The sequence below is a fragment of the Melanerpes formicivorus genome, unplaced genomic scaffold (assembly GCF_026170545.1).
Source record: "Melanerpes formicivorus ecotype bairdi unplaced genomic scaffold, bMelFor1.0.p_v2 SCAF_21, whole genome shotgun sequence".
NCBI classification, from domain to species: Eukaryota; Metazoa; Chordata; class Aves; order Piciformes; family Picidae; genus Melanerpes; species Melanerpes formicivorus.
In genome coordinates, this window is record NW_027142373.1 from 6,430,592 (window position 1) to 6,552,487 (window position 121,896).

At 57.0% G+C, this 121,896-nt stretch overlaps 15 protein-coding genes across 22 annotated transcripts; 11 read left to right on the forward strand and 4 right to left on the reverse strand.

Annotated features, from left to right (window-relative positions):
• The first annotated feature begins 12,505 nt into the window (after nt 1-12,505).
• Nucleotides 12,506-14,707, forward strand: RPL38 (ribosomal protein L38). Its single transcript, XM_068151200.1, has 5 exons — nt 12,506-12,581; nt 12,787-12,819; nt 13,172-13,232; nt 14,429-14,551; nt 14,637-14,707. Exons 2-5 carry the CDS (start codon nt 12,817-12,819, stop codon nt 14,660-14,662), a joined length of 213 nt encoding a protein of 70 aa, XP_068007301.1. The 5' UTR covers nt 12,506-12,581; nt 12,787-12,816; the 3' UTR covers nt 14,663-14,707.
• An 850-nt stretch (nt 14,708-15,557) lies between these two features.
• TTYH2 (tweety family member 2) lies at nt 15,558-24,447 on the forward strand. Its single transcript, XM_068151201.1, has 14 exons — nt 15,558-15,797; nt 16,491-16,663; nt 17,987-18,098; nt 18,491-18,711; nt 18,803-18,898; nt 18,988-19,060; nt 19,149-19,218; nt 19,375-19,430; nt 19,523-19,615; nt 19,695-19,787; nt 19,877-20,019; nt 20,122-20,307; nt 20,415-20,493; nt 22,643-24,447. Exons 1-14 carry the CDS (start codon nt 15,669-15,671, stop codon nt 22,721-22,723), a joined length of 1,605 nt encoding a protein of 534 aa, XP_068007302.1. The 5' UTR covers nt 15,558-15,668; the 3' UTR covers nt 22,724-24,447.
• An 855-nt stretch (nt 24,448-25,302) lies between these two features.
• Nucleotides 25,303-32,988, forward strand: DNAI2 (dynein axonemal intermediate chain 2). 2 transcript variants are annotated; one of them, XM_068151697.1, is made up of 13 exons: nt 25,303-25,561; nt 26,154-26,315; nt 26,432-26,553; nt 27,135-27,277; nt 27,911-28,024; nt 30,049-30,188; nt 30,431-30,553; nt 30,840-31,063; nt 31,299-31,434; nt 31,755-31,901; nt 32,038-32,253; nt 32,342-32,707; nt 32,879-32,988. In XM_068151697.1, the coding sequence occupies exons 1-13, from the start codon at nt 25,379-25,381 to the stop codon at nt 32,885-32,887; spliced, it is 2,085 nt and encodes a 694-aa protein (XP_068007798.1). In that variant the 5' UTR covers nt 25,303-25,378; the 3' UTR covers nt 32,888-32,988. The 2 variants fall into 2 exon arrangements, with proteins under 2 accessions (XP_068007798.1, XP_068007797.1); XM_068151696.1 differs by having other exon boundaries at nt 32,342-32,988.
• Nucleotides 32,989-33,786: 798 nt separating this feature from the next.
• Nucleotides 33,787-37,591, reverse strand: BTBD17 (BTB domain containing 17). Of its 2 annotated transcripts, XM_068151203.1 has the most exons (3): nt 37,374-37,591; nt 35,857-36,133; nt 33,787-35,423 (listed from the first exon to the last, which is right to left on the reverse strand). In XM_068151203.1, exons 1-3 carry the CDS (start codon nt 37,468-37,470, stop codon nt 34,343-34,345), a joined length of 1,455 nt encoding a protein of 484 aa, XP_068007304.1. In that variant the 5' UTR covers nt 37,471-37,591; the 3' UTR covers nt 33,787-34,342. The 2 variants fall into 2 exon arrangements, with proteins under 2 accessions (XP_068007304.1, XP_068007303.1); XM_068151202.1 differs by lacking the exon at nt 37,374-37,591 and having other exon boundaries at nt 35,857-36,579.
• Nucleotides 37,592-40,366: 2,775 nt separating this feature from the next.
• Nucleotides 40,367-43,523, forward strand: GPR142 (G protein-coupled receptor 142). Its single transcript, XM_068151206.1, has 3 exons — nt 40,367-40,436; nt 41,827-41,976; nt 42,480-43,523. Exons 2-3 carry the CDS (start codon nt 41,847-41,849, stop codon nt 43,337-43,339), a joined length of 990 nt encoding a protein of 329 aa, XP_068007307.1. The 5' UTR covers nt 40,367-40,436; nt 41,827-41,846; the 3' UTR covers nt 43,340-43,523.
• Nucleotides 43,524-44,754: 1,231 nt separating this feature from the next.
• GPRC5C (G protein-coupled receptor class C group 5 member C) lies at nt 44,755-51,392 on the forward strand. 2 transcript variants are annotated; one of them, XM_068151205.1, is made up of 5 exons: nt 44,755-45,223; nt 48,310-49,372; nt 49,980-50,074; nt 50,228-50,434; nt 50,631-51,392. In XM_068151205.1, the coding sequence occupies exons 2-5, from the start codon at nt 48,352-48,354 to the stop codon at nt 50,661-50,663; spliced, it is 1,356 nt and encodes a 451-aa protein (XP_068007306.1). In that variant the 5' UTR covers nt 44,755-45,223; nt 48,310-48,351; the 3' UTR covers nt 50,664-51,392. The 2 variants fall into 2 exon arrangements, with proteins under 2 accessions (XP_068007306.1, XP_068007305.1); XM_068151204.1 differs by lacking the exon at nt 44,755-45,223 and adding an exon at nt 47,122-47,201.
• A 1,801-nt stretch (nt 51,393-53,193) lies between these two features.
• CCDC137 (coiled-coil domain containing 137) lies at nt 53,194-56,340 on the reverse strand. Its single transcript, XM_068151207.1, has 6 exons — nt 56,089-56,340; nt 55,374-55,504; nt 54,985-55,195; nt 54,585-54,667; nt 54,379-54,458; nt 53,194-53,646 (listed from the first exon to the last, which is right to left on the reverse strand). The coding sequence occupies exons 1-6, from the start codon at nt 56,283-56,285 to the stop codon at nt 53,437-53,439; spliced, it is 912 nt and encodes a 303-aa protein (XP_068007308.1). The 5' UTR covers nt 56,286-56,340; the 3' UTR covers nt 53,194-53,436.
• A 112-nt stretch (nt 56,341-56,452) lies between these two features.
• OXLD1 (oxidoreductase like domain containing 1) lies at nt 56,453-57,659 on the forward strand. Of its 2 annotated transcripts, none has more exons than XM_068151210.1 (2): nt 56,453-56,510; nt 57,072-57,659. In XM_068151210.1, the coding sequence occupies exons 1-2, from the start codon at nt 56,466-56,468 to the stop codon at nt 57,462-57,464; spliced, it is 438 nt and encodes a 145-aa protein (XP_068007311.1). In that variant the 5' UTR covers nt 56,453-56,465; the 3' UTR covers nt 57,465-57,659. The 2 variants fall into 2 exon arrangements, with proteins under 2 accessions (XP_068007311.1, XP_068007312.1); XM_068151211.1 differs by having other exon boundaries at nt 56,458-56,492.
• A 1,243-nt stretch (nt 57,660-58,902) lies between these two features.
• On the forward strand, nt 58,903-60,778 carry PDE6G (phosphodiesterase 6G). The gene is made up of 4 exons (XM_068151212.1): nt 58,903-59,306; nt 60,091-60,316; nt 60,444-60,484; nt 60,600-60,778. The coding sequence occupies exons 2-4, from the start codon at nt 60,171-60,173 to the stop codon at nt 60,674-60,676; spliced, it is 264 nt and encodes an 87-aa protein (XP_068007313.1). The 5' UTR covers nt 58,903-59,306; nt 60,091-60,170; the 3' UTR covers nt 60,677-60,778.
• On the reverse strand, nt 60,514-62,791 carry TSPAN10 (tetraspanin 10). Its single transcript, XM_068151208.1, has 3 exons — nt 62,366-62,791; nt 61,352-61,950; nt 60,514-61,259 (listed from the first exon to the last, which is right to left on the reverse strand). The coding sequence occupies exons 1-3, from the start codon at nt 62,441-62,443 to the stop codon at nt 60,953-60,955; spliced, it is 984 nt and encodes a 327-aa protein (XP_068007309.1). The 5' UTR covers nt 62,444-62,791; the 3' UTR covers nt 60,514-60,952.
• A 143-nt stretch (nt 62,792-62,934) lies between these two features.
• On the forward strand, nt 62,935-97,854 carry NPLOC4 (NPL4 homolog, ubiquitin recognition factor). The gene is made up of 17 exons (XM_068151217.1): nt 62,935-63,087; nt 64,746-64,826; nt 67,299-67,411; nt 69,021-69,200; nt 72,278-72,326; nt 73,102-73,196; nt 74,482-74,605; nt 75,189-75,368; nt 77,317-77,403; nt 79,534-79,605; nt 80,308-80,434; nt 82,534-82,694; nt 91,350-91,421; nt 93,370-93,465; nt 94,462-94,578; nt 95,817-95,919; nt 96,241-97,854. The coding sequence occupies exons 1-17, from the start codon at nt 63,073-63,075 to the stop codon at nt 96,396-96,398; spliced, it is 1,830 nt and encodes a 609-aa protein (XP_068007318.1). The 5' UTR covers nt 62,935-63,072; the 3' UTR covers nt 96,399-97,854.
• On the forward strand, nt 97,851-99,265 carry LOC137447580 (uncharacterized). Its single transcript, XM_068151219.1, has 4 exons — nt 97,851-98,128; nt 98,362-98,459; nt 98,660-98,789; nt 98,869-99,265. Exons 1-4 carry the CDS (start codon nt 97,851-97,853, stop codon nt 99,107-99,109), a joined length of 747 nt encoding a protein of 248 aa, XP_068007320.1. The 3' UTR covers nt 99,110-99,265.
• Nucleotides 99,266-99,378: 113 nt separating this feature from the next.
• On the forward strand, nt 99,379-109,811 carry FAAP100 (FA core complex associated protein 100). Of its 4 annotated transcripts, none has more exons than XM_068151213.1 (10): nt 99,406-99,471; nt 99,964-100,153; nt 101,104-101,222; nt 102,010-102,974; nt 104,069-104,219; nt 105,342-106,114; nt 106,914-107,050; nt 108,208-108,324; nt 108,852-108,938; nt 109,056-109,811. In XM_068151213.1, exons 2-10 carry the CDS (start codon nt 99,989-99,991, stop codon nt 109,179-109,181), a joined length of 2,640 nt encoding a protein of 879 aa, XP_068007314.1. In that variant the 5' UTR covers nt 99,406-99,471; nt 99,964-99,988; the 3' UTR covers nt 109,182-109,811. The 4 variants fall into 4 exon arrangements, with proteins under 4 accessions (XP_068007316.1, XP_068007317.1, XP_068007314.1 ...); XM_068151214.1 differs by lacking the exon at nt 99,406-99,471 and adding an exon at nt 99,521-99,589; XM_068151215.1 differs by lacking the exons at nt 108,852-108,938; nt 109,056-109,811 and having other exon boundaries at nt 99,379-99,471; nt 106,914-107,061; nt 108,208-108,300.
• A 1,214-nt stretch (nt 109,812-111,025) lies between these two features.
• Nucleotides 111,026-114,960, reverse strand: FSCN2 (fascin actin-bundling protein 2, retinal). Its single transcript, XM_068151699.1, has 5 exons — nt 113,673-114,960; nt 112,264-112,420; nt 111,701-111,822; nt 111,456-111,623; nt 111,026-111,377 (listed from the first exon to the last, which is right to left on the reverse strand). The coding sequence occupies exons 1-5, from the start codon at nt 114,493-114,495 to the stop codon at nt 111,172-111,174; spliced, it is 1,476 nt and encodes a 491-aa protein (XP_068007800.1). The 5' UTR covers nt 114,496-114,960; the 3' UTR covers nt 111,026-111,171.
• A 3,928-nt stretch (nt 114,961-118,888) lies between these two features.
• Nucleotides 118,889-121,666, forward strand: ACTG1 (actin gamma 1). The gene is made up of 6 exons (XM_068151220.1): nt 118,889-118,969; nt 119,376-119,508; nt 119,604-119,843; nt 120,156-120,594; nt 120,719-120,900; nt 120,984-121,666. The coding sequence occupies exons 2-6, from the start codon at nt 119,386-119,388 to the stop codon at nt 121,125-121,127; spliced, it is 1,128 nt and encodes a 375-aa protein (XP_068007321.1). The 5' UTR covers nt 118,889-118,969; nt 119,376-119,385; the 3' UTR covers nt 121,128-121,666.
• Nucleotides 121,667-121,896: the final 230 nt, after the last annotated feature.

Here is a 121,896-nt window from a genome sequence, read left to right on the forward strand (position 1 = left end):
CCAGACTGCTACTGTAGCTCCATCATCCCAACACATCACCCCCCCCAACTCCATCACCCCAGTCTGCCACCATAGCTCCATCATCCCAACACATCACCCCATCATCCCAACACATCACCCCAGCTCCATTACCACAGCCTGTCACCCTGGCCCCATCACCCCCACTCCATGACCCTGGCCCCATCACCCACCACCCACCACCCCACTCTGACCCTCCCCGCCCTGCAGCCATGCTCACACCGCCTCAGCCTGCCACCGGCACTTCTCTCCCTGCTGCTCCCACTTTAAGAGGACATCAATCCAGTTAGTGTGCGTCCAAAGAAGAAAAATCAAAATGTCACATCTGCAGAGACGGTTCAATTGACAGGGTATTGATTGTCACAGAGAATATTCTCACTTTATTCACCTACTTAGTCCCTTCCCCCAGGCGCGTATGAATTCATCAAACGTTGTCACACCACATAATAATACTTGTTCCCGGGTGTTGTCGCAGCAGCTCAGCCCTCCTCCTTCCTTCCTGAGCAAGCATGAATTTAGGGACCAGCAGAGCAGACGCAGGGACAGTGGCTGAAGTGTGAATTAATGGCCAAGGGAGGACTTGAATCCCTCGCTGCGATCGTGCGCAGGACTGCTTTGGGCTTTGTCTCCAGCTCCTTGGGGTTTTGATGATGGGCATGAAAATAAGTTGGGAAGAAAAGATATTTGCCCTCTGTTTGCAGCCTTTTATTACAGTGTCTTTGCTGCCTCACACAGCCCCAGAGCTGGCAGAGAAGGGACATGGTGGCTGCTCCCCTTCTCTGGAGAAGAAACAGGGTAGTGAAGGAGAAAATACAACTGGAAAGGAGATTCAGAGGAGAAGGAAAGGCCACAGAGCTGGCAGAGTGTCTCAGGAGGCAAGTAGATGCCTCTTCCCCAGCCAGCCCCACTGCCAGGCTGGGGTCTCACAGCCTGGTGATACCTGGAGAGGTGGGGAGGGAACATGGGGGGCATGGACACAGTCCCAAACAATCCTCTCTGGGGCAGACCTATGGCCACTAGGCACAGTGCAGACTGGATGAGATGCTGTGGCTCAGGGATACAACCCCAGAGGGCCATGCTGGGGATGCTGGCATTGGTGTGATGGAGGCTGCAAGGTCTTGCTGGGGTGAGCAGGATGGTAGATAGGGTGCACCTGGCCTAGACCCCAAACAAAGGGGCTGTGTCCCACTAGCACATCCCCCTGGGGATGCATCAGGGTCTTTGAAGGCTGGTGACCCATGGGGACATCTCTGGAGGTGTCACTCTCTCCAGGCGTGGAGCTCCTCCATATGTCCTCCGCACTACCGGGAGCTGAGCCGGGCGCTGCCGCCACTGTCCCCAGGCTAAGTGGGTGGTGACATCCGCCAGCCCTCATCTTCTGGCTGAAATAAATTGGAAGCAGAAAGTGGTGCCTCTGAGCCATGTTTATTATTCATATTATTTGCACGTTGATCTGATTCTGTGTAATGATTTAATCTGTTAATGGCCCCTGGTTCAATCTGCTCCTCTCTGCTTTAATCTCCTTTTGCTGTTTGCACCTGATTTGCTGATTTATCTGACGGCCTTTTGGCAGCTCAGGGTCAGGTTCACAGCTCCCAGCACGCCGCCGTGGCAGATCACCGATGGGCTGTGGTGGGATGCTGCCATGCCTGGACTCTAGAGGGTGAGGAGGAGGAGGCAGCATGCAGCAGGTCCCTAACAAGGAAAACCCCTTGGGGTTGCCCAAACCTGGGGGCCCAGATCAGGACTAGGGTTTCAGGTCCCAGTTCCATCACCACAGGACCCAAAGGTGCATGTGGGTGGGATGGGACAAGGGTCTGGAGGAGGAGCTGCAGTCCCCTCACACACAGGCAGAAGTGGTTTGTGTTGGATTTACAATTCCTCACCTGGATTAGACCAGAGATAAGGAAGAAATATTTCATGGTGTGGGGGAGAACCACTGGCCTAGGCTGCCCAGAAAAGTAGTAGATGACTCATCCCTAGAAACATTGCAGGTCAGGTTGGATGGGGCTCTGATCTAGCTGAAGATGTCCTTGCTCACTTCAAGGGGTTGGACTAGATGACTTTTAAAGATCCAGTCCAACCCAAGCCATTCCATGATTCTATGATAAGGGAGGTGCACAGCCCCGCTGGGGTCCGGGCAATTTAGTCTGAGGAAATGTCTGCCATATTTTCAGTTCCTCTGACACCTCAGGGGTGTCAGATGCCTTCCCCTCAGCCAGCAGCAGAGTCAAAGGGCTGGGACTGTGACTGCAGAAGGAGGGACGGAGATGGGAGCACACAGGGGCACAGACCCTCTGCCAAGCCCCCCCAGGGAAGGAGCAGCTCCCATCCCACCAGCACGCAGTGACACAGCGATTCTGGTCCCCTGCCCATCTGCTGCCTGCCCGCTGTGACATTGCCATTCCCAGCCTCGCGCCGCCAGGCTCCCAGGGCTGATTTATGGCAGTGTGAGGATGCAATCAAGGCCCCCAGGCCTCTGAGGACGCTGCAGCAGCTCTGCTGCTGTATTTGGACCAGGAGCACGAGGCAGGCGCGGCGGCTGCATGCCAATGGGAACCGGTCCCGGCGGGCTCAGGGACGTGGTGGGTCTCTGAACCAGCAAGATGGATCTCTGTGTCAGTGCTGGAGGAGCAGGATGCACTTCTAAGGGGCCCTAGTGTCAAGAGTGCTTCGGGGGTTAGGGAGGGGGATGTACTGAGCCACCCATAACCATCACAGAGCAGTGACAAATGCTACCCCTCTGGGAAGAAGCCCCTCTGAGGTGAAGCAAATGTCCCCTGGCCAAAAATGACAGCAAGCAACAGGATTTAGCACCAGTCTCTGGGAGCAAGCCAGAGCTGAGGAGCTTTCCCTTCACCTCCCGGGGAGCCCTGGGTGCCCTGCCTTGATCCTGGCACCGCTGAGCCCCGAGTGGCAATTCCCAGGGTTGGTCTGGTCTCTGTTCCAGCTCCTCTCGCCTGACATGAGATGATTTTTGGAGGCAGTTGGTGGCGAGGGAGTACAGCTGCCGCTAAGTTATCCAAACGATTTATCTTAAGATTCATACAGAATTCATTGTGCAGGGAGCCTGGGCAATGTCGGCGTTTAATATTCATGTGGATTTGGAGGCAGCGTTAATCACAGGCCCTGACAATTTGCACTTACTTTAATTGCCCATGCGGTCGGCTCTGCCCAGCCACCAGCCCTTGCCCACCCCCCTCAGGGACGGTCACAGCATCCCAGATCGTCCCTGCTTGACCTTCTCGCTGTTTGGCCAGTGTGGGTGGCTGAAGGTGGGCATCGGGCTGACTGAGGGCACCATGTAGTGCTGGAGCTGCCCCGTGGCCACTTGCTGAACCCCAGCTCCACTGTCAGAACATCCCCAGCATCCTGGCACTGGTGCATCCTTGCCAGAACACAGGGGTCTTCAGCATCCAGCCCCCGGGGGCTCTCCAGTAGCCTGTCCCAATGTGAGGACACAGAAGTGATCCCCAAATTCCTAATCAGAGCATTCCCAGCATGCCAGAGTGAGCATCCACACACCCCACTGCAGAATGCAGAGTCCTGGAGCCTCCAGCCCCTGAGGGCTCTCCCCATCCTCACACAGCTTATCCCACTGTGAGGACATGGAGCTAGACCCCAACTCCCCTGTCAGAGCATCCCCAGCATCCTGGGTTGAACATCAGCACATCCCACTGCAGAGCATAGGGAGCATCCAGCCCCCCAGGGACTCTCCACATCCTCCGGTAGTGTGTCCCATTTGGGGACACAGAGCTGGACCCCCACTGTGGGCGCAGGCAGAGCTGCGCCCCCGCTGCCGACCCGCCGGCTGCCGCCGTCCCTGTGGCTGGCGTTACCTGTCACCGCTGTCACTCTGCTGCCATCCAGCCAGCTGCCACCGCGCGGGGACTGAATACCAATGAGGCTTTACGGAGCTGCAGGCTCACGGGTGGCCCCTCCTCGCCGAGCGGCACGGTGGGCACCTCGGGGACAAGCGATAGGGTGTGCCACGTGCAGGGGTGGAAGCTGTTCCCAGCAAGGTACTGTGACCCCCTCCAGCTCACGGCAGCCAGCAAGGTGGGGAACAGTGCGTCACAGGCACTTGCAGCCTCCGGGTACCCCAGCAGAAGTGGGACGTGGGTGGCATGCCCACTGGGGACATATCTGAGACGCTTCTTTCCCTTTGAGACCACACACCCCAAAACCAACACCACCTCAGCATGAGCAGCACCACGTACGGGCATGGGGAACCACCAGCCCCTTCCACCCACCTGCACAGCCATAAAAAAAACCAAACGTAAAACAACCAAACAAATCCCAAACCCCTCCAAAGCCTCAGTCCCCCTCTCTTGCTGCTGGCTCAGCCCAAGGTGGCTGGTGGCAGTGCGGCTTTGGGTGGGTTTCAGCTGTCCTCACGCTGTAATTGTCCTAATTAGATCTACATATTTTGATGAAGGTTTCACAAGGAAAGGAAAACAAGAGAAAAAAAAAGCCAGGCAAGGCGTCAGGCAGGAGGAGATAATCGAATCTCAGATGACATTCCCATCACCCAGCCTCTCTGCACAGCCTCTGCTGCAGCCGAGTCGGAAAATTATGCATAAGGGGGGGAGGAAAATTACCATAATCTTCCTCTGCAGGATGACACCCAACTTGGATGGAGCTGCACAGGGTGGCGGGGAGCCAGGCAGGCACCACGGCTGCTCTTGCCCTTGCCTCAGTGGTGCCACCGCTGATGGCACCCATCGGTGTCGCTCACCTGCCCAGACTGTGTCCTGCAGCCACCGGCACCCTCCAGGGGCCTGGAGTGGGACCTCTGGGGCTGGCCACCCATTGCACCCTCCCTCCCTGCAGCAGCCACAGGGTTCTGCCTGTACCACCATCAGCCCCTGGATGAGTCAGGCTGGTACTTGCATAGCTGGGTCACTAACGGTGACTCCCCATGAAAGCAGGTGCAGGAGACATCAGGGGCACATAGACTGGCACAGGTGACACATGAGGACACAGCACCTCAGCTGTGCCCCTCACCACAGCAAATCCCCTTTGCAGGTGGAGAAGGAAAAGTAAGGGGTAGCCCTGGGGCATCAAACTCAGCTCCCTCTCCTCAGGGGCCATGCAGAATGATGACTCAGGACCTGCAGAACTGGGCAGGATGACACATCACAATCCATGGCTGGGGCTCCCACCCTGTCAGCAGGTCCCTGAAGACCTGGGCAAGTCCTGCCCAACACAGAATGGTTGTCCCTTTCTGAGGTGGGAGGTCCCAGCCTGCAGGACATAGCCCATCACCCAAAAACTCTGCCCCACGTCTGCCCTGGTCCCCATTCTCTCCAGGTGATGCCCAGGTGGGCAGTGGGGATAAGCTCTGGAATTCAGCTTCTTTTTATGTCACTGACTTCAGAGGGGGGATCCCAGAGCTGGGCTTCACAGGGGGTCCAGCAGGAACAGGCTGGCACAGGAGAGGTGGGCGAGTAGAGCCATAATAAAGTGCAATTAAGATGGAGATCTCTCCCTTTTCTCTGCACATCTCCCTGATTTGCAGAAACCCCCTTTGGAGAGGCAGACGCTGCTCCTTCCCAGAGCACCTGGATCTGCTGGCACCAGCACCCTGGTGCTGTGCCATGGAGCACAGCAGTATCCACTCCATGGGATGAATGGCTCACGGTGCCACCACACCTTGACTGTAGGAACACCAACATCACCAGCTTCTCCCAGGCTCACATGGGCACCTGCAAGTGTGGAGGAAGGAGGGGAGCAGCTCTTGGCACGTCCAAAACTTCAAACCCATGGAATCAACATATCCCCCACCAAGCGCTGGCATCTCCTTGGGCCAGTGGGGTTCAGTGACTATAACGTGCAAGCAGGACCCCAGAGCTGCCTCATTGTTACCAGCATTGCCCATGGTGCCAGGTGGGATGCTGGGCTGGTTTTCACTGGACGTGGCCAGCACCACTGGCAGTAGATCCAGTGGAACAGCTGAGCCACTACGTTTGTGGCCACCTGAGCTCTGGCCATTTCCATGCAGCAGCAGCATGAGACAGGACAGAGAGGCTCTTTGTTTTGCTCCCCTGCACTCTCCCACCCTTCACTTTTACTTTATTAATGTTATTTAAAGGCAGGAAAGCTGTTCACCCTCAGCATCAGCTGCCACACACACACAGTGCCACCTTCCCATGGGCTGGCACAGGGACCACTCCCTGCATCACCACTTCAGCCAAAGCTCGCCCTGTGTGGAGAAGCACCCTTGCTCCCAACCCTGTCCCCCTCTGAAGAACTTCACCCCATGTTCCCACTGGGCCCTGGAGTTCTGCCCTGCACGTTCAGGTGCTCCTACAGTCCTGCTGAAACTGGAGCAATCCATGGCAGGGGTGGCCAAATAAGACATTGTGCTGGTGGGAGGAGTAGCATGGGCTGCAGAAGAGGACCCCCCAGCCCCTTCTGCTGCATTGCTTGGCTGGGTTTTAGCCCCTTGGATTTGCTCCCCTGCCTCTCAGGGAGGAATGCTGTGCACAGCTAGTGACGGGGACCCAGGTATTAAATGACTTTGCTGCTGCTACACCACAGCCCACCAACCCTCCCTGGCTCTGGTCTCTCCCGACCCCCACAAAACAGCCAACTGCAGCAAAGCAGGAGCCACTCCAGGGCCAGATACTGATCCTGTCTCCCGTGTAGCTGCTCCTCCCAGGCAGGATCTGACCCAGCCCAGCTTTAATTAAATATATATATATATATATATATATGTTCAAGAGCTTCAAACGGCTCCCGATGCCTGCGGGAAAACTTCCAGCCGCCTTTATTCTCCTTCTCCCTGCTCTGGCCACACCACGATACTGCCACTGAACTCAGCCCCCTCCCAGCTTGTTCTCTCAGCCCTGTGGCCCCCTCCTTCCCAAGTCTGCCCCCCCTTTTTCAGGGCATTTCCATGAAAACAGGCTCTTTTGTTTCTTGGGATTTCATCTCCCTCCACTGCCTGTTCCCCCCCTCGAGCCTGCGCCTGCCTTTGTCCTCCGCAAATAAAGAACAAAAGGGGAAGAGACAGAGAAAATATGATCTTGCCTCCAAATGGGCTTTTTTATTATTTCCCCCCCCACCCCCAAGTCGTCCCTGAAGCTTCGGATGCTCTTTAAGAGCCCAGCTGATGAATGCGAGGGCATGGGAGCTGCCATCAGGAGTGAATTGATCGGCTCTCGGCGGTGCGCTGCCAGGGCCCTTTGCTTTAAAACCAAGAAAGGGAGAAAGAATGAGAGAGAAAGGGATGGGGTGGGGGGGGTGGGGGGAAAGAAAATGTCGAGTGATTGGAAAGAGTTTTCCGTCCCTGTTAGTAATAAACGCATCCAGCAAATTGCACTCGCACTCTGGAGCAGGTAATCGCCATCCAAGGCCTTTTATATCTGCACCGGGGGGGAGAAACTCGAGTAAACAGGGGAAAAAATCAATTTCTGCTGCAGTTTGTTCCCTGAATAGGGGAATCTCCGGGCGAGCATGTCCTTTCATGTCTCCTATTAACTCTGCCAGCTCCACACCTCCACCACATCGCCTGCCCGCAGAAAGGCTTTTGAATGCTGAAGAAGGATGTGAGATTTGGGAGACGAGACGAGGGCTGGATGGCAGCTGACTGTGCTGGTGTGGTGCCTCCACACTGGGACTGGTACCATGCCTTAGGCACACACTGCTGGGTGAGCACGTCAGCAGCGCTCGTGTTGGACGCTGGCATGCTCAGCTCGGGCAGGTTTGTCTCAGGTGTGCACTGCTCAGGCTGCCTGCATGGATCTGTCCTGTACAGCTCAGCCATGCATGTCCTGAGCCTGCCTATCTCAAGCCTGCATGTCTGAACCACACTCATTTCAGCCATGCACTTCCCCACCATGCATGTCTCAGCCATTCAGGTTTCCATCTTGCATGTCTCAGGCATGCACATCTCAGCCACACTCATCCCATCCATGCACATCTCCATCCTGCCCATCCCTAAAGTTGTACACCTCAAGTATGCATGTTTTAGCCATGCATATCTCAACCTTGCACGTTAGCCATGTGTGCCTTGAGCTTCCACATCTTGAATGTCTCAGCCACACTCATCTTTGCATGTCTCAGCCATGCACATTTCAGCCATGCATCTGTCAGGCACGATCTCAGCCAGGTGGGCTCAGCAGCTATGGGGTGCAGCCATAAAATGGGGCTCCTGCCAGCAGCTCCCTGAGGTGGGATCACACCTCTGTGGACACACCTCCTGCATATCTCCTGGTGTGCAGCTAGCACACCCCTGAGGACAGGCAATGCCTCCCACACTCCAAACAGCCGTGGGACCCAGAAGCTGTGGGTTTTCCCTGCTGACTCTCCAGGAGGTCTGCCACTCCCATGAATCCTTGCTGTGTGGTGAAACATCAGCAGTGCTGCTGCAGGGAGATGGGAGCAAACATCTGGAGGTGTCACGAGGGGTCAATGAGCAGGGTCATAGCCCTGAGAAGAGCAAGAGGAGAAGGAAACGATAGGCACTGCGGGTGAGCAGGGTGCTCCTTGGATGGGCAGAGTGCTCCCTGGTCACTGGTGCATGCCTTGAATGAGGAGAAGAGGAGATGCTCAGCTTCCAGCAGGATGCACTGGAGCCAAGGTTGCAGAGTCAGGGCAGGGGTCTAGGTGGCAGACACAAAATGCTGCTGTCCCCCGGGCTGCAGCGAGCACCATCACAGTCAGGATCTGATAGCTCCGAGCTTGCCCTGATGCACAGACCAGCCGCGGTTCCCCTTCCTGCACGGCCGTTCTTTGCTTCCACCAGGAAAAATGGTTTGCAACTCCAGTAAGGACAGTGTAATTATGCATAATAAAACCAGGGCTGCCCTTGTGTGTGTAAACACCACCGTGACGGAGCACTCTCCTCCACCCAGCCCTTCTGGCTTGCTCGGCTCTTGGGCGAGCTCCTAAAGTGAGCTGCCTGGGTCTCCAGGAGCGAGCCCACGGCCGAGGGTCTCCGAGGTCAAGGTGAGCAAAACGCTGAGCAATGGAGCCCGTGGCAGATTATCTTCCACGACTGTTTAACTTCGAATCAGACCTTTATGAGGAGAGAGAAAAATCACATCAGCTTTTTCTTCTTTTCCTTTTTTAATTTCTCGGTGTTATCCCCCTCCCCGCAGCCGCCGGTGCTGCTGCGGCTGATAAGCCGATACTATCTAATCGCCGGGCAACACACAGATCTCGCCGGCTGCCAACGTGCTGTTTAAAACCTCCTGCTGCAAAGAAACTCCTGCCAGAGCCGCTGGAGTGTCCCCGCTGTCCCTGGAGACACAGGGGGACATCACCCCGCCCCGGGAACCCTGGCAAGGGGTGCACCCGGGGAGGGGGAGATGGGGTGCGTTGCGTGTTGGCAAGGTGCTGCGGTCCAGATGTGGCATCCCAGGTTTGCTCCACATGGCTCCGTCGATATCTACCTCATTGGAGCTTCCCGGAGCTGTTGTTGGAGGAGGAGGAGGATGAGGAGGATAAGGAGCACAAGAAGCTGTTCATCAAACACTGCAGCAGGGAGGGGGGCTCAGGGTATATCCCCCAGACCACAGGATTTAAACAGAAGTGCAGTGCTGGCACAGCACTTCCCAAGCAGAATTGGAATGATTTTTTAATATAAACCCAGTAGTCAGCGGGTGAATTAAGGATGCTAATTGAATTTCATTAGGCAGCAGAGCCTGGGCCGGTGGGAGGCAGGGAGGAAATGTATTTGATGTGTTTTAAAAGCTGCAGTTTCAGAATGTGGTGGGGTTTGGGGTTGGTTGGCTGGTTGGTTGTTTTTTGGGGGTTGTAGTGGGGTTTTTATTTTTTTTTTAATGGAAAACCAGCCATAAAAAGATCCCATCTTTGAGGAGCTAATGACTCTCATGAATTATTTTTGTTGATTTATACACCCACTCGGCTTTTAAACAATATTAATAAAGTAAAAGTGAGTCTGTTCCCAGGGAGAAAGCGGAGTGACGCTGCTCAGGGAGTGCAGGGATGGGCGGGGGGGGTGGAAATACAGACACTGCCTGACCCACACACTCTATGTCAGGCTGCGACAGCGAAGCCTCACTATGCTTTGGGCCAAAAACAGAGGATTTGGGAGGTTATCACAGGGTGCCAGCATTCACAGCCCCTCGGCAGAGCTGACCAGTTCCTGGCTCCCCTCGGCCAAGCATTAGCATTCAGCCTGGGTGCCGCAATGGGCACTTTTCCTGCCGGTTTGGTTTTATTATCATGCCAAGGAGCTTGCTTAATTCTCTGCTGTCTTTCTTCTGCACTGTTGATTTACACTGTTAGTGGTTTAATTATACAATTCAGCACTCCTTAAAACATGAAAAACTGCTCAACTTTTGAGGCAATTAAAAAGCAGCGGAGTAGATCAGCCCGTCAAGAGATGAGATAAGTAAATCAAACAATTACAAACCCCTGTGGTGATGAGGAAGGATTGTCCCACCCAAAAAGCCGCCTCTTGGTGGGAACCTCACAGTTCCCTCCTTGGCTTCAGGCCTTGTTCCAGTAACTGGTGTGATTCTGGGAGTGACTGGTGGGACTGCTGCTGGGTAGAAATGCTATGGGATGCAAGGTGACAGGGACAAGGAGATGGGCATGGAGCAGTGGGCACAGGTGATGGGGACAAGGAGATGGGCATGGAGCGGTGGGCACAAGGTGATGGGGACAGGGAGATGGGCATGGAGCGGTGGGCACAAGGTGATGGGGACAGGGAGATGGGCATGGCCTGGTGGGCTCAAGGTGATGGGGACAGGGAGATGGGCATGGCCTGGTGGGCTCAAGGTGATGGGGGCATAGAATCATAGAATGGTAGGAGCTGGAAAGGATCTCTGGAGATCATCAACTCCAACCCCCCCTGCCAAAGTATAATCACCTTGGGCAGGCCACACAGGAACACATCCAGTCTTGAAAGTCTCTGGAGAAGACAGACGCAGGGTGATAGTGACAGGTGATGGGAATGGAGTGGGGGGCACAAAGTGATGGGCACACAGCTGTAGCTATAGGCAATGGGCAGCAGGCACGGGTGGGCACACAAGAGCCATGGTGGGGGCACGGTGAGAAGATGCATGCCTGCAAAATCCTTTCTCCCATCACAACAGTACACCCCAAGCAACCTTTAGCCAAGTGCAATGGGGACAGAAAGGAATAAGACCTGGTAGAGGAACTGGGAAGAGCTGTCCCTTCCTCCAGACATGTCACTGTCCTTCTTCCTGCTCCTTGTTCTTCCTCAAAACATAATTCCATCACTGAAGAGAGCTGCCAGTGCCCAGGGACTCACATCCCAAGGCGGCTGAATCACCAGGATGTTCCAGGACACATCAACACTGAAGACACAAGACAGAGCCCTACAACCCTCTGGTCCCCCATGGGCACATGCATGCTGCAAAATCACTCCAGCAGCAGTAATTAAAAGCAGAAGGTGGTTAATCATCCACCTCCAAAACCACCATGGTTGCAAGATAAGGAACTGACAAGTAATTAAGCTTTGGCAGCTTTGGCACCCAGCATTGGCTCAAGCCACTGTAAAATGAGTGCCCACAGGGGCTCACCCCACATAAAGCCACCGAGGGGGTCCCAGGGCATAGTTCTAGAGACAGCTTGGCTTCATGGGGTGGGTGTGATGCATGTCCCCAAGGTGCCACACCAGAGTGCCAGGCCAGGGTGCCACAGCAGCCACACAGGAGCTGCCTCCTCCATCATTTCCCTCTCTGCCCTGGGAATGCTGGACCTGGACAATCTGCCCCACTAGCCTCTCACCCAGGGATCTAGCCCCTCCAGGTAAGGACCTAAACAGGGGGTCCCTGCATGGATGGGAGGTCCATGGCATGGAATGAGGGATTCCAGCACTCATGCCCAGCACAGGCTATGAGTGACCCCCAAAAAAGGACCTCCAGCATGAGTCTGTGGGGCAGAGCTGGAAACTGTGGCGAGGGCATGCAGCTCCCTGCCCCACTATCCCACTGCTCCCGACGGCCCATTGACCCTATACAAGCACCAAAGCATTCATAAAGCAGCGCTGCTGAGGAGCACCCCAGCACCCCGACCCACACCTGGCTCTGCGGGATGTGGGAAGGGGAGACGAGGCACTGGGACAGGGGCAAGACGGAGTCCCTCGCCCGCCGCCACCCACCCCCAAGGATTCCGCAGACATTTGGGGCGAGTTCGGCGTTTTGAGCGTGGCTGAAGCTCCCTCTTGTGGCAAAGACGCTCCATTACAGCCCTATTCGAGATCGCGAACTCCTCATCGCTCGGGGGAAGCCATGGCGCAGCCCTTCAGCCCTGCGCCATGTTCCCCATCTACTGAGCGATGCTGAGGCTCAGGAGCCTGCAACGGCCTGCGCAGGTAGCCATGCTCTTCCGCCCCGGAGAGAATCGGAGCGGCCGGGACTGCCCGGTGCTCCCCTCATACCCTTCATTATCCCTACAGCGGGTGCTGAGACGCCACCAGCTCATCGCAGAAACTGTGCGATCGAGACCTCGACCCCTTTTGTCCCTCGGCCCGAGCCGTGGTGGTGCTCGAAGGGGCGGGGGCTAAGGCTCGGATGCGGAAGTAAGCGCTCACTTCCGCTCTCTGCGTAGAGACGGTTGCTGTGAGTATGGAGCGGAGGAAGGCGGCGCGGGGGTGGGGGGGGTCGTGAGATCCGCCGCCATCCGCTTTCGTACGGGACTGGGCGACCCTGGGATATACCGGGGGAGGGGAGGAGAGGGGAGATGAGGCGGAGAGACCCTTTGGTGGGCGGCCGTTGATGGGCAGTGGGGTTGCTCTGACGCCATCTTGGGTTGTTTCTGCCGCAGATTGGAGTGCTTTGAGCCCAGCTTGGAACCATGGTGAGAAGGGGCCCAGGGACGGCGAGCGTTGTGCGTCAACCCGTGGGGCTGGGGGTGTCCTGTGAGCCTGGTGGGATCGGGAGGGTCATTCTCCCGGGAGTGAGGGAGAGTAGGGTGTTCCTGGGATTTGGCGTGGTAGAGGATGTGGGGCCTCTGGGGGTGACTGTGGCGACCCCCCCTTTGGCTTATGGCTGGGGCTGGATCCGGCTTTCCCTAACTTGGGGTGGGTGGGGGAACTTCGTTAGGGAACCATGGGGCACACAGCCAGCCCGAGGCTCACGCAGAGACCGAGTGAGCAGGGGAGTAAGAGATCAGCTGGTTTGTGTGTCCTGAGTCTCTATTTTCTTTGCAGCCTCGCAAGATTGAGGAGATCAAAGATTTTCTGCTGACAGCCAGGAGGAAGGATGCAAAGTGTGAGAGCTGGGTTTCTGTCTGTGCCTTGGGTTGCAACAGAGTGTAGTGGGGTGCTCTGACACAGAAAATGCTCTACCCCTGTCAGAGTGGGGCTGCAGGGGCTTCCCACCACGACTGAGCACCTGCTTGGCTTGGAAGCACTGAGTGGGGCACAGTGCTGGGGATTTTGGTGGGTGACATTGAAAGCTCAGTGATGACTGAGGTCACTACCTGTGGGCAGAGGGATGCTGTGATGGCTGAGGGCTGGGGTCCAGGGATGGGCTCCTCCAGGGGCTGCTGCTCCAACGCCCACTCAGCCCAGATTCTCTCACTGTTCTTCACCCTAGAGAGTTTTGGCCAAGCCCCAGCTGCAGCTTTCTGGAAGCTGTTTGCAGATAGCTCCCAGTCTCTGCCTTGTAGCCTTCAAAAAATCTGCGAGGTGTCAGACGCTGAGGAGCTCTGTCAGAGTGACAAGTGAATCACGCTCAAACGCGAGGGTTTCTGTTGCACATACAGAGACCACTATAATTGAAACACAGAAGCCGCCTTGTCTCAGTATTTAACAACCCTTGAAGAGTTTTCCCTCTTCTCCTGCTTGTTTGGATCCAGCTGTCATGGCAAAGAGGCTCTTTTCCTTAGGGAAGTGTTTTGTTAACTCCCCGCTGTGGGCGAGGAGGGAGAGTTCCAATGCCAAGATGCTGCTGTAGCTGCTGACAGGCATCTCCACGCCTTTCAGCTCACTCCAGCTCTGCAGTAGCTCTTGTAATGCTGAGCTGCAGGGGTTGTGGAGGAGAAGGAGAAGAGCTGGCAAGGTGCTCAGCTTCATAAGGCCATAAGGGACATGGGAAGCACTGGTGGCGGAGATAAGGGAGCTTGTTACTAGTTCCAGTGCCACTGGAGTTGCAGATCACAAAGGGAAGTAATGACCTTGGAGTGAACTCTCTAGATTAGGGTTACAGGTTAGAGTTAGAATGTGAGACACAATTAGGTCACCTTTTTTCTTGTAAAGTGCTGCTGTGAAGTAAAACAGCCCCAAAATAAAGCTTTGAGGAACCTGATGGACAGGTGAAACTCTCCATCTGAAGCAGTTGGTGACAATAGTGTGGGATAAATACTTTGGTTTGGGTTCTCTTCAGTGCAGATGAGCTGGGCCAGTCTGTCACCATCCCTGTGGCTGGGGTGGGAGTCATACCTGACCTGTTCCTCTGCCCTGCAGCGGTCAAGATCAAGAAGAATAAGGACAATGTGAAGTTCAAGGTGCGCTGCAGCCGGTACCTGTACACTCTGGTGATCACAGACAAGGAGAAGGCGGAGAAGCTGAAGCAGTCCCTGCCTCCAGGTAACCCCTTGTTCCTTCAGGTCCCCCCCAGCCAGGTGGGCTGTGGGCAAGGCCTCTCAAACCTTTGTTTCTTTATTCTCCCCAGGTCTGGCTGTGAAGGAGCTGAAATAAGTCTGTTCCACCACCTTTGTTACAATAAATAAAACCTAAACTGTTGCCCAGTATCATCTCTGTCATTTCCAACAGCGCCACCCCCCCACAGCACCCAGCTTCCCCTTCTGGGGGTGCAGCAAGAGCTGCCAGTGGTCCCATTCTCAGGCCTCGGCCTGGAGTGTTGGCAGCAGGTCCCGCAGCTTGAAGCAAGGGGCTCCAGGACACTTGGAGATCCTGGCTGGTTTGGAAACAGCCCTGTCACACCTAGCTACCAGCGTGTTCCTTTTTGGGGGGATGCAGGGGAGTGTCTGCCCTATGGCACAGGGGCCTGCACCAGGCCTGTGGCAGGTCATGAAGGGAGGGAATGGGCTGCAGTGCCTCTGCAGCAGGGAGAGGGATGTGCAACGCCCCTGTAGCAGGGTGATGGCAGGACCAGTATCTATAGCAGTGGGGTCAGGGTGCTGCCTCCTTACAGAGGAGCACTGAGCTGCGATGGATGGGGTGCAGTGCTCTAGCAAGGTACTATTGCCCTACAGTACTAAGGAGGGAAAGTGGAGCCGTGAGCCTGTAGGAGGGAGGTAACAGTAGGATTCCCCTGTAGCAGGGAGGGGATGGGATGTGTCGTCCCTATAGCAGGGCAGTGATGAGGTGCAGTGCTGCTGTAGGAAGTGGAGGATGAACTGCTGTTTCCTTACAGCAGGGGACTGGGGTGCAGCGCCCCTATAGCAGGGCAGGGATGTGGTGCCCCCTAGAGCAGGGCAGTGATGGGGTGGAGTGTCCCTAAGAGGCAGCAGAGCCGTGCTGGGCGCCGGGCACCCAGGACAGGCCCTGATCCATGGACGGGGCGGAGTTTGGGGGCGGCTCCGGGAGGGTGGATCCCAGAGCGGCGGGGCCAGGCCCAGGGGCGGGGCGCTGTCGGGGGGCGGGCCAAGCCCCGCGGCGTGGCGGTTCGGCGCCCCCCGCCACCGCCGGCCCCAACGCGGCCCCGGCCCGGCCCCGCCGGTACCCCCCCCGCGGCGCCGCCATGCCGCCCGCCCGCCCCGAGTACCTGCCGCCGTGGTGGGCGGCCTGGCTGCACGGGCTCCCGCACCGCGGCCTGCGCCTCCAGCCCGTGCCCGCCGACTTCCGACCGCGGGACCCCGACTACCAGCAGGTAGCAACCCCGGGACCCCCCATCCCCGCGGACCCCGGAGCCCTCGCCGGGTGGGGTCCATCCCCGTCCCGTCCCCTCCTGCCTAGCACATCCGTTCCCTCCGCGGCGCCCGGCGCCAGCTCTGATCTCACAAAGCGCCCTTCATCTCGGGCGGGCAGCGGAGCCCCCCCGCCGGGCCAGCCCGCACCGGCACCCCCGGCACCGCCGGACCCCTCCACACCCCTCGGAAGGTGGGGAGAAAGGGGGGGGTCACCGCCCGCTTTGGCATTGCTGGGTGCCGTGCACCCACTGCAGCTACCCCGCATCCCAGCACGGACCGCTGCGACCCTAAGTGAGGGAGGGGGTGCAGCGCCGGTGCCCCGGCACCCCTCATTGGAGGGAAGAGGGGGAGTCACCTCTCACTTTGGCGCTGCCGGATGCCGTGCGCTGGCTCCTGGCATACACTGCTGCTTTCCTGCATCCCGGGATACCCCCTAAATGAGGGGGGGGTCAGCACCAGTGCCCCACCGCTTCTCGGAGGGTCTGCTGTACCCTAGCCTCTGCGATCCACAGAGGGTCGCAGGTTGATGTGGGGGCAGCAGGAAGGGTTCCTCTTTTCCGTGTGACCGTCCCACGGGGCCCTGGATGCGGCTGCATCCTGTCCGCCACACGTGATGGGCACGGGGCACTGACTGTCCCCTCTCTTCTTCCCAGTCGCTGCTTTTCCTGGGATTGGTGGCCGCCGTCTGCCTCGGCCTCAACCTCCTCTTCCTCACCGTCTACCTGATCTGCCTGTGCTGCTGCAAGAGGGACCATGAGCCTGAGACCAAGCGACCCCACTCCTGCTGTGTCACCTGGATGGCTGTCACCGCTGGGCTCATCTGCTGGTGAGGATGGGGACCTAGTGCTGTCCCCCTGTCACTGAGGGGGCTCCACGCTCCAGCCATGAGTCCCTTTAATTAGATCCATGCAATTAAATGTGGTCCATCCCTGCCTCCTTCCAGACAGCTGCTGATGTTGGGGCAATGCTGGGGACCGAACACAAGCCAGCCCTGCCCTGTCCCTGCTGCAGCTGTGCTGCCTTCCCAGCTAATCCCGGGTGGGAGCGGGGCCGGGTCGCTAATCCCAGCCCAGAGCAGATGGCGGGCGGCAGCGTGACCCAGCTGGCAGGTCCCTCGTGTGCCCAGCCTTAATTGCAACCCGAACAATTAGGCAAAGGGACACTTCACCTGGCAGTACTTTGGTGGTTTGGCTTGGGCTCCAAGCCCATCTAAGTTTCTAGCAGCCTGTGGCTGGGAGGACCACCCCCACCAGCCAGCCTGTGTGCCCCCCAGCAGGCCCGGCCTGGGCAGGGCGGACAGAATGGGGCAGGAGGCCCTTTGGCTGCCCAGCCATGACCCACTCGCCAGACAAAGGGGTTGGGTTTGCCTGGGCGGAGCGAGATGGCTGCCTTGGAGCATTGTATGGAGCACGGAAATGGCACTAATGAGCTTGACATGCTCCCACCAGGACCCCACCCCCCGGGATCCTCCTGCTGCTCCAGCCCCAGGGCACCCCGCAGCCTCCCCAGCACCTGGTTCTGCAGCTCCTCAGGGGCTTCAAAACCACCCCCGACAGCCACACAGAGCCTGTTTGCAGCTGTTCAAGGCCTGGTCGTGCCGAACGCGCCACTTGCTGTTGGGTTTAGTGGTGTTTGCTGTGCTGAGGGAGCATTGTGCTTGCTGGCCACGCGCTGGCACATGACTGAGCTAGGGCAGGGGCACATCCCTCCCCAGAGCCAGCTCCAGCATCCAGCCCAGTTTCACCTGCTGGCACACCAGATGCTGGAGGGTGCCAAAACTGCAGTGTGCTCACCATGGGGCCTGGAGCCATGGCTCCAGCAGATTCCCCTGATCTGCTTTGCCTTGCCCCTCCACCCTTAATCTCTCTGTCAGGAAAACCCTCTGTCCAGTGCCCAGCCCATTGAGCAGCTCCAGGCCCTGGTGTCCCCAGGCCCTGTGGGCACCAGCGGGGAGTATGTCCCCATTGCGGTGCTGTTCATGTCGCATCTGCTGTGGCTCTGCCCTGCCACTGTGGGGGATCCAGGGATGGTCCAGGGAATCTCCCCTGTCCAGTTGTGTCTCCACATCCACCCCAGCCCCAAGGCAAAGTTCCCACATCAGGTTGAGTACTTTCCTCCCCTCTAACTGGGGTCCTCTCTCTGCCCACAGCACAGCTGTTGGCGTCGGCTTCTACGGGAACAGTGAGACCAACGATGGAGTGTACCAGCTACTCTATGCCCTTGACCATGCCAACCACACCCTAACTGGCATTGACACACTGGTAGGGCTGTGGGGCAGGGTGCTCCCCATCTGACCCCCCTCCATGTACCCCAGGGTTACACGGATCCCCATTCTGGGTTTAGTCCAAGCACTGGGAGGATGCACCCAGCAGGAGGGACCTCAGCATCCTGCACTGCCAACCAGGCCCCGAGGGTGGCCATGCCCACGCCAAGTGCAGAAGGGTGACATCACCCCACAGAATGCGGCCTTTGTGACCAGGAAGGGACAGAGGGGCCACAGCAGGGCTATCCCAAAGGGTGGATCCAGCTTGAGTGGGGGGAGGTTGATGCTCCAGGATTCACATCCCACAGGCAGGGGCAAATGGCTCTGCCAGATGTGAGGCTGACAGCAGGGAAGCCCCCAGTGCCATGCTGATGAAGCCACTGTCTTCAGGTTGCAGCCACCACGCTGCAGATGCAGGTGGGCTTGGAGCAGCACCTGGTACGGCTGAATGAGCTCCTAGCCACACGGGGGGACTACCTGCAGACCCTCAAGTTTATGCAGCAGTTGTCCAGCAGCATCGTCCTCCAACTCTCAGGGCTGCCCACCTGGCAGGGCACCAGTGCCAACCTCACCGTGCTGGCCAGCGAAGTCGCCTACATTGAGTATTACCGGTGAGTGGGCCCACGGTGCTGGGCTGCCGGAGCATCCCCTGGTGGGGCTGGGTAGGTGGGCAACCATGACAGAGCCTTCCTCTGTCCCCAGGTGGCTGGCTTATCTCCTCTTCTTCATCCTCGTCCTCACTGTCTGCCTCCTGGCTTGCCTGGGGCTGGCCAAGCGCTCTCGCTGCCTCCTCACTACGTGAGTACCCCTGGCCGGGCCCCACAGTGCCGGAGCTGCTGAGAACAGCAGTGCTGGACCCTGCAGCATGCTCACCCCTCTCCCCGCAGGATGCTGTGCTGTGGGCTGCTGACCCTCATCCTCAGCTGGGCTTCCATGGCTCTGGACACAGCAGCAGCAGTGGTGAGTGGGAAGGGGTGATAACAGCTGTGCCCGAGCTGTACCCCTCCTGTCCTTCCTGGCCCCAGCGATGTCTCTCTTGTCCCTGCAGGGTACCAGCGACTTCTGTGTGGCCCCAGATAAATTCATCATGAATGAGACAGAGAGTGAGATCACTGCAGGTGAGAGCTGGCTGCAGGGTGGAGACTTGCTCAGAACAGGACCCTAGTGCTCCCCCAAAATCTGCCTGGGGGTCTGGTGCAATCCGCTGCCATTCTGCCACCCCCACACTGGTCCCCTCAGGACACTTACACCAGTGTCTCCTGTTTGCTTTGCAGAGGTGGTTCACTATTACCTGTACTGTGAGCAGAGCCTGAGCAACCCCTTCCAGCAGGTATGGGGGCACTGGGCACCCTGCTTCAGGGACAGGGGGTGTCCCCAGGGGCTTGGCTGGGTCTGTGACTGCTCCCTGCTCCCACCTTGCAGGCTCTCACCGTCTTCCAGCGCTCACTCACCACTATGCAGATCCAGATCCAGGGCCTCATACAGTTTGCTCTGCCCCTCTTCCCAACAGCTGAGGTATGAAGTGGGGGTAACTGGGGCCCTGTGATACCCCATTACCTGCCTAGCACTTCCCTGACCTCCTTCTCTCCCACAGAAAGACCTTCTGGGGGTCCAGCAGCTCCTCAACTCCTCAGAGACCAGCCTACACCAGCTCACAGCTATGCTGGACTGCCGGGGGCTGCACAAGGTGAGGAGGAAGTAAGGGTGGGGACAGATGGCCCTTAGGGTCACCCCCTCACTGCTACCATCCCAACCCTGTTTCATCTCCTGCTGCAGGACTACCTGGATGCTCTCATTGGCATCTGCTATGATGGGGTGGAGGGTTTGCTCTACTTGATCCTCTTCTCCTTGCTGGTGGCCGCCTGCTTCTCTGCCATCATTTGTGCCACGCCTCACGCCTGGAAGCTCTTCACTGGCCGGTGGGTTTAGCACACAGCTCTGGGGACACGTGGCTGTGTGTCTGGCACAAGGAAACTGCCTTTGGGGCCAGGAGTACGAGTGCTGGCATTTTATCCCCACAGGGACCAGGACTATGATGACATGGACGAGGAGGACCCCTTCAACCCACAGGCACGCCGCATCGCCAGCCACAACCCGGCGCGGGGGCAGCTCCGCAGCTTCTGCAGCTACAGCAGCAGCCTGGGCAGCCAGAGCAGCCTCCACCCCCCAGCCCAGACCATCTCCAACGCCCCCGTCTCCGAGTACATGTGAGACTCTCCCTTCCCTTGGAGGTGCTGTCCCCCCACACTGGGGATGCAGGGTGATGCTGGGGGTGTCACCATGTCCCCTGCTCTGATGAGCTGTCTCCCTCCAGGAACCAGGCCGTGCTCTTCGGGGGAAACCCACGCTACGAGAACGTGCCCCTGATCGGCAGAGGCTCTCCTCCTCCCACGGTACGGTGGGCAGCCGAGGCCAAGTCTTTCTTGTGACACCCTGGGGGAGGGGATAGCTGGGTGCCACAGAGCCCCTCTCAGCCTTGCCCAGAGCACTGATGTGAGATCTCCCGGGGTGGCGATGGGTGAGCTTAGCCCCCTCCTCCTGCCCTCGCAGAGGACGTGCCCCATCTGCGAGCACGTCTGTCCTGGTTGTCTTGCTGTAACCCAGTTCCTGGCTGGCCCATGGAAGCTGTGGGGAGAGGTCATCAGCCACGTGCTCACAGGAGACCAAAATAGCTGCTCTTCTCTGCTTTATTTCTTATTTATTCTGACTTTCAGAGGATTCTTGCCACGGTCCCCCTGTGCATGTTTACATTTCCCTGCTGCTTGTTTAACCCTCTCCCCTCTGTTAATGCCTGCTTTATTCCTTTATTTCTTTATTTCTTTTTATTATTATTATTTTATTATTATTATTTTTGCATCAATTATTTTGGAGCTAAGTTGCCCATCAAGAGTAAGTTCAGCCGCTTCCTTCTCCCTCCTCATCCTGGGGCAGCAGCTGGGTTCCCATCCTCAGTCCCTCTCTCCATCCCTTTTCCCAAGGGGCTGCTTTGATTTTGGGGAGGGTGTGGAGGGCTTGGGAGGAAGAGGCCCAGATTTTGTTCCTGACCCAGAGGATCTGCAGCTCCTGTGCACTGGGAAGTGGTTCCTGTTTCATTCCCCTTCTCGATGCAGTTTTCCCCCCTCCTTTTCTGACAGCAATTAATCTGCCTCAGTGTCTCCATCTGAAGCAGTAAAGCCCCACTCTGTCTCACTCCATGGCAGTGGCAGTGCTGTGGGTCTGGGGATATGGCAGGAACACTGTGCTTGCCTCTTCTGGGGAAGACTTTTTTTGCTATCAGGTGAAAGTGCGAAGCTGTGCCAGCACAGGAGGCTGTAATCCTCTTGCACAGACCTGGCAGCTGGCAAACCTCTTCCCCACAGGAGGATGAACAGGGGTGGGGGTTGGAGGGGGGGATTAATTTGAGCACTTCTGCCTGCCCTGAATGGTCTAATTTAACCAGGATTCAGATCCCCAAGGAAGGACTTTCACGGTCTGTAATAACAAACTCAGAATAATCTTCCTTAATGCCTGGCCAGGATGTCCCTGCCTCCTGCAGAAAGCTGGGGAAATTGAATTCTGCAGCATTGGTAGGGTTGAAGGGAGCTGGAGGTTTGGGTCTCTGCCCTGGGCTCACCACTACTCCCTTTCCCAGTGACAAGGGGACACCTTGTCATGGCTGGGAAACCCCCAGAGATTTAGCCTGCAGCAGCTGCCAGTGTGGGCACCCAGTGAGCCCTGGCAAACCCAGGGCAGGGTTAGTGCATGGAAGGAGAGAATCAAGAGGGAAAACCCAGCTCAGCTGCCACAGAGAACAGACCCTGAGCCTGGGTGCTCCATCAGGGCTAAACCCTGTCCTGCACTGCCACCATACAGTGCCTGCACATTGTCTGGAGAAAAGGAGGCTCAGGGAAGACCTTCTCATTCTCTACAACTACCTGACAGGAAGTTGTAGTGAGGTGAGGGTGGTCTCTTCTACCCAGGAACAAGTGATAGGACAAGACTAAATGGCCTAAAGTTGTGCCAGGGAAGGTTTAGATTGGGCATGAGAAAGAATTTCTTCCCCAAAAGGGTTGTCAAGCCCTGGAACAGGCCACCCAGGGCAGTGGTGGGGTCCCCATTCCTGGAGGGATTGAAAAGCTGAGTAGATGTAGTGCTGAGGGCCATGGTTTAGTAGTGACCTAGCAGTGCTGGGTTAATGGTTAGGCTTGATGATTTTAAAGGTCTTTTCCAACCAAACTGATTCTATGATTCTCTGAACCTGACAGCATCCCATCAGTGGGGGAAGGGGCAAACCAGAGCCTGAAGCATTTGAAGCACCTTGACTGGGGGATCTCTTCCAGCCTTCAGCTGCTGTGACCAGGGTCTGGCCCCCTTACTCGTGGCAGATTAATTGGGGATTAAAAGAAACAGGAAGCAACCTTCCCTTTCCATCCTCAGGCTTTCTCCTCAGCAGCTCCTCAGCACTTGGCAGTGCAGGGGTTGGGTTGGCCATGGCTGGTGGGGGCTCGGTGGGACACGCCATAGGTTTGGGGCTTTGCTGACGCCCATCTCCTCTCCCTGCAGTACTCCCCGAGCATGCGAGCCACCTACCTGTCTGTCACCGATGAGCAGATCAGGCACCACGGCACCGAGTTCCCAGCCTAACCTGCTCGCCCCGAGCGGCTGGCAGGAGGAGGAGAAATCACCGCCGGCGTTTCCCTAACAGCAACCAAAGACACCTGGAAAAGGCGGTGGGGAAGGCAGCGGCGGCAGCCGGAGCGCCAGCCCCGCCGCTGGGGAGCCCTCTGCCCCCCTTTCCCCCTCCTTTCCCCCTCGGCAGCTTCTCTGTCTGAAGTCTTCCTGCCTTACGGGTGGCAGCAGCTCTGGGACCAAGCCCTGGCCGGCAGGCGGACGGTGCCGCAGCCAGGCAGGACTGGAGGTGCTTCACACACCTGTGCCGGCTTCTCCATCCCCACCCCATCTCCACCAGCTCGGGGATGTTTTACGCCACGGAAGGGAGTTTACTCCAGCTCCCTCTTACTGGAGCACAACGCCTGGGACCACGGGCTGCCCCCCAGCCCCTTGGGGAGGGGTCCCAGCAGCGGTCCCTTCACTCCTGTAGCAATGCAGTACCAACCACTAGTGATCCCAGACCCTTCCCGGCACCTGGGGGGACAGTGGCTGCTCCCCTCTGCCAGCTCCACGTGCCCCCCTGGCTGTTCCACCCTGGCCCCAGGTTCAGAAGCTGTAGAATTAGGGATGATTTGGCTTTGCTGGGTTTTCCTCTGCTTTTACTCCTGGGTTTTATGAGTTGTGTACAGGGTGGGGGTGCAGTGTAACTCGCTGCCTCTGTCCCAGGATGAGGTTTCCTGCAGTGCATGTTGGTAGCAGGGTTTTGGCTGGTTTGTAGGCTCTTTTTTGGTGATTCAGCTTCCCAGGGCAGGCAGGCCAGCAGTAAGGGCTGGGGCAGGCTCCCCTCCTTCTGCAGGACAGCCCTGGAGGAAGTATAAAACCTGTATGAGAGTGTCAGGGACATCCCTGGGGAAGGATGCAGTCCTAGGGAGCTTGCCTGGCATTGCAGCTCTGGGAACCAGCATGAGCTAAACCAGATCATTTGTGACTGCCCATTTCAGCATGGGCTGCCTTGGGAGGATGTGAGCAAAGTCCCCTTCCCCATAGCAGTCCCTCGCTCACTGTGAACAGGGAGACCCCCTGCTCCATCCCACTGCCTGGGGATGGACCCAGAAATCCCAGCCTAAAGGGTGCAGACAGGGTAGTGGGTGTTTTCATGCCCACTCACCTCTCAGGTCCCTTTCCCTCTATCCAGGGCAAGTTCAGCTCTGGTTACCACATTTGACACCGCAGCAGTGGCTTCACCAGGGTTTGCTTCGCTCCAGGGCTCTTCCTGTACCCGCACCATCAGAGGGCAAAGGCTTTCCCTGTCTGGTGGTGGTTACCCATCGCTTCCCTCCCTGCTTTTTGGCTAACAGCGCTGCAGCTGGGCAGCCCTTTGAGGGTGGCCAGGCTGTCCCCCTCGGGCAAGCTGGGGGGGGAGGTCTTACTTGATAGCAGTGACTCACTGTGTCTTTTAAAGATAACCTGTACATATCCGTCAGTCCCCTAACGCCGTCTGTCTGTGGTACGTGTGACTAGCATTACTTGCTGTTGGAAACTTCCAGGGGGCATTTATTGATTTGGTTTTGGGGGGTTGGGGTGTTTGTTTGTTTGTTTGGGGCTTTTAATGTTTGGATGTAATGGTACTGGTAGAAGAGCTGTTTTTAAAACGCATGTGAACTAACCTCATTCGGACTCCATCTAGGAGCTGGAGTCCAGCCTGATTTGTATGTGCCCTTTGGGGGAAGAGACAATAAACACTTGTACTAAACTTATCTCCTTCTCAAGAGGTTTCTGGGCTGAGCCAGCGCCTGTAGTTTCAGTACTTAAAGGGGCCCACAAGAAGGAGAGACAGACTTCTTAGCAGAGCCTGTTGTGGTGGGACAAAGGGTGATGAGGTGACAAGGGATGAAACTAAGAGAGGTTTAGACTAGAGAGAAGGAATGTTTGACACTGAGAGTGGTGAGTACCCTGGCTCAGGTTGCCCAGAGAGGTGCTAGATGCCCCATCCCTGGAACCATTCCAGGTCAGGCTGTCTGGAACTCTGAGCAACCAACCTGTGCTAGTTGTAGTCGTCCCTGATAACTGTAATGGGGTTGGAGCAAATGCCCTTGAAAGATACCTTTAACCCAAACCATTGGGTGATTCAGAATCAGGGCTGGGGCTTAAAGAGACAAAATCACAGAGTCACTATGGTTGGAAAAGACCTCTAAGATCATTTAAGTCCAGCCATGACTAACTCTACCAGGACCTCTACTACACCATACCCTTGAGGACCATATTTAGACAGCTTTTCACTACAGCCAGAGATTCAACCACTTCCCTGGGCAGCTTGTTCCAGTCTTTGAGAACCCTTTCAGCAGAAGTTTTTCCTAATGTCCAACCTCACCCTCCCCTGACCTATCTCACTGGAGGCAGCAGATCCAGTACCCCTCCAGCTTCCCCTGCTAATGGCAGCCCCCTCATCAGCCTGGGGCTGCCCTTCTCAAGATGGCGGCGACCGGCAGCGGCCGTCCCGTGATACCGCCGCCCTGCCCTCCTCAAGATGGCGGCGCGTGTCACGTGGCTCCCCTCGAGCGTCGCCGAGCAACGGCAGACGCGGCCCTGCCGGAGGCTCCCGGTGAGGCCAGGCCGCAGCGGGACAGCCGGGGACGGGGGATCCCTGAGCACATCCGTCCATTCCCAGGCGTCTCTGGCAGGGCCACCATGGAGATCTCCTTCGTGTACACGCGGAAGCGCAGCGAGTTTGGGCGGCCTTGCTGCTTCTCCGACCGGCCGGCCAAAGTGATGGTGGACATCCCCCCGGACCCCAGCATGGCCAGCAGCTTCATCCTCAGGGACCCTGTGGACAGCGCTGTCCAGCACAGCAGCGAAATGTCAGAGCATGAGGTGAGAGCTGCCTGCCGAGCATGAAGGGCCTCCCAGGCAGCATCGTAGCAAGGGGAGAAAGGGGTGGTTTGCACCTTTTCATCTGGGGCTCTTGCTCTGCTGTCACAGAATCCCTGAATCCTCAGCATGGTAGGGTCTGGAAGGCACCTCTGGAAATCAGCTAGTCCAAACACCCTGCTAAAGCAGGGTCACGCACAACAGGCTGCCCAGCATCATGATGTCCAGGCAGGTTTGGAATCCTTCCACAGAAGGAGACTCCACAACCTCTCTGGGCAGCCTGCTCCAGGGCTCCAGCACCCTTACAGCAGAAACGTTTCTCCTCACGTTCAGATGAAACCTCCTGGTTTCCAGTTTGTGCCCATTGCCCCTTGCTCTGTCACTGGCCACCACTGAAAAGTCCAGCCTCATCCTTTTGTTCCCCACCCTTTACTGATCCGCATTGAGAACATCCCCTCTCAGTCGACTCTTCTCCATGCTGCCCAGCCCCAGGTCTCTCAGCCTTTCCTCCTCAGACTGCTCTTCCTGTCCCCTCATTATCTTCAGAACTTTCACTGAACTCTTTCCTCCACACTTTTCTCTCTGCCACCCCCAGGTTAACACTGAGAGTGTGAAGGTGGAATCCCGTGGTATCAACCATGTAGAGGGTGGGTGGCCCAAAGACATCAAGCCACAGGAGGCAGAACAAACTTCCCGCTTCAGGAAGAAAGTGGAGAAAGATGAAAACTACGTCAACACCATCCTGCACCTCAGCACTGTAAGGCCCTACTTGTCCCCTCTCCTTACCTCCCACTCCCTGTGCCCACCTGCTGGCAGTTCCCTCAGCCAGGCAGCTCCTCAGAAGCACAGCCTCAGCCTGTGCTTCCCTTGCAGCTGATGGAGCACTGCGTCAGGCAGAACAACACTGTCAACATCTATGAGGAGTACTTTGGAGAGGAGGAGATGGTGGAGACGGAATATGAGACCCCCTTTGCAAAAACCATCAATTTCATCAGGTAGCACAACCAGCTGGTCTCAGGTAGCACAACCAGCTGGTCTCTCCAGATCCACAGTGGGCTATTGCTTGTTAAATTGCCTTTGGAGGCAAAGGAGTTGGAAGAGCCAGTGGCTTTAGAGTAGTGCCACAGCAGTTCATGGGGAAATGAGACCTGCTGCAGCCCTTCTTCTCCATATCTCCATCTATTCCCCCTCCGCCCTGCCTGGGTGCTTTAGAGATAGGCAGCACAGTCCATGGACAGATGCAGCTCTGAGCATCTTCTAGCAGGGCTTTAGACAGGATTTATTTTCACTTTTTTTTTTCCAAATGCCAGCAGGGGCTCTTATGTCCTTTCTAGAAATCAGATCCAGTAACACAATTGGATTCTTAGAAATGTATAACTGGAAAGAGTTTATTAAATCATCAACCCTTCTCCCCTTACCCAACCCACAAGAGAAACATTTCCTGCACTCAATGCTCAAGGGCTGCAGCTTGTTTTAATTGGGGTTCCCACAGCTTCCTCTGAGAGACAGGCATCCCACAGTGGGACAGAGCTGTTAACAAGCTAACATTGTTCTTTGATGTCCTCTCATCAAAAAGGGACCCAAACATAACCAAGAGGACAGCCACTCATCTCTCCTGGTACCCTGACACATGCATGAAACTGGCAGTAGCTTACTGCAGCCTGGAGTTCCAGCAAAACATGAGCAACATGAGCTTTGACTCCTACATCTGGGACCTCGGTAAGGGGAAGGGAAGCATCACCAGTCAGTAATGCTGCCACTGCGGAAGCACTTTGTGTCTTCAAAGAGCATAATGAAACCTCACAGCCCTCCAGAGGGGGTGAACAGGGGTTTGGTTTCTGCTTTGCCCACAGATCAATGCAGAGAAGGGGAGAAATGTGACCTGAAAGCTGGCCAACAGGTGGAAAACCACTGCTAAAATCCCACTACATGACTTCATGAGCTAAAGCGCCTGTGACCACAACAGGCAGCGGAGCCACGCTCCTCTTAATGTGGTTCCTGTCTTTGTATGGTTCACCTGAACTTGGGAAAGAAAGAAAGAGGCAGCACAAGCCAGTTCTGTCAAAGACTCTCAGAGAGCTGCTATATTTTGGAGTGAAAAACACAAAGAGGGATTGGGATACCAGGGCTTGGGGTACCAGGGGTCTGTCCACAGGATGGCAGAACAAGACAGGGCAACTCCATTCTCCAGCATCCTGGTGACATGGCCACCTCCCACAGCATGGCTGGGCAAGCACCATATGCACGGCAGGGAGCTGGGCATGGAGGAGCAGGGTGAGGCACTGGGAGTCTGCTCTGCTTGCCCTCCAAACTGCCTTGGCACTTTGCTCTTTGCTCATCCCTTCTTGGCAGAAAACCCCAAAAATCCGGAGCTCGTTCTCAAGCCATCATCCCCTCTTGTGACCCTGGAATACAACCCCAAGGACTCACACATCCTGCTGGGAGGATGCTACAATGGGCAGATGGGTAAGGAAGATGGATTAGGCATGAGGTGACACTAATGAGGCTTCATTTTAACTCAGAAGAGCCTGGTTCCAGTGCTGCCACACTCACAAAGGGCAAAGCACCACCAGTGCTGCAGCTGCATGGCCTAGAGCCCGGGGGTTTTTGGGGGGGGGACAGGCATGTGCTCACCTGAGCAGGTCCCCAGGGAGGAGGGGACAATGTGCCTGGGAGCCCTTGGTGAGCACATGGGGCAGTGAGGCAGCTGCAGTCACAGCAAGAGATGTTTTCGGGTTTGGGCCCCTCTTCCCAGGAAGGTGCTGGAGCATGTCCAGAGAAGGGCAATGAAGCACAGCTCCTGTGAGGAGTGGCTGAGGGGTCTGGTGGTTGTTTAGCCTGGAGAAAAGGAGACCAAAGGGAAACCCTCTTGCTGTCTACAGCTTCCTGAAAGGAGGCAGGGGCAAGGTGGGGGTCAGACTCTTCTCCCAAGGAACAAGCAATGAGACAAGAGGGAATGGCCTCTACTTGCACCAGAGGAGGTTTAGGCTGGGCATTTGGAGCAATTTCTTCCCCAAAAGGGTTGTCAAGCCCTGGAACAGGCTGCCCAGTACAGTGGTGGAGTCCCCATCTCTGGAGGGACGTCAAAGCCATGCAGATGTAGTGCTGAGGGACATGGTTTAGTAGTGACCTGGCAGTGCTGGGTTGGGCTCTATGATCTTAAAGGTCTCTTCCAACCTAAAATATTTGACGATTCTCTGTTTCTGATCAGGGGGCTGAGCAGCACACATGCTGTGCTCCCTCCTTACCCCCATCCCCTATTTTCAGATGGCAAAAGCCCGGGAGAGCTGCCATTGTTTCATCCACTAAATCGTCCTCGTGCTGCTGTTTCAAGTGCTTGGAAAAGGTCCCCTCTCTGCCAGCTTCGTTTACAGCTCTGTTATTTACTTGGCCACGGGAGCCCTTTGATTTAATTGCTCTCATTGTGATGTTTTTCCCGGCTGTTGGCAGCAGCAATCAGATCTGACAGGCCGTGCTTCATGGGCTGTCCCTGCACGCTCCGCAGGTGATGGAGGGGAGGCACCTCCCCCAGTTCTCCCCAGTGCTCCCCAGCACAGCGCACCCCGTCACATCCAATCGCCTAATTAGCAGTAAGCAAGAACGAGCGTGTGCGGCTCAGCGCCTCATCTCCGCTGCACCACGGCCAGCCCTGCGCTGGGGCTTGCCCTCAGACGTAGGGGAGGACAAAAGGATGGTGGATGCTCTCCAGCGAGAACCTGCCTTGGTTAGCCAGCGCCCTTCGGGCACGCAGGAGGAGAGCACAGCCAGGGCCAGGTCACACAGGCTGGTTTTTAGCAGCGCTGAGAGTCAGAGCTGCTGTTTGGAGCTGACAAGGAGCCGAGGGTTGCTTAGACTGTGTCTGGTCCTGCTGAAAGCCCTTGTGCAGAGCTGGGGGGAAGCCAGGGAAGATTTATTGTCTCTGGGATTTGAAGTGCATCTGTCAGGGAGAGATGATGGCTCAGGAAATGCTATTGAGTGTATTACCACCAGCCAGCTGGGTGTTTGCAGAAGGTGCAAATTGCATTAGCACTCGGGAGAGGCATCCCTGAGGGGCACAGGCGTGGTTCTTTTGATAGGACAAGAGGAAACAGTCTCAAGTTGCCCCAGGGGAGGTTTAGGTTGGACATTCAGAACAATTCCTTCCCCAAAAGGGTTGTCAAGCCCTGGAACAAGTTGCCCAGGGCAGGGCTGGAGTCCCTGTCCCTTAAAGGATTGAAAAGCTGTGTAGATATGGTGCTGAGTGACATGGTTTAGTGGTAACCTGGCAGTGCTGAGCTGACAGTTGGTCTCAGTGATCTTGAAGGTCTCTTCCAACCCAAATGATTCCATGACTCTATGACTCTGGGGCTGGGAAGTGGAGGGAGAGCACCAGCTACAATTTGCTCCCTGTTCTGGCTTGGATAGTGGGGTATCATCTCAGGAAACGTGGCAAGCAGAGGAGATGGGCAAGGCAACTGGTGCAGATTGTAACAGCTTCTTTTCCTGCCCAGCTTACTGGGACACCAGGAAAGGGGGACTGCCCGTGGAGGTGTCCACCGTGGAGCTCAGCCACAGGGACCCTGTGTATGGAGCCATCTGGCTGCAGTCCAAAACAGGCACCGAATGCTTCTCTGCCTCCACCGATGGGCAGGTAAAGGGCAGGGGCAGGGCAGTGTGCTGGGCACTCACACAGGGAGTTCACTGGCAACCAAAAGAGCTTCCCCTGCCTGCTCTGCCCCTCGCCAGCCGTGACAGCATGAGAACAAGGTCCCTGGGCTGGCAGCACAGGTTGGCACAGGGCAGCTGCTTGTTTCCAGGACACTTGGCTCCTCAGCACCCATGGCTGAGCTGTGAGCAGCCCCTGCAGCCCCCTCCCACTGCTTGTCCCTGCAGGTGCTGTGGTGGGACATCCGCAAGCTCTCCGAGCCCACCGAGACCCTGGTCTTGGACACCACGCGGAGAGGGCTGCTGGAGAACGCCCTTGGTGCTGTCACGCTGGAGTTTGAGCCCACCATGGTGAGCCATCAGCTAGGCAGGCTGTGCCCTCTCCTTACTGTGGGCAGAGCTCCAGAGGCACAGCATCTGATGCCCAGAATGACCCAGAGCACTGTGCTGCAGCTGGCAGCATGTTCTCACCCCTCTTAAAGACTTAGGAGCAGAGGTTCTCCCAAAGCACAGGGTCATGCTGGCCTCTAGATCCCCCAGTCATAGTGGGTCCCAAGGCTCCATTCTCCCCAGACACTGGCTGCACAGCCTTTTTGCCAGCCTGCTGATGGCTGCTCTCTCCTGCTCCCCCCCTCAGCCCACCAAGTTCATGGTTGGCACAGAGCAGGGCATCATCATTGTCTGCAACCGCAAGGCCAAGACACCTGCTGAAAAAATCACCAGCACCTACAGTGGCCACCATGGACCTGTCTATGCTCTGGCCAGGAACCCCTTCTACCCCAAAGTCTTCCTGACAGTTGGTGACTGGACTGCTCGGATCTGGTCAGAGGAGACCAAGGAATCATCAATTATGGGCACAAAGTTGGTATTGCCTTGTGTTTGCCCTTCTTCTTTATGGAAGAGCATGTTTGGGGCAGGGGATCAGCAAAGTCTGGTCTGTTCTGGTCAGGCAGGAGGTGGTGGGACAATCAAGGCAGAATAGTGTCAGTGTGGCCAAGAGTGCTGGAATGGGGGGTGCTCAGGCCTGAGATCTTGGCTGTTGGCCAGAGGGATGGGAGCCACAAGCCCATCCCTGCTGTGTTGGGTCTGCTGGCAGGTACCACCTCTCCTACCTGACAGACGGGTGCTGGAGCACTGTGCGGCCAGCTGTCTTCTTCACCAGCAGATCAGATGGGACCCTAGATGTCTGGGACTTCCTCTTCAAGCAGAAGGACCCTTCTCTCACCCTGAAGGTTGTGTCTGCAGAAGCTCTGGGTCCCCCACCCTGAGAGAGGGATAGTGGTTCCCCCCAGCCAGCACTGGCAGCAGAGTGCTGGGCAGATCTGCTAGCCACAGAGCCAGGGGATGGGGTCCCATCCTGCTTGGGCAAAGCTCCATCAAGTAGCAGCTCCCCTGAGCTGTGTCTGGAGCCTGCTGTACCCAAAACATTTCCATGTAGGCTCCTCTTGCTGGCAGCTGTGGATCTGCCTCTGTCAGCTCACCCTGCCTGACTGCCTCTGCAGGGTGTCACCTCGGGGCTAAGTGCCACCACTGCCCCATCTTCCCTCCCTAGGTCTGCGACGAGCCCCTGTCCAGCCTGCGCCTGCAGGACAACGGACGTGTCATTGGCTGTGGCTCCAAGCTGGGCACTGTCACCCTGCTGGAAATCTCCTCTGGGCTCTGCACCCTGCAGAGGAATGAGAAGAACCTGGCCACTGCTGTATGTCTGCTTTGAGCTGCAAGCTGCTGGGCCAGGTCATGGCACTGCTGCCATGCTGCTGGCACACTCTGCCAGTGAGCCCTGGGGAGCTGTCCCCTGGGGTCCCCTGCTCCCCTCAGCACCTCTCCTGCCCTAGATGTTTGAGCGGGAGACGAAGCGGGAGAAGATCCTGGAGGCCCGGCACAGGGAAATGCGGCTGAAGGAGCGCACCAGGTCAGAGGGACAGGGCACAGAGGTGGAGGAGAGGCTGCAGGAGAGTCCTCAGGAGGTCCTGGATCGTGCCCGCAGGGAGTTCTTTGAGGTCATCGAAGCAGAGAGGGCACGAGGAGAGCCCCAGCAGCTGCATGGCAAGGTACCGGGGGTGGGACAGACTGGCAACAAACCGCAGCAGGGACTCGCTGGCCTGGGGCAGGGGACAGGAGTCAGCTTCTGCCTTTCAGGTGAAAGACCTCAAGAGAGAGGAGGTGGCTGCACAGGGGGAAGAGGCAGAAGAGGGGAAAGAGAGCCAGCTGCCCAGGGAGAAGGAGGAGGAGAAGGAGGAGGAGGAGGAGAAGGAGAAGGAGAAGGAGAAGGAGAAGGAGAAGGAGAAGGAGAAGGAGAAGGAGAAGGAGAAGGAGAAGGAGAAGGAGAAGGAGAAGGAGAAGGAGAAGGAGGAGGAGAAGGAGAAGGAGAAGGAGAAGGAGAAGGAGAAGGAGAAGGAGAAGGAGAAGGAGAAGGAGAAGGAGAAGGAGAAGGAGAAGGAGAAGGAGAAGGAGAAGGAGAAGGAGAAGGAGAAGGAGAAGGAGAAGGAAGAGCATGCTGCCAAGGTCAGTGCACTTCAGCTTTGAGTCACCTTCCCCCTCCTTGCTAGAGCTGGTGGCTCATGGGGGGTGAGGCTGCTGGCCCTGAGCTGGGCAGAGCTTGTGGGGTCTCTGCCTTGGTGTAATGACAATGGAGAGCCACACTGCTCCTTGACCCCATGCCTGTCCCCTCTGCAGGAGCCATAGCCAGGACAGGACTAGTGTGTCACACAGAACCCCTCATGCTGGTCACAGAGGCTCCCTGGCCCTTTGCCCTCCTGATCAGTTTTTTTCCTTCAGGGTGAATAAACAAGAGCTTGCTACATCACGTTTCCTGTTTTGTCACAGCAGGGTTGAGCAAAGGGTGGGAAAGCTGTGTCCTCTCCTTCTTCATCTCCCCTCCTTGGACCAGGCCACAGATCAAAGCCACCTACCCACCACAGTGGGGAGTGCCCATGGCAGCAGGGTGATCTTCAGTGCAGCCCCAACCGGAGGAGCAGAGCAGAGCTGGGTGGCTGGTGGCAGGATCCTGGGGCAGCACCATGCCCCTCTGCAGCTGCAGAATGATGCTGAGCAAAGCCCAGCTGCTGCCACCCCTGCGAGGGATGCCTGTGGTGCCAGGGCTGGGTTATCAGCACTGGGTAAACACAGCCTGGCTGGAGCCCTGAGCTGCTCACCCCTCAGTTAATTATTAACCAGCTGCTGGTTGTGCTCCCCTACAGCACAGCTGTCAGCAGAGGGAAGAGGCCACCACACGGGTGACATTGCTACTAGGATGAGCCAAAGGTGCAACTCCTCTGCTGTGAGGACAGGCTGAGAGAGTTGGGGTTGTTCAGCCTGGAGAAAGAGAATGCTCCAGGGAGACCTTCTGGTGGCCTGTCAGTACTAAAGGGGCAGCTAAGGAAGCTGGGGACATACTTTTAGCAGGGCCTGTAGTGACAGGACAAGGGGTGGGGGTCTGAAACTGAAAGAGGGGGACTTGGACTAGAGAGAAGGAAGACATTTCTACAGGAACCATGCTGAGCCAAGGTGTGACTGCTGTCCAAGGAGCTACTGCCAGTCCCCAGGGACAAGGACCCCCAAAGATGTCCCCATTCGTCCCACACTCATTTTCTGCTTTTATTTGGAAGGATGTGGCAGGTGCTGGGCAGGGATGGGGCAGCTGCCCACCATGAGCAGGAACAGTGCCCTCCAAGCCTCCTCCACCGGGGAGGCAGCCAGGGCACCCACCCAGCCTGAGCTCCAGGATACTGCTGCTAGGCTGCCCATTCTGACAGCCAGACCCAGCGCCACGGCTTCACTACTCACACAGTAGGAGTTTGGTGCCACAGGAGTGGCATCACAGGGGCAGCATCACATCTTCTTGCCTGTTGGGTTTTGGAAGCCCAGGATGTGCCCACAGGTGCATATTTCGCATCCTGCACCACCTGCACAGGGCAGGGTGGCTCCCAGTGTCCCATATCCCCAAGTCCCTGAAGGCACCCAGGGACAGCAATGAGGGTGGGACGTGGCAAGGGGACAGCCAGGGAGGACTGAGTGGAGGAGAGAAGCCCTGGGTTCCCCCAGCATGGGGACCTCCATCTACCTAGAAGCAGGAGGATCAAGGGGGAGCCCCCCACCCAGGGCTGGGCCAGTCTGGTGGCAGGACCTGGTTCTGCCTTGTTACTTCTTCACTTTGATGAGAGAGTGGTAGACAGGTTTGATGATGATGTGGAGATGCAGGGAGTTGTCGATAAGGTACTCAGAGGTGCGCTTCTGGAGGTCGGCATGGGCGAGGAAGTCGGCAGTCTCGTCGGAGCTCTGATGGAAGCTGTAGGCGTGCTTCACCAGGACACGGCCCTGCTGCCGCACGCCCACCAGCACCGTCTTCTGAAAGCTGACACCGGCAAAGTCGGGGCTGCTCATGGCCGGGGTGATGACCAGCCGCGGGCGACCATCCTCGATGCGCACCGGCTGGACGGCGGCCGAGACCGAGTCTGAGTAGACAGGGCGCAGGCTGACGGGCAGCCAGCGCGGCGAGAAGAGGACGTTCCAGGTCACTCTCTTGCCGGCATCGTGGCTGCTGGGACCCAGCTGGGTCTGGAAGCTGGTGCTGCGATCATCCCGGGCAGGGTTGTTGATGACCCACTGGGAGCCCCAGCTGGGGGCGAGGTAGTTGCGGGGCAGGAACATGCTGCAGTTGACGTCAAAATACTTGGCGAAATGGAGGGGGGAAGCAGCATGGAACTGGAAAGCCTGGAAGAGCAGGTCCTGCACGGCGGTGTAGTGCTGCGCCAGCACCGCCGACTGCGCCTGCAGGCGGAAGAGCTGGCTGGGAGCGATCATGGGGTACCGGATGGCACGCAGCACCCGTGCCGCCACGGGCCCCTCGGGCTGCCTGCGGCTCAGCCAACTCTCCACGGCGGTGTAGAGCTCCAGCTCGCTGTGCAGCACCAGGTCAGAGCGTTCCAGCAGCAGCAGCAGCAGCTCCACGCTCACCGAGCTCCACTCGGCGCTGCCCAGCACGGCCGAGAGGTTCCAGGCCAGGAACTGGAGGCAGCTCTCCTGCAGTGCCCCGTCCCCGATGCGCACGGCGTAGTGGTACCAGCCCACCACATGGCCCTGGCTGGACTCGCTGGCCAGGTGTGTCTTCATGTAATCGGCCACACCGCGCTGCAGCCCCCACACCCGGTACTTGCTGGCCAGCTGGTGCATGGGGATGGCTTGGTGCAGCAGGATGGAGACCCCCCCGCAGTACAGGTACCTGAGGCAGAGCGTGGGGTGGTGATACCGGTGTCTCCACAACCCCTTCCCAGCCCAGCGCAGTCTCCAGGGGAGCATCCTCCCTCCTGGGCTGCATGTCTGTAGGTATCCCCATCACATGGGGCTCCCATGGTCTCCAGGGAACCATCCTTCCTCTTTGGCTGCATCCCTCTGGGGATCCCCATCCTGTGGAATCCCCATGATCCCTCAGAGAGCATCCTTTCTCCTTGGCCACATCCCTCCCAACATGCCCATCCTATGGGGTCCTTGTTGTCACCAAGGGAACATCCCCTCTCTTTGGCTGCATCCTTCCAAGTATCCCATCTCCCCTGCCTGGCTGTTTCCCTCTGGGTCTCCCCATCCCTTGGTTTTCCCATGGTCCCCAGGGGAGTTGCATCTTTCCTGGTGTCCCCATCCCAGGGGTCCCAAAGTACCTGATAAACTTCTCAAAAAGTGCAGCGGTCTCGGGCGGCTCATGCAGGGTGATGACGCTCTGGTTGCGCAGGAGGCTCTCAAAGACCTCACTCTGGAGGCTGAGCAGCAGCTGATGGGTGTGGAAGACCTTGGCCTCCTCGGAGGCAGCCGTGCGCACCCGCAGCACCGTGTCGCTGCCGTTGCCGTTCTGCAGCAGCTCCTGCAGCCGTTGCAGCAGCATCAGCGAGTGGTTGATGGTGGCTGCGGGGCCATCGCCAGCAAGGTCAGCTTTCTGGGCTGGGGGGAGATGGGATCGTCCCAGTGCTGCACCCCAAAACCAGGGTACAGGGTGCTGGAGCACAGCAGAGTGGGGCCTGGCTGTGGGGCAATGCGTGGTTAATGGTGGGCTGGGGAAGCCTGGATGTTTGCACATCTATTCCTCCCCACCCCAGTGCCAAAGGGCCAGCTGGTGCCAAGGGGGTGTGTGGACGACAAGGGGACATGGGGACATTCGTGTCCTTGGGAGCCAAAAAAATGTTTTTCTGCAGCAGAAGGGTGAGGACCACCATGTCCCAGGCTTGGATGTGCTGGGAAATGGCCCTGTGCCAGGCAGCACTGGCTCACAACCCAGTCTGCCAGTCCCAATTTTGTCCCCACTGCAGGCAGAGCAAGCCCTGGGCATTGCCCTCGATCCCCTGCATCCCAGACTGACACGTGGGATATACAAGAGCCTGTAGGTGTGGTGAGCCAGGCAGCCCCTGCCCCTGCACCCACCCCATAGTGTGAGCAGCCTGAGAACACCAGCTGCCCTGGCATCACTGTGGGTCAGTGCCACAGACCTGCTTGTGCCATACCTGTGCCCGGTGTCATCCCTGCCTCTTCACTTCCACTGTGAACTGGCACCTCCTGTCCTCCCTAACTCTGGCTGCATGTGCTGAGATCCAGCAGCTGGCACCAGCTTGGGCACACACTGTGGGGTGACTGTCCCCCCATGTCTGTGTCCCTGCAGTGCTAGGATGCCCATGAGGATAGGGATGAAAACAGGGGTCTCCATGCTCCTGTGGGCACAAGGAGTCTTCCTCCCTTTCCTCTTCTCCTTCATTCCCGGCACAATTCCCTCCCTATCATGGAGCATCCTTCCCCAGGGTGAATTTGGCTCCATCTTTCTCAAATCCTATCTTGCGGATTAAGTGCCGGCTTAAGCCCAGATGAGCAGGGATGGGGAAGGGGATCAGGAGCCCCTCACCCTGTGGGGCTGGGCATCACTGCCCATAGCACCAAGTCTTCCCTAGACAGTGGCAAACACAGCTGCATTCTCACCTCCTGGGCACCACTGGGCACAGCTCTAGGGCACAGCACATCCAGAAGCCACATCCATCCCTCCCCAGGAGCCATGAGGGCTGGTGGAAAGCTGTGCTCAGCCTCCCATGGGCATCATCAAACACCCACACCCCTGCCAAGCCCCATCCTGGCACCCTGCAGCAGGACCCCCACACAGTGACCCCTCCACACCTCCCTCTGCCACGATCACCCTTACCAGCTTGCACAGTGAGGAGGAGGAGGAGGAGGAAGGCAGCAGTGGCACAGCCCCAGCGGCGAGTGGCCACGGGCCGGGCACCGGTCAGCCTGGCCATGGCTTCGCAAGCGCATCTGCCGGGTGCCAGCGCAGCACGGGCACACAGTGCCTGCCTGGAGCTTATGTAGGCCAGGAGCCCTCCCAGCCCCGTGCCGCCACATCGATTGGTGGAAACTGGGACCAGCTGTTACCAAGGGAACTGCTTCCAGCCCCCATCTATCCTACCCTGACCCCCAACCTCAGCCCTGCACCCCAGAGTGGCATGCCAGGGTGCCCCTGTAAAGCCACACCACACCGCACCGCATCACATAGGGGCATCCTCCATTCGCCACCTTCTCCCACTGTGGATGGGCACTGCCATGCTGTGCCACAGCCCCATGCTATGCCGCAGATCTGTGCATGGCCGCAGCCCTTTGTGCTGCTGAGATGCAGCAGCAGGGGCTTTGCATTCAGGGCACAGCTCAGTGTGGCCTCCCTGCTCCCCCCCAGCTCCCCCCGGCTCATGGGTAATTCATGCCGGCAGCAGCCCATCACCATGGCATCCGGGCTGCCGGCAGGAACTGCCTGCCCTTTTCCCAGCCTTTGCAGCCAAGAGGCTCCCCGTGAGGTGTGAGTGCCCTGTGCTGGCCTCCACAGGCACCTTGCCCACCCCGACGGCTCTTGAGAGGCTTTCCAATAGAGACCAAGTGGTATTTCACACACACACACACACACACACGCACACACACCCCCACACCCTGTAGCCCCAGTGCCACATGTAGGGCCAGTGAGGCTTGGGCATGGGGATGGGGATGCTGCTGGGTGCCCCTCATCCTGCTGCAGTGTATGGGCATCTCTCTGTGCAGGCACATTCACCTGAGCCAGCAGGATAGGAGCAGGAAGCATCTGCCCCCCACTTTTGGGCCAGTGACACCATGGGACGAGGAGAAGCCAGGACCAAGATCCCCAGCCATGGGGACAGACCTCACAGACAGCAACACCCTGGATCAGACAAGCACAGCAGTTCCTTACCCACCACCTGGGCACCTTATGAAGGTGGTGAGACACTGCCATACCAGGCAGGACAGCTACTGCTTTACTTATCCCCAGGAACACTGCACCAGGTCACCTCAGGGTGCAGAAGGACCCCACACACTACAGCAGGCAGCAAAAGGGAGATGCTGTGACCTTCAGCATGCAGCAGTGCCAGAGCCAAGGTGGCATATTAGCTGTTTCCCAGTTACCCAGTGCCTGGGCTGATGGGATTAGCACTGGTGCATGGGATCGGTGCCAGTGCCCACAGTACCACAGCTTTGTGTTCAGCTGCTGGATGAGGTGACAGCATGGCATGTCTGGTACACACTTCACACCCCACTGCCCACCAAAGACCAATGGGGCATGCTGTGCCATCACCATCACTACCAACATTGGCACCTGCAGTGGGATGGACAATATGCCATGGCCGGTGGGTTGGGGAGCAAGCGGTTCACAAGGAGAAGGCAGCCATTAGTGGTGGGGTAGGACAGTGGTGGCCAGGGCTCTGTGCCAGGCAGCGGGGCTCTGATTGAGCCGGGTGTGATGAGCCATCTGCCCCTTTGCGTCAGCTTGCCCAGCCCTGGCATGGTGCCACCCAGTGCTACCACCACGGCTGGGGGTGCATTTGTAAGGTCTTCTGAGGACAGATTTGGGCTCACGTGGGAGCAGAAGATGGGGATGTGGGGGCCAGGAAGCCCCATCAATGAGCACAGCCATGGCCTGGGAGGGTGAGCCCAGGCTTAAACAGCATCTCCAGATGTTGAGCATGGGCAGATGTTGCCACGGCTCCTGGTGGGGGTGGGGATCACCCATCTGGCCCTGCCCCACGGGTGGAGGAGCTAGGGACAAGACACTCAGCCATCAGTGTGCCAGGGGCTCAAGCTTTGTGGCCCCATTTAACAAAAGAACCCCAAGAGCATGGTGCAAGCAGAGCATGGACCCTAGATGGGCACTCCAGGGGCCCCTGCTGCGTCACAGCCAGTTAATGGCTCACCACATCCACTGATGCCTCATTTAACCACCTGCCTGCAGAACAACAGCTTCACGCTCCGTGCCCGCCCAGGCTGCACCCTACAGCCCAGGGACCCTCGTGTTCCCCATGGAGGCATCAGCAAGCTATGGAGTAATGTGGCACAGGTCATGGGGGACTATGGGGACAATGCTGGGGTTCACCAGAGGTCAGGCCATTCATCCTCCAGCACCTGAAGAAACGGAGTTCTGCCGGTCCTGGTAATTATGGTTGAGGCGGTGGAGGGCTGGCTCACCATAGCAACCTGTGCCAGGTGGCTGCTGCCAGCCCCACAAGCTGGAGGGCACCGAAGGGGTGGGACTCAGGGGGCTAGGTGACCCCAGGGACGGGCAGGGGGACATCAGTCTTCCCACCCATCCCTGTATTTCTTGGCAAACTGAGGCACAGGCAGGCTTTCCCTTCAGCCTGAGCCATCAGCATGCCCTCTGCATGGCAGGGCTGTGCTGGTGGACACAGGCAGGTACACATGTACCTTGACTTGGTGACACAGACCTTTGGCTACCATGGGGGACACAAGCTGTCCTCCAAGCACTCAGACTACCACTCCTATTGCTCTGGGGTGGGGACGAGCTCTGCCCACAGTCACTCAGGGCTGGCACAGCACCCCAGGTGACCCATCTCTGGTCCCTGAGGGAGCCAAGAGCCAGCTGGCAGCTCTGCCCACACCAATCTCCCTCACTCTGCCCACACCCTGTGTCCCTCGCACCCAGAGAGGCTGTGTCATGCTGTGGGTGCTGGAGAAGACACAGATACCCACGACAGTGACAAAGACACCAGTGGGGATACAGCCACTGGCAACAGGGACACAGCTGCCAGAGGGGACACAGACACCAACGGGGACTCAGCTGCCAACAGGGACACGGACAGCGGTGGGGGACAGACATCGACAGGGATACCAGCGGGAACGCAGCTACCGGTGGCTCTCCAGGCCCAGGGGAAGTGTCACCACGCAGCCGGCTGTCGACACGCGGGCCACCAAGGTGAGAGCCCACCTCCTGCAGGTCTTGGGGAGTGGGACTCCGGGCAGGGGAGGAGGGAACAAAGAGAGGACCACACCATCCCCAGACCACCCTCCCAGCAGAGCAAACTGGACCAGGGCTGGGAAAGGGTTAAGGCACTCTCGCAGCTGATCGATGCCCTAATTCTCGAGAGCACATGAAGGGGCCGAACTCGCCCCTGATGATTAGCCAGATCTAATTTGCACTTAATTGGCATCCCCCTGCGCACATGCTGTGTTCCCCCCAACAACTCCCCCCAGGCCGGGGCTCTGCCCAGGATCCATCCTGGTGGGGTACAGCTGCCAAACCCCGCGCCGGGCTCCCGGAGTCCCCCACCGCGTGGTACTGCTTAGGGAGGGAATGGGGGGCATATGCATTGCTGGGGGGGGGGGGGGGAGGGGGGAGAGGGGGGAGCCATAACGGAGGCACCGGCTGTGGAGGCGTGTCTCCCACCCCGGTCCCCCAGGCTCCGAAGCTGTTGAGGGTTTGGTAGTCGTCAAGACTGAGCTAGTTCGGGCTCTTTGTGGTGCGGACTGCGAGTACAAGAGGTGCTTCGTACCCCACCCTGCCCGGGCTCAGGACCCTCCCCTGCACCCATCTCGACCTGAGGACACCCCTTCCGCAGCTCCTCTGTTCAGAACCTCACACCTCACGCCCCAGGCTTAGGAGACCCCCCAGCACCCCTCTCGCCCAGTTCCGTCCGCCGTCACTAGGACCCGGGGGAGTCCCACTCGGGAGATGCTAATTTGAGGGGGTCTGACCAATCAGAATGCAGCGCTCAAGTTGAGTCTCCCAATTCCCTCAGGACGCCTCTCTGATTGGTTAAAGCCGCGTCCCCTCTAACTAATAGAAATGCAGATCTCGGTATGGGGGTGGTGCCACCCGGGTTTATGAGTGGTCGGGAGTGGGACCCGCAAAAGGGCAGGGGCGGGACAGGGGCAGGGGCAGGGGCAGGGGCCCGGGCCGGGGCCCGGGCCGCCCCCGGCCCCGCCCCGGCCCCGCCCCGGCCCCGCCCCGGCCCCGCCCCGGCCCCCTGGCAGCCAGCCAGCCAAGAACATGGTGGGTTATCCTGCTTTCTTTCAAGGTGATAAACGGGGCGACGGGGATAAAAGAGGAGAATCTCCGGGAGTGGGACCACCCTCCACTGTGAGAATAGGGACCCAGTGGCACTGTCAAGCCAGTGCCCCCTTAGGGGCTGGATCCTGCATCCTTGGTCCTGCAGCATCTGCAGACAATGGGCAGCTCCAAAATGTTCCACCACAGACAGACATGGAGGCAACTGCACACATGGGAGCCAACTCACCTCGAGTCCCCTGTTCCATGTCTCAGGTGCCACCTTCAGTCCTCTGATGTTGCCTGTCTCCCCTCACAGTTGGTCCATGGCAGAAGGTGATGGTCCCAGTGCCCAACAGCACAGTGTGGGCCACCGAAGCTGCACAACTGGAGCCAGAGCGGTCACCGTGCATGGTTGGCATCTTCCCCATCGTGTACTACAGTGTCCTGCTAGGGCTGGGGCTTCCAGGTGAGGGGGCTGGGGCCGGGGCCGGGGTGGGGGACTGCCCAGCAGCATGAGGAGTAGCACCCATCCTGCCTCATTGGAGCTGTGCACCCTCAGCTCAGCCTTTGCCCACAGCTGCCAGCAAATCCTCAGCTTCCATCCTAGCCTGGGGTCCTTTGGGGATGGGGAGGAGAGTCCTCAGGGGTGGAGGACACCAATGTGCTCCCCATGACCTCCCTGGCCTCTGGGCCAGCCTCAGCTGCAGTGCCCAGCTCTGTGTGGCAGGTGCCATGGCAGCAGGGACAGATGGTATTTGCATTGCTTGGGCTGATAACACGGAAGAGATTAATCAACTCAGCAAATCCCCCCTGCACTGTGATATTTATATCTACCCCGCTAAGCCAGGGCCTGGTGCCACTCATCCTGTGGCACTGGGAGAGCCCCTCTCTCCCTGGGGTCCTGGGCACTGCAGGGCTGGGCTGTGAGCTCCAAGGTGTCATCAGGAGACATCCCTACCCTTCCTCCAGTGAACATCCTGACTGTTGTGGCCCTGTTCCGCCTGGCCACGAGGACCAAGAAGTCATCGTACTGGTACCTGCTGGCCCTGACCACCTCCGACATCCTCTCCCAAGTCTTCATCATCTTTGTGGGCTTCATCCTGCAGACGGCTATCCTGGCCCGGGAGGTACCCAGCGCCTTTGTCCATACTGTCAATGTGCTGGAGTTCACAGCCAACCATGCTTCCATCTGGGTCACTGTTCTGATGACTGTGGACCGCTACGTGGCGCTCTGCCACCCGCTGCGGTACCGTGCCATCTCCTACCCGCAGCGCACCCGCAGGATCATCTTCACCATCTTTGCCCTGGCTCTGGCCACGGGCATCCCCTTCTACTGGTGGCTAGATGCCTGGCGTGATGCTGATCCCCCTACTGCCCTGGACAAGGTGCTCAAGTGGGTGCACTGCACCACCATCTACTTCTTGCCCTGTAGCATCTTCCTGGCAACCAACTCTATCATCATATGCAGGCTGAAGCGGCAGAGGTGCTCGGGGCAGGGTGGGCGACCCCACCTGAGCAAGACTACAGCCCTCCTCCTGGCTGTCACCACTGTCTTCATTGTGCTCTGGGCTCCCAGAACCATTGTCATGATCTGCCACCTCTATGTGGCCTCAGTCAAGAGGGACTGGCGCATGCACTTGGCGCTGGACATCGCCAACATGGTGGCCATGCTCAACACCACCCTCAACTTCTTCCTCTACTGCTTTGTCAGCCACACCTTCCGCCGTACAGTGGGTGAGGTGCTCCGGACTCATCTCTGCGCTCGGCCTGGCAGCACCCGCTTCCCAGCCCTGAAGCCACTGGAGCTGCTGGCTAACACAACCCTCTGAGCCTGGGTGGTGTTCAGATGGGGGTCCCAGTGCTCACCCCACCCCCTGCATTGCACTGGAACCCCCCAGTGTCCTGCCCCAGGGACGCTACCCAGCACCTCCATGGAGGTGGGAGTTACTGTGGGTGCTGATGGTGATGTCAGGAGGAAGTGGTTGTGCACAGCAGCAGCACTCACTGCACCCCTGGGACCTCTGCCTGAACCACAGTGGGAAGGCAACTCCGCCCTGCCTATGCTCAACCCCTCCAGGAAAATTCAGCTACAGGGCAGCAAGAACATGCCCCAGTGCCCTGGCAGGAGCTACTGCCCACACCATGAGTGCCCTCTAGGCTGGGCTTCTCTCCAGGCATGGGGTTCATGAGGCTTATGTGTCCAGCTGCAGCCAGGGACTGTAGCCACACTCTCAGCTGCCCTCCTGCATCATCTCCAGCCTGTGCTGAACCAATGCACCAAAGGTCCTGGGGTACCCAGAGGGCACATCTGCCCTGTGGTGATGGGTGCAGGTAAGCTCCTGTGGTGCCTACTGAATGCCAAGAGGATGGTCCTTTCTCCATGAACCACTGTGCTGAGACCAAAAATTCTGCCTGTCCAGCTCCCTGCAAGTGGCCAGGCCAGGAGCACCAGCACCCCAGAGCAAGAGTGAAGTTTCTCCCACCGACTGCAAGTGAAAGGACCCATGATGCCCCCCTGCCTCAAGGTCACCCAGAACCAGTGCTGTCCTCCCAGTTACTCCAGTGCCAAGCTGCGCAGCCTGCTTGTTCCCAGCTGCCACCAGAGGGCAGGGACGGTTCACCCTGCAGAGTTGGCACAGTTTAGGGGCACAGAGCTTGCATCTTTGGCACCCCCAGCCCTGACTGCCCTGCTCACTGCCCTAATTCCCCTGTAAGGTCTTTAGCATAATCCCCCCCAAACAGCCCAGTCTTTCTGTTCTAATTCCCAAAGACTAGGCAGGACAGCACCCAGGGGTGCCCTGGGGAGCAAGGACTCAGCTGGTTCCAGAGGATTTGGAATGCTTCAGGCAAGGCACAGAGACCACTGTTGCCCACCTCACCAAGTCCTGACTGTGGCTGGCACTGGGGTGGGATGGGGCACAGAGCTTGCTCTGGCATAAGCCACAACCCCCGGGATGTGGGGCTGACCCACACTGGCACCATGCACCTGTCTGCTCACAATACAGCCAGATCAGTCCCTGGCACGGGCAGACTCCACTGGCAGTGCCACCTTATGCCAGGCAGGTTCCGGCTCTGCCTGTGCTCCAGGTGACAGGGTTAAACCCCGACCCGGTGGCATGGCTGGTACCTGGGAGGTGCTCGCTCCATTAATTCTGGTATATGAGGAGAGTAGGATCGGGAAGAGATTAGATATTAACCCAGCCAGCAGCTCCCGCCCAGCAAGCACCCACCCCTGGGGGCTTCCAGGGCTGGATCCCACCCTGGGGCCCTTCGCTGGGGCTGGAGGGGCCACAGGGCGGGGGGACTCGGCTGGCAAGGGCTACATTTGGCAGGAGCTTTGCCTGCGGCAGGCCGAGACCGCCGCCAGCCCCCCCTCGCCGACCGGTGCTTATTTACTTGGAGAAGGAGGTGGAAATGTGCTGACCGCGTCCGCTGGCGGCGAGGGGCTCCGGTCTGGAGAGAACCGGCTCTGGTGGAAAACAGCTCCCCAGCCCTGGCCTGAGCAGTGACGGTGGCGGGGAGGCAGCTGGGAGAGCGAGTGGGCCCCCTCCAGCCCCAGGTACGGCCCCACCAGCTCCAGGTACAGCTCTCGCCTTCCCGAGGGGAGCTGCTGTGGCTGGGTGAGCAGGAGCTGCCACCGAACTGGGGTTCAGTCAGCCGTGCCAGCCGTGCCAGCCGTGCCAGCCACCCGGCCCTTCGGCTCCGTAGGAAAGGTAAGCCTGGAAAAAATACTCCTGGCGTGCAGATGTTTTTGCAATGAGCCGGTAAGGAAGCCTGGCCCGGGTCCCGGTGCTGTGCCAAGCTGCACCCCAGCCCCTCGCAGTGACACAGGGATCGGCTCTGCCTGATGCTCAGGGCACCAGCGAGCCGGGACCAGGCTCTTCCCTCATTAAAAGGGATGTGCCAGGTGCCAACTACCCCAGAACATGGCCATGGGAGGGGATTGAGGGCAGCTGGTCCCTCTCAGCCCACATTTGGTCCTTGCAAGGCAGCTGGCACACGGTGGCATCACACTCAACCCATCCTGCAGCCACCTCCCTGGCAAGGTGTTTCTCTAGGACCTACAAAAACCCCAAAAGTGTGCAAGGAGGGTTGGAAAGCCAGGAGGGTCCCCACAAGAAGCAGGGAGGAAATCCTCTGCTATGGTGGGGGACATGAGGGCAAAAATGGTGTGGCTGTGGGGCAGCTTCAGCAGGATGGACACCAGCCAGCAGCCTCAGGGCAGCTGAGGGGTCTTGGGGGGCTTGTGTTGAGTCAGCAGCTGGGAAACCTGCTGGCCCTACAGGGCGGAAGGAAGCAGACGGCAGGAAGCCACATGCTCTGTGCTCCATGGCCTCTCTGGGGTCTGGGCCCAGATCATTGCAAGTGCGGGGGTGGCAGGGCAGCCAGGCCACGCTCCTGGCGCTGGTTATCCAAGGCTGAGCCATTGCTGGAGAGCTGGGGGTACTGCCAGGCCCTGCAAGGCTGAACTGCAGCTCTCCAGGGAAACTGAGGCACGAGAGACTGCTGCAGAGCCCATGTCCATGCCACCCTGTACCAGTGCCCGTGTGAGGGCACACGTGTCTGCATGTGCTCCATCAGGGAGGAACCATCCTCCCAAAAACACCATCCTGAAGCCAAATGCTCTTTAGGAAGTAGAAGGGCAGGAGGGCGAGTGGCAGCGGGTGCAGCACCCAGCCCAGACACGCTGTCTGCTCCTGGCAGGTGCCAGTCCTCGTGCCATGGGTGCTGCCAGCTCCAGCTCTGCTTCCCTTTCTCCTCGGATTGTTTCCATCCCAGCCCCGGCAGGGGGAGGACCTGCCAGAGGCACATTGAACTTTCTCCTGCATCCTTCTCCCGCTTGCTTCACCTCCCCAAAATAGTAGCAGCACCCTCCTGGAAACCTCCTCCGGGGCTGGCAGGGCACCCCAAGCCTTTGGGGGCTTTTCCCTATTCCCAGTCCCCAGGCATGGAATGACTGGGGGGTGCCCACATCCAGCTGCGGGTTGCACAGCCACTCATGCCAGGGCAGGGAATATGGGTGGCTGCCCTGGGCCCTTGGCACCCCGCAGAAAGGGCTTTTCTGGGGCACTGCTGCCCTGCCAAGGGCTCCAGCTTTAGCCATCAGCTGACATTCCTCCAGGAGGCCCTTCCGGGCTTGTTCCTCGAGGTTTCCCGGTGGGTGCCCGGTATCCTGACACGGCGACGAGGCCCCCTGCAGAGCCCTGCTCCCGGAGCCCCCCCTACCAGCCAGGTGCTGCCGACCCAACACCGAGAGGAGGTCGGTGCCAGGCTCCGTGTGGGCGATGCGGCCCCGGCCCTACATCTCCACACCCTCCAGTCCCCGGCCCTCGCTGTCCTCCGAGCTCAGCAGAGTCCGGGGCTGAGGCCCCGCAGCTTCATTGCACTGATAGTTCCCTGAGGATCCCTCCACCCGACCCCAGTCCACCCCGCCCCGCTCCCGCCCACCCCAGCACGTTCCGTGTTCCTCCTGCCCGATGCAGGACCCCAGCCCAGCTCGGTCCGCCCCCTCCTCACGGCGGTGGGGCAGGTCCCGGCCGGCCTCAGCCGCACCTCGGGGAGGGGCCGGGCCGGGCCGGGCAGGCGCGCACGGTGCGGCGGGACCGGGGCTCTCCCGCTGGCACGGCACGGCACGGCACGGCACGGCACAGCCGAGCGAGGGGAGCGGCCGGGCACCGGGCGCTGGAGCCGGTGAGCAGGGCTTGGGGGCCTGTGGGGGGACCGGGAATCGTAACGGGAACGGGTCGGGATCCGGGACCGAGAACCTGGAGCCGTCCGCCCCCGCAGGCTCCCTCAGACGGAGACTTGGGGGCGCCTCTTGCCAAGTTTGGGGTCCGGTACCGGGCGGGAGCACCGGGGAACCGGGCTGGTACTGGCCGGAGTGTGTGTGGGAACGGGGTCGGGGGTGCGGGGGAACCGGCCGGGTTGGGAGTGCTGGGGAACCGGTACCAGTCGGGGCTCGGTCCCAGCGCAGTACCGGGGGTCCCTTTCCCCATCCCGGCCTCCGGGTACCTCTTCGGGAACTTACGAGCGTCCTGGCCCCGGGTACTGGTCCCGCTCCAGCTCGAGGTCACCTTGCCACAGGTCTCCTGCTGGGTTACCCCTTCCCCAGCACTGGGACTTGAAGCTGCTTTGCTGCTTCCTCATCCCTGTGTCCACCCCACACTCGCCGGGGCCGTAGGAGCAGGGACAGAGACCCCCACAGCATGCCATGCTGTGCCATGCTGTACCAATGCCATACCAGGCTGCTTGTGTGCCAGCGGCCAGCAGTGCCGGACACGGGATCTGTGCTGGGCCAGTGCCTGGAGCCAGAGAAAGGAAGTGGGACAGGAGAAGTAGAAAGCGGAACACACTGACACGAAGGGATGAGGCGAGGGGACAGCCCTGTCCCCAGGTGTAACCTTGTCCATCTGGCTTGGGCCCATGCTTGGAGTTCCCAGGAAACCTGGTGGGCATAGTGCTGCCTGCTCCTGGTGCTGGAGGAAAGGATTGGCACAGCCCCATAGCCCACACAAATTCCATGTCTGGAGGGAGCATGTGGGGCACAGAGAGGCTTAAACCCCTTGGCTACTTCCAGCTTCCAGCCAAGGAGCCCACAGGGACATGCATCTGCCCAGTCCCATCATCTGGGGGGTGAGCTCAGCTGTGCCAGTGCAGATGGGGCTTACTGAGACCCCATCGCTTATTGTGTCCCAGCAGGAACATGCGCAGTGGAGACTGGGCATAGAGGTGGCACAGGCAGCACCAGGAGCTGAGCTGGGTACTGGTCTTGATTCCTGATGTCCTTTCTGTCTTGCAGGGTCCCTGGACACCGTGCTCATTGCCTTCACTGCAGGGCAGGATGGGTGCTGCAGCAGTGCCAGCAGTGTTTGCCTGCATGCTGCTGGCCCTGGCCCTTCTGCCCACAGCTGGTGGCCAGTCCAGCCCTCCTTCTGGCTGTGGCAAGGACCTCTCCTCCCTCTACTACAACCTCTGTGACCTCACGGCAGCCTGGGGCATCGTGGTGGAGGCTGTGGCCAGCCTTGGCGTGGTCACCACTTTTGTGCTTACCATTGTCCTGGTGGCCAGCCTGCCCTTCATGCAGGAATCTCAGAAGAAGAGCCTGGTGGCCACACAAGTCTTCTTTCTTCTGGGCACCTTTGGGCTCTTCTGCCTGACGTTTGCCTTTATCGTGGGGCCGGATTTCTCCACCTGCACCTCCCGCCGCTTCCTCTTTGGTGTCCTCTTCGCTATCTGCTTCTCCTGCCTGCTGGCACATGCCGTGGCCCTCAACTTCTTGGCACGGAGGAACCGGGGCCCGCGCGGCTGGGTGACGCTGGCAGTGGCTTTGCTCCTCGCCTTGGTGGAGATCATCATCAACGCCGAGTGGCTCATCATCACGGTGGTGCGGCAGGAGGGCTCCCCGGACCCTTGCCAGCTGGCGGATGCCGACTTCGTCATGGCACTCATCTATGTCATGTTTCTGCTGGTGGCTGCCTTCGTCACCGCCTGGCCGGCTCTCTGCGGGCGCTACGGCCGCTGGCGCAAGCACAGCGCCTTCATCCTGGCCACCACCGGCTGCTCCGTGGCCATCTGGGTGGCATGGACAGCCATGTACCTCTACGGGAACCAGCACGCGGGCGAGAAGCCCGGCTGGGATGACCCCACGCTGGCTATTGCCCTGGTGTCCAATGCTTGTGCCTTCCTCCTCCTCTACGTCATCCCCGAGGTGACACACGTGACACGACGGAGTCCCGAGCAGGCCTTCGAGGACGACATCTACCCCACACGTGGGGTGGGCTACGAGACCATTCTCAAGGAGCAGAAGTCACAGAGCATGTTTGTAGAGAACAAAGCCTTCTCCATGGACGAGCCCTCCTTCGGTAGGCACTGGGGATCACCAGGCACCCTCTCACTCCACAGCAGGACTGGTGGTGCGCACCGGCACCAGGGCTGGTGGCAGGCATGGGCGGCAAGACGTCTGGCCACGGCCCGCCCAGGATTGACGCCTGCTGTTGTTGTGGCTCCCAAAAACTCGCTGGGCTGGGTCTACCAGTTTGGGCTGAACTCAGTGGTAGCAGTGGTGCTCCCTCCTTGGCATGGGGTGCCTGTGGCTCCTGGCCCTCTGCCCTGAGGAAGCCACTCTGCTTGTGAGACCCTACAATAACATGGGGTGGTGTCAGCTGCCCTGCTGGGGACGAGCAGCAAAGGTGTCTGCAGCCCATGGGGCAGGGTTGGTGCTCCTGATCAGCACCTGCAGCACCCTGCCTGCTGGGACACCTTACAATAACAAACCTCAGCCTGCCTGGGGCTGTGCTGGAAGCATGGTGATGAAAACCCTGAGGACATCCCTCCTGTCCCCCAGGAAAGACATAGAGCAGCCAGTTGTTGAGTCAGCTCATTAATTCTGCTAACGAGGAGCAGCTCCCCAGTGGGGTGGGGGTGGGTGGCTGTGTGAACCCCCCTTTTACTGTCCCCATCTCTTTGCAGCCAAGAAGCCTGTGTCCCCATACAGCGGCTACAATGGGCAGCTGCTGACCAGTGTCTACCAGCCCACTGAGATGGCACTGATGCACAAGGGGCCGGTAAGTGGCATCACTGGTCACCCAGCTCCCTGGTGACAGCTGCAACCTGCCTGATGGACAGGCTGTCACTGGAACTGGGGTCAGGGTGTGGGGGGATCCCCAACTCCCTGTAACAGGGTGATGGGGGGGTCACCCCCTGCTTTTCTCTCTTAGGACCACACAGGGCTGGGGATGTTCTCGGTGCCGCTACACCCCCCGGTGTCTGCCCCACAGACCGAAGGTCCCTACGATGTGATCCTGCCCCGCGCCTCCACCTCCAGCCCAGCTGCTGGCAGTGCCAGCTCCACACTGCGAGCCGAGGACGCCTTTGCAGTGCAGGCCCGGCATGCTGGTGCCCAGAGGGATGGCAGGAACTGCCAGGTGAGTTAATGTGCAACATGGTAGGCGGAGGAGCTGGCACTGAGGTCCAGACCGTAGCCAGGGGCAAAGTCTGTCCCTGTGGCAGGCCAGGGACAGGGATGACTCTGCCTGGTACCCCAGCAGTGCCATACAGGTCTGCTGGCCCATGCTCCTGCCTTCACTGTGCCACTCCAGTGCCATGTTGCTCTACCCACAGGTGCAGTCCCCGTACGGCAGGAACCGGTGGTGAAGCCCTCGTGGCACAGGTTCTGCAGCACTGGCACAGCTGTGACCTCACCGTTCTGCTCCTGAGGTCTCACCAAGGCTCCTACTGCCCCACCATGTGCATCCCACCCCATGCATCGGCTTGAACCAGTGCCTGTGCACAGGACACCCGGGCACAGTCCCACCTGGCCATAGCACCCACAAGCTCTTCCTGGACCCCCAAGTCCCTGCCTCTGTCCCTGCTGCAAGGACCAGCTCCCATGGGACCATTCAAGTTGTTTCCTTTGCTGCCGTTGTGACACAAGGACATCCCGTCCTCTCCCAGGCCAGGGACCATCCACCACCTGGGAGCCAGAGGGACTCCTGCCTGAGGCTCCCTGCTGGCATCAAGCTCCCAGTTCCATGCTGACCCTCACCAGCCCCAGGGACATCACAGGCCCTGAGCTGAGCTGGCACCACCCCACTGCAGGGCACAAGGTGACATGAAGCTCTCCCCAGCTTTGGTTCTCACTGTGCCTCAAGTTCCCCATTGCTGCTCAAGGTCTGGGGGTTCAGTGCCTTGCTGGGGCTGGGGATACAGCCCCCCATGGCTCCAGCCACCTTCTTGGTGCCTTTGGATCCCTTGGGGTTTAAGGATCCCTCCTGGGGAGCAGGGGGGGGAACTGTGCCCCTTGCCCTCCTCATGGCTTTCTCTGTCATTTATCCCTTTCCTCATTTTTTTTCAGGACAGCCCCAATAAAGGTTTTTTTCCTACCTGGTGCTGTAGCAGGCACCTACTGATGGGGAGGGGGCACCCAGCCATGCCAATGGCTGCTCCACCTTCCTGACCCCATCACAGCCAAGGGTTCAGCCTCACATTCACTTCCTGAGGGCCCAGAAAGAGCAGGGGGCAGCTCAGGGCAAGGCCATTTACATCCCCCAGTCCCTGCTCCCTGTCCCACCATAGCAGGTTGTGCTGGGGCCAGGGGCACAGATGGGGCTGCTGGGCTGGGAGCCGGCAGCCTCGTCAGGGCCGGCAGCACCGGGCAGGCAGCACAGGGACCGGCAGCCCGTGGGCAGATGGGCTGCCTGGCAGGAAGTGGCATGGCACCAAGGACATGCCAAGGTCGTGGGTGGTTTCTCCTCCTCAGATTGCCTTTCCCCTCCACAGTGATTTCTCCTGCTGGGCAGGAAGCCTGCGGCCAGCACTGCCATGAATTATTCAAGGACTAAAATGGCTCCATGGGGGCAGGGGGGTGACCTGGTCTCCTTGAGCCAGAGTTGTGCTGGTGGCACAAGCACTGTGCATGGCTGTGGTGCCCACACAAGGGATGTGCAGGAGTTTGGCATGCATGATGTCCCAGCCATGCCCTTACCAGCCAGCATGTGCCCACGAAGGGACACACCAGGCACAGCACCAAAAGCCAGGGATAGTGGCAGGAGCCAGCAGAATCTGGCTGTGCCCCCAGGGGCTGTGCTGCGTCACCCATGTTTACCTGGTGCTGGTTGTCAGCAAGGACAGCTCCAAGTAGCACCAGGCACTTAAGTCCCCAGGGCTGTCGTCACCAGTGTGCTCTCCTCCTGGAAGCTGGCACAACTCGGCACAGCAGGGCCCCAGCATGTGCCTGCCACAAAGGCACAACCACCTGCACACCTGGCACTGAGCCAGGCTGATCGCCCTCAGCCACAGGGCAGCAGTTCTCAGGGCACAAGGAAAGAGGTGAGAACCCCAAGGGCAGCAGACTCCCACAAAAAATAAGACACAGAGAGTCTGTCCCGATTCAGCTCTGGCAGGGAACACCAGAGCTACGGTGGCTCCGCTCCCTGTGCCTGGCCCCAGCCCCTCCGGAAGGCTGGAATCCCACCGGCTGCCTCCGCGGTGGCTGCAGAGCCAGGGCCGGCCCTGCTCCAACAGGCAGCGCTTTGTGCCGGCGGCATGGCACGGGGCCACGGAACAGCACAGCCTTTGTGCCCTGCAGGTGAGGCCACCATGCCAGCAACGTGGGCTGTACCCTCCTGGGAGCAGCCCCCTGGACTTCTCCCCAAGGGCTGGGAGCTGAGGGGTTGGTGTGTGCTATGTGTGGGTGGCTGTGCTGGATGGCATGGGATTGGCATGGTTGTAACCACATGGCTGTGGCAGCATCCCTGGCAGCAGGGAGGACACCACAGTCACTGACCCAGGGTGTCTGCCAGGCCCAGGCAGGGGTGTGGGCAGGGCCAGGCTGGGTGGTAATGCCATGGCTCACAGTGTCCCCAAGCAGTGACAACAGCCAGAAGTGACATGGTGTAGGTGAGGCCTGTGAGACACTCCAGGTCCCCAGGGCTCAGCTAACTCTCCTCCAACCAGGAGCTGCAGTGGCAGCCAGCAGGGTCACAGCCAAGCACTGGGGTCTCCCCCAAGGCTGAGCAACAAGAGTCCTGACTCCAACCAGAGCCAGCCAGCAGCAAGCCATGGTGACAACGTGCCCGCTGTGGGCTGGGACTGCCATCTGCTGGCACACCATGTGGCACACCCCAGCACATACCAGTGTCCCTTCCCAGCCACAGCACTGGTCCAGGAGGCACAGACGCACTCACTCCATCAGCACTCAATGGCATTTTTACTACAAACAAGGTCTGTGGTACTCAGGGGTCCCAGCTTTTGTGCCATGGGGTGTCCTTGTCAAGCTGAAGGGCTGTGGAGAGAGTCCCAGGGCTTGATGACAGAAGAGGAGCAGCAGGACCACTGTCCTAGAATCCTGGGGTCCTGTGCTCCCTGCATGCTGCCTGTGCAACCCTGTTTGTTGGGACCAGAGAGGCCTAGCTCCTCCAGGCTTGGCTCAGCAGGGGACCCTCCGTCCAGCCCGGATGCTGCCAGCCTGTGCCATCTCCTGCTGCTGCCTTTTGCGCCTCTGGATGTCCCTGTAGGCCTGGATGACGCGGACTCTCTCCTCCTCCACGATGCGCCGCCGTGCCATCGACACCAGCGCTGCGGGGGATGACTGGCTCTGGCCCAGGCAAGACCTCAGGAGGAGCTGCTTCCGTCCAGCCTGCAGGCAGAGACAGGACCAAGTCAGGGAGGATGAAGGATGGAAAAAGAATAAGGCTCCAAGGAAGTCACCAGGAGGGTGAGGCCATTGTTACCCTTCCAGGCCTGATTTCCAGCTTGAGGGAGGTGAGATCACAGAATCATGGACTGGTTTGGGTTGGAAGGGATCTTTCAAGGTCACTGAGTTTAACCACTCTGTAGTCAGCAGGGACATCATCAACAAGGGCAGGTTTCTCAGAGCACCATACCCCCTGACCTGGAACATTTATAGGGATGGAGCTTCCGCCAACTCTCTGAGCAACCCGGGCTAGTGTCTCCCCATCTTCAATGCAAAAAGTTTCTTCCTTGTATCTAGTGTGAATCTCCCTCACCTAGTTTAACCATCAGCCCTTGTCCTGTCACAACAGGCCCTGCTAAAAAGTCTGTCCCCATCTTTCTTATCAGCCCCTTTAAACATTGAAAGGCCACAAGGTCACCCTGGAGCTTTCTCTTCTCCAGGCTGAACAACTCCAACCTTCTCATCTTGTCCTCACAGCAGAGGAGTTCCATCCCTTGGATCATGTTTGGAGACCCCTCTGGACCCATTCCAACAGGTCCATGCCCTTCTTGTGCTGAGGACTCGAGAGTCAGACACAGCACTGCAGGTGGGGTCTCACCTGAGCAACAGAGGGACAGAATCCCCTCCCTCCACCTGCTGACCCAGCCCAGACCTGTGGTCATCCCCACAGCTCACCTTCTTTACAGGGCCCTGGCCTCTGGGCCGCGAGGTGATGGTGGGTGGCTGCGTAACCACCTCCCCGAATGCCACTGTGTCTGAGAGAGAAGCAGGAGCTGGAATCAGGCAGGAGCTTCCCAGAACTCTGCTGCAGCTCAACCCCACCTCTCCACATGCTGCTGGGGCAGGGGGTGGCTCCAGCGACTCCAATGAGCCGGACCTACCTTGGAACCTTCTCTTCTCCAGCATGGCCTCTTTCTTCTCCTCCTTCTTCTTCCGAGCTTTTTCCAGCTTCTTGTTCTGAAACCTGAAGAGCTGCATTATGGCCATAGCTTGTGGCTGAACAGAGAGCAACTAAGCAAGCTCCTACCCCATGGGATCCCTGCAACACCTGAAGGCCCACAACTCCAGCCTAGCAGGAAAATAGAGCAGGGGGGTGAAGCAGGCCTTGTTTCTCCTGTCCCAGAGACTCAGCCCCATGCAGATGAGGCTCAAACCCACATCCTAAGTCATTGCTGGATGCTGGAGTCATGCTGCAGCACCAGCAAAGCAGCTGCCATGCACCCAGAACTAGCCTGGCCTGAGCCCATCCAGTCCCAGCAACCACAGTGGTCTTGCTCTTACTCTTTCTTTCTCTTGGACTTCACCGGCGCCATGTCCTCCTTCTCAGGCTCCCGCTGCACCTGGCTCTTGGTGAGGAAGAGGAGATGCTTCACTTCCTGCTCCATGCGGCACATGTAGGAGCGCTCTGACTCCCCCTTCCCTCTCCTGAACCTGTGCACGGGGATGTCACCCTGGGCTTTGGTGCCCTTTGCCTTGGGCTGCTGCTTCTTCTCTAGGAGAGACAGGTGACATTACTGCAGCAGTGACATCTGGCGGTTCCCTCCCCTGGCAAAGCAGGGATGGGACATGACCAGGATGGGGGGACCAGGATGTCCCACTGCAGGATCCGGCTGCTTCCAGCTGCACCATGGGCTCTGGACACCCCAACTTGGGCCAGCTCCACTTCCCACCTGCCACCTGCTGCTTCCTGGGGTCAGGGCGCTTCATGGCTTCACGGCTCCTCATGAGCTCCCGCAGGCGGAAGGGGATCTCCTGCTCATCGGGGTGCTTGGGCTTCATGTTGTCCACCTTCTTCTCCTTCCTGGGAGAGAACAAACATGGTACGAGACTTGTCTTGAAGTACTGAGAACCAGACACAGGGGGCCATCAGGACTCAGGCATGGTGGGACACTGGAGAACCTGGATTTGGTGATACACCAGCAGACCCTAGTGCAGTGAGACATCAGTATCTGTGCAGAAGGAGACACTAGGAATGGGGCATGGTGGGACATGGTAGCAGTAGGACACAGCGACCTAAGCAACAAGCCAGGGGTTTGGAGTGACAGAGGGACCCGAGGGATACCGGAGCACCAGGTCCTAGTGAGGCACCGGCAAACTAGGGCACGTGGGAAACGCAGAACTGCATCACGACCCAGGCACAGTGGGACATGAGAACGCGGGCATGGCAGGATATCAGACCACCCGGCCTTAGTGAGGCAGCGGCAGATTCAGATACGGTGCAATACTGGGATCTTGAGCACAGAGGGACATCAGGACCCAACGTCGGCAAGAGTGCCTCTCACCAGAGCCCAGCCGACCCTGAACACCCTTTAATCCCGCGTGGGATGAAGCCCCAAACCGTGAGCCAGCCAGGACCGATCCTGTCCCTATCGCCCGGGCACTGACCTGGTGCGGCGCAGGGCGGTCGGGCCCCGCTCCGGTCCCTGTCCCGATTTCGGTCCCCGCCCCTGTCCTGATTTCTGCCCTAGCTTCTGTCCCGATTTCTGTCCCGGCCTCTGCCCAGGTCCCTGTCCCTGTCCGTGTCCCGACTTCTCTCCCGGTTTCTGTCGCCGGCCATGGCCGGCTGCCGATCCCCGCCCCATGTCTCCGCCGTTCCGCACGCGGCCACCCTGCCGCCACTTCCGGTTTTCCGCCGCTCCGGTGACACCTCCCTGTTCTCTATTGGCTCATCCAATCGCCACACCGCCATAGGCCGGCTGTCCCGGGCTGCCATTGGCTGGTAGAGCTGCCACTCGGGAGGGCGGAGGTGGGCACTGCTCCGGATGTTGCTGCGGGGAGCGCGCAGCCTGGTGGGAGTGTGCCGGGGGGTGAGCGGGGGTGTGGAGACCCCTCGGGAGAGCGGGGTCAAGGGACTGGGACATGGGAGGAGGGTTGGGGATGCTGGGGGGGAGGGGGGGGATCTTAAATGAGTGGTTGTGGGGAGCTGGGAGTGATGGAAGGGCACCGGGGTTGCGAAGGGGATCTGGGGGGGAACAAAGGTGCTGGGGATGGAGAACGGAGCAAGGGGATTTTGGGGATGAGATGAGGAGAGGTGAAGAGGTTAAGGGGGTGCTGGGGATGGAGTAGGGGAGCAGGGTGGGACAAGGGCCTGCTAATAAAGAGATAGGAGGAAATGGTATGGATAGGACGTTGCTGGGGCAGGAGAAGGATCTGGGGAGGGCAGAAGGTGCTGGGACGCGAGGGCAAGGACGTTTCTGGAGCTGTGAGAGCCTCTGTAAGGGACGGTGGTGGATTGTGGGGATACACTGGAACTAGGGTGCTGTGGGGCAGGTGGGGGTCTTTTGGCGGGCAGTGGGGTGCAGCAGACTGGGCTCCCCCAGTGTTTTCTCCTCCTCGGGCTGGCATCAGCATGGGTTCGTGGTTCTCAGGAGCTCCCAAATGGTGCTGGTAGCTGCAGCAGGCTACTTAGGGAAGGGGTCCTGCACCCCAACCCTGCCAACGTCTCTGGCCTTCGGGAACTTTCGGACACCCCGGTGAAGACTGGTGGCACCTCGGACACTGCAGGCAGCGATGTCACGACAGGCAGCTCCCAGGGTGAGGAGGGGGTCACACCTACCACCACCCCGGTCCCCCCACCACCCACACACTGCTGTGGGACCGGCTGCCCCAACTGTGTCTGGGTCGGGTATGTGGAGGAGCTGCTGGAGCGGTACCAGGATGGGGGTGAGCAGGCCTTGGCTGCCATCGAGGAGCACGTGGAGGATGAGAACATTAAAATGATCCTCAAGATGGAGATCAGGCTGCGCACGGGGAAGAACTGATCCTACCCCATCCACCCCCAAAAACCAGCAAGTGACACCCCCAGGGAGCCTCTGCTCCAGGCTGGACAGTGGGACTGAACTTGGCTTATTTATTGTATTGACTTGTGTGTGTTGAGCTCTGGCAGGGAGCTGAGAACTGGGCAGTGTTGAGCATGGGATCCCACGTGAGTTTTAATACAGGTGGTGCCCAGCTTGTGTCTCGCCTCTCAATCTGTAGGGGAACTTGCCCTTGAGGACGGGCAGCAGCTCACGCATGTCCTGAGCCCTGGATTTCCCAGCAGCCACGTACCCCCTTCCCCTGGGATGGAAAATCCCTGCCAAGGGCTTGCTGGCATGGCTCCCCCCACCACTGCTCTTGCTTCGTCCTTGTGCTCCCCAGCTTGGACTTTAAGCGTCTTCTGCAGCTTGGCTGTGACCTGGTGATTGGGGAGGGCTGGGATGCCACACCAGGCAACCCTCCCCACCAGCAGCCTAAGCCTCTTAGGGGCTTCTCCACAGGAAAGATTTGCAGGGGGGCACCCAAGCGTGCTGCCCCTTCCCCTGGCAGGAGATGCAGGCAGCGTGCAGCCCTAGGCACGTGGGGCTCAGCAGCTTCCCAGCAAGGGCACCAGCCCCAAGGTCACAGCCTGCCATGCTGTTCTTGACAGTGCCTTTTCTTCCTCAATTGCCTTTGCCACCATCTTAACCCCCCATAAATTAAGCCCAGCACATCTTCCCTTTTCCATGCTGCCTGGCTGGGCTGGGAGGGGGTCCTCAGGATCTCCTGCAGACCCCATGTCCTCACAGACCCTCACAAAGCCCTTGAGTAGCTCTAATGAAATTCAGCCATCAACAGCAGGGTCCAGCTCTTTGCTGGAGCAGTAGATGGGTCTGCTGGCCCCATAGAAAACACTCCTAGATGCCTGTAATCCTATTTGTTGGAGTCCAACTAATTGCAATTAGTAGCAGAGGCTGAAGTTCAATTAAAGTGTGCCGAGATTATTCCTTTTTGTAATTGCTTTAGAGCTGGGATTATGGCAAGCTTTGGAGTGATACCATCCTGTGGACAGTGGAGCTGCTAGGCAGGATAGGCAGAGGCTTCCCAGCCCCAATTCTGCTCCATTTTGGCATGCAGTGCCCATACCCAGGCAGGGCTCAAGACGTTCCCTGTGGTGGCACCAGCAGGGACAATGCTGGGAGGGCAGCTCTTGTCCCAGGATTTTCACTGGGCTTCATTGCAGGCAGAAGCCCTGGCAGCATCAGTCACTCCACAGATGTTGGTTTTGGGGCCAGACTGTGCTCAGCACCCAGTACCAGCTGAAAGCCTGGCACATTCTCATGGTTCCAGTTGTGCCAGCTCTGCTGATGGTACTTCCTGGCTCAGCTGGCCTGTGGTTTCTTCTGTTAGTGCCTTGCCTTGTAGGGGGCAACCCTTCTGGTTCCCAGGTTGCAGGTCCTCAAAGAACTGGCCTGGCTGGGTACCTCATCTCTGCCCCTGGGATGAAGGGGCACTGGGATGATCACTCAGGGCGTAGGGGATTCCACAGGAGAGACGCCTCAGCAGTTTGGGGCAAAAAGGCTGGATCCTCCCTGGGTAATTTCCTGCCCATTGTGACACTATCAGTCCCAGCAGCACTAATCCAGGCACCCCCTCCCCATCCACCCCACTAGGGTGGAGCAGAGGGGAAGGACAACAGATTACCCCTTGGAGAAGAAGGGACAGAAATAATCCTATTACCCCAGCACAGGATAAATCTGCCCTCCCCTAAAAGCCACCCAGAGTGTCTACAGGACGTGTGCCCGTGGGAGGAGGACAGAGGTCTCCTGTGGAGCAGCACTGGCCTTGGGGACCACAGCAGCTGTGTAAGTGAGGGGCTCAGCTCCGTGCAGGGGGTGGGAACTGGGGGCTCCCAGGACGGGCTGCTGTGTTCTTCTGGGCAGGAGCCTGCTCTTGCCTCCCATTCTTGCAGCCAGGAGTAGAATCTCTGGCATCTCCCCACGCTGAGCCCCTTCCATCCTGGGGTCCATGCTGAACTGCTGGGCTGACAGTGAGGCTGAGACCCCTTGCACCAAGGCTGGAGGTGCACTCCCACACCCAGTCTGAGGCATGGCTGCCATGCCCAGAGGAAGCCCAACTGCAGCAGGATGCAGCCAATCTGCCACCCTCCAACATCTACTGTGGCTGCCTACGTTGCAGCACTGCTCCCAAGGCCATCCTGGGCTGCCCACCATCCCTGACACCCATCCTGCTGTTAACAAGCCCTAGGGGACACCTTTCTCCCACACCAGCACCAATGCCAGCCCACTGTGGTGCACACAGCTCAGCACAGAGCCATGGTGGAGGCTCCTTGGGTATCACCACCCTTGCTGGGGCAGGGTAAAGGCTGGAGGAACAATCCCAAGGAGAGGCAGTGGCTCTGTTGTCCCTAAGGATGACCTTCACTGCCTTTGGTGTAAGGGGATTAGTGGACTCTGAGCTGAGCTAAGTCAAGGCTGTAAGGAGGGGGAGTCTCCTCCAGGGTGGCCTGGAAGGCTGATCAGTTACAGCCAAGGGGTCCTAAGGCAGGATAGGGTGGGATTGGTGGCACAGAGTGCCTGTGGGTGGTAGGAAAAGCTGGTGACACCCATCTTGTTTCCCTTCTATCAGGTTGAGGAGCCATCCTGTGCCAGCACCAGACCCACAGGGACAACCGTGACCTGGGGTAGGCTGCCAGCCCTGGCCCAGCCATGAGTCTGGAGCTCCCCAAGCTGGAGATCAAATCAGCCACGAGGGTGACAGGAGGACCTGCCACCCCTCGCAAAGGGCCACCCAAATTCAAGCAGAGGCAGACAAGGCAGTTCAAAAGCAAGCCCCCCAAAAAGGGGGTGCAGGGGTAAGTGGGGCAGAGCCCCAGGACCCATAGCAGGGCTCTGGTGTGGGAAGGAGGTGGCCCCAGTGCCATCCCGGGATAGGGTGGGGCTGGCTGGGGGTCAGGACAAACATTTGTTCTCTCCTTGCAGGTTTGGTGATGATATCCCAGGCATGGAGGGGCTGGGAACAGGTATGGGGGTCCTATCCCTGCTTTGCCATGGGTGGGGAGTGGGGCTTGTTTTGGGCACAGCCACCTGCAGCCAGGCTGGGGGATCCCACTGACAGGAGCTCTCTCTTCTCCCCAGACATCACCGTCATCTGTCCCTGGGAAGCCTTCAGCCACCTGGAGCTGCATGAGCTGGCCCAGTACGGCATCATCTAGGCAGGCCGTGGGCACCCAGCCCATAGGGCTGTGTAGATAGAAGCCATCCCACCCCTGCGGCGAGGCTCGGCCTGGAGAAACGTTCATTAAAGCCCAGAATGAGTGCAGGTGTTGTGGTCTGCGGCTGGCAGGGATGCAAGTGTAAGCACCCCCCCAAGGCTTGGGTCAGGACAAGCTGGACATGGATGGGGTTTAGGATTCTGACAAGGTTTATTTTGGGCTGGATCATTCCCCTCTTGTCCCCAGCCCCATTGTGCTCCCACCCTGATGGCACTCTCAGTCCTGTGCCACAATGGGCACGACATCTCTGAGGACCTTCAGTGCCATGAGCACACCAGCAGCCTCAACCAGCACCAGTATAGCTGTACCAGCTGCAATGCCACCTGCCTGTCTGTGGAGCCAGGCGCTGAGCTGTGCCACGCAGCCACCTAGGTGCACAACGGTGCTGGCTGCCATGTCACCCAGGCGCAGGGCCCCAAAGCCACACTGGGTATTGACAAGGGTGCCGTTCTGCCAGGGATCCAGGCAGCAGGAAGCTGGCACACTGCAGGCCTGCACTCCCGGGGCACTGCAGTTGAAGTACCTGCAGAGATGGACAAGGAGAGCTGTGGGGTCCACACACATTGCTAGTGCAGGGCCAAGTCCCCGTCCCGCTTCCCCAGCACCCCAACTCACGGGTTGGCCTCCCAGTCACGGTAAGAGCTGAGGCCGCAGCACTGCAGGCTCCGTTGCGCCTCATCCACCAGGAACCGCAGGTCTGGCTCGTCGTGGTAGCTCAGGAGGCAGAGGAGCAGGACATCCCGCAGGGCATCCTGCAGCTGGTGCCACACTGCCAGCAGCAGCAGCCCCCCCAGAGCCTCCAGCCCCGCGAAGGTGAGCAGGGCCCCCACGAAGAAGCGCAGCAGGCAAGGGTTGGAGCGGAGGGTGCCCAGGCAGCCAGCCAGGGAGATGGTGCTGGCCCCCAGGCCCACCAACACAAAGAGCAGCATTGGGTCAGAGCCCAGCAGGGCCAGGCGCTCCCCCTGCAGTGAGCCTTTGGCCAGCAGCCCCCACACCCCTACAGCCAGGGCTAGCAAGCCCAGCAGGAGGAAGAGGAGGTTCCAGAAGAAGGCCAAGTACCGCACACACTGACTGAAGGTTCCTGGCTCGGGGGGGAAAGGGCCCCATGCCCTGGGGTCCTGCTCAGCTGTGGAAAAGTCCATGTCCCCGGCCAGCAAACCATCATCATCATCATCATAGGAGGAGGAGTAGGGCAGCTCCACCAGCTTGGATGCCTGTATGGACAGACAAGCACTCAGAGCTGATGGGGTAGCCCCAGCAAACCCCGAGAAATGCCCCCCTCAGTCCACATACCCCCCACCCTCAGCTGTCACAGCATCCTGGAGCCACCATGCACCCCCTTTGCAAAGCCCCTTGCACCCCTACATCCACCCCCAACTGCTGTCACTCTTCCCGGGGGGGTGAGCAGACTGGGGGCATGTGGGTGGTCTCCCAAAGACCCTGCCCCGCACAGGGACCCCCAGATTCATCCCTAAAGAGATCTCCAGGGTAGTAAGTGCTGCAGGGGCTGCTGCAAGGGCTGCTGCAAGGGCTCCAGCACGGAGCCAGCACCCTGCCAGCAGCCGGGGAATACGGGGTGTAGAGGCCTGAGGATGCCGAGGGAGGGGACCGGGAGGCCTCCGGCATTACCTGGGGCAGCAGCCGGGTGTTCTCCCCGCCAGCGGCCGGCCAACGGGCCCGGGAAAGCCACGTTCTGCTCAGCTCCATCCCGCTGCCAGCCCGGGCAGTCACACTGCCATCATGTGAGGGGCTGCGGCCAGCTCTTAAATAGGGCAGCGGCTCCCGGCCCCACAGCTGGGCCCGATCCAGCCCAGCCCCCCTGCAGCCCCCGCGGGCAGCGGGGTTGGTAACGAGGGTACAGCAGGGCGGGTGCGGGGGGTTGGGGTGAATGGGGGACGGCTCCCCGGCAGACTCCACATCCCGCTGCCCGGACAGAGCGGGCACCCGAGTCCCGTGCAGGGAGTGCGGGGGCCCCGGGGGACCCCACGCACAGGCCGGGCCCCGCAGCGGGGACACCCAGAGGGAGCCGGGTGGGGAGCGGAACTAAGAAGCAGGTTCAGCGGTGCCGGGGACACGTTTGTGGCGGTAGCACCGAGGCAGCACGGGGGACAGCTACGGCGGGAGCACCTCCCCGCCCGGCCTAGGAACCTTTGTGTGGCGGAACACGGGTGCCGGGACGCGGGGCCCGGGCAGTGTTGGCACAGGCGGCGAGCCGGGCCCGGGAGGCGGCGGGTGGGAGCGGGCCGGGCACGGCGGAGCGGGCCGGAGCGGAGCGGGCCAGGCCGGGCCGGGAGCTTGGCGGTCACGGCGGGCTCCGGTTCTCGGCGGACAGCGTCATGGCGGAGACGATCGTGAGTGGGGCCGGGCGGCGGCGGCGGCCGGGGGGAGGGGCGATGAGGCAGCAGATTCCTGTGGGGCGGCGGGGCCGGGCCGTGCTCGCTCAGACCGGCAGGACCCACCTGGGGCCGCGCCGGCCTCTGGGGACGGGGCATCGCACCGGGAACCGGCCGGGAGCGCGGCATCCCCGGGGCAGGCGGTGTCCGGGCCCGGCAGCCCCCCGGAGTGGTGTCGTGAGCGGATTTCCCGTGGGTTTGCCTCACGGAAATACCCTCCTTGCAGCGTGTGGGGTTCGGGACCGTGGCCTCGGAGTCCCGCTTGGCTCCGGGCGAGGTCTCGGGGCAAGGTGCCCGAGCCTGGCCGATCACCAGAGAGTGGGCTTGTGGTATCGTAAACGTCTCTCTCCCATCAGACGGGACGTGTTCCCCTGCTGATACTTGGGAGAGTGTAAATGGGCTGCTGTAAAGTAATGGTGGGGCGCCAGCAGCCTTGCGTGGCGTCACACTGTCCTCCCGTGTCCCTCGGTGTCCTCCCGTGGCCCTCCTCAGCACGCACGCAGCCACCCTCAGCACAGCAGCAGGTGAATGTGCTCTGTCGAGCAGCTCGAGTCCTTTCGCTGGTCCCCAGCGGCATGACCACACTGCTGCCGATGTTTGCCACTTCCAAGCTGGTACATGAAGATTCATCCCCGGCCTGTTCCCCTCGAAACTGCCAGTTTCCCCCATCTCTGACTTCATGCTGCAGCAAAGCAGCTGGGCAGTGTTTCACAGCAGTGGCTTGAGCCCTGTGGCTGTTCCACTCACTCTTTCATTAGTGATGCAAGCTACCCGTCACTGCCATGGGTTGAAACACAGCAAGTGCCCATTAGCACCAGTTGGGCCAGTATTTGTTTGTAGACGTGGAATAGAAGGCTTTCATGGGAGCTCTGATTCACACTCCTGAAAGTTTAATTCCATGTCTGAGGTCAAAGCTTTGACTGAAGAAGCAGTGTTAGCATTTTTCTCGGTGCCAGCTTCTTGCCATGCCTCCTGCATTAGGGTGATTTGCTCTGTGCCTGTATCCAGGGCCAGCGACTTCCTTGTGTCTTTGCACACCCTTCAGAAGAGCAGGAGGGGATGGTCTGCATCTTGTGCATGAAACTTCCTAGAATCATGGAATTGTTTTGCTTGGAAATGGCATTTAAGTTCACCAAGTCCAACCATTAACCCAGCACTGCCAGGTCACCATTAAACCATGTCCCTCAGCACCACATCTACACAGTCCCCAGGGGTGGGGACTCCACCACTGCTCTGGGCAGCCTGTTCCAGGGCTTGACAATGCTTCTGGCGAAGAAGTTGTTCCTTGTGTGCAGTCTAAACCTTCCCTTTCACAATTGAGGCTATTGAGACCAACCCCACCTCACTCCAGCCTCCTTTCAGGGAGTTGTATTGACCCAGAAGGTCTCCCCTGAGCCTTCTTTTCTCCAGGCTGAACAACCCTAGCTGCTCCTCACAGCACTTGTGCTCTAGACCCTTCACCAGCTTCATTGCTCTTTTCTGGACACACTCCATTACCTCAATGTCCTTCTTGGAGTGAGGGGCCCAAAACTGAACAGTGAGGCTTCAGCAGGCTGTGGGCAGTGTGGGCTCTGTCCTCTCTGTCACTAACCCAGGCTCTCCTCTTCACCCCACAGATAATCCGTGTGCAGTCACCAGATGGAGTGAAACGCATCACAGCCACAAAGAGAGAAACAGTGGCAACATTCCTCAAGAAGGTACCTCAAGCCTTTCCTTGTCTTCCTTGCTCCCTGTGGGCCTAGGCTGAGCTGCTCCTGCACCTCAGCTCTTGCTCATGGGTGATCCATGTGTCATGTGCTGGGCAAATGTGCTGACAGCAGTGAGGATCAGCCTGTGGGAAACAGCATTTTTATTGGTGTAGCCAAACCCATGGCTGTTCCAAAGGGAAAATAACAACATTAAGGAAGAAAAGTTACTCAGCTTTTCAGTTGGAGTTCCCTGGGGTGGGAGCTTTCCCTGGAGAAAGACGTGTGTTTAGTGTTCTCCCACAGGAATGAAAGCTGTGTGATATTCAAAGTGTGCTGCAGGGGGCTGGCCTCATAGATCAAGCTCAGCTGCTTGATCTGTGCTTTGAATATCATTTGGATGTGCTTTGTCTGCCACTGGTTTTCCAGTGTGGTTTTGGAGAGAGCAGGGAAGGGATTAAGGCAAGGTCTTGAGGGGATGTGAGAGTCTTGGAGCCTCTGGAAAAGTTTTCAGGCTGATTTCAGGAGAACACAATGAGCGTTGTCAGTTTGGAGCTGGCTGTAGCTTATTCTTTGGTCTGATGCAGCTGCTCAGTGTTTGAAGTTTGCTATTTCAAAGCAAGCAATTCTCCGTTTCCTTCCCTCCTGGAACTCCACTGTAACCTGGAACCCCCAGATCAGGATTTCTTTGCTTGGTAAGAGAAGTACTTTGTGTTCCTGAAGGGCCATTCTTTTAGCCAGATAGATTTCCTTTCCCCCTGGGAGGGGAAAGGAGAGCCGACCAAAACCTGCTGCTGTTTGTGAGTCGTTTGCTTTGTTCAAAGCTTGGGCCCAGACCACAACAGTGATCCCCCACCTGCCCAAGCAAAAATCCTGGAGGATTTCAGGGGTAGAGAGACTTGCTGCAGTCTGAACAGCCTCAGCAAAAGCCTTGCTTTCAAAATCCCTGGGGCCTGTGCAAAATGAGCTGCTTGGTTTCAAGGGCTCATGTTACCCGAGGCTGAGCGGAACAATCCGCTCGCCGTCGGAACAAAAGCACTCGCTAAAATTGCCTCTTGACTGGGGAAGACTCCTCTTGCTGAGCTGAACACAAGAACTGTTTGGTGGGTTTTGTTGGTGTTGTTTTGTTGGTTGTTTTTTTTTCTCCTGACGCAGGGCTTAGTTGAAAGAGAAATGCTGCAAATTTCACCACCTAAAATCTGTGCATGTTAATAGCTGTGGATTTCAGCACCTGAGTGTTGATCCATGTGGTGGGGTTCATGTTTAGCTAAATAATTAAGGGTAAGCTAAGTAATTAAGGATACATCAGGTTGCTGCTTCTGTGTTTGCTGTTAATAAAGATCTTGGTGACTCCAGAGAAGCTGCAGAAGCGCAAGAGAGCACGTTTCAGGGTGACAAGGGCCTCCATAGTCATGGTTCTCTTGTGTAGCACGTCCAAGCTCAGCATACTGAAAAAGTGAACTCTGAGATGTGCTCAGGTTGGAATCAAATTAGGGACAAACTCAAGCCTTCTGTTGCTGTGTTGTAGAATTTGTCCCCTCCTCAAAAAATGGCGAAGTCTCTGGCCTGCTGAGCTGACTCTGGCAGGAGATGAGCTATTTGGAAGCTGTGCTGCCATTCACACAGCAGATCACTTGCTGGACATACCACAGCAAAGCTGGCAGCAGAGAAAGTGCTTTCTGTGACTCTGCTCGTGTGTCAGTTCTGTTTGTGGCTTGTCAGATCTGTCCTGTGTGCAGTCACGTCCCTGAGCCCTGTCAAAGCCCCTGGGAGATGTACTTAATAAAAATCAAGGCTATTAACTTAAGAGACTTGACATCTAGAGAACCTTTTAATGCCACTTTTAAACTGACAGTGTTTTTAAGTGGCCAAATGTGAAAATTGCCATTGCTGTGAAGAGGCATTTGGCTGATTAAAAGTAAATCAGCCTTAAACTGAACTGGTAAGAGGGTGAGCAAGATAAAAACCTGCCTGGGGACTGAAAGTGGATGTTGTGAGGGTCGGTTCCATCAGCAGAAAAGAGGTAAATGAAGGAAAACAGGAGAACAGCAGGGAGAGCTGGAGTGAAACTTGTGTAGGTGAGAGCACAGCTGAGGGCAAAAGATTCTCAGGAGGGAAGATCTATACCAAGGAATTCTGGTTGTAGATAGATAGAGGATGATTTGGTTGTGTGCTGGAGCAAGAGGATGGGGATCATGGAAAGGAGAGTCTCCCCTTTCAGTCAAGACAGCACTTGCCTGCATTTAGGTAAAATACTGCATTTGTCTTGTGTGAGAGACCTCTTCTGCTTCAGTTGCTCTTTGGTTGTGTTGTTTGTGTTACTAGAAGGTTTTTGTTTTTCTGAGTTTTCCCCAAATGTGGCTGAATTCAGCTAAAGTTTTACGGCAGAAGCTCCCTGGTCTCAGTGCTTGCTCTGAGCAGCTCTCAGCACCTGACTGGGTCTGTGAGGTATCTTAAACCTTGTCATTCTTCTCTCTCTTTCAGGTTGCAAAAGAGTTTGGTTTCAGGAATAATGGATTTTCCATCTACACCAACAGAAACAGGACAGGAGAGATCACAGCATCACAGAACAAGTCCCTCAGCTTACTGAAAATCAAGTGAGTCCTGAGAGACAGTGCTGGGGGTGGAGCTGGGGGGCTTTGTACAGCAGGGAGCCTCTTCTTCAAGCGTGCCTGAGCTCTTCCCTCCCAGCTGGGCCATCTTACAGCAGTCCTGAGCTTTCAGCTGTCGCTCACCAACTGCTTGAAGAGGTGAGCTTGAAATGAGGGAGATCAAATGGACTACCTGTGAGGCTGTGGTGGCCATTTCTTAGGGCACTTGAAATCATAGAATCACAGAATAGTTTTGGTTGGAAGAGACCTTTAAGATCATTAAGTCCAGCAGTTAACCCAGCACTGCCAGGTCACCACTAAATTGTGTCCCTCGGCACCACATCTGCACAGCTTTTCAATATCCCCAGGGATGGGGACTCCACCACTGTCCTGAGCAGCCTGTTCCAGAACTTGACAACCCTTTGGGGGAAGAAATCTTTCCTCATGTACAACCTAAACCTCCCCTGGCCCAGCTTGAGCCTCTTTCCTCTTGTCCCATCACTTGTTGCTAGAGAGAAGAGACCACCCCCTAATTGGATCCAACCTGCTTTCAGGGAGCTGTGGAGAGCAAGGTTTCCCCTGAGCATCCTTTTCTCCAGGCTGAACAACCCCAGCTCCCTCAGCCATTTCTTGCATTGTGTCTCCTTATTGTGGTGAGGCAGCAGCAGGGCTCCCACTTCCCCTTTTCCAGCCTGCAGCAAGTCCTTCACCCTGCTTTCACTCGTGCTGTCCTTTTTTTCCCTTGCATCAGTGCCAGAGCTGATGGTCCCCTGCTCAGAAGCCTCTTGTAGCCAGGCTCCTGAGGAGACCAGAGGTGCTAAAGGGTGCAATTGCTTTGTGTTTGCTTGGGAATATCTTCCTTCTGATAATCTCAAAGATAGCATTAAACTGGTTAAAAATGCAAGAAGTTTTGCCACTGTGAGCAACTCTTCCCTTGAATGTGTTGGTGCTCCCAGCTGCCTTGGGAAGGCTCAAGGGATCCACATTAGTTCTTCCCCTATCAGAGCTCTTGATTCTCTTCATAGGCTTCTTCTGCCTTTTTCTTCATCTTTTTCCCTCAGTTTTGTCTCCTTGTCTCACCTGGGATCATCCCACTCTTTACAACTATCTGAAAGGAGGTTGGAGCCAGGTGGGTGTTGCTCACTTCTCTGAAAAAACAAGCAATAGTGCAGGAAGAAATGGCCTCAGGTTGCACCACAGGAGGTTTAAGTTGGACAAATTGAACAATTTCTTCCCCAAAAGGGGTGTCAAGACTGAAACAGGCTGCCCAGGGCAGTGGTGAGTTCTCCATCCCTGGGGGTATTGAAAAGCTGAGTAGATGTGGTGCTGAGGGCCGTGGTTGAGTGGTGACCTGGCAGTGCTGGGTTAGTGGTTGGACTTGATGATCTTGAAAGACTTTTCCAACCTAAACCATTCTGGGGAAGGATTTATGTTTGTTGTACAAAAGACCAAAGCAGCAGGAAGAGTTGGCTGGTGGGGCAGCTTCAGGCTGCCAGGTATACTGAGATCAATTTTGTTCCTGTCTGTGATAAATTCCATGTTCCTCTGTGGTCCAGCAGGTTTACTACCCAGAAGCAGCTGCTGATGCCTGTGTGTTGTTTCTCCACACCCACAGGCATGGTGATATGCTGTTTCTCTACCCCTTGAGCCCAGCTGGCTCCTCCTCAGAGACCATGGACACCTCTGTCTCCCAAAACATGCGGCCTGTGGGTGCCCCCCAGGTGGTGGAGGATGAGATTGATCAGTATCTCATCAAACAGGATGGGAAGATCTACCGAAATCGAGACCAGCAGCTGTAAGTAGGGGTGGATTTTGTTCCTGATGATGCATCTGTGCCTCCCCAGGGTTCCTAACATCTTGTCTGAGCCCAGCAGCCAGGAAGCAGGCGGTGGGAACTGCCCTCTGAGCCCCTGCACTATACCTCGCTGCCTTTGAAACGTTCACAAGGGAAAGCAGCCTTTGCCATTGTCCAGGAAGGTTAAATTGAGCTCTGGTGAGCTAAGGAAGGAAGCAGATACCAAAATCCCAGGGCCTTTGCCAGGAAGGCCTCATTCAGAGCATCTATTGTTCTGACCAAGGTGGCCCCTGCTATGAGACTTGTGCTCCTAAAACCTTTGGAGCTCTCTGGATTAAAATGAATACTTTGAATTGTTCCCTGGGATGTCCTGGCAGCTGGTGCTGTGTGGAGGTACCAGGTTGTGCTCTGTGTGTGGCAGGTTTAATGAGCAGGGGCCTGCTCTCTGCAGTAGCTTCTGATCCTTGTGGTCTCAGTGTGCAGCTCCCTCTTTGGGTCCTGAGGTGATGGCCACACGGAGGTGCAGGGCTGAGTCTTATCTGGCAGGAGAGGTGCTGACAGGATAATTCCTCACCAGTGTAGTGATAGGATGAGAGGTGATGCTTTAAAACTCAAAGAGGATGGATTAAGGCTAGATGTTAGGAAGAATTTTTTCACCTTGGGGATGGTGAAACACTGGCACAGGTTGTCCAGAGAGGTGGTGGATGTCCCATCCCTTGAAACATTCGAGGTCAGGCTGGACTGGGCTTTGAGCAGCTTGTTGTAGTGGAAGCTGTCCTTCATGGTAGGGGAAGCAGAGTTAAAGTCCCTTTGAACCCAAACCATCCTTGGACAACCAAGTCTAGTTGAGAGGTGTCCCTGCCCATGGCAGGGGGTTTGGAGTGGATGATCTCTGAGGTACCTTCCAGAATCACTCTGTGATTGTGTGAAACACACTTTTGGCCAGAGCTGCTCCCAGAGCATCACCCAGCCAGTTGAGGCTGAACACCATGGTGAGATGTAGTTTCTAAATCACTGGTGCCTCCTGTCAGAGCCTGTAGAAAGAGGGACCTGAGCTCTGTCACCATTTCTGTCTACTGTGCAGCCTATCCTTGCTTAGGCAGAGCTGACCTGACCCTGTGTCACTGTCTCTAGCACTGCAGTGGGTGCATGTGATACCTCACCTAGCAGGAGCACTTCTGTGTCTTCAGATCCAGCCACTCAAAAATCACAGAATCCCAGCACAGCAGGTTCTGGAAGGGACCTTTGGAGTCCAAACCCCCAGTTCAAGCAGGGTCACTCAGAGCAGATTGCCCAAGATCACAATATCCAGGCAGGTTTGGAATCTCTCCAGAGCAGACTCCACAACCTCTCCGGGCAGCCTGCTCCAGAGCTCTGGTGCCCTTGCAGCCTCCTGCGTTCCCCTTTGTGCTCATTGCCCCTTGTCCTGTTGCCAGACACCACTGAAAAAGATCTGTCCCTATCCTCTTGACCCCTGCCCTTTAGGCATTGATAAGATCCATTGTTAAGAGTTCCTCATAAAGGAAAAGCAACAGAAGTGGAGGGCATGAGTGGAAATATCCAGCGGCAGAGACGTGGAAGTTGGACTTGGGCCTCTGCCTGCTTAGTTTTTGGCTTCCTTTCCATCATGTGCCTTTCTGTGAAACCAGGGCATCCATTTTGCTCCCAGAAATGTAACAACATCTAGCTTTGCCAAAACTCTTAGTTGCAAGAGGCTTAGGTAAACAAAGCAGCTTGTATTTTTTTGTGGAAGCACTAATACAATGGTGAGTTAATACCACCATAAATCTACACTGCTGCTGCTAAAATGTCCTCTGCCTGGATGCTTCTTCTTTATTGCTCCCCAGTTGGCTCCTGGCCTGATGTCTCTACTGGTTGTTGGCTTGGGGCTGGACCCCTTTGCTAAGTAACCCCTGGAAAGGGCTTGAGTGAAAACGTTAAAGGCAAGCTGAGGTTGTTTCTGAAGCAGAATCATTCACCCTTCCCCGTGGTGTTGCCTTCCATGTGGTTTATCTTTAGTGCTGCAGCAGCGAGGAAGTTGTGAGAGACATTGCCTCTGCATGGCAGAGCCTCTATCTAACCTTTTCAGGCTGATGAGAAAGGAGGGAAATGTCACATTACTGAAACAATAAAGGCAAAAGCCACCACTCCATGGCAAAAACATTGTCTTTAGCTCAACCCCGTGTTTCAAAAGAATAAATGAAGGTATTGTTCCTAGCAGGGAGCCAAAGCACCATGGTGGATATTTATGACAAAACAAGTGTGTCTGGGCTTGTTCCTGTGTTTGTCAGCACAGATCAATCTAAACATGAAGGGGTGCTGGTGTTGGCTGAGTGCATTAGCAGCCTTTAGTGGTCCTTTATGTACATTATCTACCACAGGACTTTGTTAAAAGCAATGCTGCAACTGGATCCCATCCATTTTAAGACAGCTGACATCCTTGCTCCCCTCTAGAGGCCTGTCTTGGAAAGCTAGCACTGACCTAGCACTGGGGTAGGGGTGTGGGGAGGATTTTGTTGTTGTTTTGGGGTTTCTTTAAAGTGGTGGCCTCTGGAGGAGATGTTTTCCCCTCTGTTTTGTAACTTTACCAAGCAGGCCTTTATCTGTGCCACAAACACATGCTTCCCTGTTTGTTTCAGACCATCCTCTAGTGCCTGATAAAGGCAACTCAAACATTCATCCTTTTTGTTTAAACCATCCAGGCCAGCCCTGTGACATTGATCTAAAGTTCTCTGAATTGAAACACAACCCAAACACAGGGTTGTAAAACTGGAGAAGCTGTGATCTGCCATCTGCTCACGTGGCTGTCAGAGAGCAGAGCCAGTTGCCAGCCACAGGGACAGGAGGAAGGTTTGATCATGACCTGGGGCTCAGATTTAACCCAAAGCTGGTTCTTTCTCTTTATGTGAGCTTATCTTGTGGTGACCCCTCTTGAGTATTCCCTGGTGGCTGGAGAGTTGCTTGGAGCTGTTTGATTGTACAGATCTTCCACACCACAACTGTCAGAGCAGCTTTTGCAGTCTGGCTTTTCCCTTAGTAAAGAAGATTTAATGCTGCTCCTGTTTCTTTTTGCTTAGGTGTCACCACAGCCCCTTGGGTAAATGTGTCCACTGTGTACCTCTGGAGGTAAGAGCCCCAAGAAGGTGTTTTGGGAACTGCCACAAAAGAACATCCTCTTGGATTCAGGTTCTTGCAGTATAAATGTTTTTCCTGAGTGCTGGCCATACAGAGGTGGCAGCTCTGGGTCAGAATCCTGCCAGGAATCCATCCAGGACCACTAAAGCCCTTGGCCTTCCTGACCCTGGGTTTATTCTGGTTAATGCTGGTTTTCTGCAGTAATGAATTTAACAGAAATCACTTTAGAAAAGCTCCAGTTTGCCTCTTGCCTGGATCTCATCTCTCTCATGGATTCCAGCATGTCCCAGTTTAACTACATGTTGTTCAGGTTGATGGTGGCTTTAGTGACACTCACCCACGAGCTGAGCTGTAAAATTTATGACATGAAGCAGCAGTCCCCCCTAAAAGTCCCCATAAACCAGGGGGGCTGTTCCTCTGCTTCCCCACTGCATGCTCAGGAAGTTCTTTGGCCTTGTTTGAGCAGCTGGGCTCTTTGTTTGGTGGTAGATACTGAAAAGAAAAAGCATTTTACCTTTGGGGCTCATTCTGATTTGTGGAGCCAATCTGTTCTAGAAACAGGAGGTGATTACAAAACCGACTGTGGCAAAGCCTCACTGTTGCTGTCACAGGAGGAGCCACCTTGAAAACGAGCCTAACTGTTCTTGATTGTTTCCACATTGAGAGGCAGTGGGGCTGATTCTAGAACATTCATTTGTTTAGTGATGGGTGTGTTAGCAGGCAGGTGTCTGACCCTGACTTCTCTTTGTGTGGTGTCTTTTGGCAGCCTTTTGATGAAGATTATTTAAACCATCTCGAGCCTCCTGTGAAGCACATGTCCTTCCATGCCTACATCAGGAAGCTGACCGGTGGAGCAGACAAGTAAGGAAATCTTTGTGCTTAAAGGGAATCTGCTTGGAGCTGCTTAAAATAAAGAAAGTACAGAGAGATCTCTACCAGATACAGCTACTGAGGAGAAGAGATCTAAGGAGAAACAAGATGTTGAAAAAAATAGAAAAGGCAAAAAAGTAGAAGGAAAGAAGTAGAAGGAAAAGGGGGAAATGGCAGTAAAACTAACAGCAAAGACTTTTTTTGCTCTTAGTTTTTGCCTGCTGCTTTTTGCTTTTTTTTTTTTTCCTTTTGCTGTCTCAGTTGAATTGCTTCCAGGAAACACTGATGGAGGAAGAAGGCCAGATGGAAGGAAAGAGGTTCCCTAATTATACCAAGCTCCAAATTTGGGTTTCAGATCTTATCGAGAGGCACTGAGACTGGTGGGCCTGGGAAGCTTTTGTTCACCAAAGGCTTTTCTTACCTGCTGATGTGCAGAGGACCTGCTTTAGCAGGGGGATTGGACTAGATGATCTCCAGAGGTCCCTTCCAACCCAGACCAATCTGAGATGCTGTGACAGATGTGTTAACACTCCTCAGGGCCTGCTTCTGCTGTGTCCCAAGCTTGCTGTGATCTCAGTGAAACCCTTTCTTGCTGTGGTTCACCACTCAGCAGCTGGAAAATGAGGTGTCCTGCTCCATGGTGGGGTGGAGGCTGCTGTGGTGACAGAGCAGAGCAGAGAGGAAGCCCTGAAAGCAGCATTTCTTTATTTGTGTGGCACACATGTTCAGTGCAGGATCTAAAGGTCTCCTTGGGTGTTGCTGGAGAGTGCAGTGTGCTCTGAAGTGCAGCTCCTTTAGATAGGTTTTACAGAGGTGTAACTTCTCCCTCCTGTTCCTAAGTGCCACTGGGATTTTTTCAGTGTCTTTGTGAGATGCAGCTCAAGTCTGCATTGCTTTGGTTTGACAGGAACTTTCCTTTGCAGGAAGCCTGTGAAAGGAGCTCTAATTTGCCCTATTTCTTGCCATGTGCTGTGTAAATTATTTAAGCAGGGTCCTGTGAGTTTTCTGTCTCTGCTTTTGCTCAAATACCTGCTCAGGAGCTAGGCTGAGGAGCACACATCAGCCCTTTGACCTCCCTCACTGAAGGGGCAGTGGGGGTTACTTTGGGACTGCAGGAGCAGAGTTTGCAGACCGCTTTGAGATCCTCTGAAGATGCAAGGCATTGGTGCCACTAGTCTCCACTGCTCTGCCTCCTTGGTGGCATTTCTAGCTTTTTTTTTTGAGACCCAAAAGCATTTACTGTGCTAACAGCAGCCTTCTGTTTTCCTTCTTGCAGGGGGAAGTTTGTTGCCCTGGAAAACATCAGCTGCAAGATCAAGTCAGGCTGTGAAGGGCACCCTCCTTGGCCAGAAGGCATCTGCACAAAGTGCCAGCCCAGTGCTATCACTCTCAATAGGCAGGTGAGACAGAGCTCACAGGAGTCCTTGTGCTTAAAGCTGAGAAGGGACTTCTACTTTTGGAGAGGTGGCTTCAAGAACAGCCAACTTGGATCAGGAAGCCTTTGCCTATTGGCATTACTCAGGGAAATGACTGCTAAGGTCTTCAGTCCTTGCAGGAAAGGGCTCCAAAATGTGTCAGTTTCCTCTTAACCTGGAGGACATCTGAGCTGGCACCACTAGCAGTGAATCTCCACTCTGTTTGCTCATGGCATCCAAAAGGCCACCTGCTGTATCTCCTTGTTTCCTCATAAATTTCAGTGTCCTTTTTGTCAGTTGCAAAAGCTCTGGGAGTAAGGATCCTAGGAAAGAAGCCAAGCTGAGGGCATGCTGTGGGGTGCTCAGTGCTTCCCCACGCTTCAGCCTGTGATGGCTTCTGCTTAGCTGGGCAGGGGAGCAGTGCTGCAGGCTGCAGAGGGGAGAGGGGGAGGGAGCAAGCCCCTATCCCTGTGGACCGGGGGAGGGTTTGGCTGCAAGGGAGAGGTGTTGGCGCTAAGGCAAACGGAGCGCGTGGAGGACGGCCTGACACTTGAACTTTGTCAAACAGAAATACAGGCATGTTGACAACATCATGTTTGAGAACCACACAATTGCAGATCGCTTCCTCGACTTCTGGAGGAAGACAGGAAACCAGCACCTCGGGTACCTCTACGGCCGCTACACGGAGCACAAAGACATCCCTCTGGGCATCCGGGCCGAGGTTGCTGCCATCTACGAACCCCCCCAGGTAAAAGCTGGGTGCTGTGCTGTCAAGTGGGGACTCAAAGATAAGCAGGGAACGTGGAAAACACATTTTTAGTTTGGGAAACCTTGCTCAGTATTTCCAACTGCAGCTCCCCGAGGAAGATAGCACCACAAGGAAGATAGCGCCACGAGAAGATGAGTTTGGGTTGGTTTGAGGATCATCAAGGTCTCTTCCAACCCAAATACTTCTGTGGTCCTATGATTTGTCTTTAATCTTCCTGTCAGATGTTTCCACTGAAAGAATTTTGAAGCCCACATTTGCTTTGTTTGTGATTTTACCACTTTGTTTTACATTACTCTCTGCTCAGATGATTTAAAGCTGGAGAGACTTCATAATTCTGGGTCTCATTTTGCACAGACACTGGATTTCCAAGGTTTTCATAGAATCATTAGGGTTGGAAAAGACCTCTAAGATCATCAAGTCCAACCTTCCACCTAACATCTCCATGACCATTCAACCATGCCCTGAAGTGCCAAATCTACTTGTTTCTTGACCACCTTCAGGGATGGTGATTCCACCACCTCCCTGGGAAGCCTGTTCCAATGCCTGACCATTCTTGCAGTAAAGAAATTCTTCCTAATATCCAACCTAAACCTCCCCTGACCCAGTTTGAGGCCATTACCTCTTGTCCTATTGTTAGTTACTTGGGAGAAGGGGCCAACACCAGCCTCACTACAACCTCCTTTCAGGTAGCTGTAGAGAGCAATAAGGTCTCCTCTCAGCCTTCTCCAGGCTAAACAATCCCTGCTCCCTCAGCTTCATAAGACCTGCTTTCCAAACCCCTCACCACACTCGTTGCCTGGTACTACACAGCTTGAAAACAAATTCCAGACCAGGAAGGAAGAAAAAAAAGTTGTGGCCCTTGCTTCAGTTTCTTATCAACTCCCTTGGAAAATTTAATCAGCTTAATTAGACAAAAATGCAGTCTGCTGCCTTGTTGGAAGAGGCCCGAGGGTGAGATCTGGTGCTCCAGAGCAGGTCCCCACTAGATGGTGCACGGCACCAGCAGCGCCGCGCTCGGTCCTATTGAGCCTGACCTCCCGGGGAACCCAAAGGCTGAATTCAGCGTTGGGAGGACTGAAAATGGAGGTGGAAAAGCCACTCTGCCCACAGCACAAGGCTCAGCTTGACGACGAGTTTGCCCACAGGGCTTCTTCACTGCTGATCAAAGTCACTTTTCTAAGTGTACACAAACACACTGCGGTGGGTCCTGTGTTTTCTTCCTCTTGATGACTTCTTGCAGCCTAAAACACAACAGATTTGTCAGTGGCAAAAAAGCCCAAATGGATCTTCGGGAGCGAGAGTGTGTGAGAGCAGAAGTGCCTTTTTGTACGTTCTCCCCTTTCCGCTGTGAGCAGAGCCATCCCCTCTGTTGTTTCAATATGGCTGTCAAGTCCCTGATTTGGAAGTTCCTGGTAAAAGCATGGCAGCTTTTGCTCTCCTGGCAAGCAGCCCCTGCTCTGCCTGACACGGCATCTCCTTGCGCCCTCTGAAACACACCCAGATGGAGCTGTGTTTTCCGGAGCGTGGGGGGAAGGCCTGGGCGTGAGCTCTCGAATTCGCTGGATCTCTGCCTCTCTGCTGCTCAGAGATTCAAACAAACAAAACTGGCAGATTGAACATGCAGAGCTTTGGAAAAAATTCTATAATCTCTTGCCTTCTCCAAAGGGCTTGGAAACAGCAGTGACCTGCTTGTAAGTGCTGAGTCTTTCATTCATAAATCCCAGCTTAGTTTGCAAACAGAGCTGAAGAGCTCTGACAGGATGAGTCTGAGGAAAGGAGGTCTCTGGGGTGAAACCAGTCAGTGAAGGGGAAGGGCTGAAGGGGAAACCCAGGCCTCTGCTTCCATCCTCTGCCTCACTCCTGACAATGGCCTGTACTGTGGTTTTTTTCCTGTTCAGTCTCACCAGTGAGTTTTTCTTTGCTGCAGATCGGCACCCAGAACAGCCTGGAGATCCTGGACGATCCGAAAGCAGAGGTGGTGGATGAGATCGCTGCAAAGCTTGGGCTGAGAAAGGTTAGGCTGTTGTCAGATCTCATGTGTCTTTGTTTGGCCACGAAGAAAGCAATCAGCAGTTCTTTTCAGCTCCACAGGGTGATTCAGGACCCTTTGGGCACATCTGAAATCGAGCTGAAGTGTCGGTAGCTCTTAGGCTTTTAGGTATGGAAAACAAAATGAGAGCATTTTCCTGAGCACGAGCATCTAGCAGAGCTGTGCAGCTGATGTCAGCAGGCTCTGTCATGAATGACATCAAAGGCAGCAGCAGAGAAGCAGAAACCAGGTTTTGCCTTTATTTCTTCTCAGATAGGAGCCATTCCTGGTAGCCTCTCCCTGGTGAGTGCTAATTTGGCACAGATGTAGCAGGAGTTGCCTTCTGAGTTTGTTCTTCCTTTTGACAGAGTCTGTGCTCCGCTGCCAGGAGCAGAGGCTCCTGCTTAGTTTTTATTCCCCTCTGTGGGAGTCCTAGCTCCTGATGCTGCCCAGGCAGGCTGCAGTGAGTTAATCTGTAGGTTGGTTTAGAGGTGCAGCAGCAGAGCCTCAGTCCTCTGTTCCTATTGTTCCTGCAGCCTGCTGGTCATCCTGTCAGGACGTAGGAGTGTTGGGATCCACTGCTGTGCTGACATCTCTCAAACCTGCACATATTTTCCAGTTTGGGGAAAGCTTTTGGTTTCATGTGAATAGCAGGAGTGTGATGTACACAAACAAGATTTGACTTGCTAAAGAAAACACAAATCAGAAAAGACTCAGTACAGTAGACTGTCAACATCTGTGGTGAGGCCTTTTGTTCTCTGAAGATAAGATCTGCAGCCTTTTGCCAGGGTCTGGAGCAAAGCTTCTGTGTGTGTTATTTATTTCTACGCTTTTCCTCTGCTTCTCCCATCAGATATTTTTAATCAATGTGATTTAACACGTATCACAGGATCCCAGCATGCTGGGGGTTGGAAAGGACCTCTGCAGATCATCTAGTCCAATCTCCCTGCTAAATCAGTGTCACTCAGAGCAGGTTGCCCAGGGTCACATCCAGGCAGATTTGGAATCTCTCCAAAGGAGACTTCACAACCTCTCTGGGCAGCCTGCTCCAGGGCTCCAGCACTCTGACAGCAAAGAGATTTTTTTCCTCACATTCAGTGGGAGCCTCCCAGGTTCCAGTTTGTGCTCCTTGTACTTTGTCCTGTTGCTGGCCACCACAGAGAAGAGTCTGGCCCCATCCTCTTGACCCCCACCCTTTAGCTATTGGTCAGCACTGAGAATATCCCCCCTCAATCTGCTCTTCTCCAGGCTAAACAGCTCCAGGTCTCTCAGCTTTCCCCCTCAGACAGTTGCTCCATTTCCCCCTTTGTAGCCTCTGCTGGATTCTCTCCAGCAGTTCCCTGTCTCCCTTGAACTGTGGAGCCCAGAACTGGACCCAGTACTCTAAATGTGGCCTTTCTAGGGCAGAGTAGAGGAGGACAATGTAATTTACTCCTGGTTGCAGATTGTTGTCTCTCTGGGCTCTGAATCAGCAATTCTTCCTCTGTGGGGTTAATGCTGTTGGAGCTGGTCAGGAGGGGGCCGATGGGGGCTGTCCAGGGGTCAGGCAGGGTGTGTGTGTGTACACATCTATACTGCTATGTGCAAACAATGCAGAAAGCAGGAATGTGTGTTTTTGGATCAGAGCAGGGTCTGATTTGGAATGAATCATGCTCCGGAGGGAGCAGAGGAGCTTGATCTTAACGAGTGACTGCGAGGTTCACAACGCGACCACGTGAGCTGCTTTGTCATCTGCTGGCGCTCCCGACTCGCTCTGCTCTGAATGCTCAATAGGAAATGCTTTCTGCTGTGGGTGGGAGGAGGTAGTGGCTGAGAGGCCTCTTGCAGCCTCCAGATCTTTCCATGAAAAAATATTCCATAGTGAAACATAAAGCTGCAGGTGCCCGTGGCTGGCCAGCTGGCACGGTGCTCCTGGAAATGGGATTCAAATGGGCCCAGCACAGCTGGGAGAGCCATTTCCTCCAGGCAGCGTACAGCAGGGCTGTGTGAGGAGCCAAGAACATCTTGTCCTGCTAGGAGAAAATGTATAAGTGCTCTTCTGGTTTGGGTTTTGCATTTATGTTTTTTTTTCCCCTTTCTTCTTAAAGCAACTTTCTCTATAACCCTTCTCTGTAGGTTGGTTGGATATTTACCGATCTAGTCTCTGAAGACACACGGAAAGGGACTGTTCGATACAGCAGAAACAAGGTGAGATGCAAGTGTGCAGCTAAATCAGCTAAAGTCAGCTGATTGCAGCTGCTGGTGTGAGGCTTTGTGCAATCACATAAACAGGCTGCACCAAGAAAGGGACTGAGCAGGGCTAAGGATGGAATTCTTGTGAAATGGGGTCTTTCAGAAGCTTGAGTTCAAAGAGTACTGGTAGGGGGTTGAAGCTGTTTGGATAGATGCAAAGCTGCCTGCTCTCCTTCACGCCCCCTGCTCAAAGGAATTGGTGGTTTAAGACAGTTTAATGGAGTGGAGGCAATGAGGTGGTGTGAGGCACAAACACTATGAACAAAAGTGACTCAGAGGATGTTCCTGTGGGCTGGGCTTTGTGAGCCGTGCCTCAAACTTTGACCTTCTGGGCTTCCTGTAACTCTAAAATCAAAGATGTCCCTATATGGAAAATGAAACCCTGTTAAGAGGAGGGGGAGGAGGGAGGGGAAAAAAAAGGTGTGTAAGGATGGGGGTGGAACCAGGAGCAGGGCAGTGGTGGCAAGAGGCAGCCTCGGGGCTGGGGAGCTGACACGTCACATTCTTTCCTAGTCTCTGCCCCAGCTTTCTATGAAAGCATGGTTTGCTGGGGTGTTGGTCGTTTGCCTTGGCTGCAGACCAGGGAAATAGGTCCAGGCTACGTCACCTTGTCCTTTTGATTGACAGGAATGTATTCATTTTCTGCTCTTCCCTCAGGACACATATTATCTGAGTGCAGAAGAGTGCATCACAGCTGGCTACTTTCAGAACCAGCAGCCCAACATCTGTCGCCTTTCCCCAGATGGACATTTTGGATCCAAGTTTGTCACAGTTGTGGCTACAGGTATACACTGGCCCCAGCTTGCCCTAGCTCTCTGGGTTACATCTGAATTATCTCTTGTTAATAGAAGAAGATTATACAGCTCTGCCAGAAGCTGTCAGGCATCCTGGTCCCCATCTGTCCTATTTAACACAGGGTTTGCCTTGCTCTGTCAAGTACAACAATTTTTCATTCTTTGTGCTATTTTCTCCACAATTATTTACCCTGTCCCCTGCAGGAAACTTAACTGAGGCTCAAACCTGGAGCCTCTCTGATCCAGAAAGCATTTTTTGTTTTTTGCCTGCAGCCAGGGCAATAACTGTTGCTCACTTTTCTGTTTCCAATCTTTAAGCTTTAAATTCTGTTGCCTGGAAGTGGCAGTGCAGAACCACGGCAAGCCAGGTCCTGAGGGTTACTCTGGCTGCTCCAGCACAAAGGAGAGGGACCTTGATCTCCCTTGTGTCACCATCAGGGAAACCCTTACGTAGGATGCTGCTGCTCTTCCCTGCACAGAAACATTTCTCTATTGTTTGCCTGAACACAACAGAGAAGGCTGCAAAACGCTTGGCTTTGTCACCTCTGATTTTAGCCTTTTTTGGAGTTGTCTCTCCAGGGGCACTGTGGAATGAGCTGTGCTGGGAGATGTCAGTGTGCACTGGGAGAGCTGTAGTGCTAGAAGTTCAGTCTGCTGCTCTCCACAGGATGACACATGCATTCATTTAAAATTTCCCTGGAGCAGATACGTTGGCTTCTGGGTCTGTTTAACACAATGAGGACAAAAAAAAAAGAAGAAAAGGAAAAAAAAAACCAACAAACCACCCAACCAAAAAAACCCCACAGGACTTCCAAATAGCATCCAGTGTGAAAACTGAAAGTGTGATATTAGATTCCCCTCCTCTGAGCCCAGGATTTGTAAGTGTTCCCACAGCCTTTTTTGGTGAAAACACTCTCTTTCTGTTAACAGGCCTCTGCAGTCAGACAGCTGCCTGTACATTCCAGACTGCTAATCACATCCATCTTTCATTGGAGAGATCTCTATCTCACTGTCTCTTTTTTTTTTCACTTATTTATTTCTGTTTTCTTGTTTGTGGGTTTGGTTTGTTTTTTCCCCCCTTAAGTAAGGTGTTTTACTGAGAAAATGATGGGCAACTTTTCTCAGGCCTTGTGCCTATCTTGGTCTAGGTTTAATTTCTAGGGAGTGTTTGTTCTGGAGCAGTGAGTGATTGAGGTTAGAGATCAAAGGGGAGAAAATGAATATTTCCTCTTTTCTGTTCCAGATAATTCCATTCTCTTCTGTTCAATCAGCCCATCAGGTTTCTATTTAAACACTTGATTCTTTCCTTTTGTGCTGTATAAATATATTTGGATAGTTTGCATCAACTTTGCCTTTAAATCCTCTGCATGGATTAATTCCTATCCCCTGCTGAATTCCTAGGTTTGGAAATAGTAACGTTTTCCTACCATCTGTCTGTATCATCTCTTTCCAGTTGTATTCTAATGACATCTGACCTGATGTTGCTTACATTATCCAAATTAAAGCACTGAGCATGTGATCTATCAGTGAGCCAGGCTCTTCATTTCCACTTTCCATGTCAGATTTCCACCAAGCCAGCCATTTACAGGCTGGCAAGACACTTTCTCTTCTTATGCCTGGGCATGACTCAGTGACCAACCCTCAATCTGCAGCTTGGAACTGAAATTCAGAGCTCACAGGAGCTGTGTGCCTGGGTTTTGGTTTTGAGAGTAGTGATGCTCTCAGGTGCCTTCCCACAGGGCAGCTTTGCTGTTGCTCAGAAGTCTGCCCTGTCAGGCTAGCTGTGAAAATGTGTGTTACTAAATAAATGTAGAATGTAGAGGGAATATTTCTTGCCTAGAAATACTTCCCATGTAGTTTGATCTTGGAGAATGTCCCAATGGTTGGACTGGGTGATCTTGGAGGTCTCTTCCAGCCAAAACAGTTCTTTGATTCTCTGCTGTTAGCAAGACCCTCACACGTAACATTGCTCTTCAGCTCATGCCTCTCTGAGTTAGAGCAGGCAAATCACTCTGGTGGGGGATTTTTAACCACCCAGTTACACAGGGCAATCTCATGTGGGATCTTGAACCAACTTCTTCTCTTCCAGGTGGTCCCGACAACCAGGTCCACTTTGAAGGGTACCAGGTCTCGAATCAGTGCATGGCACTGGTGCGGGATGAGTGTTTGCTGCCCTGCCGAGATGCACCGGAGCTGGGCTATGCCAAGGAGTCCAGCAGTGAGCAGTATGTGCCTGATGTCTTCTATAAGGTAAGGGCTGCGTGCCTGGGGTAGGGGAGCTGCAAAAAACCAGCTCTGCTGAGTGTCTGGAGATGAGTGTGGCCAGCTCAGGAAAGGATGTCTTTGAGGTCTGAGCTATTTTCAGTAGTAACCGTTCACCACATGTCTGCAAAGTAATTGCATAAACTCTGTTTCCCCCTCGTAAACCTGCTGTTCTGCTTGCAGTAGCCATTGGCTATCCAGCTTCCAAAGGAGGTCTTCAGCGATCCACCAAGAGCCTGTGTCAAGTGCTCTGAATCCGCCTCCTCTCCCCTATTTGTTGGCAGCGTTTGCCACGCTCCTCCGTTGATCTGAATCCAGGCTGCGTTCAGCTCCTCACTGCGCAGCCGTACGATATGTGCTAGCACCAGTGGTGTGCTGAAAGAGGCGGGGTCCTTGGGTGGTGCCAGGAATTCAGTCATGTACAACACACTTCCAGGCACCAAGTGGGCAGCAGATGCAGCGAAAGAGAGTGTAGCTCATGCAGCAAGAGGAGACAATCAGCCTTGTGCACACTTCTCTGCAATGAAGGCTTTCAGAGCGAGGGCAGGAGCAGGGCCTGATCCTCTCTGGGGTTATTCTCTGTGACCAGGTCCTGTTGTTGAGTCAGACAGTAAATTCCAAAAACTGATCCTGAGGAGCAGAGGAGGAGATGTGCATCCAAAGCAGACCCAAAATGCTCTTCCATGAAGTGTCACTCAAGAGCACTGCATGTAACCTGTCTGCAGCAGTTGCCAGTACAGCTCATTGGTGAAGAATGGGCTGTCATTATTCTTTGATTGTTCTTTCTGGAGATCTTCAGCCCCAACATACCTGCAGGGCTGAGTTAGAAACTTGGGCACAGGATCTCTGTGGAGGCTAATAGCACTGCTTCTCAGATGTGTGTGTGTGTGTTGGTGCCCTGTGAGCAAGGACAGAGGAATTAATTAATGGTGCTGCTTGCCAACTAATTAGCCATCCATCACCCAAGTTAGTTATCTCATTCTTGTCTGTGTCTGACAGTCCCAGCCCTCTCAGCTGCCTGCACTAAAGCTGTCCATTAAGAAGCACAGGATGCTCCACTCTGGTGAGACCCTCTGGTGTCCAGCTGTGCTGAGGCACAAGAAAGACAGGGATCTGTTGGAGCAAGTCCAGAGGAGGCCACAAAAATGATCTGAGGGCTGGAACCCCTCTGCTGTGAGGACAGGCTGAGAGATTTGGGGTTGCTCTGCCTGGAGAACAGAAGGCTGCAGGAAGACCTTCTTATGGCCTATCAGTACTTAAAGAGGCTAATAAGAAATACCAGGACAGACTTTTTATCAGGGCCTGTTGTAACAGGACAAGAGGTGATGATTTTAGACTAAAAGAGGGAGATTTAGAAGAAAGAGAAGATAATTTTTACAGTGAGGGTGGTGAAACACTGGTACAAGTTGGCCCGTCAGGTCAGGTTGGACAGGGCCTTTGAGCAACCTGCTCTAGTTGAAAATGTCTCTGCTGACTGCAGGGGGGTTGGACTAGATGGCCTTGAAAAGTCCCTTCTAGCCCAAACCATTCCATCATTCTGTAAGCAAAGCAGCCTTTGTTTGGGGTGGCTGAAATGAGCAACGAAAAATAGAGCTGGTCAGAATTCTCCTGTATGCTCTGAACCTGAGACCAGGTAATGCTGGCCTGGGTGAATGAGAATCACTCTGTGGTTCTCCTTCCACCCCTTTATGCTGCTTCTCTTGACACCACCTGAAAATGAGGGCCACCTCTTGGTTAAATTCAGAGGACAGGTAGATGGGATTGGTGTGGTTTTCCTTAGCACACAGCCAGCCTGCTCTTCAGAGCTGATAAGCCAGGTCCAATATAGATAGAGCAGAGCTCAGTTGTGCAAGGGTTGGCCTGAAGATGGAGATGAGATCATCTCCTGGCGTGCCTCAGACCCGCTCCAGCGGAGCCTGCGTCGTGCCACAGCCGGGGTGCAGCCTTGCAGGAGGTCCTGCAGCTCTTTGTCCCACATGTGGGCCACCCCAGCTGCTGGGAGGAGGAGGAGGAAGCTGGTGGGTGTTCCCAGAAGATCTTCGAGTCCCCTTCATAATCCAAAGCAGGGAGATAAACAAAATGCTAACTGATGGCTCCAGCCCTTGGTGGAAATTTCCATCAGCCACTGATTCACTGGGTCGGGCTGCAGCTTATTTCATGTGTTTTATAACTTCTCCCTAATTGCCTTTTTCATGATGTGCTCAAGGAAGGCTTGAGGACTGCTTTGGGCGGATGGAATTGTCCTTCAGCCTCAAATGTGTTTGGCTGGAGGATCTCTTCACTTTCTGTATTTTTTTTGGTAATGTTCTTAAATGAATGGAAAGCTTAGTCACTCCTGGCTTTGCAAACCTTTGGGGTCTCATTAAACCTGCGAGGCCTGAGGTCAGAGACACTACCTCATAGTTACTGGGTTGGTGACAACAATGGTGTCAAAACCTTGGTTAAATACAGTGTGAGAGGCAGGAGCCTGGTGCTTGGCCTGGTGGCAGAGGACAGCTGCTTCAGGCACCCTGCTCTTTGTTCTCTGCTGAAACTGCAAGAGCTGAGCAGCTTTGTGCCCGGTCTCCAACGTGGAGGTTCCCCTCTGTGCTCCCACCCCCAGCTGGCTTTGGGCAGAAAGTTGCACTTTTGGGTAGTTGCTGCACTTTGCCTCAGAGCGAGCAGCTCTCAGGGGTGGCAGGAAAAGTCCATACAGCTATTTCTGTGTGATATGCAAATAGTCATTTGAAAAGCCCTTTAGGATGAAAGGAGCTATACAAATTTATCCTAATTGGATGAGAACCAGAAGGCCAATGTTTGTGTCGTGCAGATGTATTTATAGAGCAATTCTGTAGCCAGATGCGAGGCAAAATCCGTTCAACTTCCCTATCTGTCCTCAGCAGTAGATCCACTTTCAGCACTGCAAATAGGAAAGGTGCTGCTGTTGGCATCTCTAGTGCAGTGTAAGCCAACAGCTGCGCTTCAGTCACGTTGCACCTCCTCTGTCTTGTACCTCAGCTGGCAGTAGGTGTTGTTATTTCAGCAAGGAACATCAGAATATGCATCTGAGCTGGTAATGCTGCAGGCAGGAGAGCTGCAGCTTCAAGGAATTCACAGGGAGAGAGGGGCCTGGAAGGAGAGGACTGTCTGGCTCTGGTCAGAGCTGGTTTTCCACAGCTTGCACCTTCTTGAGTTTGTGGAGCAGGAATGGGGGCTGCCAGGCCCCCTGGGACTGCAGTTAATCCTGCCTGAACGTGACTCACCTCGATGGGCTTCCTTCTTTGGAAATGACACCAATGGAAATGACTTTGGAAATGGCAGCAGCATTATCCCATCTCTGCAGGCAAGATGTTTTTCCTCAGCTTCTGTTTTTGTGATTTCTGTATTTCTTTACCATTCTCTTTATGTTGGCCACTAGCCCTGCTGCTCAGAGGAACCACCCTGGTGGAATTGGCAGTGTGAGCTTTCTACATGTGGCCATTGCTTTCCTGGCTCCTGAAGGCTGGACTCTGATCTAGCATGGCAGCCAAGGGCTTTAGGGGCCATGACTACAAGTTGCTTTGCTGTGAAATGCCTCTCCAGGTAAGATGAGCCAGAAGGAGGAAAACGCCTACCTTGGCCTCCTGGCTTGTCTGTGAAGCGTCACAGCGCAGCACAGTTTCCAGTTGGAGTCTTGCACAACCAGGATGTACTTCTTGGCCAGTTCAGTGCAATGAAACTCATGAAGGAGTTGTACCTGTCAAGGCACAGATGCACAAATAGAGGTCACTGCTCTCTATGTAGATACAGATGACAATGTTGCAATGGCTGCTTCACCCTGATTCCCAACAGGATGAGGGAGAGCCCAGCTGAACATCACATAGGGGCATTCCATTCCCTGTCCTCTGCCCTTGAGCAGCCTTCTTTGTCCCCCTGGCTCTAGAAAATAGAATCTTTGAATCTGTTAGGTTGGAAGAGACCTTTAAGATCATTGAGTCCAACTGTTACACCCAACACTGCTAAGTGCACGACTAAACTACATTCCTCAGCACCACATCTACACAACTTTGATATCCTCCCAGGGACGGGGCCTTGACCACTGCCCTGGGCACTCTCTTCCAGGGTTTGACAGCCTTTTTGGAGAAGAAACTGTTCTGAATGTCCAACCTAAACCTTCCCTGGCATGACTTGAGGCCTCTTCCTCTTGTCCTATCACTTATTACTTTGGAGAAGAGATTAAGCCCACCTGGCTTTAAATCTCCTTTCAGTGAGTGGTAGAGATCCAGCAGGTCTTCCCTGAGCCTCCTTTTCTCCAGGCTAAACAACCCCAGTATCCTCAGCTGCTCCTCACAAGGCTTGTACTCTAGACCCCACTGATTGCAGTTGCACTAGGAATGCACGTTGCAAACCATGGGTTGATTTTTCAGAGCTGAAGTTATTTGCAGGTGGTGCTCAGTGCCCAGCCAGGTGTGATTCCTTTAGCCATGCTCCCTGCACCCCGTGCCTGCTCTCCAGCCACTCCCAGCTCCCTGTGGTCAATCTGCCAAGCCCCTAGCTTTGCATTGCTGCGTCATTGCCTAACTCTGCTCCACTGTTAGGTTCATGGGTGTCTCAGTTTCCCACTGAATAGGGGAAAGAGATTGCTGTGTTTGCAGACCCTTTGGAGCACTTGAATAATTGGATTTTGGGACTGGCTGCCTTTGTCTCTTATCACAGGTATTTGTGTCAGCTCAGTGCAAACATGAAGATGTCATCCTTGCAATGAATTGTGGTTCACAGCTGCCTTAATATTCCCCCAGAGTTTCTTTGGGATGGTGTAAGGTGAAAGCCCTTTACAATGGCACCAGTGTTGAGAAAGAGCCCTTTGCCCTCACAGAGTCCCTCGTGCTCTTGCTGCATTTACCACGGCTGAGGCAGTGGCTGAGCCTTGTCATCTGTTCACAGTGGCCCTGGGAGAGCCCTGGGCCAGGGCTCTGCTTTTACTGAAGCTGAGGACCTCTGAGCCAGGCTGTCCCCAGTGTGGCACACTTTGCTTCCACCCAATTCACTTAGAAATCCTCTTCCCAAGGAAGACTTGATAGCCAGGCTGCGTGGAGGCTTCTGCAGGGAGTTTTCACTGGCAGCAAAGGACTTCCCCTGATGGGCCTCCTCCCAGTGCTGCTTTGGGCTGGATTGGAAAAGCCTTCTTAGCCTTAAATGTCCCAGCTGCTCTAGGGAGGAGGATGCTTGATTAGCTCATGGGGAGTCTCCTGAGAAGGGTTTCAACTCTCGCTGACCTATCGCTTGCTCTTAGAAAAGTGGCTTTGTTTCTGTGCATCAGCTGTCTGTGTGAGGGGGCAGAGCTGCCCAGCGAAGCTCTTGGAAATCAGCAGCAGGAAGAGCAGGGCTGCTGTAACACACAGAAAGCACAGACAGCTGCTCAGATCTACGGGCACTTCGACAGAGTGAACTCGTGAGGAAGAACAATGGCGTGGGATGCTGACAGCGTGGGATGTTAACACTGTGGGATGCTGACTGCTGTCCAGCCTGGGACATGGAGCAGGAGCCTCCCTTCTGGCTCTGACAGCTCCTGGCTTGGCTGCTCCCCTCACCCACTATCAAAAATCCCAAGGCCACCCCAAAGCCTTTCCCACCGCAGCCATCAGGCAGTGCCACAGAGGTGTGCCACACGGCCAGGGGCACCTGGCCTCTTCTCTGCTTGACCTCATCCATTTGCAGCTCCTGGCTCCAAAAGCTCTAATCCCAGTGCCTCACGCAAGCTCCAGTTTGCTCCTGTCTTCAGGATGATTCATTGTCCAGATCCTCCAGGCCTTGCTGCTTGATTTTTGACCAGAAGCCAAATAATTGCACTTTTTGTTAACCCTTTCCTGGCCTCCCTTTGGAGATGGCTACTGATGATCATTAATGGCTTTGGGGGTCTCAAGCTTGAGGGGGCTGCAGCAGTAACGTACTGGGGCCAAGTTCAGGATGAGGATGTCTGTCTTCCATCTTGACATTTGTTAAGGCCTTTAAAACATAATTGCCTAATAAAATGGGGGGGTGAGGGGTGGGGGTGTGGAGAAGAGTGCTGGCATTGCAGGGAGGCTTTTCTGTCTGCAGAGGAGCAGGGTTGGGACATGTCCTCAGCGTAGGGGGAGTGAGGTTCCAGTTTGGTAGCAATGGTCTGGTTCATATCTTGAAGGCCCAGCAGCGTGACACTAAAAAGGAGGCATTTAACATGGAAATCCCCAGAGGCAGAGATTAAACCGAACAGGTGCTGGAAAAATGTTTCTGCATATTAGAACTTAATTAGATTTCAAAATGAATTCCAGATGGGCTAATTATGTGTGAGTTGTTGCAGGTTCTTTCTTGCAGGGGCAGGATTGTGTTTGGGAAGCTGATTCGGTCTGATTGGATTTGATTCCTGCCTCTTGTGGTATCACCGAGATCTAGAAACAAGTTAGCTTTCAGGGCCTGTGATCTCCCTGAAAAGGCTCCACATCTCCTCCTGCTCCTGTCAGAGGCAGAGAGATCTGAGGCCACGAGCCACCAGGCTCACTGCTGAAATAACCACAGGGCCCAACAACCTGTCATGTTCAAGGAGAAAAGATCCTTATCAGAATTGCTTTTTAAAGGAGCTTCAAAGACTGGAAGGTGGATTTGGGGCTTTTAAGTTTGTAGTTTGTTGTTGTTTTTTTTTTTTTACAAAGGGAACCATTCCTGGGGACAGAGGCTGCTTGGGGAGGGGGCTCAAGAAAGGGGGGCTGCTGCCTGGAGGGGAACAACATGCCAGAGCCTGCTGGGACCATGTCCCAGGAGAGCAGAGCGTGAGAGCAGGGTGCTGGCTGCCGCCCACATATTTGTGCTGCGTCGATAGGAACGAAACCAGGCGAGTGGCATACACCAGGACTGGGGATGGCAGGGTGGCAGCCATGGGCAGCTTGTCCTGGCGCATGGGGATTGCTGTCCCAGCCCGAGGAGCGCCCCTCAAACCCATGAGAGGCACCCCGACGACCCTAAGGAATGTCGTTCGCAACGCTGCCAGAGAAGTGGGGGTCGCAGCTTCTCGTTGAGGCCCCCAACGCCACCAAGGTGTTGAGGTGATGGCTCCACTGGTGTGTGGCAGCTCTGGGTCTGCCTCCACCCACTGGGACCTGCGAGAGCTCGGTAAATGTAACTTTAATGTAAGGGCCCTGATTGGAAATTATGGGCGTATGATTTATATGGGGCTGAGCGAATGATTTATAACATGTTAAGTGATGATTTAGGTAGAAAATACAACCCCCTCTTACAGAATCTTTAATGAAAAGTGTCAGGTCTCATGAATTTATTTCTGAGGCTGTGTTTGAACTCGGCGTGTTTGACATCAATCACGTCTAATTGTCATTTTGTGATTAATGAACATATGCTGCCCGTTTTTCTCCCTAATTAAACTTTATGTTCAATTCGTCTGGCAACGCTAAACAAGTTTATGCCTTGTGAGAGGCTGGCTCTTCAGGTCTGGGTATGAAGAAAGGACCCAAGGTCTCCAATTCCCAAGCGAGAGTGGGATGCAGAAAGTCAGGTTTTGGCTTGGTTGAGAAAGCAGCTGTGGTGCTGCCTCTCCCTTCTGTGACAGTTCTGCTTTTACACACCTTAGGTGACGCCAGGCACCTCTCTGGTGGTGATAACTGAGGGAAAACGAGGCCCAAGGTGGTTTGTGACCCCCGGGCTTCCTTGGCTCATGAGGAGGCAGAGGTCCTTGCTCATGGAGATCATGGAGTCACAGGATGGTTTGGGTCAGAGGGGACCTTTCAAGGTCATCCAGTTCCAAACCCCTGCCATGGGCAGGGACACTTTCCTCTAGATCTGGTTGCTCAGAGCCCCATCCCAGCTGCCCTTGACCACTTGTCCAGAGAAGGGCCATGAGGATGATCAGCGGGCTGGAGCACCTCTCCTGTGAGGACAGACTGAAGGAGTTGGGGCTGTTCAGTCTGGAGAAGAGAAGGCTCCCAGGTGACCTAACTGTGGCCTTCCAGTATCTGAAGGGGGCCTACAGGAAGGCTGGGGAGGGACTTCTCAGGATCTCAGGTAGTGATAGGACTAGGGGGAATGGAATGAAGCTGGAGGTGGGGAGATTCAGGCTGGATGTGAGGAGGAAGTTTTTCACCATGAGAGTGGTGAAGCCCTGGAATGGGTTGTCCAGGGAGGTGGTTGAGGCCCCGTCCCTGGAGGTGTTAAGACCAGGCTGGATGAGGCTCTGTCCAGCCTGATCTAGTGTGGGGTGTCCCTGCCCATGGCAGGGGGGTTGGAACTAGATGATCCTTGTGGTCCCTTCCAACCCTGAATGATACTAGGATACTTCCAGTCATGGGACACCCATAGTTTCTCTGGACAGCCTGTTCCAGTGTTTCACCACTCTCGTTGTAAAAAAAAAAGTCTTCCTTAGATCTAGTCTCAATCTCCCCTCTTCCAGTCTAAAATCATCACCTCTTGTCCTGTCACTATATGCCCTGGTAAAAAGTCCCTCTCCAGCCTTCCTGTAGGCCCAGGGAACTGCAGGAAACTGTGCAGCTCTGCAGCACCCAGCCACGTACAGGCAGGATCTTCTGTGTGATCTGCCAGGGCTGAGGATCTCCAGGCTCCTGTGTGGGTGTCTCTAGGACAGGATCCCTCAGGCCTCACACCACTTCCACCTGAGGAATAATAAAACTCTTCTTCTTTCAGGACATAGACAAGTTTGGCAATGAGATCACGCAGCTGGCTCGCCCACTCCCGGTTGAGTACCTAATCATAGACGTAAGTATTCACTGCACTTTGCTTTCAGCAGGCGATGGCCAGGGTGGAGTGAAGCTCTTGGTGGTTTCAGATAGTGGCTAGAAGCAAAGTCTAAGCATAGGGTCAAATCCTGTGGGAAGACCAACTTAAAACAACTGCCCCAAGCTCAGCTCTTAATTAGGAAGAAGCCACTGGCAGATAAAATTGACCTTGAAGCTTGGGCTGTTTGGTTGGAAGAAATAAAGTTATGCATTACAGGTTAAGTTACTTAAACTGCCTTAACCTTCCCACTGTGGACCAGACATAACCTGCTGATCATTTTTTGTTCTGTTAAACATCCATTGATGGGTTTAGAGCCCAGTTCATGCCACTGATCTGCTCACAGTTCTCTGTGGTGGCTGCCTTGGCCACTCAAACTAGGCACAGCCTCTAGATGACTTCCAAGAGAGCTTTTCTTTCTTCCTCCTTGCCCCTCTGCTGCCAGGCATTCCTAGCAGTGAGGGCCAGCGGTGGTGTGCTGTGGAGTAGCTGCAGTGCTCCATGGGATCAGTGTGGTGCCAGGGAACACATTTGTTCCCCAGGAAGGCACTGCCTGGTGTCTTATCTCAGCTGCAAGCTGGCACACAGCCATGCAGCCAGCCCCATGGATATGTGTGCTGGGCACTACCTCGCTAATTAGAAAGCTCCAGTTGTCTCTCTCTTAGCAGCAATTAAGAATCCTTCTCCTTTTAGTGACTCAGCAGACCAGGTTGGTGTTACAGAAATGCCTTTTCTTGGGGGAGTGAGCTCACAGCACAGCTTGGCTAGAGCAGGGTTGATGCCTGCCCGTGAGCAAGCGCTGCCAGGCACCGGGGCACGGCTCTGCCCTTTGGCTTCAAAGAAAACTGTTACGGTGTGGAAGGCAGGAAAGCAAATAATTCAGATGACAGCTGATATTACTGGAGTTTGAGGTGGTGCCAACAACTATTAAATCCACCCGGAGCAACCTGTCTGGTCCAGCTGCCCCTGGCACAGACAGCATCCCGCGGGCACAGGGGAGCTGGCAGCCGGGAGGCTTCCACTGCCTCGTCCTTCTTCCCCAGTTACTATCTGCTGTGTGTATCACTTATCAGAGCAGCACTGGGGCAGAGCTGGCACTGGGATGTGTGACTCACACAGTGAAATGTCGTGTCCAGAACAAGGGGCCCATTGTGCAGAGCCCTCGGGTGCCCTGTGCCAGCCAGCAGCGCTGGGCATGTTTATTACTCCCGTAGTAAAGGCATCTGTTTCTGGGCTACCTGGGGTGTAATGAAGATGAAAACAGATTGATGCAACACACATTTGGGAGCAGGCTGGAAAGCTGCATATTCAAAGCATCTTGTTTTGTCACTTTTCTTTTCTTAAGAGAGGCATTGTTCCAGTTGGTCCTGTCCTGGCAGGTGGTTCTGCTTCTCTGTCTAGAAAGAGCCTCACCCACAGGGCCCAACACTGTGTAACTTGACACCAAAGCTTCAAAATCCCCAGAATTAGGACTGGTTTAAACATCAGAAGTTGGCCCAAAACTGGCTTATGAGCTCAGTAGCAAGGGCACAATGCTGGGTTATCCCATTCCCTGTCCTCTTGGCACAGAGAGGAGGCACAGTGAGTGTACCCAGGGTGACTCTGTTCACTGAACTGCAACAGTTCTTTCTTGGCACCCGTTCCAGCCCTGAATGGAGCAGCACAGTCCCCTGGCTACCCTGTGGCCTGTCACCTTTTGGTGTTAAGATGACCCCTAGAGTGGTACCCCAAGCAGCAGCTGCCGGGCATGGGGCGAGCCCAGTACATTCCCCTCCAGCTCTGTTCGAAAGGGTGGCCAGGAGCTGGTTGGAATATCGCCGCAAATGCTGAAAGCTGTCAGACGATCCCTGCTGGCCCTTCCTGGCCAAGCTCTGTCAGGAGCTTTGCTTCTCACTGTCAGTGCTCTGATCCTCCTTTCTTGGATTTTCAGATTACTACGACTTTCCCCAAGGATCCAGTCTACACTTTTTCTATTTCTCAAAATCCATTCCCCATTGAGAATCGTGATGTGCTGGGAGAAACTCAGGTGAGAAGTGATTCCTAACAAAGCCATGCTCATGTGGATGGCTCATCTGCCTCCCTCACTCTCACTGCTATCTGCAAGGGGACAGCTGTGGTTGTGCCCTTAAATTACCTCCTCATGATTCAGCCAAGCACTTGCCAAGCACCTTGCTGCCTGCAGCAGTGTCTGCATGCTGATGAGCTGGCTGTTCGGTGACAGGGACCAAGGCTGCTCGCTCTGTGCCACCTAGACAGCACCACAGAGAGGCTGGGGGGCTCCAGCCTCATGGTAACAGCACAGGACCCACTTCTCCCTGACTAGGGTCTGTTGCTCCAGCTGCAGGAGCGCTGACTCCTCTTCCTTTTTATAAGGATTTTTAAAAGTCAGACCTTTTGCTGCCAGAGGCCCAGAGCCCTGAGCAGAGGCAGCTGCCGGACAGCTCGAGGCGCTCACGTTGCCAGCACAGAGAAGGCTCGAGTTGCTTTAAAGCAGCAACAGCTCGTTTCTCATGTCAAAGATGTCAGAGGCTTCCTCCAGAAGTCATCACGAGGAAGGGGCTGCTGCCCGTTGTGGCTCTGTCAGCAGAGCAGAAGAGGTTTTGCTGTTCAGCAACAGTGTTGGTCCTCACTTCTGAGGATGTTCAAGAGCCAAGAAAGAGGAGAGGATGGGCAAGAAAGGGATGGTTTGTCCTCATCTCTCTCTTGTCTTTAGGGACTGGGCTTTGAGCTGAACTGCCTGGGGTCTGCTCAGCATCTCCTGGGTCTGAGATCTGCTCTGTACACAGGGGTGTTGTTCAGGTGCTGGCATATTGGAGCCAGTGTGGGCCCAAAGATTTGTTTCTCTGGATGTTGTTAGCTGCAGCTGGGTCTGGGATCCAATTTCAAGAGGGTCTTTGCACTTTGCAGATGATGTCCAAGAGAGACAGGAATGTTAAAGTGTCTGTCAGGGGATCCGGACAGGAAAATAAAGTTATCACAGTGGGGGAAGGGACTTCTCTTTATTACTGTTCCCTCTCCCTAGGACTTCCACAGCTTGGCCACATACCTGTCCCAAAATACTTCCTCCATCTTCCTGGACATCATTTCCGATTTCCATCTGCTGCTCTTCCTGGTCACAAACGAGGTCATGCCTCTGCAGGTACGTAACAGGGGGAGAGGGCCATGTCAGCATCGCTTCAGCTCCTCCTGGGCTGTCAGTGACATGCCTGGAGGTGACAGACCCAGCCTGCCGCTCCCAGGCATGTCCCCTCTGGCCTAACACCTCTTCAAGGTTGAGCTGTTGGTAGAAGGTTTAAGAAGTGAAACTAAAGCTCTCAGCTGGTCGCAGAGCTCCTGCCACGCTGCTGGGAGCAGTGAGGGGGGTGGCTGTTAGCGCGGTCGCAGACTGGACAGAGCCAACTTGGCTGCAGCTCCAGGAGCTGGAAACAGTTTTTAAAACTATCTCAGCATCAGAAATTCCTGTTGGAACGATAGCAAGATCAGAGCTGCTCCCTCCCCGCCCCCATCTCCATGAGGCCAACGACTTCCTGGCTGTGCAGCTCTGCCGCTTTTGGCCGGGCACTGGGGGCTTGGCAGCTGCCCAGGCCCCCTGGTTCACATCTGCGCTGCCGGACTGTCCCGGTGTGAGCTGGCCAGAAAGGCCATGTGCGTGCCAGAGGCTTTAAGGGCGACTGCGCCTGCGCAGGGCTGACCCTGGGCAGCTGGAGATCAGGCTGGGGCTGGAGCTGGGGGCTGCTGTGCTCCAGTGTGGTGGATTTGCACTGCTGGGAGTCCAGGTTCGGTCTGCACAGGGCACCACAGTGGTTGGCTGTGGGTGAGGACCCCTTCCAGGCAGGGGAAAGGGAAGAATTTGTGGTGTAGGGATATGTCTGAATGCTGTGGGGAGCATCTCTGATGAGGGAAGTCTCAGTGTCCTGGGGAGAAGGAGGAGGAGCCTGGAGAAGAGCAGACTGAGAGGAGATCTTCTCAATGCTGATCCATATCTAAAGGGTGGGGTCAAGAGGATGGAGCCGTAGCCTTCTTAGAGGTGCCCAGTACCTGACAAGGGGCAGTGAACACATACATAGGAGGTTCCATCTGAACATGAGGAAGAACTTTGCTGTATGGTGCCAGAGTCCTGCAGCAGGCTGCCCAGAGATTGTGGTCTCCTCTGGAGAGATTCCAAACCCGCCTGGACGTTGTGATTCTGGGCAACCTGCTGTGGGTGACCCTGCTTTAGCAGGGGGATTGGACGGGATGATCTCCAGAGGCCCCTCCCAACTCCCACCATGGTGAGATTGTGTCTTGCTGTGGCTGGTGGACAAGGAGTTACTTCCCTGATCACAGCTCCAGCCTTGGCACTGGTCCAGCACCATTTTCCCCTCTTATCACTTCCAGGACAGCATCAGCTTGCTGCTGGAAGCTGTGAGAACTAAGAATGAGGAGCTTGCCCAGACCTGGAAAAAATCGGAGCAGTGGGCAACCATCGAGCAGCTCTGCAGTAAGAAAGGGGGGTCCCTCTGGGGGGGGAGGGCATGCTCTTGTCCCTTGGGCCAGGGCTGGGCAGAGGCTGCCAGAGGCTCTGATGAAAGGAAAAGCTGTTCCCTGGTGCTGAGCAGCCCCCACTTCACTGAGCAGGGAATGGGGCTGGGGGGCTGCAATGTGACCTTTGCCACCACCTCCCCAGGGCGCCAGCCTCAGGGTGAGGGCAGTGTCTCAGCCTGGAGGCTCCCAGGGATAGGGAATGGACTGTGGGTTTAGGCAGGGACCTGGCCTTTGCCAGTGTCTCCCCCCTGCCCTGACTGGGCTCTCTCTCTGGCAGGCACAGTCGGTGTCCAGATCTCAGGACTGCAGGACTATGGTGCCATGGGCGGCTCGACGCACGCTGCCTCAGCAGCCATGTGGGCCTGCCAGCACTGCACCTACATGAACCAGCCCGGCACGGACCACTGCGAGATGTGCAGCCTGCCCCGGACCTAGCCATGCTGGCAGACTCCAGAGTAAACCCTTGAGCAGCAGGAGTGGTGCTTGTTCCTTCCCCGTCCTCCCTTCTGCTTCCCCACCCCCCATCATCCCCCGCCCTGGGGTGTGAAGCTGGGCAGGGGGTGGCTCCAGCCCTCCCCCCTTAATCCTCGCTCCCTTGCAGTCGCAGCTGGAGCCTGGCACCCTGGCTTTACCTTGGTGAACCAACGCTTAACCTCAGCCTTCACCCTGCGTGGCCAGGCTGGCCCCAGGCACCCCCAGCTGCTGTCTGAGCCTGCTCCTGGCAGGACTCACGGCTTCTGGGGGTGCTGCAGGGGGGTGCTCTGGGCTCCTGGGTGCTATATCCAGCCAGGGCAACTTCCTTCCCTGCCTGCTCACCTGCCTACAGCAGCCTCAACGGAGGCAGTGGGGAGGCTTTGGCACCTCTCTGCCCGCAGCTTTGCTCCCCTTTCCCAGCCGTGGGTGCCCACGTGCCGACAGCTTCAGCGCTAAACGGCACGGGCAGAGCGAGCAGACGGCTGTTACCGGCGCCAGGCCAGATGGCAGCTCTGCCAGGCTGGGCCCTGTGTGCTGGCACCGCTCCCAGAGCACAACGGGCCCCTCCTTGGCACCAGGCAGGGGGTGGGCATGTGCCAGCTCTTGGCTTGGCACTGCTCCCATGGTGCTGAGCCATGCTCGGTATGGCAGAGATGCTTTGGCATACGGCTGGGCACACCCCATGTCCTGCCTGTTCACTGCGAAGGCTGTGCAGGGGTGTCCCTCACCCTGTGTGCCCTGTTACCCACCCCAGGGAGTGCTTCAGCTGCTGGGGAAGGTACAAGATGCCCTGGGCAGCAGCTTGTGCCCTTCTTTGTTGCAAGGCCATGCTAGGGGAAGCCATGTAACTTGGGCACCTCCCCATGTGTCCTGGCTGGGTAAAGGAGCCAGCCCGTGCACCTGGCACCTTCCCTTGTGCCCATGTTCCTTGGGAGCACAACCTCCTCCATGCAGAGCCAGAGCTGGGGGGCACACTTTGCTCTTCCTGCTCTCTCTTCCCTTTTAGACTCAGTGGGGAGGCTGTCCCATGCCAGGCTGCTGTGGCTGAAGAGGGGTCAGCTTGTGGTGCCCCAGGAGCTCTATCTTGGTCTGGAGACCCCTTGCCCTGGTTCCGTGGGTTCAGGCCTTGGTTAAATCCCTGGGGCACCACTCCTGGCCTCAGATGTGAGGCCCCATCTTGTGTCAGGATAGCATTGTCGCTACCCTCTCTGGGCAGGCAGCATGGCAGGGAGCCCTGGTACCCCCACAGGTGTTAGCAGAGCGGCTGCCCGGCCCCACCGCAGGGCTTAACAGGCTGCGGTTTGCTTTTCCCCGGGGGTTTGCTGGTGTTGGGGTCACAGCAGTGTTGCAGTGCCTGGACTAGACTGACCCGAGCACAGGGTCTGCAAGTAACGTTGAATAAAAGCACCTGAAATGAGTCAGCGCTGTGCCTCCTGCACTCTGTTCCCCATGCCAGGGCTGGGGTACCCCCAGGGTGACCAGGTAAACGCTGTACCCCGTCAGCGGGCACTGGACGCCCCATCCCCTGCCCACGGCTCTGCCGTCTGTTTGCAATCAGCGCCGGAGCAGCCGGGCCCCGTGCCAGAGCAGTGTGTTGAAAAGGGAGGCCAAGAGCTGCGCGGAGCCAGAGCCGGGGGAGCCGAGCCCGGCAAGCGGCTGCCTCATCCGTGCCGGCTGGGACCTCCGTGCAGGTAGGAGGCAGAAAGGGCTCCAACAGGGCCACATCCCACCATGTGCCTAGCCTGTCCCTCAGGGGTGACACCCCATGGCTATCCAGCCTCAAAGGCCCTGTGCCAGGACCCTCAGGGACATGACATCCTGGGGACATGATGTCCCACAGTCACCTGGCCTCGACGTTTCTGTCCTGTGGCCTTTGGGGTCATGGTGCTGGCCAGGCCCTTCTCATCACACTCTCCCCTGGCAGCACCATGTCACGGCTTCTCCCCATCCTGCTCCTTGCAGCTTTGGGCTGTGCTGCCAAGCTGAGGAGGCAGCCAGCGGCGTGGGATGACAGTGTGGACGGTAAACCCCTGCCACTCGGGACCCCCTCCCTGCCCAGCTGGGTATGGGCAGGGCCACTGCTTGAACCCTGTCTGACGCTGGGCAGGTACCCGTGGGTGTGGGACTGGAGGGGTACTGGGGTGAAGGTTGTGCCTGTGGCTGGGCTCCTGGGGCCGCTCAGGGTCCTGCCCCAGCCAGCTTGTCCTTGCTGGTCCCCGCAGCCCAGAGGGCACCGGCAGCAGGCTGTGCCAACCTGACATTGGTTCTGGACAACTGGAAGTTCGCCATTACTTCCCAGATGAGAAATCTGCTGCTCTTTGACCACCAAACTGTGCTGCCCGACTACGGGAGGTGAGAGGACCAGGGGGGACCAGCAATGCCCCTTGGTGGGGGCGTTGGCAGGGGTCCCTCACCCATCTGCCCCGCGCAGGATCCGGTCACTGTCAGGGGCTCTGGACGAGCTGTACCGGGATTTCAGCGCTCTGAAAGAGCAGCTGGGGCGGCTCTCGGCCCGCTTCGCCGAAGTGGAGGCCTTCGTGGACCAGCTGAGCCGGGCCCGCGGCCCCGGAACCCTACTCCACCGCCGGGGACCGCCCCAGCCTGCCCGCAGCCCCCTTGAGCCCCCACGCTCCGCCGGCGGGGGGGTCATGGCACGGCGAGCACCAGCGTGAGGGGGCCCCGGGGGGCTCCTCCTCATGGGTTGGGGCATGCTCGCGTCCCCGGGGTGGGGTACGGAGGAGGGCGGCCGTGGGGCAAGTCTCTACCCCCGGGAGGGCCCTCTCCAGCCCGGCCCCCACTGGCCATTAATAAAGCCGCTGCCGCCAGCATAGCATCGCCTCAGTTGTCTTTGCGCACCCGGGGTGGGGGGTTTTGCCCCCCGCCGTCTCTTTCCTTCTGCCGGTACCGACCCCCGGGGGTCCCACCCAGCCCCGTTCCGCCCATCGCAGCTTTACGGCCTGTCGCAAACTCCCCGCCCATTGCGGCGGCCGCCGCCGCGCAGCCGTAAAGTGGAGCCGCCCGCGCCCCCCGCCCGGTACCCGCAGCCCCACCGGGAGGCAACGGGGGGGGGGGGGGGTGAGGGGGGAGGACGGGACGAGGTGCGGGGGGACGAGGGAGGGACGAGTGAGGCCGTGGGAGGAGAGCTGGTGGAGGTGGGTGTCGAGGTGTGGGACGGGATGGGGGCTGAGGGTCGGGTCTGGGAGGGCTCGGGGTGTAGGCGCTGGGCCTGTGGGGCCGAGGCCAGTGGGGGCCTGGGATGTGGAATGCGCGGGGGTTGGAGCACGGGGCTCGATGCTTGGGCTGGGATGGATCCGTGAGACTGGGCCTGCGATGTGTGGGGGGGACGACAGGCATGGGCACTGGCCTGCGGTACGGGGGGCTGTGGCTGTCACTTGTCCTGGGTGGGGTCCAGGCTCAGCCTACACCCGAGGTGCGCACCGAGGGACCTCCTTCCCTTCTACCTTGCCGCTCCCTGGAGCATAAGGGTCTCCTTCAAAGCACTGACCCCCATCCCCGTGCCCCTCAGGCTGGCACCGCGCCCTCCTGGCACCATGGCACACGTGGGGCACCGGGTGGATTACCTGGCCGGCTTCTGCTGCCCGGTGGGGGGGCTGGTGGCGGGCAAGCCCCGGGTGCTGTGCCACGAGAACGAGATCTACCTCTCCAACGGCAGCGAGTTTGTCTACGTGTACGACCAGGAGGGGAAGGTGCTGAAGGTGAGCAGCCTGGCAGGGTTGGGGGTTTCACCCTATGTCCCCTGTGATGGGAGGTTGTTCTGGGGCCAGGAGACTGTGGGACCAGTGTCTTAGGGCAGAATGAAGGTGACAGGGATGCTGATCGTATTCCCTGCCATTGGTCACTCTGGGACCAGAGACCTTCCCGGGATCCCTTCATCAGGGTCCCACATCCACGAGCTTCGTAAGCAGCACCAACGCACTTTACCCAGCTACAAAGCCCCTTCTGGGGGCGGGGGTGGGGTGATGTGCTGCCGTCTGGCCCCTCTCCTAAACTTGCAAGGCAAACGTTTAATTAAACCCGAAAGAGGGGTGGGGTGTATTTTTTGTCCTCCCTGGGCGAGGTGACGTCTCTTTGATTTGTCACCTACAAAGGCTTTCGCTATTGTCTGTGCTGTGACTAACAGCAGTCGTCGTTGTTGAGTTCTACACGGCTGCTTTTTTTAATTTGTTCTTATTATCATTTCTAAGAAAGCCAGCACTGTAATACCAGGAGTTGCCTCCTACACTGCGCTCCCTCGCCGGAAAGTAGAGCATGTACCGGCTCTCCGGTTGCTGTTTGCCTTCCCCGCAGGGAGCGGGAGGGACCCCAGCTGCCTCTTTCCCCACAGCCCTTCTCCCCGACCCCCTTACCTAGAGCCCCTCACCCAGGGAAGCCCAGCTGGGTCCTGGAGATAAAATCTATCTATTCACTCCTGAAATTGCCAGTAAGTTGCTCTAGCAGGAGGTAACAGCTTTAATTCACAGCTGCCTTGGGGTTGCTCAGGAGGGAGCATTGCCCCATGAGTGGTTTCTTTCTTTGCCCAGTGTGGGTGAGCAGGGCTGTGCCAAGCTTGGCAGCATGGGTTCAGTGCCTCCTTTGGTGCTCACAGCCCTGTCCCTCTGCTGTCACGCCTTAGGAAACTGACATTTCTTTCTGGTTTTCCCCTCAGGCTGTGTACCGATGCCCTGACCAGGTGTGGCATGTGGAGCTGTTGCCCCAGCCCCGGCAGCTGTACATCCTCTGTGCCCACAGTGGCATTTACTGTGTCTCCCTGGACCAGCAGAGCAGGTAAGCCGGTTGCCATCCCTGGAGATACAAACCAGCCCCATGCTGTTAGCCCTGGAGTCCTGGGGCTGCTTCTCCAGCTAGGATGAAGCTTGACTTGTACTGCTACCCTGTCCCTGCCCATCCTCACAGAATCATTTTGGTTGAAAAATACCTTTAAGGTCATCAAGTCCAACCATTAACCCTACACTGCCAGATCACCACTAACCTGTGTCCCTCAGCACTGCATCTACACAGTTTTTCAGCCCCTCCAGAGATGGGGACTCCACCACTGCCCTGGCCAGCCTCTTCCAGGGCTTGACAACCCTTTTGGGGAAGAAATTGTTCCTAAAGCCCAACTTAACCTCCCTTGGTTTCTCACACCTTGAGGCCATTTCCTCTTGTCCTGTTGCTTGCTCTTCAGGAGAAGAGGCTGTCCCCACCTTACTACAATCTCCTTTCAGGTTGTTGTAGAGAAGGAGAAGGTCTCTGCTGAGTCTCCTCTACGCTAAACAACCGCAGTTCCCTCAGCCACTTCTCATCAGGGCTGTGCTCTAGACCCTTCACCAGCTTCTTTCCTTCTTTGGTCCTTCCACCACTTCCCTCTCCCTGCCTGTCCTCCCAAAGGCACAGGGAGCATTTTGTATTGTTTGAAGCTCTGTCTCTCTATTCTTGTCGCTGCTTTTGCAACAGATGCTAAAAGCTGTGCTGCAGGGAGCTTGTTTCTGAGGGCCAGGGTAAGAATGCAGCCAAGGGAAGTGCTGGCTTCACCCCACGGCTTGGCTGAGAGCTCTTCCCTCTTTGCTTGAAGGTTAATGGAGCAGACGGATGGCGACGGCCAAGAAAGCAATTGCCCATCCGGCGTCTTCCCCGTGGACTCGGATGCCTGCATCTTCCCAGACTCCAGCCTGTCCATGTTCACTCTGCTCAACAACTTTGTCATCACCCTGTCCCAGGCTCACGGCAAATGGTGGATGAAGCTTCATGAGCTTCCTCGCCCCGAGCAGGAGAGTCCTCCGTACCGGCAGATCAGTGAGGTGGGCTTCTGCCCTGGCCCTCAGCCTGGGGATGACGAGGACGGGCCACCTTCCTGCTTCCTGCCTGTCCTCTGCTGCGCCTCCTCCCCAGGCACCGCGGGGACCGAGGAGGGGCTGTGGTGCTCAGGCGGCTTTGTGCTGGAAGAGCCTCTCTTCAGCCTGCTCTTTGGGATCGATGCTGCCATGCTGGAGTCTCCTATGATCCTCTGCGGCTTCCCAGATGGACAGCTCTGCTCCGTGCCACTGAAAGCCCTCAGCTCTTCGCCAGCCGTCGATGGCTGCCACGACGTTTCAAACCCAGACCCTCCCGTGAAGATCCTCCACCACCTGGAGGAGCCCATCGTCTTCATTGGGGCCTTGAGAACGGAGCGGAGGGCGGCGGAAGATGCCGAGGACGAGCAGCTCTTTGGAGATGCTGGCTGTGACTGCGTGGTGGCCGTGGGCCACTACGGGAAGATGGTGGCCGTCAAGGCAGACCAGAGGGAGGAGGCGACGGTGCCAGAGCTCAGGGAGTACTACTTGCGTGGGCCCATCCTTTGCGCGGCCTGCGGCAGCGGCAGCCGCATGTACTACAGCACGCACTCGGACATCTCCGCTGTCGACCTGGACTGGGGTGGAGACTCCTCCGACCCCGAGGATGCCGAGAGCTGCACTGGCGTCCTGCCTCCCGTCCTCTCCCCGGCCAGTTTAAGTATCTGTAGCGTTGTGGCTCTTTCCTTGTCTTCTCGGGCGTCAGAAGGTACTGCCGGCAGTGGGGCGTGCGCTGGGGCAAGGGGTGGAGCGGGGCAGGCTAGCTGCCTATCCCGGCCCGTACGCCTCCACCCCTCCGTACGGTCCAGATTGGGCTCCGTCCTCCACCCGTTCTTGTTGACTCCCCTCGTTTTTGTAAGTCGTTTCTGTCGAGCATGCCGACTCGGGCTGAACGCGAGGCCTGCTGGCAGCTCCAGCTCTTCTCATCCCCTCCCGCTCACAGGTCCTCTGCTCGGCGTCGCAGGAGCTGGCCGGTCCTCACAGGTTCCCACGGGATGCTTCCACCAGCCCTGCCTGTCGCCTTGGGCAGCCTGTAGGGAGCCCTGAGTGAGCTCTGGGATGAGGCTCGCTCCGGCAAAGGGGTTCAGACACGCCGCTGTCTGGACAAGGACCTCCTGCGTGGCCGCTCAGAGCCTGCACGCACTGCGCTCTCCAGCCCTACAGCTTGGGCACTATTTGTGTCCCCCTGCCTCAGCGAGGGCAGCCTGCAGTGCCTAACCATGGCCTGGGCACACGGCAGGGTGTTTTCAGGAGCAGAGGGTGTAGACGGCGGGTAAAACATCCCATAGCTGTAGCTGAGGCCACGGCATGGGGCAAAAGGGGGCCAGAACGGGCTGGTGAGCGAGGAGAGGCTCCCAGGGCACCCACACAAGGGCAAGGCAGGCAGCCCTGCACATACCCAGTCCTGCTCTCTGCCCATGGAGCTGCATGCCTCTCACTGCCGGGCACCCTGCATGGCAGCACTGGCTCCTGGGGCACTGCGGCCTCCCCAGTACCTCCCCCAGCTTGGCTTGAGGGGTGGCCAGCTCTGGGAAGCATGGCTGGGGTGGCTGGGACAGGACAGGCATGAGGAGTGCGTGTTGCCCACTTCAGTGGAGCAGCCTCTTCTCAGGGAGGTGGTTGTGTTGTCTGTGTCCTGTCTCTGTTGTACCCCTCAGCAGCTGAGGTGATACCTCCGGCTCCTGCTGTCCTGGAGCACCCAGTGCTGTCCTGTGCTCCCCCATTCCTCCACATCCACCCCAGAGCCATCAGGGAAGCCCCACCTGCCTTCCCAACCTGACACATCTCCATCTCTGCCTACAGGTGAATCAGAGCTGCTGGCCTTGTCAGCCAAAGGCCGCCTCATGTCCTGTGGCTTATGCAGCCCCGAGGACACCGACATGGAGCTGACGCCTGCCGAGGCTGGCCGGAGGATTAAGGAGCTGCTGTCCGGGATAGGGAACACCTCGGAGAGGTAAAGCTTCTGATCCTGCCCTGCAAGCTGCCAGGTTTATGGGCACCAACCTGGAGTTTGTGCCTCACCTGTGAGGTCTCTGGAAGAAGCTGCTCTGGCATTTCCCTCTGTAGAGCACAGGAGCCTGGCTGGGAAGCTCGGTGTGACCCTGAGCGGGTAGCAAAGGTGCTGAAGGGTGGCATGGGTGCTGCAGGCAGGCTGCTGTTAACAGTCTTGGCAGCAGAAGGTGGCACAGGCAGAGTGCCAGGCGCTCCCAGATGCCCAGCAGCGCTTGCCAAGTTGGCGGTAACGGGCAGGGCAGGTGTGTGCCTCTGGCCTCCCCTGCCATCTGGGGCACAGGGAGGGGACACAGACAAGAGTTCCTCCCTTTGCAGGGGGATCCCTGGGGTCTGACGGGCTGGAGCGGCTCCACAGGCTCAGCTCAGCTGATGGGGATTGTGGGCAGAGTGCTGTGAGTCTGCACTGCCTTGAGGAAGAGTATGGGGAGTTCTGGGATGGCTCAGGGTGCCAGGCTTATGCCAGGGGCTTTTCAGCTCATCTGCCACAGCAGCACAGCACCTTTTAGCACAGGCCTCTGCCATGCTCCCAGTGCTAACCAGCACCCCAGCCACCATCTCTTCTGCTATTTCAATGCCTGTAGAATCCCAGCATAGTGGGGGTTGGAAGGGACCTCTGGAGATCATCTAGCCCAACATCCCTGCTAAAGCAAGGTCACCCTCAGCAGGTTGCCCAGGATCACGATGTCCAGGCCTCCAGCAGATTCACTCCATAAGTTCCTTACCTCTCTTGAACTGGACCTAGTACTCCAGATGTGGCCTCACTAGGATAGAGTAGAAGGGGAAGAGAAGCTCCCTCAACCTGCTGGGCACGCTCTCCTTGATGCACCCCAGGAGACCATTGGCCTTCTTGGCCACAAGGGTACATTGCTGGTTCGTGGGCAACTTGTCCACTAGGACTTCCAGGTCCTCCTCTGTGGAGTTGCTTTCCAGATGATCAACCCCTAACCTGTTCTGATGCAAGGGGTTATTATTCCCCAGGTGCAAGACCCTCCACTTGCCCTTGCTGAATTTCATTTGGTTTCTCTCTGGCCGAATCTCCAGTCTGTCTTCTTTGTTCTTGCAGGGTTTCCTTCCTGAAGAAGGCAGTGGACCAGAAGAACCGAGCCCTGGCCAGCCTGAACCAGGTGATGAATGTGAGTGCAGCTTTGCTGTCCAGCCATGAGGGCCAGAAGCCCATCGCTTGCACTGTCACTGCCAACTGGAGCTGCCTCCTGCTCCAAGATACTGTCACCATCTCCTGTCTGCTGGAGAACTGCAGCGAGTACAGCCTGGAGGAGGGCTGGACCCTCTGTGTTCAGCTCCTGGCCGGCCCCTGTGCCTTAGAGGAGGACTCTGTGGATTCCGCCACCACTTTCACCTTCCCCATCGACCAGCTTCTCCCTGGGAACAAGAGGGAGCTAACGCTGCCCCTCGGCTCCTCTGCAGACACCAAGCTGGACCTGCCTCTGACCATTTCCTGTGCCCTTTACTACAGTTTAAGAGATATTCTGGGCAGTGGCTCCGACTCCTCCGAGGCCCTGGATGATCTCCTGCCTGACGACTCACCCATCCTCTCCCCAGACAGAGAGGGCATCTGCCTGCCCCTCAGCGAACGCACCATTGACATGCTCCAGTGCCTCCGTTTTGAGAGCAGCCCCCCTGGGCCAGATGCTTCACCACAGGCAGCTGCTCCCCCCGCTCCCCCAGACCCTGTGGAGACCTTTCTCCAAGTGTCCCGGGAGCAGACTGAGACTGAGGAGGGAAAAGCCCCCGGGGAGGGGAGCCTGCCGCCCTCGGCAGCGTCCATCAGGGTGTCCTCGGAGCTGCTGAAAAACGCGCTGAAAAACTCCAGCTCAGGTGGGTTCCTAGAGAGGAGCACCCCAGGAGCTCCTGGGGTGTCTCCTTGGGCAGAAGCACTTGTGGCCATCTCAGGAGAGGCTGGGATAGAATCATAGAAAAGAATCACAAAGTTATTTAGGTTAGAAAAGACCTTGCAGGTCATCAAGTCCAACCATTAACCCAGCACTGCCAGGTCACCACTAAACCATGGCCCTCAGCACCACATCTACTCAGCTTTTCAATCCCTTCAGGGATGGGGACTCCACCATCACCCTGGGCAGCCTGTTCCAGGGTTTGACTACCTTTTCAGGGAAGAAACTGTTCCTCGTGTCCAACCTAAACCTCCCCTGGCACAACTTGAGGCCATTTCCTCTTGTCCTGTTGCTTGCTCCTTGAGAGACCAACACCCACCTCATTCCAAACTCAGGGAGTTGTATCAAGCAAAGTCTCCCCTGAGGCTCCTTTTCTCCAGGCTAAACTCCCCCAGTTCCCTCAGCTGCTTCTCACCAGACCTGTTCTCTGGACCCTTCACCAGCTTCATTGCTCTTCTTTGGACATGCTCCAGCACCTCAATGTTCTTCCTGGAGCAGGGGGCCCAAAACCATCACAACCCCTGTGTGCAGATTGGAGGGGTCACCAGTCCCTTCCTTGGGCCAAGAGGGTTGCAGGTAGTCTCCCCCTGGGCACACGTCTGGCCCTGGCCTCACAGGTGCTGCTCTGCTCTCTCCTGTGCTGGCTGCATTGCTCCAGCCTGAGTGGGTCTGCTGAGCTCATTCTTCCATGTAACAAGCTCCACTTTCTGTCCTTCTGTCCCCAGATGTCCCGCTGAGCTGTGCCACGCTGCACTGGCTGCTGGCTGAGAACCCTGGGGCTCAGGAGCTGAGCATTGGGGAGGTGGCATCGGTGCATGGCACGGCACCGGACGGAGGCGAGGTTCAGCTGCTTGTCCGAGAGGCAAGGAAGGGGTTAGCCCTGCAGAGAAACTCCATCCCACCCAGTCAGCTCTGGCCCTCAGCCCCTCCCTCCTGCCAAGGAGCTGGGTGATGTATGGCTTCACCATGCTGTCCCCACTCTGGGGGTCCAGCTTCAGCCTGGGAGCCTCTGTGGGGCTGGGGCTTGTGTGCTGGGCTACATTGCCAGTCTCCTTTCTCCCAAACTGGGACTTCCCAAAGGCTATGGCCACTTCTTTCCCTCTCTGGGTGGGTCTGCATACCCTAGATGTTCTTGTTGCCCTCCCAGGCAGAACACTGGACTGCTGTATTGTCCCTGCACAGCACCCTGACCTCAGGAGGGCAAAGGCAATGTCCTCTCACTTTCCAGCATCCCTTCACTGGCCCAGAAGGCCTATGCAGGCTCTCTTGGCCTCTGCCTTTCCACTGGAGCTCTGTGGCTGCTGCTCCTGGCCATGCCTTGCCCAGCCTTGCTGAGCCACAGTAGCCTCAGGTGCCCTGACCTGGTGTTGGGCTCAGGTACAGGAAGAAAAGGGACTTTCCTTGGTGGTTTGGGCAGCTGCACTTTGCTGGCTCTGTGAAGTGAGGGGAAAACGTGGCTGGATCTGGGATCTGGATCTGCCCTCTGCAGCCCACCCCCCTTAACACAAAAATGCTGCCCAGCTTTGCCACCATGGTTGGCTGACCCTGTGCCAAGGGGCTCTCTCTGTGGCAGTGACCTGGCACAAACTGACTCAGGCTTGAGAGCTCCAGTATGGCCATAGTGACTAGTGAGAGAGTTAATTCTCCTTGGGCTAAGCTTGCAGGATTACATCTGCTGGGGTGGCAGGGAGTAGGCATCCACTCATCCCCAGCAGCTGCTCTGCCAGTTGCAGTAGCCACATCTGCCAGGGTGGAATGAGCTGGTTTGCTGGCACTGAGGCTGGGCTGGGCACAAATTCCCTGCAGAGGGGTGGGTCAGAGGGTCCTAGGTGCCGAGCTGGTCTGGCAGCATCTCTGCTTTGTTTACCTGTACCAGAGTGGAGAATGAGTGGGTTGCAGGGGGGGCAGGGAGGAGGAGAGCCTTTTGGGTAATGCTGTGACCATGGGGAGGGGACCCAGGGCTGCCCCTGTCCCTTCTGCCCAGTGATGATGGCAGCAAGGATGTGCTGGCTCTTCTAGGTGTCCATGAACGACCTTAGCCCTGCGGGCCCCATCCAGGCTGTGGAGATCCTGATGGAGAGCCCATCCCTGGCCCACGTGTGCAGGATGCACCACGCTGTCATCCGCCGCATCCAGGTATGCATCACCAGGGTCACCACCGGGCTGTGTTGCTGGGACAAGGGGACACTGAGAAAGCCAAGGCCTGGGGGTGCAGCCAGGGGCTCTGAGAGGGTTTCACTGGCACCACCGTATGGCAACCAGCCCGGCCTGGCTGGGGAGTAGGACCATGGTGGAACTCATTCCTTTCTTGAGCCCTGGCCTCAACTCTGGGAATTCAGGTTACAGAGCCCTGGGAGGTGCTGTCTGCCCTGAGCAATCAGTTTGACAGCTGAGGAAAGCCTGGTAGCTTTCCCTGTAGCACTTCAGCACCAGCCAACACGGTACCAGGCCTGGGAAAAGCTGGAATGTGTGGCTGCCAAGCAGAGACCTACCTCCTGCCCCATGCCATGGCCAGGGCTCCCTGGCACTGGGTCCTGCTGCATCTGGTTCTCCTGGGGCTGGGTGCTACTGGGGCTCCCCAGCACTGGGTGCTGCTGCAGCAAGCTCTCACGGCAGCAAGCTCTCCCAGCACCCAGCCCAGCAGAGTTCTGTACTCCCTGCAGACACTGGTGCTGGAGCAGGCAGCGCAGGGCTCAGGACCCCCCGATCTCCGCATGCAGTACCTGCGCCAGATCCAGGCCAACCACGAGGTGAGCCACAAGGGTGGGCACTCACTGTGTCCTGCTCCCCTCCCCGTGGCATGCACAGTGTTGAGACCCCACCTTGCTGCAGCCACACACCTCTCAAGTTCCATCTCCCTCCCACAGATGCTGCTGAAGGAGGCACAGACCCTGCGTGACCAACCGGCCCTCAGCGAGGAGGGACCTGCCACAGCCGAGAAGCTCCTGAACATCTACAGGCAGTTGCGCAACCCCAGCCTGGTTCTGCTGTGAGCAGGGGGGTGGCCAACGTGCCCCGGGGGCCACGAGCCCCGCCGGCCGGGGTTGGGAGCCCATCGGGCCAGCAGCGGGGAGAGATGCCCACCGGAGGAGGAGCAGGGCCGGCGGCGAGGGCGGGGAGGCCGCGGCAGTGGTCGGGTGTGGGGGGGTGTCTGTGCGTGTTTCGTGGTCGTGTTGTCGGCAGCACCGGAGGGGCGGGGGGAGTTCCGGCGGCAGAGGGGGGCTTCTGGGCTGGCCCGGCTCGGCCCTGCCGCCGTCCTCCCCAGCCTGGCCACACCGGTGGGCAGCTCCCTGGGGCCGTGCTGTCTTGTGGATCGTTCTAGCCGTGGTAGTTTAGTGCTCTCCCGGTGGCTGCCGTGCCGGCTGTGGGCTGTGCCCCCACCCCGCCTCACCTTTCAGGATCAGGACAAACAGGGTGCTGTGCCAGGGTGCCCAGCGGGCACCCACCCGGGGGAGCCCCATTTTCTGCTGGGCAGGGGAGGGGGGTTTTCCACTCCCCCGTTGTTTCTATAAAGGATCTTGTATTTCTGTGGCAGTGCAGGGGCTTTTGGCCCAGTCCTGCCCCACACCGCTCCAGTGTCTGTAAATCTGTTGTCTGCCATGAAAACGATTGTGTGCTGCTCAGCTGGTGCCAGTCTCTTTTGCTTTCCATCTCCCAGCAGGGCCCTGCTCTCGCCAGCCCCCCTGCTCCTGCTTCTATAGCCTGGCAGAGGTTCCACAGGCATCCCTCAGGGCCCTAGCTTGCTGCACATCCCTCACGGTGCTGCCCACAGAGGGGTTACTGCCCCTGGCAGCCATACCCATGGCAGCTTGGGAATCTCTGCTGCCCAGAACAGTGCCAGGGACAAGACTGAAGAGTCATGAAGACCTTTAAGATCATTGTGTCCAACCATAAGCTCAGCACTGGTAGATCACCACTAAATGATGTCCCTCAGCACCCTCTCTACATGGCTTTCTGGTCCCACTAGGGCGGCAAACTCCACCACTGCCCTGGGCAGCCTGTTCCAGAGCTTGACAACCCTTTCAGGAAAGAAATTTTTCCTCATGTCCAACCTAAACCTCCCCTGGCACAACTTGAGGCCATTTCCTCTTGTCCTATTGCTTGTTCCTTGGGAGAAGATAGCAAGCCCCATCTCACTGCAGCCTCCTTTCATGGAGTTGTAGAGAGCCAGGAGGCCTCCCCTGAGCCTCTTTTTTTCCAGGCAAAACAATTCCAGTTTCCTTAGCCACTTCTCACCAAACCTGTTCTCTAGACCCTTCACCAGCTTCATTGCCTTTCTCTGGACATGCTCCAGCACCTCAGTGTCCTTCCTGGTGTGAGGGGCCCAAAACTGAACCCACAATTTGAGATGCAGCCTCACAATTGCTGAGTACTGAGGGGCAATCTCTGCCCTACTCTTGCTGGCCACACTGTTGCTGATAGACGCCAGCAGCTCTTGTTGTTCTTGGGCACCTGGGCACATGCAGGTTCATAATCAGCCAGCTGTTGACCAGCATCCCCAGATCCTTCTCCACCAGGCAGCTTTCTAGCCACTCTTTCCCCTGAGTCTGGAGCATTGCACGTGGTTGTTGTGACCCAAGTGCAGGACCTGGCACTGGGTCTTGTTGGACTTCATCCCACTGGACTTGGGCAATTGATCCTGCCTAGCCACATCCCTCTGGAAAGCATCCCAGCCCTCCAGCAGATCAACACTCCAGTGCAACTTGGTGTCATCAAAGGGCAGGATCAGCCCTTTCCTGGAGTGTGGGAAGGTCCTGCAGGACAGCAACCTCCGTCTGGGGTCACAGACCCTGGGCCAGGTGTGAGGAGGGGGAAGGAAGGCAAAGTGCTGTGATCCAGACTGACTTTAATGCCATGAGTTGGGGACACAGCTGCCATAGAAGTGCCACCACTGGCTCCACCGCCATCTTTTGCCAGGGAATGAGCTGGTGCCCACAGCCAGCCCAAGAGCAGGGTGTGCTGGGGGACACCATGGCGAGGGCATCAGTACTCCCAGAGCGTGGCCCGCAGCACAGACTCGCTGTCAGCACGCAGGGTGCCAGCGGGGTCCCCGCGCAGGTACCTCCCATTCTTGGCTTTGATGGCGACGCGGCCCCGCGCCCGGAACTCAAAGAAGAAGTCCTCGGAGAGGTCCCCATCGCTGCATACCGACCCACTGCTCGCCACGTACCAGAACTTCCCTCCCTGGCCTGCAGAGAGTCTGTCAGTGAGGTCTGGCCAGTAGTACCCCAGCCTAGTATCCCCCCATCCCCCGCCCCATGGCCCACCTTGGATCTGGTAGGCGCCGTCGCTGAAGCTGATGTGGAAGACGTCATAGACAGAGCGGTTGGAGTCGAGCAGGTTGGAGCCGCGGTGGTAGCAGACGAATCCGTGCTCGCCCCGCAGCACCAGCATCGGGCGGTTGATCAACTTCAGAGTGAACTCCTCATCCTCCCCTGTGTGGGAGCCCGGCCCTGAGCACCCCAGGGTGGGGGACCAACACCAGGAGCCCCTGCCCACCCTTGGCACTTACCCACAGTATCGCTGACAGCCGCCAGCTGCCCATTCCTCTTGGTGCAGACATAACGGCCATTGCTGGCACGCAGGGCCACCCGCCGCCCGCGCCACTCGATGTCAAACATGGTGTTGGCACCACTGGTGGCAAAGGGAGAGCATAGAATCATCATAGAAGGGTTAGGGTTGGCAGGGACCTCAAGGATCTTCTAGTTCCAACCTCCCTGCCATGGGCAGGGACACCTCATACTAGATCGGGTTGCTCAGAGCCACATCCAGCCTGGCCTTAAAAACGTCCAGGGATGAGGCTTCTGCACTTCCCTGGGCAACCTGTTCCAGTGTCTCACCACCCTCATACTGAAGAACTTCCTAACATCCAATCTGAATCTACCCATTTCTAGTTTTGTTTCATTCCCCCCAGTCCTGTCACTTCCTGACACCCTAAAAAGTCCCTCCCCAGCTTTCTTTTAGGTCCCCTTGAGATACTGGAAGGCCACAATAAGCATGAGCCAGTGCAACCTGCCCCATCTCACTTTTCCTGCCCACCCCCCCAAGTCCCCCACCATGACACGCTCCACTCACACTTCGGTGGCCACAGCCTGGATGCCCCCATGGGCCACGAGGGTCCAGTAGCTGCCAGTGTTGGTGTGGAGGCTGCACTTGTTGGTGTCACGGTCAATCTGGAGCTGGAAGGTTTCATGGTTCAGCTCCTCATCCTGGTTCGCCGAGACATTGACGCCTGTGGGTGGGAGCAGCCATTGGCACTGCCACACTCCAGCCACGTGTGTCCAGGAGCCATGGTCGTGCTTTCCCTCCCCCAAACCCTCCCTGGCAGTGGTAAATCCTCCTGCGAACAATCGCACTAATTGGGCTGGTTAATCTGATTGTCCATCTGGCCAGCACCACCGCGCACAAACCCCCTATTTATAGCCTGCCCGCCACCGTCACCCAGCACTAAGCCGCTTGGCAGAGGGATGCTGCGTTCCTGGTGCCCACGGGGACAGCAGGGCAGCCGAGGGCATGACACAGCCACCACTGCCTGGCCAAGCAGGATCCCTCAAGGACCCCTGTGTGCTCTAGGAGTCAGGAGCCCATCAACACCTTGTGCCTGGCTGCAGAGCCTAGCTGTAGGCACGGTTCTGCCCCGCCTCTCCAGCCTGTGCTGGGGTGCCAGGAGAGGGCACAGGCAGAGCTATGTGTGCAAACACACACCCACGCACCTCCTCACACCCCCGTTGCACCGTAGAGAGCCCCACGCGTGTGCCCACGGCACTGAGTCCTGCACGTGTGCACACACGTGCAGCACTGCAGAGCCATGCACACACACATGCAGTGCTGCAGAGCTGTGCACACACACATGCAGCACTGCAGAGCCTTCCACACACACATACGCAGCACTGCACAGCTGTGCACACACACACAGAGGTGTTAACACACCGTGCTGGGAAGAGCCACACACATCCAGGCTGCACTGGGCTCTGTACGTGTGTGCACACACAGCATCATCAACACACAAACATGGGTCACACACACAAATGTATGCACACCTAGGCACTGCACAGGGCCCTGCTCACACACGTGTACACACACCCCTATACACACCCAGAGAGGTCTGCATACCCACACACCCCTACGCACCCTTGCACACATATCCCCTGCACACACCCATGGAACCCTACAGACACCCATCCTCACAGAGCCCTACACACATACACAGACCCTACACATCCCAATGGAGTCCTACACACATACACACCTCTGCAGAGCCCTACATCTAGACACACATCTACACACACCCACACACCCCTATACATCCCCCTACACACACCCGTGGGGTCCTGCACACCCACCCAACCTTCTATGCATCACATTACACACATCCACAGAGCCCTGCACATGCGAGGCACACACAGAGAGTAGGCGGTAGGGTGCGAGCAGCAGGGTGCAGGCAAGGAGCAGGGTGCAGGGAGTGGGTTGCAGGCAGTCCTTACCCTGCCGGATAGAGACGTATCTGCCGTTGGCCGCTGTGAAAACCACCTGGGGATGACTCTCCTCCAGGTCAAAGAGTTCATCTTTGCCCGGCTTGGAGCTGCGGCCGGACTTGAGGGTGCCAGTGGGGCCTGTGGGTGCCAGATATTTCCCATCACAGTCCTTAAAAGCCAGTTTTCCTGCCTTGAACTCGAGGGTGTAGCCGGTGCCAGCGCCAGGCTCGGGCACCAGCGTGCCATCGCAGCGCAGGTAGCGCTCATCAGCAGTGCGCAGGCTGTACTTCTTGTCCTGGAAGCAGAGAGTGATGAGGGCATCCACTCCCCATGGCAAGTTGCTGTCGGTAGCGATTTCATCCTCGTGGGCGCTGAGGTGGGCGTAGCGGCGGCGGCTGACGCTCAGCAGGTTGGCCTGGGGGTGCATGGCCAAGTGCACGGTCCAGAGCTCACCCTCCGTCACGCTGGGGGCGAAGCAGGACAGGCGATCCTCCCGGCCACCAAAGAAACGCCGGTGTAGGGCCGACTGCAGCGCCCAGCGCCCGTCCGACTGAGTGATGATGCTGAAACGTTCATCCCTGCCCGGCTGCTCAGCCTCACACCGCACCTTTCCATCCTTGTCAGCACCCAGGTACCGGCCCAGGTGGCTCTTGAGGAAGACAACCGAGCTGTCGGCTTCATCCTGCTCCAGCGTCCAGATCTGCTTCCGTTTGAGGCTTGGCGCCGAGGCGTTCACCTTGTAGCCAAAGCTCTCTGCCGTCAGGTATCGGCTCTCGCAGTTGATCAGACCGAACTGGATCTTCAGGACCTGGTTGATCCCATTCGTTGGCATCTTCCGCAGGCGTGGGGTGGCCCCCAGGGGGCCGGCAGGGGCTCCCCGGCCCTGCCGAACCCAGGCGCTGCGGCGGGACCGGTCGGCTGATCTCTGCGCTGCACCGATGCCGCTGCTGCTCTGGTCCCGCTGGGATGGCTTGGCACGAATGGGCACGGCGGGGGGGCACCGGGGGCCACAGCTCGTTTAATTAGCCGCAGGTAGGATTACAAAATCCGGCCAGATTGCGGCGGGCACCGGCGTGGCCGCTACCTGGAGTGGGGCTTTCACCGAGACCCTGGGTGAGGGGGCACCGCGAGAAGCCCCCGGCCTGCTCCGCAGGTAGCGTGTCCACACCACCGTCCGTCACCGCGGCCCCCGGCTCTTGCTAGTCCTGCTGCAGAGCCACGGGTGGAAAACTTGGGTGGGAACCCGATCCGGGAACGGGCCGGCGTATCCGTACCCGGCAGGCTAAGGTTACCAGCCCCTCGGATTCAGCAGCAGGTCACCTCCAGCAGTGCCGCCTCCCGGCCAGCCCCTAAGCGCCTTTACCAATTAGCCAGGCATTTTGATTAGTTTAAACCTTTTATCCTGCTTTGGGGCCCTTGGCCTCCATCTGTCCTGTGGCCCCAAATCCCTCCTGCAGCTGTGGATCGGGGTCACGGATGCCCCCCCAACAATCCCACCAGGGTGATGGTTGGGATCACCCATCCCCCAGTGTGTGGAGCCCTCCAGCACCATGGGACTGAGACCACCTGAAGCTCATGAAATTGGTGTGGGTGTGCTGTCTTGTCAGGTGACAGGGGTGCAGAGGACAGTCGCCACTCCTGCCCTGCACAGCTGAGACACCTCAGCTGGAGCACACACAGCTGCCAGGACCTTTGTCCTTGTCCACACTCCACCGCAGACACCTGGGCACAGTCAGGAATGGGCTCGGGCAACACTGGCACTGGACCTGGCTACTGCCTGCAGCCTGAAGCACTGAGACACCCAGGCCACCTGCGATGGCCATGCACCAGTGATGTCGCTATGCCACAGTGAGGACCAGGCCTTGATGTTTCTGTTGTCACCTCCTCCCCAGCCTGGCAGCTCCGGTGTCAGCATAGTGCCCAGTTATTGTTCCTGAAAATAGGTCCTGGGGATTGTGTGCCTCATGACTTTTTCATGGCTGGGCTCACTCTTACCATGCTGGGGGGGCACTGCATCCCCCCGGCCGCTGAGTTACCCGAGCCATGGCTGTGCTACCTGCCACGGTGTAACTGACCCCTGCCGAAACGGATATGGCTCAGCTTTCGGCATGGGGGGAATAAGTGGGTCAAGGTCCTGCAAAGGCTGGGGGGGTCCAGGACGACTGGGGGGGCATGGGCCCCCCAGGGTCTGGCACAGTGGCAGTGCCAGCTCTTGGTGGGTGCACACCAGCACCTGCCTGGCAGAGCAACGGTGAGCTGTATTTATACGTGCTGCCCCTCCCCCGGTGGGGGTCAGATTCCCATCGCGGGGGGGCCCTCATGGTCTCTCTCCCATGGTGCAGCCTGCCCTGCACAGCCGGAGCTTGGGGATCAATGGACTCCTCCCTCCTTACAACAGCATCACAGGGACCCGGACTTGGGGACCCCACCCTGGTTTCCATTCAATGCCCTTCCTGGGTGGGCTGGGCTGGAGCGTGCAGGGCCGGATGCCCTCCGAGTGTGGTGCCAGCCCTGCTGTAGAGCTGGTGGGTGACGGGGTGAGGTGTAGCGGGGGTGGGGGGCGGCGCTCAGCTGTGTCTGACAGCCCCGAGGGGAGTCAGCGCCGGGGCTTGGGGTGGGGGTAAGAATGGGATCAGTGTCGGGGTCGGGGATGAGGCTGGGGTCAGGCGAAGCATTAAGGGTGCTTGGGTGCTGGTGCCCTGGGGACCCCACCCCATCACCCCATTGTCAGCCCTCCCCGCGGCAACACCCGGCCGTCACCAGGGCGACGGGAGGTGACTGTGACTGTGTCACCGCGGCGACGGAGCCTGCGCACCGGCACCAGCGAGGGAGGGGGCCGGGGACACAGGGACACACCCGCATCACCGCGGTGACGGGCGGCGGGGCGGGGCGGGGTGCGGCCCTTCCTCCTCCTCCTCCCCCCGGCCAGGCCAAGGTCCGCGGGGCGGTGTCGGGGCCGGGCGTCCCGGTGCCACCGGCCTGATCTCTCCAAATACGGCCGGGACGCGCTGTCTGCGCCCGCCCCGCATCGCGGGGGCACCCCGGGGGCTGGCCTGGCCCTGCCCTGCCCTGCCCGGTCCTTACTCACCGGGCACCGGCGCTGCCATGTTTGGGCAGGAGGAAGCGCCGGGGCTAGGACCCGGCACCGCCCTGCCCACCCCCCGCTCCCCGGTATCGATGAGATCCTTCCCCGCATCGCCATATTCGTCCCCATGGTGTGTCCTGCCCGAGACCCACCCCACCCTCCCCCAGTGTCCATGTCCGCGGGGTTTCCCGAGTCCTACGGCTGTGGACCCCGAGGAGTCGCTGCTGCTGTGTGCTCGTAGAGAGGGTCCAGACGGGAGATGTGACTGTCACCTGCACAGCCTCCCTGCGTCAGCCCCCCATGCAGAGGTGCCAGCACCCACCCAGCCACCAGCCCTGAGTTCTGGCTGGCCCACAGGGATGCTGGGACAGGCTGGTTACTGGGCACTGGCATGGGAATGTGAGACCCCTTAGGCTGTGTCAGGACCCATGCAGGTTCCCGCATCCCTTTGTGACCCTCCGTGCCACCACCCTCCACCCTGACATCCCTACCCTGCTGCATCCCTGATGCTCCTTCATGCCACCCATCCCAGCTCAGCTGTTGGTGGTACCAGGGCCTGTCAGGGAAGGCCTGAGCATGTGACTCTGCATCCCTGAGTGGTGCTGGGAATTCCTTGGAGAATGGCAAGCTTCACCACCTGCTGCTCCTGGCATGGATGCAGGTGATGGCAAGGCCACCAGTCACACTTCCATGTGGCCAACTGGCACAGGAGCCATGCTGGGTGCATGTGGGTCTCTGGTGTATTGCATGGCTGTATGACATGGTGTATGTCTACCTGGCATGGCTACCTGGCACAGTTCTAATGTAGGGCAACGGTGTGAGCTATGCCCATGACACCTAGCAGCAATGTGAGGCACACAGCCCATGGCATTCCCTGACAAAGCTGGAGCAAGGCCCCAGGCTGGTAGGGGCTGCTGAGACTGTGATGCTTGCTGGGTGGCAGAGCTATGGGTGAGCCACTCACAGCACCAATTGTGGGGAGTCAGCACCCTCAGCAGGTGTACAAAGCTGCAGCGAAGTTTGTCAGGGTGCTTTGTGCTGCTGTCTGGTGCTGTGGGTGGGTTGGCACTGCCAGGTTGTGGGGTGCTGTCTGTAGGGTGCAGGTGCTGCACTGGCAGCAGGGCCTGCTTATAGATGGTGGCAGAAGCATGGATGGTCAGGGGTGCCTACAGCCATGCAATGCACATGCCAGCGCCCTGTGAGTCACCTACAGAATGCATGGTGTTACCCACGAGGGTATGATGGCTGCACAACACTCTCAGGGGCAGCACTGCCAGTCTCTGGGGCTGCAGCCAGGGACAGTCTGAAGTGCAGTGAACTGTCCAAGGGGTGGTGGGCACTAAGGATGGCCAGCCCCAAGGGTTGCCCAGTGCTGCCCAAGGTGTGCAGGTGCTGCCTACTGTGTGCCTGCTCATGAACAGGGCTGCCAGGTACCATGAGTGGGGGATGCAGATGCTGCCCGGTGCAGTGGGTGGGGGTGCCCGGTGCTGCAGGGGGGGGGTCCTGGGTGCTGTGGGTGGGGTGCAGGTGCCAGGAGTGGGGGATGCATTTGTTGCCTGAATGGTGCCCTGTGCTGCACAGGGATGTTGCAGGTAGGGTGCAGATGCTGCCTGATGGGTGCCCAGTGCTGCACGGCAGTGGCTGGGGGTGGGGTGCACACACCGTCGGTGGGGTGCACATGGAGTGGGTGGGGTGCACGTGCTGCCCGAGGGGTGCACGTGCTGCCGGGGGCTGTGCTGCCCAGGGAAGCGAAGGGGGGGGGGGTGGGGTACCCGATGCCACCTTCGGGGTGCAGGGCCAGGCCCAGTGAGGCCCGCGGGGGACCAGGCACTACCGGAGAGTAGCCAGGCGCTGCCTGGCAGGATTTGCGCGGTGCTCGGAAGCAGGGTGCCCGAGGGGTGCTGCCGAGGTGGGGGGGGGTCCCATGGGCCCGGGGGTCATCATCGCCCCCCCCACCCCCCTTGCCCCATGCAGGTTCCGGGGTGCCGAGGGGCGGAGGCAGCCCGTCAGCCGCCCCACGTGGCCGGGTCCGCGCCAGCCAATCAGAAGGCGTGTTTCTGAAAGATCTCCATATATGGCGATGTTCTCGGCCGGGTAGGCGGAGCCACCGCCCCCTGGGTATAAAAGCGCGGGGCTGGGAGCTGGCCGCTCTCACTCAGCCGGCGGCAGCGGACCAGGTGGCACCGTTTCCTTAGCACCGAGAGCAGCCTCCCCCGCACAGGTATCTGCGCTGGCGGCCGTGGGGCCTGGGCCTCGGCACGGCTGTCCTTCTCCCCTACAACCCCCGGGGGGTGGCGGCGGCGGCGGCGGGCTGGGCCCCCCTTGGGATGGGTTGCGGCCGTGGCGTCTGCGTGTATCCCGTATCCCACCCCCACCCCATCGCAGTAGTATGGTCTTGCCGTTCGGAACGGGGCCGGGGGGGGAGGGGGTAGGGTAGGGAAGGGAAGGGGGGGTCGGCGCGATTGGTGGCGGTGGCGGGTGACGTCAGTGCGCGGGAGATTCAAACGGCGGGGCGGGAGGGTCCATTCTGTAGGGGGAGACTGAGCAGGGATGGGCCTGGCCCGTCGCCAGCGCGGCCTCCGGGAGTGGCTGCTCTGACCGAGCCCTCCCCCCGCCCTCCCCTGCAGAGCCTCCGCCATGGAAGAGGAAATCGCCGCTCTCGTTATTGACAATGGCTCCGGTATGTGCAAGGCCGGGTTCGCCGGGGACGACGCTCCCCGCGCCGTGTTCCCCTCCATCGTCGGTCGCCCCCGGCACCAGGTAGGCGGGAGGAAGAGCAGGGGAGGGGGAGGAAGGGGAGGGCCGGGGCGGTGCTGCCGACTGGCGGGTGCTGACTCAGCTTTCGGCTTCCCCAGGGCGTGATGGTGGGTATGGGGCAGAAGGACAGCTACGTGGGGGACGAAGCGCAGAGCAAGAGGGGGATCCTCACCCTGAAGTACCCCATCGAGCACGGCATCGTTACCAACTGGGATGACATGGAGAAGATCTGGCACCACACCTTCTACAACGAGCTGCGTGTGGCTCCCGAGGAGCACCCTGTGCTGCTTACAGAGGCTCCCCTCAACCCTAAGGCCAACAGAGAGAAGATGACGCAGGTACTGTCCCTCGCCGGGCACCTGTGCCTGACTTCCATCTTGTTCACGAATCTCCTTTGTTACGACATCTCAAGCCTGAGTGGTGTTTTTATTTTGTTCTTTTCTTTTCTCCCGACGTATTCAGGGTTCTGTACATCTGGCATTTCTCCCTTGACGCCTCAGGTTTCTTTCATTTGTGTTTTCTGCCTGCATTCTTTGTTTTTTTTCTTTCACACACTGGTTGTTTTTGCATGTCAGCATGTGTGTTCTAATGTTGAGTGCAGCTGACCCAGCTCGTTACTCGGTGGTAATTGATTGTTCTCTTCCTTTCAGATCATGTTTGAGACATTTAACACCCCAGCCATGTATGTGGCCATCCAGGCTGTGCTGTCTCTGTATGCCTCTGGTCGTACCACTGGTATTGTTATGGACTCTGGGGACGGTGTCACCCACACTGTGCCCATCTACGAGGGTTATGCTCTGCCCCACGCCATCCTGCGTCTGGACTTGGCTGGCCGTGACCTGACAGACTACCTCATGAAGATCCTGACAGAAAGAGGCTACAGCTTCACCACCACAGCTGAAAGGGAAATTGTCCGTGACATAAAGGAGAAGCTGTGCTATGTTGCCCTGGACTTCGAGCAGGAGATGGCCACTGCTGCCTCTTCCTCCTCCCTGGAGAAGAGCTATGAGCTGCCTGATGGTCAGGTCATCACTATTGGCAATGAAAGGTTCCGGTGTCCAGAAGCCCTCTTCCAGCCTTCCTTCCTGGGTAGGTGTGGGCCAGGGTTGGTGGTGCCTCCGTGGTGTGGGGTTGGCATGACCAGTAGAAGGTGCTGCAGTGAGTGCTAATGAACCTGAGGTACTAATGAGCCTTTGACTCTTCACCTCCCCAGGCATGGAGTCCTGTGGCATTCATGAGACCACTTTCAACTCTATCATGAAGTGCGATGTGGACATCAGGAAGGACCTGTATGCCAACACGGTGTTGTCTGGTGGTACCACCATGTACCCTGGCATCGCTGACAGGATGCAGAAGGAGATCACAGCCTTGGCACCCAGCACAATGAAGATCAAGGTAAGAAACGGCTCGTTGGTGAGGGGGAAGGGAAGGCGGTGGAAGTCCAGACAGCTCTGACCGCCACTGCTCTCCTCACACAGATCATTGCTCCTCCTGAACGCAAATACTCCGTCTGGATCGGTGGCTCCATCCTGGCCTCGCTCTCCACCTTCCAGCAGATGTGGATCAGCAAGCAGGAATACGATGAGTCTGGCCCCTCCATTGTCCACCGTAAATGCTTCTAAACGGACTGCCGGCGGGCACGGGGCCCGGCCGTGCCCAGGGTGCCCGCCGCTCGAGTCGTCTCACTCTAGTGTATGTTTGCCCAGGCAAATCGAGACACCTCATGCTAGCCTCATCAAACTGGAATAAGCCTTCTGTCAAAAGAAACTTGCCCTTGGAAAGTCTGTACCTGATGTTAGACCAATGTCAGCACTGGATGGTCGAGCTGTCACTTGATTATTTTTGTTTTATTTTTTCCCTGTTTTTTTTTGACCTTGTTTGAAGTTTTAAGCATTTTTCCTTGAGCAAAATACCCTGTACAGCTCCACTCCCGGCCCCGGGGGAGAGAGCCTGGGCCGAGCAGGGCCCTCCTGCGAGCTCCCGACACTGACAGTGGCCTGTCCCTCTCTGCCGGGCTGGGACCGGTGTGTACAGGGTATTTTGGGAGTCAGACTTCACCGTGCATCCAGTGTGGAGTATTCCAGGTTTTCCTTGTCGAGGCTGGTAGGAGTCCATCAAGAATTCACTTCTGTCGCTGCCGTTCTAGCAAGGTTGGGGGGGGGAAGAAAAAAAAAAACCCACAACCAAACCACAAACATATCTCTGTCCTCCGAGCCTTACAAACCAGTTCTTCATCCTCTTCCTCCTCTTCCCCACCCCCCATCCCAGGCAACATCACCACGGGGCTGAAGTTACTCAACTTTTGAGTTGCTGAACCTTTGTTTTGTTGGTGTTTTGTTTTCTCTTTTTGTTGCATTTACACCTGTAAATTTACCACATCCTTTTAATTTA

Bases quoted from the DNA above. Each gene is read 5' to 3' on its own strand.
- DNAI2 (XM_068151696.1), top strand. From the start codon at position 25,379: ATGGAGATCTCCTTCGTGTACACGCGGAAGCGCAGCGAGTTTGGGCGG. The intron at 28,025-30,048 runs GTAAGGAAGATG...TTTCCTGCCCAG, and splicing joins ATGCTACAATGGGCAGATGG to CTTACTGGGACACCAGGAAA. The intron at 30,189-30,430 runs GTAAAGGGCAGG...TTGTCCCTGCAG, and splicing joins CTGCCTCCACCGATGGGCAG to GTGCTGTGGTGGGACATCCG.
- FAAP100 (XM_068151213.1), top strand. From the start codon at position 99,989: ATGGCACACGTGGGGCACCGGGTGGATTACCTGGCCGGCTTCTGCTGC. The intron at 104,220-105,341 runs GTAAAGCTTCTG...TTGTTCTTGCAG, and splicing joins ATAGGGAACACCTCGGAGAG to GGTTTCCTTCCTGAAGAAGG. The intron at 108,939-109,055 runs GTGAGCCACAAG...TCCCTCCCACAG, and splicing joins AGATCCAGGCCAACCACGAG to ATGCTGCTGAAGGAGGCACA.
- RPL38 (XM_068151200.1), top strand. The intron at 13,233-14,428 runs GTGAGAGCTGGG...TCTGCCCTGCAG, and splicing joins CAGGAGGAAGGATGCAAAGT to CGGTCAAGATCAAGAAGAAT. The intron at 14,552-14,636 runs GTAACCCCTTGT...TATTCTCCCCAG, and splicing joins GAAGCAGTCCCTGCCTCCAG to GTCTGGCTGTGAAGGAGCTG.
- TTYH2 (XM_068151201.1), top strand. From the start codon at position 15,669: ATGCCGCCCGCCCGCCCCGAGTACCTGCCGCCGTGGTGGGCGGCCTGG. The intron at 19,788-19,876 runs GTGAGGAGGAAG...CTCCTGCTGCAG, and splicing joins ACTGCCGGGGGCTGCACAAG to GACTACCTGGATGCTCTCAT. The intron at 20,308-20,414 runs GTGAGACTCTCC...GTCTCCCTCCAG, and splicing joins GCCCCCGTCTCCGAGTACAT to GAACCAGGCCGTGCTCTTCG.
- OXLD1 (XM_068151210.1), top strand. From the start codon at position 56,466: ATGTTGCTGCGGGGAGCGCGCAGCCTGGTGGGAGTGTGCCGGGGG. The intron at 56,511-57,071 runs GTGAGCGGGGGT...CGTGGTTCTCAG, and splicing joins TGGTGGGAGTGTGCCGGGGG to GAGCTCCCAAATGGTGCTGG.
- LOC137447580 (XM_068151219.1), top strand. From the start codon at position 97,851: ATGAGTCAGCGCTGTGCCTCCTGCACTCTGTTCCCCATGCCAGGGCTG. The intron at 98,460-98,659 runs GTAAACCCCTGC...TGGTCCCCGCAG, and splicing joins GTGGGATGACAGTGTGGACG to CCCAGAGGGCACCGGCAGCA. The intron at 98,790-98,868 runs GTGAGAGGACCA...TGCCCCGCGCAG, and splicing joins GTGCTGCCCGACTACGGGAG to GATCCGGTCACTGTCAGGGG.
- BTBD17 (XM_068151202.1), bottom strand. From the start codon at position 36,269: ATGTGCAAACATCCAGGCTTCCCCAGCCCACCATTAACCACGCATTGC. The intron at 35,424-35,856 runs GTACTTTGGGAC...GCTCTGCCTCAG, and splicing joins CTTTTTGAGAAGTTTATCAG to GTACCTGTACTGCGGGGGGG.
- PDE6G (XM_068151212.1), top strand. From the start codon at position 60,171: ATGAGTCTGGAGCTCCCCAAGCTGGAGATCAAATCAGCCACGAGGGTG. The intron at 60,317-60,443 runs GTAAGTGGGGCA...CTCTCCTTGCAG, and splicing joins CCCAAAAAGGGGGTGCAGGG to GTTTGGTGATGATATCCCAG. The intron at 60,485-60,599 runs GTATGGGGGTCC...TCTTCTCCCCAG, and splicing joins CATGGAGGGGCTGGGAACAG to ACATCACCGTCATCTGTCCC.
- FSCN2 (XM_068151699.1), bottom strand. From the start codon at position 114,495: ATGCCAACGAATGGGATCAACCAGGTCCTGAAGATCCAGTTCGGTCTG. The intron at 112,421-113,672 runs GTAAGGACTGCC...TCCCACCCACAG, and splicing joins ATACGTCTCTATCCGGCAGG to GCGTCAATGTCTCGGCGAAC. The intron at 111,823-112,263 runs GTGAGTGGAGCG...CTTTGCCACCAG, and splicing joins CAGGCTGTGGCCACCGAAGT to TGGTGCCAACACCATGTTTG.
- ACTG1 (XM_068151220.1), top strand. From the start codon at position 119,386: ATGGAAGAGGAAATCGCCGCTCTCGTTATTGACAATGGCTCCGGTATG. The intron at 119,509-119,603 runs GTAGGCGGGAGG...CGGCTTCCCCAG, and splicing joins TCGGTCGCCCCCGGCACCAG to GGCGTGATGGTGGGTATGGG. The intron at 120,595-120,718 runs GTAGGTGTGGGC...TCACCTCCCCAG, and splicing joins CTTCCAGCCTTCCTTCCTGG to GCATGGAGTCCTGTGGCATT.
- TSPAN10 (XM_068151208.1), bottom strand. From the start codon at position 62,443: ATGGAGCTGAGCAGAACGTGGCTTTCCCGGGCCCGTTGGCCGGCCGCT. The intron at 61,951-62,365 runs GTAATGCCGGAG...CTGTCCATACAG, and splicing joins ACACCCGGCTGCTGCCCCAG to GCATCCAAGCTGGTGGAGCT. The intron at 61,260-61,351 runs GTGAGTTGGGGT...CCATCTCTGCAG, and splicing joins CGTGACTGGGAGGCCAACCC to GTACTTCAACTGCAGTGCCC.
- CCDC137 (XM_068151207.1), bottom strand. From the start codon at position 56,285: ATGGGGCGGGGATCGGCAGCCGGCCATGGCCGGCGACAGAAACCGGGA. The intron at 55,196-55,373 runs GTGGGAAGTGGA...TGTCTCTCCTAG, and splicing joins CAGGAAGCAGCAGGTGGCAG to AGAAGAAGCAGCAGCCCAAG. The intron at 54,668-54,984 runs GTAAGAGCAAGA...GCAGCTCTTCAG, and splicing joins AAGTCCAAGAGAAAGAAAGA to GTTTCAGAACAAGAAGCTGG.
- GPRC5C (XM_068151205.1), top strand. From the start codon at position 48,352: ATGGGTGCTGCAGCAGTGCCAGCAGTGTTTGCCTGCATGCTGCTGGCC. The intron at 49,373-49,979 runs GTAGGCACTGGG...ATCTCTTTGCAG, and splicing joins CATGGACGAGCCCTCCTTCG to CCAAGAAGCCTGTGTCCCCA. The intron at 50,075-50,227 runs GTAAGTGGCATC...TTTCTCTCTTAG, and splicing joins CACTGATGCACAAGGGGCCG to GACCACACAGGGCTGGGGAT.
- NPLOC4 (XM_068151217.1), top strand. The intron at 82,695-91,349 runs GTAAGGGCTGCG...TTCTTCTTTCAG, and splicing joins TGCCTGATGTCTTCTATAAG to GACATAGACAAGTTTGGCAA. The intron at 94,579-95,816 runs GTACGTAACAGG...TATCACTTCCAG, and splicing joins ACGAGGTCATGCCTCTGCAG to GACAGCATCAGCTTGCTGCT.
- GPR142 (XM_068151206.1), top strand. From the start codon at position 41,847: ATGGTCCCAGTGCCCAACAGCACAGTGTGGGCCACCGAAGCTGCACAA. The intron at 41,977-42,479 runs GTGAGGGGGCTG...CCCTTCCTCCAG, and splicing joins GCTAGGGCTGGGGCTTCCAG to TGAACATCCTGACTGTTGTG.